Below are 127,519 nucleotides of genomic sequence, written 5' to 3'. Positions count from 1 at the left end.
AAGTAAGATTTGATTTTTTTGAAATTCTTGGAGATGTTTTGATTTAAGGTCAAAACTTGTGATTCAAGTGCTTGGATATTTTTACAAAAAAGTTTGGTGTTGATTATTAGTTTTTTTTAAATGGATGTTTTAAGTATGGTTTTGAACTTAGGATTGGAAGATGTTTGTTGCAAAATTTTGGTTTAAGCATGAGTTTTGAAGTTGGAAGGAATTGCAACAAAAATAAAGGGAAATGGCCTAAGGATGTTTCGACCATAGTGTGTTCTTCATAGTTGTATTTTGTTTTAAATTTTTCTGAGTTGATATTTAAGTTTAGGACAAGATTTACATGAGGAATGTAAATTTTGGAAACTTTTGGAGTTAGTATGCAAAATCCTTAAGTTATGGGTAAAACGGTCATTTTCCCACATGTAGAGAGTAAAATGAAAATTTTACTCTTTAAGTTAGTATTTTCCATATTTCAAATTATTAGTGATTTAGTTCTAACTTTTAGAATCACTAATTACAGTTCCTCGTGATCGCGCTTGAAGTTTTATAAGAAACGCGGAGATCGAGGTAAGTTAGCTTTTAACTTACTAGCAGTCTACTGTGTATGTGTGCTAAGTAAAATAATTACAGTGTATGTATGTATGTTATCATATATGTCATCCCATGCCAAGTTATCATGTAATTGTCTATTATACAGAATTTATTCTGTCATCAATTTTTATCTATTACACAATATATTCTGTCATGTTTTACTATACATTACAAATATGTCATGTTAAATATGTTGTCTGTTATATGTTATGCCATGTTACGAAATGTTACTATCTCAAGTTGGTTATGTATTTCAAATTATGTGCAGTCACGTTATGTTACATCAGGGTTTCAGTCACGTTTCATCTTGAGTACATTCAGTTTATGTAGAATACATGGGGCCACAACAACTGTGGAGTATGTATTTTTCATGTTAAGTCAAGTTTATGTAGAATACATGGGGCCACAACAACTGTGGAGTATGTATTTAACTGCATAGTGATGTGTAGAATACATGGGGCCACAACAACTGTGGAGTATGTATTTACACATAGAATACATGGGGCCACAACAACTGTGGAGTATGTATTTTTAATGTTAAGTCAAGTTTGTGTAGAATACATGGGGCCACAACAACTGTGGAGTATGTATTTACACGTAGAATACATAGGGTCACAACAACTGTGGAGTATGTATTTTTCATGTTAATTCAAGTTTCAAAGCAAGTTCATGCTAAGTCAAGTTTCAGATCAAGTTCATATCAAGTCAAGTTCAGTTCATGATTCAATTTAAGCTTGTCAATTATGCTATGTTGTACGCTAAGTTATGCTTTAATTACTTATAAATTTGATTATGCATTTATGCTTTTACTGTCATACATGCATCATTAGTCTGTATGGAAGTTTTTTGTTAACTTGCTGAGATTTGTAATCAAATCTCACTGTGGTAGTCCCAACTACCATCCCCCCCGAATGGTAGATCTTGTTACAGGACCTGAAGGAGGATCAGGAGCTGACCAACTAGACACAGTCGACTGAACGACGGTGCGTCGTTAATGTTAATATAGTAGTTAAATTACTACTTGTACGATGGAGTTGCATCTCCAGTACTTTTGGATCATAACTATTTTGGAATAGTGCTGTGATCTTAGTTATTCAATGGATCTTTATGTATGAAGTATGTTTTAAGTATTGGGATATTTTCAGTTTGGTGCATAGTATTGCTAAAAAAAAAAATTATCCGCTGCGAATATTGCATAATGTTAGATGCATGTTAGGATTATTGCATCTTATATGTCATGAACGGGGGCAAGTAACCTTGTGTTGCATGTCTCGACGCTTCAAATGTCCGTCCGATCCCAAACGGAATTTGGGGGCGTCACAGGGTGGTATCAGAGCAATACGTCTCTGGGCAGTAAATCCACATGTTCTTAGGAAATGCACCAAATATTAGGTTTGAAATTTAGTTGTCATTAGGCTTGAATTTCTTAAAGGTATGAGAGGTATTATATGATTGTAATATGTATACTCATGTGTTACAGGAAGAGACAAATGACTCATGGTAGAATACCTCAAAACCCTGAAGGTGGTATCAATCAGGAGAATCATGATTCCCCGATGGATGGAGGATTAGCTGAAGCTGTGCGTATGCTGACTGACGTGCTTAGACATCAGCAACAGCAACAAGTGAACGCACCTAGACCCGAAGTTAGGGGTTGTCCATATGAGAAGTTTATGCTTTACCGTTACCCAAATTTTTTTGGTAATGAAGGACCACTGAGAGCCGAGAAATGGATTATAGATCTCGAGAGAACGTACGAGATTTGTGGATGTCTTGAGGACCAAAAGGTTCTATATGCTGGATACCTATTCCAAGGAGAAGCTGGAATATGGTGGGATACACGTAGGCAACTTCTAGTTAGGGAACTAGGTAGTATGGCTGCATTGTCTTGGGAGAGGTTCAAGGAAGAGTTTGACAACAGATTCTTCCCAGACTCTGTCAAACAATTGAAAGCCCTGGAATTTGCGTCCTTAAAACAAGGTAGTTTGACTGTAGAGCAGTATGCTGCTAAATTCATGGCATTGGGAAGGTTTGCACCACACTTGATTTCAACTCAAAAGATGCAGGCACAAAAGTTTCAAGCAGGACTTCTGCCTAGAATCCGAAGTCAAGTAGCTTGCCTTAGAATAGAGAATTACCAAGAGTTGGTAAATATAGCGACAATAGCAGAGGCTGAGCAGAAGGAATTGGCAATCCAGAACATGACCGATCGAAAGAGGGCCATGCCATTTACTACAAGCAGTAGTGCTGAGAAAAAGAGGCCTTTTTCTAGTCCGGAGAAAGGCAAGGGAATAATGATTGGAGGACAGAAGCCGTCCTTTTATTCACCATGTCCTAAGTGTGGTAAGCTTCATTCTGGAGAATGTTACAAGGGATATGGAGTCTGTTACCGATGTGGAAAACCAGGACATATGATTAGAGATTGTCCTAACGCCAAACAAGGTAGTGGAGCTGGTGATCGCAAGCCAAGGCCCCACATCCCGGCACGAGTGTATGCAGTAACACCCGGTGATTTTGATGTTGATGCACCTGAAACTGATGAAGCTGGCGTCATGACTGGTATTTTTTTATTTTATTTTATTTTATATTTTTTTTCTTTCCTTTTAGTATTTATGATGTTGCAGGTATTATGAATGTGTTAGAATTAGTATTAATATCGGTGTATATTTTTTTTTAGGAAGGGTTAATTTGTTTAGGTTCTCGGCTTGTGCACTATTCGATTCAGGTGCGTCGCAGTCCTTTGTGTCTGCAGCGTTTGCACGAATTTGTAGTTTGCAGACTGAACTATTACCACGACGGGTTGTAGTATTAATTCCCGATGGGAATACAGTATCTTGTACCCGTTTAGTTAATGATTGTCCGTTAGAGCTAAAAGGAAGGACACTGAAGGCTAACTTGTTAGTATTCGGTCAGATGGAATTCGACCTGATTTTGGGGATGGACTGGCTTTTCAAGCACTACGCTAAGATAGACTGTCGGAAACGAGAGGTTGTGTTTGAACCTCCAACTGAAGACAGGATGAGTTACGCAGGAACATCAGTTAAGGCCACCCCACCTTTGATCTCGGCGTTGCAAGCTAGGAAGTGTATCGATGATGGAGCCTCAGTATTTCTATTGATAACTGTAGAGGAGACAACCAAAACTATAGGAATCCAAGGGATACCTGTGGTTGAAGAATTTCCTGAAGTTTTCGTTGATGAGTTACCTGGTTTACCACCAGATAGAGAAGTAGAATTCCAAATAGAGTTGGAGCCGGCAACAACTCCGACTCACAAGGCGCCATATCGTATGGCCCCTACCGAGTTGAAAGAGCTCAAGCTACAATTGGAAGAACTTTTGGAGAAGGGTTTTATCCGCCCTAGTTCTTCGCCGTGGGGAGCACCTGTGTTATTTGTGAAGAAAAAAGATGGATCTATGAGGATGTGTATAGACTATAGAGAGTTGAATAAGGTGACGATTAAGAATAGATACCCATTACCCAGAATCGATGATTTGTTGGATCAGTTGCAAGGAGCAGCAGTGTTTTCAAAGATTGACCTGAGATCCGGGTATCATCAGCTAAAAGTCAAGGATCAAGATGTGCTGAAAACTGCCTTTAGGACAAGGTATGGCCACTTCGAGTTTTTAGTGATGCCTTTTGGGTTAACCAATGCTCCAGCCGCATTCATGGACATGATGAACAAAATATTCAGACCTTATTTGGATAATTTTGTTGTCGTATTCATTGATGACATCTTAATCTACTCTAAGAACAAGGAGGAACACAGACATCATCTAAGCATGGCTTTAACTATACTTAAGGATCAGAAACTTTATGCCAAACTTAGTAAGTGTGAGTTCTGGCTGGAAGAAGTAAAATTTCTAGGTCATGTGATCTCTAGTAGAGGAGTAGCAGTAGACCCGAGCAAGATTGAAGCTGTAACGAACTGGCAGAGACCGACCAGTGTGCATGAGATCCGAAGTTTCTTAGGACTGGCTGGTTACTATAGGAGATTTGTGGAAGGATTCTCCCGTTTGTCTGGACCACTCACCGCCCTGACTAAGAAAAATGTGAAATTTACTTGGAATGATAAGTGCGAAACAAGTTTTCTTGAGTTGAAGAAAAGACTTACCACCGCACCGGTACTTACACTGCCGGAACCTCTTAAATCTTTTGTAGTATATAGCGATGCATCTAAGGCAGGACTCGGATGTGTGCTAATGCAAGAAGGGAAAGTGGTTGCTTATGCTTCACGACAACTGAAGAATCACGAACAGAATTATCCTACTCATGATTTGGAATTAGCTGCAGTAGTTTTTGCTCTTAAAATTTGGAGACATTATTTGTATGGCGAGAAGTGTGAAGTCTTCACAGATCACAAAAGCCTAAAGTACCTGTTTGAGCAGAAGAATCTTAATATGAGGCAAAGAAGATGGCTGGAATTAATCAGCGACTATCAGTGCGACATCAAGTATCATCCTGGAAAGGCCAACGTGGTAGCTGATGCTTTAAGCCGCAAGAGCAGACAAGAAGCTTCATCAGTTCCTTCATCAGAAGTAAATTCCCTCTTATGTAGTATGAGAAAACTGTTGATTAGAAACCGTAGTCAGGAAACCATGTTGACTACAATCCAAGAATTCATTCCATTGGACTGGGAAGAACTGAAAGACCGTCAAAAGAAGGACAGTAAACTTGCGGAAGTTGTAAAAAAGATCAAAAAGTCAAAAGGACCAGTGGACTTTAGCCTCAGAGAGGATGGGACTCTGTATTACAAGGACCGAAGAGTCATTCCAGCAGATGAAGAGTTAAAGGAAAAAGTACTAAAGGAAGCTCATAACACACCTTACACTGCTCATCCTGGTAGTACAAAAATGTATCAGGATTTGAAACAGTCTTTTTGGTGGGAAGGAATGAAGAAGGACGTAGCAGAATTTGTGAACAAATGTTCTGTCTGTAGATTAGTAAAAGCAGAGCACCAAAAGCCAGCCGGTAAATTGCAGTCATTGCCAATCCCAGAATGGAAATGGGAGGATATTTCCATGGATTTTATAGTAGGCTTTCCAAGGACCTCAGCCGGAAATAATACTATCTGGGTAATAGTTGATCGTCTGACAAAAAGTGCTCACTTCATACCCATTAAGAATACAGATTCTCTAGAAAGATTGACGAGAATTTATATAGCAGAAATTGTCAGATTGCATGGAGTGCCTAAGACGATCGTATCAGATAGAGACCCTCGTTTTACGTCACGCTTCTGGAAAAGTTTACAAGAATCGATGGGCTCTAGTCTGAGGTTTAGTAGTGCATACCACCCACAAACAGATGGACAGACAGAAAGGACGATTCAAACTTTGGAAGATATGCTAAGAGCCTGTGTTTTGAATTACGAAGGGAATTGGGAGAAACAATTACCTTTGGCAGAATTTGCTTATAACAATAGTTTCCAGGCCACTATTCAAATGGCACCATATGAAGCCTTGTATGGTAGAAAGTGTAGATCACCTCTGTATTGGGATGAAGTAGGGGAAAGCAAAGTAGTTGGACCAGAAGTCTTACAAGAGATTAAGGACCAAGTACACTTGATTAAAGAAAGGATGAAAACAGCACAGAGTCGACAGAAGAGCTACGCTGATAATCGAAGGAGGAGCATAGATTTTAAAGTTGGAGATTGGGTCTATGTGAAGGTATCTCCTATGAGAGGAGTAAGTCGTTTCGGAGTGAAAAACAAGTTAAGTCCGAGATATGTGGGACCCTATGAGATAGTGGAGAAAGTGGGAGTAGTTGCATATCGTTTGGAATTGCCAATTGAGTTCCATGGAATTCATAATGTTTTCCACGTGTCTTCTTTGAAAAAGAGTTTTGGGAATCAGACACCAATGATAGTGGATCCTGATAGCATACCTTTACAACCCAACTTGACCTATGAAGAGAAGCCAATGCAAATTCTTGACTGGAAAGATAAAGAGTTGCGGAACCGTAAGATCCCATTGGTCAAAGTACTTTGGCAAAATCATAATATTCAAGAGGCGACTTGGGAGAAGGAAGTTGATATGCGAGCCAAGTACCCCCAGTTGTTTGACATCTAAATTCAGTCTTGCAGAGTTGTTTTGGGCTTTTGCTTAATTGATACTTTGTGGTTCACTTGTACGGGACTGACAATATCAGACGTTGTACTTAGTTATTCGAATATCAATAAAGTATATGTGTTTCCTTAACTTTTGAATTATTATTTCTTACTTACTTCGATTTCGAGGATGAAATCTTTTTTTTTAGGAGGGGAGATTGTAACAGCCCGCTAGAAATTCAATTGTGAAATTTCTATTAACTTTAGGAATCTCGTGAAAAACCCATAAGTTTTCACGAATCCATTAATCGTATAGGTTTTTGTCTAACTACATAGTTAGTGTTATTATTTACTATGGTATTAGGAGTGTATTTTTGATTATTGGAGATAGTTAGAAGTGTCAAAATGTATTATGGTTTGTGCCATTAGACTCGGAGGGTTATTTAAAGTCTTATGGCGCAATAACTTTTTTTCGGACAAAACGTCTGTTCAAAACTGTAAATATTATTGGATAAAAAGAAATATCTTGAGGTAATTTTCGTGAATATTATTGGGTAAAAATATTTTGAGTTGATTTTTATAGATATTATTAGATAAAAATATCTTAAGTTGATTTTTGTAGATATTATTGGATAGAATATTATGAGATAATCTTTTATAGATATTTTGGGTAGGAGAAAACCACACTTAACTCTCAACTCCAGCCTTATCACCTCCCTTATCTCGTCCATAAATGTGTCCAGCCAGCACCCATGAACTTATCTTCAATTACTCCTTCTAATAAAAGATTATCAAACACTCTCTCTCGGACAGATTTTAGGAGATCTTTTGCATGCCCATTTCGAAGCTGTTGTAAGTGTTTTATCATAAAGTCTCCTTCATATAAGTTGTTCCTTTTTGAGTCTAGTTTACATGGATATCTTATTTGCCCCATTTGAAGATCATTTGGTCAGTCAAATATTGTGTAAACTATAGAAAGGTCATTCTGGGAGATAAACTGGAGAATATGTTATAGTTTGGAGTTTTTGACCAAGCTAATGGATAGATATTGGTCCGAAATTTTTATGGAGTATTGTTAACATGTATATGTGACTATTGGTTGAGGATTTTTGCATGATTAAAGGTTTTGATGAAAGATGTTCTTAGATTTAGAAACTTAGAAACTGGAAGAGGAAAAACAGTTCTGTTTTGAGAAAGTTTAACTCTTTGGTGGTCTAAACCTATTCTAATGACTTTGATAATTTTATTGGAGGATCCTAAACATCTTATATACATGTTATATTATTATTTTGAAGATATTTGATGTTAGTTTCAAAGATATGAAATTTTATGCAAAGAGATATTCAAATAAGTCAAAGTGTGGATATTCTTGGCTAAATTTATGTTTTGGTTAATTTCTAACCATATGATCTTGAATTAGAAGCTTATATATATTTTATGACATCTTTTTAAACCATGTGATGGTTTGGTTTGAAGATCATATATTTATAAGTCATAGATCAAGAGATTTATCGAAACTAGTTGAGGGAAAAGTTTATGTTTTTGGACTAAGTGTAAAACCAAAAACTCCAAATGTTATTTTGTGATTTTGGTGACTTTAGTTTGATGATTTAAAGTATGGTTGATGTTAGGATGATATTATGAATATGTTAGAAGTAAGATTTGATTTTTTTGAAATTCTTGGAGATGTTTTGATTTAAGGTCAAAACTTGTGATTCAAGTGCTTGGATATTTTTACAAAAAAGTTTGGTGTTGATTATTAGTTTTTTTTAAATGGATGTTTTAAGTATGGTTTTGAACTTAGGATTGGAAGATGTTTGTTGCAAAATTTTGGTTTAAGCATGAGTTTTGAAGTTGGAAGGAATTGCAACAAAAATAAAGGGAAATGGCCTAAGGATGTTTCGACCATAGTGTGTTCTTCATAGTTGTATTTTGTTTTAAATTTTTCTGAGTTGATATTTAAGTTTAGGACAAGATTTACATGAGGAATGTAAATTTTGGAAACTTTTGGAGTTAGTATGCAAAATCCTTAAGTTATGGGTAAAACGGTCATTTTCCCACATGTAGAGAGTAAAATGAAAATTTTACTCTTTAAGTTAGTATTTTCCATATTTCAAATTATTAGTGATTTAGTTCTAACTTTTAGAATCACTAATTACAGTTCCTCGTGATCGCGCTTGAAGTTTTATAAGAAACGCGGAGATCGAGGTAAGTTAGCTTTTAACTTACTAGCAGTCTACTGTGTATGTGTGCTAAGTAAAATAATTACAGTGTATGTATGTATGTTATCATATATGTCATCCCATGCCAAGTTATCATGTAATTGTCTATTATACAGAATTTATTCTGTCATCAATTTTTATCTATTACACAATATATTCTGTCATGTTTTACTATACATTACAAATATGTCATGTTAAATATGTTGTCTGTTATATGTTATGCCATGTTACGAAATGTTACTATCTCAAGTTGGTTATGTATTTCAAATTATGTGCAGTCACGTTATGTTACATCAGGGTTTCAGTCACGTTTCATCTTGAGTACATTCAGTTTATGTAGAATACATGGGGCCACAACAACTGTGGAGTATGTATTTTTCATGTTAAGTCAAGTTTATGTAGAATACATGGGGCCACAACAACTGTGGAGTATGTATTTAACTGCATAGTGATGTGTAGAATACATGGGGCCACAACAACTGTGGAGTATGTATTTACACATAGAATACATGGGGCCACAACAACTGTGGAGTATGTATTTTTAATGTTAAGTCAAGTTTGTGTAGAATACATGGGGCCACAACAACTGTGGAGTATGTATTTACACGTAGAATACATAGGGTCACAACAACTGTGGAGTATGTATTTTTCATGTTAATTCAAGTTTCAAAGCAAGTTCATGCTAAGTCAAGTTTCAGATCAAGTTCATATCAAGTCAAGTTCAGTTCATGATTCAATTTAAGCTTGTCAATTATGCTATGTTGTACGCTAAGTTATGCTTTAATTACTTATAAATTTGATTATGCATTTATGCTTTTACTGTCATACATGCATCATTAGTCTGTATGGAAGTTTTTTGTTAACTTGCTGAGATTTGTAATCAAATCTCACTGTGGTAGTCCCAACTACCATCCCCCCCGAATGGTAGATCTTGTTACAGGACCTGAAGGAGGATCAGGAGCTGACCAACTAGACACAGTCGACTGAACGACGGTGCGTCGTTAATGTTAATATAGTAGTTAAATTACTACTTGTACGATGGAGTTGCATCTCCAGTACTTTTGGATCATAACTATTTTGGAATAGTGCTGTGATCTTAGTTATTCAATGGATCTTTATGTATGAAGTATGTTTTAAGTATTGGGATATTTTCAGTTTGGTGCATAGTATTGCTAAAAAAAAAAATTATCCGCTGCGAATATTGCATAATGTTAGATGCATGTTAGGATTATTGCATCTTATATGTCATGAACGGGGGCAAGTAACCTTGTGTTGCATGTCTCGACGCTTCAAATGTCCGTCCGATCCCAAACGGAATTTGGGGGCGTCACATTATGACCCTAAGAACAGTATACCCGAAGAACAAATGAGGAAGACACCGAAACTTCATACTAAACGTTCAAAGTAGGAATAACGTTTATGTGCAATACGGATAATATAATCTCAAACTGTCCACACTGGACAATTCAGGAATTAATGTACACCTAAATGTACACTAATTCCCAAACGGGTCTAAGGTTATTTATGCAATGTTATACAATATCTAACAAAAAAGTCTACAAATAAATTAGCGCACATTGTTTGAATTATCCCGATGTACTAATAATATTTATATTATTAATGATTGATAACACTTAGAAATTATTTATAAACTTATGTAATTCCTAAGTTATTATATTATATGTCATTTATCAGCTATATAATATATAACACTACTATAAAATATCTTATAATTACTATTATAAGTTACTGATAACACTTATATTTTATTTGTTATTATATAGCATAAAATAACAAATTTTACTTATTTATTTCATATTTAATATAATATATAGCAAATTAGATTATAATTACTAGTTATACTATATATTGATAACACTTAATTGTTATAAGTTATTATATAATATGTACCAATTATTGCCAAAATTATTATAATTTTTATAATAATTTTTATAATTAAATAAGTAATTATTATTATAATTACTTATCTATTTCTTAGTAATCATTTTTTAATACTATACATTACATGATAATTATTATTATGGATTAATACTAATATACCCTATACTATATATTATTAGATAAAATATTTAGGATCATCAAGCTATTAGATTTTTAGGAATTATTATTTTATAATACTTATTTATATTATAATTTTAGTAATTCGATTTTTCTGCTATATACTATATAGTTATGCCTTATAATTGACACTTAGTAATATATGATAATTTATTATATTAGTTATTTAACTAATTATATATATAATAGTTTTAATTGTAATATTATAATTTATAATTATGGTTATTAATAATTCATCTCCATAATTTTTATTCTTACACAAATAATCACACTATTTATCTAACAAATAAATTGTTATATATATTCTTTTATCACAACAAATTACTAAAATAGACACATAAACTAACAAATAATTATTATTCAAAAACATACACTATACTAAAACATTATCACATTAAGAATAAACATATTCAATAACAATAATTTTTCTTTTTAATTCATCCAAACAACACAATCTATATCACAAATTAAATCCACAATAAAATGTAACAATATAGTTTAGTATATATACCTTGTGCTTTAAATAAATTCTTCTTCAAAAATCACAACTTCTCAACAATTCACAACAAATGATCCTTCAAAAAATACACAATACTAGTTAGTTAAATATATATGAAATAAAACATTGAAATTATCATGTATATTACAAATAAAAAATGAGAAATATTATTTACCTTAATGCTTAAAACAATATTTCTAGAAAACTCTCTCTCACTATAACCCTCCACTTCTTCTTCACTTCTTCTCTTCTCTTCCCAGCTCCCTCTCTCTAAAACTCTCTCAGTCTCTCACTCTAACACGCACGGAGGAAAGCAGAAATGAATCTGCTTTCCCGTGCGTGAAAGTTTTATTTTCTGCTTGTTATGCAATTAACGTTCGGACGTTCATTAAAGTACGTTCGAACGTTTCATTTTACGTGCGAACGTTTAAGCATAAACGTCCGAACGTACAATAGTCCCGCCCACAAAATATATAATACGTTCGCACGTATTATTGTCATTCCTACGTATTCGTCAGTAACATTCGAACGTTTATATAGTACGTTCGAACGTACTGTGGAAATTTGGTTTAAGCGGGAAATTTCCCTCCGAATTTATTATAACGTCCGAACGTTTCACATGAACGTTCGAACGTAAAAATTATTATTTACATATTAAAATTTAGTATATTCCTCATAATATATTTATATATTAAATTATAAATTATAAAATATTAATTAATAAATAATTTGTACCAATTATAATATATATAACATAAGTATAATATAAGAACGTACTACATATATATTATAACCTTATATTAACTAATAATATAAAATATATATTATATTATAACTATAATATAATAAGTATATTATATATTATAGTTATAACAAGTATATTATAATATATTATATAGTACAAAAATTGTATATTATCCTAGTAATTAGTATAGTATACTTTAATATAGTATATCTAATAACTATATTAAAGTAATATAGTTATTAGATAATATAGTATAAATATTATATAATATATTATCTATATTATAGTCTATAATATAGTATTATTATTTATATAATATATTATCTATATTGTAGTCTATAATATAGTATAAGTAGTATATAGTATGTTAAACATACGTAATAACTATATAATATCGTATAATATTATATATAGTAAATATATAATAGATATAATATAGTACTAGTACTATGTTATATATACTACTTGTATATAATATAGTATATATACTACAAATATCGTAATATATAGTATACTATACATTACTATACATATATATATACTATATATATTATATACTATATATTACTATAGTTAATATATTACTATATATTATATAGTAGTATATAATGTTAATATATATAGTACATACTATAGTTATTATATAGATACTATAGTATATTAACTATAGTATTGGATAAATAAATAACTATATAATACTACTATATAATATATACTATATAATATTAACATTATATACTACTATATAATATATACTATATATATAAACATATTAAATAGTATTAAATATATATATATTAATATTATTACAATAATATATACAATAATATTATATAAGTATACACTAGATATAATATAATATATTAGTATATATAATATAATATATTAGTATATATAATATAATATATCATAACATACGTATATATACTATATCTATATACGTATATAATATAGTATACTATATTACTATATACTATATAATATAGGTTTCAATAATACGTATATAACACTATATACGTATTAAAACTACATACTATATAACAGTATATAGTATACACTATATAGTATATAGTGTAATATACTATATACTATATAGTATACACTATATACACGTACAACAGTATATAGTATACGCTATATACACTATTAACACTATATACTATATAATATACGTATATTATACGTATATAATATTATACATTATATGATATATAATATTACCTATCATATTATATAGTAATATATAGGTAATATAATATATATTATAATAATATATTATATAATATATATAATATAATATATAGTATAAAAACGTTCGAATGTTATAACTAAAACGTTCGGACGTTTTGATTGACGTCCGAACATATACGTTATACGTTCGCATGTTAACACAACGTCCGAACGTAAAAGTTATACGTTCGCACGTTTGATTCAACGTCCGAACGTAATCTACATAACGTTCGCATGTACATTTAACGTTCGAACGTTAATTAATTAACGTTCGAACGTTAACTGTATATAAGGCCAGGCACGACGGTTTCCAGGCCGTAACTTGTACGAAACCGGCCACCGAACTCAAACTCTCTCTTCCTCTCCGCCACGCAAGCCGCCGCAACCGTCGCCATCCTCCACCGCAACCGTCACTAAAAGGTAATGTGCCCTCTCCCTCTTCTATTTCCTTGCTTTTAATCGGTGGGTTTCAAAAATTCGAAACCCACCGTACCCGGTTATAAAACTTGCATTTTCGGCCACCATTCGCAGTAAATTGATAAAATAGGACCGTAGAAACATTCCCCACTGTATATAAATGCTTATTTTGGTTGTTTGTGGCTTCGAAACATGCGTTTCGAAGCTTTCGGTAATGGCTGAGTCGACTCAGCGATTACGTGTCGTAACGTTCGGACGTCACGACACAACGTCCGAACGTGCGATCTTTGGTATTCTTTACGTTCGCACGTTATATTGTAACGTGCGAACGTATTAGTTTCACGTGCGAACGTTTTTATCCAACGCTTTAACAGAACGTTGGATAAAAACGTTCGAACGTAAACCGTTGGTATTCTTCGGCTAGTAAGAATGTCCGAACGTATGACGGTTCAAATTCATTACGTCCGAACGTTTAGATAATACGTCCGGACGTAATGAACTCATTCGCACGTTTTTATCGAACGTTTGAATGAAACGTTCGATAAAAACGTCCTGTACGTATCATCTTTTTGTCGAACGTATCCTGACTAACGTGCGAACGTTCCTTCAATAACGTTCGAACGTTTCCTGTTAAAATATTTTTATATTGTTCCTTTTAAGTATTATTATTTTATATATTGAAAAAGTGAAATTATTTCAAAGTTTTACTGGCGAAATTATGTAAATTTATAATAGATGATATTTTAATTTTCTGTATAATCCATATATGTCATAATACGTATGTATCTGTGATTATAATCATTTTTTTTAAATGTTACAATTTATATATTTTTTTTAATTTTCAGGATATGGCTCAGTATATGACGACAAGGAAGCGAGGGAGGGATGGAGGCAATCCGGACATTGCTCGACTGGGGGCACGAACTGTTATGGGGGAACGAGAAATTCTCATTAATGAGTTTGATGAGCTCAGCTGGGAGCAGAAGACGCTGAGAGACGTCTTCGTCACCAGAGGCTGGGGCCCCATATGCACATTGAGGGGAAAGATTTACCCCACAATGGTTCGAGAGTTTTACATTGGGATGGCCACCATGCCTAACGATGCATCATCCCATACTCTCAGTGTACGCGGTGTACAGTTTCAGTTCTCGGCAGATGTTCTCGCTGACTTACTCCAGATTCCGCGTATACTACCTGAGTCGACAGCTGCTCAGGCTGATGACATAGCAGCTGCATTTTCCCCGGGCATATTCGAGGCAGATCCAGCCGCTTCTGCTTCATCTTCGGGCCCTGTTGAGTTTATGCCCAGTCATGAAGAAGATCGACCCGAGGGCGATCCTATTGCTGCTGAGGTTGGTGACGATGAGCGGGACCAGGATTTCTACATCCTCACTGGCACGGACCGCACAAAGCTCGATAGGCCGAACTCCTTCAGCCAGAATCAGCTGCTGCCTTTCTTTCGCATGTTGCACATTTTTGTTGCAACAAATGTAGACCCGGTGGCACATAAGAGCACATTCAGTCGGGCTCGTGCACAGTTCCTGATTGGCTTGGCACGTGGTGAGCCCATTGACTTGCCCCTTGTTATATTTGAGCGGATCCGTTACGAGGCCAGCATCGTTACCACGGATAATCTCCCGTACGGAGTCATCATCAGCCGCTTATTACTAGCCCGGGGAGTGCCACTCCAGGCGGAGGAGATGGTGATAAACCAGATGAGCCCTATCGACATAACCACACACCGCCGGAGCATTGCACAGGGGAGAGGCTCAGCTCGGCGTCAGTCTGGTCCTACGCCAGATCTTGTTCCCCCGACTGAGTCTGGGGCCGATGTTGCTCGCCCGTCGGCGAGTACTAGTCAGCAGCCGGGAGTTACATCTGCTGGGGATGTGCGACCTGCTTGGGTTGATACAATGATGACAGATATGAAGGCGCATATAGACCGACAGATCGATAGACAGATTGCACATATAGATCAGGCTGTCGCACATCTTGCACATCATGTAGATGTGCTAAACAATAAGGTTGAGACATTGACTGAGGAGTTTCGATCTTTTGTAAACCAGCAGTTCTGAAAGTGATTTGTAAAAATTTATCATTCGAACGTTTTTTATTTTCGACATATGTAATGGACACAAATATTTAATGTATGTATTGTGTAGCTTAATTTCTACTCTTAATTTTTTTTAATATAACGTTACTCAACCTTACTATTAAAAAAATATATATTATGGTTAATTTATGTAATTTAACATATAACGTTCGAACTTTATCACATTAACGTTCGAACATTAGCGCTAATATATTCACGTTCGCACGTAATAAGTTAAAACGTTCGAACGTTCGCGCTAAATTTTTTTACGTTCGCACGTAAATATACATAACATTCGAACGTTACTGTGACGTGCGAACGTATTATGTAAAACGTCCGAACGTTTTGAAATTCTTGCCCAACATTTAGTGACAGTTCTCACAAACCGTCACAATAAATACCTTTTAGTCACAGTTTAGAAACCGTCACTATTTATAATCTGTCACTAAAAGCCATATTTGTTGTAGTGGTTGAGATTTCTGGTTAATTACGATCTTCGCATCTTCTTCGATGAATGCTGAAAAGTGGGAGTCTGTCTGCTTGTCCTGTTGGTTTGCAGTTTCGTGTTTTTGTTTTTTTCCTATGCTTCCAGTGTGAAAGTATTTGGTGCTTTATATGATACGTGTGGAAAAGTTGATCATGCAAGTTTACGTTCGTATACTGGTTTCAATCTTTTGATTATTTTTCAATGATTTCTTCAATAGCTGAATTTTAGCCTCTTCGATCGCATATATGTTACCTGTAAGATGGTAACAAACATTCAGTTGTGCATAAGAGAAAATATCACGTGGATAGAAAATCAAAAGAAGAAAGTTCAGAATGATGAAGATAATTAATGGTGATTAATAAAACATGGTTTCTGGCCACATAATTCACAGATGTACGTACATATATCGATCTAATTCCTGAATCGAACAATTGTTTTTAAATTCTTTGAAACGAGTCTACGTATATCGATCTATATATGGGGATTACAACATACAGAGGCGATGAACCCAATAGAATCGATCGAACAACGTCATTTTTACAAAATGTATGCATGCAGTACTAGTTCTTGAATTCAATTCATTGGCTGGTAAGATTTTGGCCTTTTGGTCATGGCATTGTTTACTTGACACGCACATAGTACTTTCTCTCTTGACATGCATGTCCTATTTTGATTTTCTACGCTCGGTCGTGTCTTTGTTCTCGAAAAGAGCAATCTCTCCGTGGATGTGAGAATGCAGGCATACACCCAATTTAACCAAAACACAGTCTGCATGCAATATATATATATATATATGAGGGTTACGAGAGTATAGTTTTCCTTGATAATAACCATTTTCTAACTGATGAAAAGATATACGCATTGGCTTGTAAATCCAAATACAGCAGAAATGCTTTTGCAGTAATATTTAAGCATCGTCTGTATTTTCCTAATAAGCTTATATTTAAAATTTAAACTAGCGATAACATAGCCCAACCAGAGATCTAAAAGAAGAACTTCGACACATGCATATATATATTTGACGCCTGAAGTCGAAGAAATATATGTATTCTACCAGAAAAAGCAGCCCCGGCGTCCTCCGGAGACGCTGGCTATTGCAGAGTTATTTCTCAATTTGATCTGGGGCTGATACACATTCCCTTTGGGCATGATGATCTTGAGCATGCCGTCAGCAACCACGGTCTTGGTTTGTTTCACATTCACATCCTCCGGCAGTTGGATCCTCTTCATGAACCTTCCACAACTTGGACATTCCGCGATGATGAACAAAACCCTTTTGTCTCTGAACTGCACCCTCACCTTTTCGTTGTTGTGACCAGCGACACGTGCGTCGAGGACAAGAGTTGTTTCTTGCCAGTACATCTGAAAGTTAATCACAATTAGTATATATACTGGGTACGTACGTAAGAAACCAGAGAGATCTATGAATATCATTTAGAATATGCATGCATGCCATGCATGTTTAAAGACACAAACAGTGACAGAGAGTTGGTCCATGATGTTGGTGCATTCGTGACTGAAACCGTTTGAAATCATCATCGACATTTCTGAAATTAAGAGGGAAAAAAAATATCATTGTGATTAATTGATCATATCAAAAAAGGAACCAAAGAACAGGTTTTGCATGGGAGGAGACCAGTGGAAGAGAGACACTTTACCAGAGATTCGATCTGGTGTCGTGCGTCGCCTTGAAGGGGGAACCAGTGGGGTTCTGAACTCAATTTATAACAGGAAATTAAGCAATTGATCGTGAGTTTTGGAAATCAAAATTGATTTTTTGGCCATACATAGTATGATCTCATAGCAGAAGTTCCGGAAAATGATTTTTGAACAGTTCAAATAGTTGTCAATTACCTGTTAAAATCGATGAATCCCCACCATAATTGTTTCCAATATATGTTACTTTGAGAACAATCATGTGTTCTGAAGTATTCAAAGTTCTGTGTTTTTGGTTGAGTAATTCATTTATGCCGATGATCCCTGTTTCAGAAAGTGGATAAATATTCGTTTTACGTCCAGATCAAAGAATCTTCTGATATTTATCTGTTGATATTTCTCTAATTACTATATATTACTACAAGCTAGATGAATCAAGAGGTAATTAATTTTATTTTTATATAGATATTTTCCTTCTCTGATACTAAACCGGGATTTTGGGAATTGAAATTGCATATATCTTTCTATAACATTGTACCAAACTTGATGCATGCTGCTCGTAAAGTTGGTGATGTACTATAGGAATCTGTACTATAGTTGGAGTTTGGAGACCCCTATAATCACCTAAAAACTTGACATTTCAACACACTAATGTCCGACGTCACTTGTTTTAGCACGGTTGAATGGAGTAACTAGTTTAAGGAAGAAATACAAAATTTCAGCAATTTCTTTCATAGGAAAACTAGTTGAAATGACGAGATTTTAAAATCATAAAATCAAAGTAATGCCTAAAGGTTTTATGATCACGATCTGATGGATGGAGCGAGATAAATCGATCTCGCCAGTTTGGTTGAATAATACTATATACAAATCTTAAATACACAAGTCATACACAAATCTTTTATAAAAATATACAAGTCTTAAAATCATTTCTTATATATTATTTTAAGAAAGAAGGCCTCATGCCTTATGTATCATCCCAAAAATCAAGCCCATGACATTAACCCATCACCAAATTTCCCATACTGAACCTAAATGCATGGCTTTGTGCTTCACATGACCTCCGGCAGACGCAAAAGATTTGTCATAAATAATTTGGTACAGCAGGCCAATTGCAAGATGCGTGTGACTCTTGAATTATTTGTTGGTGATTGTTCATGAAAGCAAATGCCCATTGTATCTGCGGTGCACACAGGACAGGTGATATTTTCTTCTGATCCGTAGTCGGGTAGTCTGTCCCCTCCGATTAACCTTCTTTTCTGCTACAGATTATTGTTCTCCAATTTGTGAGACAAGTGGGGACCGTGTCGGTGACCACTGCAAATCAAAGGACAGCTCTGATGGATGTCATAGTCAGCCCTGATATTTAAGATATCAGTTAAGCTCAAATAATTGTTTAAATCTTATGATTAAATCCAAAATCAGTTTTTTTTATATATATTTTTATGAGCAATTCGGATTTAATTGTCTCGATTAAGTCTGGATCATGAATATCATTATCATGTACAATATTTTAAAACACCCTAATCCATGTAAATCAGAAAATTCTAAGAGGCCATCGGGGCAATTTTGAAAAGATCATTGGGCAAATTAGGTATATATAATAATATTTAGAAAGGTGAAATCATCCGTTGGCCAAAAAACTTAAATATAAATTGATTGGAATATGTAGATTTATAATTTTTTTTATTAAGTTTAGTAAATACATTGATATTTAATTAAATATAATAAAATATAGAGTTAAAGTTTAAAATCAGAACATTTATTCTTATATTATATAAATTATTAATTATCTTAAAAATTTAAATTTAAATTAATAAGAATAGATAGATATTCTTAAAAGAAATGTGACAAACTTCTTTGATATTTATCATGGCATTTTTGAAAAAAAAAAAAAAAAACCGGAAACCGTACAAATTTGCGTCATTTCAATTTCAGCAAGATTTTCAAAGTGGGAATTGATAACACATTTTGATTTTAGCTGACCCCATGTGACCATGTACGTCCAAATTCCAAACCCATTATTGCCCATCAAGATCACAATCATTCTTCATGACAAATGTGTGATACCTAATTTTGTAGTTTTAGTTTGGTTTTGTTCTTGGAAGCTAGTGAAACACGTGATCCGAAACAGTACAGTTTTTTTTTTTTTTTTGGCCCCTCAAAAGCAACACGTCAATACTTTACGAGAAATGTAACAGGAGAATTCAATTATTTTTTAAAATGATAGTACAGAATTCATATATTGTACGATTATATTTAATATTATTCATATATTATATGTAATATTATATTTAAAAATGTAGTATTCTTAATATTAGAACTAAATGCAGACATATATAAAAAGAGACATATTAGCAGCTTCACACTTAACATATTATTATTTTTAAAATATAAAATAAAATAAAATAAAATAAAAAAATCATATTTTTAATAGTGTAAAAAAATACGAGGTTATTGTATATATTTTTTGATATAAAAATTAGCATCCAAAACTACACATATCTATCTCTCCATATATATGCATGTATTCCTCCTATATATTCCATCGAGCATTGATTATTTTCCTTTGTACGAAGCTTCCCACTCACTGCCGAAGTACCATGAAATGCATGCAACTTCTTGTTTTGTAGTATTGAGAGGGTCTAGTTAGGGGTGACAATATGTTACATAATCCATTAACCCAAATACGAACACGATATGATAATAGCGGGTTAGGATTTAGTCTTAACGGATTTGGATCAAAACGGGTTGACCTGTTAAGACACGATTGCTTAACGGATTGATAATGGGTCAACCCGTTATAATCCATTATGACACGTAAAGAAAGTTAAAATTATAATTATATCCTTATACCTAAAAGTAAAATTGTTAGAATTTCAAATTCGATATTTTTATTGTTTGGATTGTAATTTTGAACTTGTAGTTAGTTTTATAATTTTTATAAATATTATGAAAATTTATATAAAATTATGCTAAATTTAATTAAGTCAAATGGGTTAATTTAAGACTTATTCAATCAATTTACATAAACAGTTTAAAACATATCGTATTATATTGTGTTAATCTATTTCGTAACATTTATTAATAGGTCAAAACGGGTTGACATGACACGACTCGTTATGTTAATAAGTTGTGTTAGGGTTTGAAATTTTGACACAATAAGCTTAACGAGTCAGGTTAGGGTTAAACTATATAGTATAATATATATGCTTTGACACGATACGAACACGATCTGTTAACACGATTTGACACCCCTAGATTCAGTCCTCCATATATTCTGCTATATCTTGCAAGTTGCAACGTCCCATGATTAGAAAAGGGCAACCGCTCATATGATTTATGAATATATATATATATATAGCTATATCTTGCAAGTTGCAACGTCCCATGATCAGAAAAGGGCAACCGCTCATATGATTTATGAATATATATATATATATAGCTATATCTTGCAAGTTGCAACGTCCCATGATCATAAAAGGGCAACCGCTCATATGATTTATGAATATATATATATATATATACTAGGAAACACAACATCTTTCGGACGTTTGCCTAGTGACGGGCATAAATTTGCTTTGTTTAAATTTTTTTTGAGAGATTATTCATTGTGTTCACCTGAGTTCAAAACTTATGGAGATGACCCTTAATTATAAACTAATTACTAAATATTTATCATATTAAAATTGAGAATTTACCTGAATTCAAAGGCATTTAAATAAAATATATCACTGAGAGGCTGATATATATAATTAAAAGATAGTTGCATAATAGACAAATAGAGTTATAATAAAACATAAGGTTTTAAATTAGTGTTGTTAGGCGCTGTAATTTGAATAATGGAAAATAACTGGTTTGTCATTGAAATTTATTAATGTATAAATTAAAACAAATCAAATTAATATCATCAATTTATCTTAATTACAAGCGAACTTATATGAATATAAAAAAATTAAATAATATTTTTTCAAATGAAGAATAAAAATGAACATACCAGGAAGTGGAGCACAAACAGAAGAACAATGTGGGCACAGCGAATTGATACCAACCAGATTGATAAACAGTCAAATAAAAGCAAAAGCAGAAGTCTGTAAAAAAAACATACATAAAAAAATATTTTAACGATAAAAAAATGATATTAATAAAATATATAAAAGATAAAAAATAAAAGGCTATAAAAAAACTACAAAGAAATGGAAATGCTATTTTGTTTTATTTTTTATTATAATATTTGTGTTAATAAATTAATGTTTATGAAATTTTTAAAATTTTTCAAACAAATTTTTAAAATAAAGAGACTAAGTAATATATTTATATATAAAAAGTTAATAACCACAACTTTGAAGTAATTAGTGAGCAAAATGATAATAGTGTTTTAGTATTTGATTCGAAATAAACATTATCATTAAATTTACAATAATTATAATTATTAATGTATGAATTAAAACGAATAAAATTTTACAACGATTCAATTTTTTTTTTATGTTTTAAATTCTTAATATAATTTTATGTAGAATTGATATATTAAGTAGAAGATTTAAAACTCAATATGCAGTCGAAAGTTTTAAAATAAACAGACTAAGTTCTATATTTATGTATAAAAACTCAATAAGCATAACTTTGAAGTGATTAGTGAGTAAAATGGTAATAGTGTTTTACTATTTTATCCCAAACAAACAATTAATTATAAAAATTCAGACAATTTTCTTATCATTTTTGTAAATAAAAAATTGTAAAAAAATAACAAAAATAAAAAATATAAAAAAGATGACTTTATTTTTTTTATTTCCCTTTATAATGTTTATATTAATCAAGAATTCTTTATAAATTTTTAAAAATTTTGGAACAAATTTTGAAAAAAATAAGACTAAATATTCGACCCATGCCCACAAATTTATAAATCAAATTATAATTATGCAAGAAATTTATAACACTAAATTAATATGGGAAACTTTATAATGCAAAAAAAAAAATTAATTTATTGTTAATCCATTACTACACAACAAATTTTAGTTTACTGTTATATTTGAAGATATTTAGTTAAACAAGTGTAAATATAAAATTTATGATTATTTTGTTCTTACAAAAATCGTCATTATGTTTATTTTGTAATTAACTTATATAAACCTTATATTTTCTTTAAAAATAATAATAACTATAACGTCAATAAATAAAAAAAATCAAATAATAATAACATAAAAAAAATACAACATGCATATCAGTCAATTCATATCAGTCTAAATGATTATACAACATTATAAATCAATTATGCAGTCGAAAGTTTTAAAATAAAAAAACTAAGTACTATATTTATGTATAAAAACTCAATAACCATAACTTTGAAGTGATTAGTAAGTAAAATGGTAATAATGTTTTACTATTTTATCCCAAACAAACAATTAATTATAAAAATTTAGACAACTTTCTTATCATTTTTGTAAATAAAAGATTGTAAAAAAATAACAAAAATATAAAATATAAAAAAGATGAGTTTATCTTTTTTAATTTCCTTTATAATGTTTATATTAATCAAGAATTGTTTATAAATTTTTAAAAATTTTGGAAGAAATTTTGAAAAAAATAAGACTAAATATTCGAGTCATGCCCACAAATCTACAAATCAAGTTATAATTATACAAGAAATTTATAACACTAAATTAATATGGGAAAATTTTATAATGAAAAAAAAAATTTTAATTTATTGTTAATCTACTACTACACAACAAATTTTAGTTTACTGTGATATTTGAAAATATTTAGTCAAACAAGTATAATTATAAAATTTATGATTATTTTATTCTTACAAAAATGGTCATTATTTTTATTTTGTAATTAACTTGTATAAACCTTATATTTTCTTTAGAAATAATAATAACTGTAACGTCAATGAAGAAAAAAATCAAATAATAATAACATAAAAAAAAAAAAAAAAATACAACATGTATGTCAATCAAAGACATTCAAAGTAAAAAAACAGTTTTGATAACAATTTTGCAATTAAACAAATTGTAAATCATTTATGCAGTCGAAAGTTTTAAAATAAAAAATTAAGCATTATATTTATGTATAAAAACTCAATAACTATAACTTTGAAGTGATTAGTAAGTAAAATAATAATGGTGTTTTACTATTTTATCCCAAACAAATAATTAATTATAAAAATTCAGACAACTTTCTTATTATTTTTGTAAATAAAAAATTGTAAAAAAATGACAAAAATAAAAAATATAAAAAAGATGACTTTATTTTTTTTTAATTTCCATTATAATGTTTATATTAATCAAGAATTGTTTATAAATTTTTAAAAATTTTGGAAGAAATTTTGAAAAACATAAGACTAAATATTCGATCCATGCCCACAAATTTACAAATCAAGTTATAATTATGCAAAAAATTTATAACACTAAATTAATATGGAAAAATTTTATAATGCAAAAAAAAATTTTAATTTATTGTTAATGTACTATTGCACACTAAATTTTAGTTTACTATTATACTTGATGATATTTAGTCAAACAAGTGTAAATATAAAGTTTATGATTATTTATAAATCATATATTAAGCAAAAACATTTAAAAATTTTATTTATAACTCAACTTTTTTTTGACGTTTTAAATTCTTAATATAATTTTATGTAGAATTGATATATTTAAACGAACTATATACTAATATATAAGTAATGAAAATTTTTTATAAATATTATTATTAAATCTGTAATTAATTATCAATATATAAATCAAGACAAATAAAATTTTACAACATTTTTAATTTAATTTTTTATATTTTAAATTGTTAATAGAACTAAATGTAAAATTGAAATATCAAGTGAAAACTGTGACGCCCCCAAATCCCCACGCCCGAACACGGGGAGATTGAGGCGTCCGGATGGTGACAACCCGGGTCACCATCCCATCGACGGGTGCCAAGTGTGTGCAAGGCAACAGATGTGTACAGAGAAACACGCAGCGGATAACGAAAGTCATAACTAAGTACCAGAATTTTTCTTAACGTAATACAAGCTGTTTAAAACATACATAATAAAATATTACAAAAACCCAAATACAGTTTTAAACAAATATAAAAGATAGCATCAGCAACCCGGCGGAGCCGCATCCTCGGGCTCAGCCTCCTCCTCCTCGTCCTCTAACTCTGCACCAAAAGCTACGGAACCACGAATGGTACCGCAGGTAAGTAAAACCCAAACACTACCAGATAAAAACACATAAAACTCAAACAAGATGCATGAACCATGCCCAATGCACAAAGCCCATAAAACACAAGTTTTCCACACACGCCAAAAACCCATTTGGCCCAAAAACACATCCTTTCCGAAAAACACGCCAAAAGTCCCATTTGGCCTCATAAACCATTATCCAATTTTAACCGTATGCACCATGACCTCCCCTAGGGGTCATCCGCACACCCTGGCTCCAGTGTCACACCGTAGAGTACCACCACGCATGTGACACCTAACGAGCGATGCCCAGTTCCGCGCCTCCCGCGCGTGCATAGCCAAGAATCCTCTAGCCCTCGCCAGCGAAGGGCCACGGAGTCGGTGAGTAGGGCGATGCCCGGTTCCACGCCCGGCGCGTTCGTAGCCAAGCATCCCCTAGCCCCGCTCCCGTCATCTCTCTCGACAACTCAGGGGACATCACTCAGTTTATTCCGCTCCCGAGTGACCAGAGGAGCTCCACCGAGATAATAACTCATCCCGGCTTGGGCTCGTGATACACACGCACCCGCAACACACTTACGCCAAAACACCGGCTTTTCACATAAATCCACAAACACCCATGCATGCACCATGTAATGCCATAACAATGCATAATAAAATAATCAAACAACATAAAATAAATAAACAGGCAACTCCGTCCTCCATCCATCCGACCCCCGAAACTCCTCGGACTCAGTCCGGAATCAACAACCAACAACAATAAATAATTGAATGAGCAATATATATTAAAATCTGAAAATAGGGTTTGGAAAATACTTACAGCGCTATACGACAATTTTAGAAAACAAGCGGCGTTGCAAACGGCGGAGGAAAAGCAACGTAACAGTGTAATTTACACTGTTGCCGTGGGTAATAAATTGCCCACTTTTGAACGGAGACAAACTAGGACACGAGATTGATAGGGTATGGTCTAGGGATGGTTGTGAAGCTATTGGAAGTGACGAACGGCCGTGGGTGGCGGCGGAATGGCCGGAAATGGCCGGATTACCCAAAACGGAAACTAAGCTCGTAGGAGCTGTTCCGGTGGTCGTTGGAGGCCGGAAATGGGTGGGTTAGGACGGCAAGGAGTCGGTGATGAAGTGGTGAAGAAGTGGTGGCCGGAGGTGGAGCGACGGCGGCGGATCGGAGCCAAAACCGTGCGGCTTTCTTGGAGCTTTTCCGGCCAAATGGCCGGCCGGTTGGGGGTGAGCTTGGGTGGGGTGGTGCACCGGAGGGAGAGGAAGAGAATGGGACCGGTGGGGGGCCGAACGGTGGCCGGACGGCGGCGGTAGGGGCTGGAGAAGAGGACGCCGGCGTGAGGGAGAGGGAGGAGAGAGAGAGAACACGGGGGGGTCCGGATCGGGGAGAGAGAAGAGAGAAAAAGAAAAAGAAAAAAAAAAAGAAAAAGAAGGAAAAAAGAAAGGAAGGGAAAAAGAAAAAAAGAAAAAGAGAAAAAAAAAAAAGGAAAAAGATGTGAAAAGAGATGAGGTCCAGTCCTCATTCCGGGAAACGAAACTAAACCGCCAAAAAGATTAAAACCACACAACAACTAAAAGAAATAAAACACAACCACAAATAAATTAAATTAAATTAAAAATAAATTTTAAAACGCAAATAAATTAAAATAAAATAACTGATATATTAATTAAAATAAAAACAACCCTTCAGTGAAAATACACGTAAAAGCGGGTCATCACATCCTTCCCCCCTTAAAAACAAATTTCGTCCTCGAAATTTGCAAGATCAACCATCAGCGCCAAACAGATACAACATACAACTCCGAACATATTTGAGAGATACATATCATCGACAACTCCCAACAAATCCAATGGTTATTAACTTCACACTATAAATTGCTAATATCGACGACGCCTCTGCTTTACCTTCCGAATTTTCATCCTATTCCAACCTTGGTAACCTAATAGCCACCTCCAAAATTAACCATCAACAAACCAAATTGTACGACCAAAAGATTAATCTCCCATTAAAACTTCGAATCACTACTAAATCCTCAACATCAACACAAAATTTGAACTCCTAAGAATCTCCAAAAATCACGCTTTCGCGCACACTCTGATAACTCACCAAAATACATAAAGGCTATATCCTCAAAATTAATATCATGAAGTATAAGCTCAAGCCACACCTAATCATAATAAAACCTTTATCACTTTTCTATAGAAAATCATATACCTCCAAAAACCTCAAATCTCCACTCATTCCTCAGTTGGTCATTGCGGCCCCAATCGAAAACCAACATTCCGCAAAATACATCTATTGATTGATGACAGAACCAGTACTAATCAACCTCCAGGCCCCACTTTGAAAACATATAACATCATCCCCAAAATACACCTGTCTCTTCTAAAGATAAGGAACATCTCCAAAAGGCCCAAGTCCTTCCCCGCCAACCAACAAGGGCGCCTATAACCTCTATCCGATATCCCACACTTCAAGCTCATAACCTATATTTTGAATAATATCTAATCTTGCAATAACTAGCTCACTATAAACTCTCATTGACTTCACCTAGACATAATCAAAACGCTCTTGGTAACTCACCCACCTACTTATACCCTCAAAAACTTTAGTTTTAGCACAACTAATTCCTTCAATAGCACTTCACAAAAAAAAAAATCTCAAGACAAGCCATACTGTTCAAATCTTCAATCCATCAAAACCATTAAACAACACTCATGAATCCTAATGTTTTATTACCTCATACATATGATCATGCTACCCACCTTTGATGCATAGGTTTCAACTTCCAAGATTCATTACTTCATACTCCACACATGGTGACCTAACGATCTCCTTTCAAGCTATATAACCATATCCCCAATTCTCCCAACTAGATACTTGATCTCCAAAGAAAAGTATAGCCTCACCAAATTTAAATTCCTGTGTGACCTCAAGTCACAATTAATTCTTGAAGATAGACTCAACCATTAATGCCAACCATCACTCCAATTGGTAACCCACTTCAATTGTACATTCCATTCACTTACCAAACAACTCAAAGCCAAAAAGAGACTAGGATTTGTACTCTCCGAAATCCATACACCCTCACCACCACTATAAATGGATCTCATGTACCCCTTAGCTAAGATCAATAATCATTCTAACGGATAAGTGATCCATCACTTCCATTTCCAACATCCGTACCTTATCCTCAAAATAAACAAAAATTCATTTTCTAAAACCTGCATCATCTATTATCCTCACTCGGTATGAATCAATCCTAAAACCTATCACTATAACCTCGAGCCATAACAATTATTGCCAACCAACATACCATTGAGTAACACGTTTCGACTGAACACTCCAATCTATTCACCACTATCACGTGTCGATCTCATACGTCCTTAGCCGAAACGAATAGTCATTCCAACACACAAATAGTCTATTACCACTATTTCCATCATCTCGACTTATATCCGCAAATCAACATGAATCATTCCTATATTTGCTTAACTTATACCCTTAACATCAGCAAATAGCTATCGCTTAAAGCTTTATACTGAAAATAACCTTAAACCTACTAATAATCCGTTCCTACAAGTCTCCCGAACATGAGGTCTCAACTTCAGTCGAATTCAATACCAACAATTAAACTATTGTTTCCAAAACCTCGATGGATCTATTTCTTCCGAACCGATAAAATCATTTCCTAAAATCTATTACTACAACCTCGAGTTAACAATAATTATTTTCTAAACTAGTTCGATATCTTCAATCCTCAAAGAAATACATGAACTAGATCATTACTTCCAATCCTCAAAGGAATCTACTCTAGAAAAATTTTCATATCAATAACTCAACTCGAAACAACTCCATTTTAATGGTTACAACTAATCACTCACTAGAGTAGATCAAGCTACAGCACTAAGTCTGTAAAACTAAGAACTCAATTCTTATTATCAACCAGTCCTTCAACTCTACCATTCTAAAACCTTAAATCAAATAAGAATCATCTTCCGAAACTTCTAAGATCAAAGAACTTACATCCCTATAAAAGAAAAATCGACTCCCAAATCTTCCAAATTCTAAAACATTAATAGATAATAAATCATTTTCTGAAATTCTCAAGATTGGTGGTTTTAATCCAAATCATTCACCTTAAAAGCTTGTAAAATCTAAAGCCTCAATTGCCACCAAATTACTCATCCAAATCACGAAATCTAAAACTCGAAATTTAATTATTTCATCCCAAAGCTTGTCGAACCTAACACCTTAATTACCATAAACTTATATTCCTAAAATCTATAAGGCCCCAAACTTTAAAACTTGTCGAAACTTCATAAAATCTAACATCGAAATTTGTTGAACTTACAACCTACTACATTAAAGACCATTTCATAAACTCCACGAAACCAAAGAACTCAATTATTCTACTTCCCTAAAAGATCACCCAGATCATGCCATTCTCTTTAAGCCTCGATAACATATATATAAAACAAAACAAAACCACACAAGGCATTCATCACGAATGATTAGATTAGACTCATACCGGCCATGACTCCAGCATTCTGAGTCGCTGGTGTCTCATCATCCACATCTCCGGATGTGACAGCATAAACCTGGGCTTGCACTGCTTGTCTCGGGTTGGTTCTTCCACCGTGTCTACCTCCACGGCTTCCTTGAACTCTGACGGGGCAATCCCGAGCAATATGTCCCACTTGACCGCACCGGTAACACTGGGGTCCACTACTCATCCGACACTCGCCCTCATGAGCTCTATTACAAGCTCCACAAATAGGCACCCGTCCTCCCATACGAACACCCGAGGACGTTTGAGGTCGAGTTCCGTACCGCTGAACAAATTTCTGGGGCGAACTCGAGCTGCTTCCTTCTCCAGAAAAACTCCGCCTCTTATGCCCTGGAGGGGAGCCCACACTCAGATTATTTTCCCGCTCCACCAGGGTGGCCACATCCACTAATTCCTGAAAAGTGGATATCCGATGGTTGACCACCGTACGGCGTATGTCATGGCGTAGCCCCTCCTGGAAACGATCTGCTCGCATCTCCTCAGTGGCGACAAGGTGAGGAGCAAACCGCTCAAGTTCTATGAACCTCCGGGCGTACAGCTCCACTGTCGCGCCCCCCTCGGACCAGATTGGAGAACTCTCTTGCCTTTTGCTTCCTTACCGATGCGGGAAAGAGGCGGTCATTGAACTCCTTCTTGAAACGCTGCCAGGTCACCGCAGCGAAAGATCCCAATTCCGTTTCCAGCATCACCCTCTTGGTATCCCACCAATCAGAAGCGGTACCTTGCAAGAGATAGCTGGCGTAGAGTACTTGCTGTGCCTCAGCGCATCCACACACCTCAAAGGTTCTCTCCATATCTTTGATCCATTTTCCAGCCTGAAGTGGATCCTCATTTCCAGTGAAGTGTGGAGTCCTATGCGCCAGGAAGCGCTCATAGGTGCATCCGGCTTGCACCATGCTGCTGGACCCTCCTTTAAGAAAGCAAATAAAACCATCATAAAACCAAAAACCAAAACCAACACCATACAGCCAGAAACAAAAGAAACCAGCATGCAATAACATAACTAAATAAATAAAAACAAGCAAACAAGCTCAAATCAATAAACCAAATAAAACATGTTAAATAGCAACTTTACTTAAAATAAATTTTAAAACACAACTTTAAAAACATTCTGGTACTACCTACGGGACATGTGGTTTTACCCAGAGCCAAACCGCTCTGATACCACCTGTGACGCCCCCAAATCCCCACGCCCGAACACGGGGAGATTGAGGCGTCCGGATGGTGACAACCCGGGTCACCATCCCATCGACGGGTGCCAAGTGTGTGCAAGGCAACAGATGTGTACAGAGAAACACGCAGCGGATAACGAAAGTCATAACTAAGTACCAGAATTTTTCTTAACGTAATACAAGCTGTTTAAAACATACATAATAAAATATTACAAAAACCCAAATACAGTTTTAAACAAATATAAAAGATAGCATCAGCAACCCGGCGGAGCCGCATCCTCGGGCTCAGCCTCCTCCTCCTCGTCCTCTAACTCTGCACCAAAAGCTACGGAACCACGAATGGTACCGCAGGTAAGTAAAACCCAAACACTACCAGATAAAAACACATAAAACTCAAACAAGATGCATGAACCATGCCCAATGCACAAAGCCCATAAAACACAAGTTTTCCACACACGCCAAAAACCCATTTGGCCCAAAAACACATCCTTTCCGAAAAACACGCCAAAAGTCCCATTTGGCCTCATAAACCATTATCCAATTTTAACCGTATGCACCATGACCTCCCCTAGGGGTCATCCGCACACCCTGGCTCCAGTGTCACACCGTAGAGTACCACCACGCATGTGACACCTAACGAGCGATGCCCAGTTCCGCGCCTCCCGCGCGTGCGTAGCCAAGCATCCTCTAGCCCTCGCCAGCGAAGGGCCACGGAGTCGGTGAGTAGGGCGATGCCCGGTTCCACGCCCGGCGCGTTCGTAGCCAAGCATCCCCTAGCCCCGCTCCCGTCATCTCTCTCGACAACTCAGGGGACATCACTCAGTTTATTCCGCTCCCGAGTGACCAGAGGAGCTCCACCGAGATAATAACCCATCCCGGCTTGGGCTCGTGATACACACGCACCCGCAACACACTTACGCCAAAACACCGGCTTTTCACATAAATCCACAAACACCCATGCATGCACCATGTAATGCCATAACAATGCATAATAAAATAATCAAACAACATAAAACAAATAAACAGGCAACTCCGTCCTCCATCCATCCGACCCCCGAAACTCCTCGGACTCAGTCCGGAATCAACAACCAACAACAATAAATAATTGAATGAGCAATATATATTAAAATCTGAAAATAGGGTTTGGAAAATACTTACAGCGCTATACGACAATTTTAGAAAACAAGCGGCGTTGCAAACGGCGGAGGAAAAGCAACGTAATAGTGTAATTTACACTGTTGCCGTGGGTAATAAATTACCCACTTTTGAACGGAGACAAACTAGGACACGAGATTGATAGGGTATGGTCTAGCGATGGTTGTGAAGCTATTGGAAGTGACGAACGGCCGTGGGTGGCGGCGAAATGGCCGGAAATGGCCGGATTACCCAAAGCGGAAACTAAGCTCGTAGGAGCTGTTCCGGTGGTCGTTGGAGGCCGGAAATGGGTGGGTTAGGACGGCAAGGAGTCGGTGATGAAGTGGTGAAGAAGTGGTGGCCGGAGGTGGAGCGACGGTGGCGGATCGGAGCCAAAACCGTGCGGCTTTCTTGGAGCTTTTCCGGCCAAATGGCCGGCCGGTTGGGGGTGAGCTTGGGTGGGGTGGTGCACCGGAGGGAGAGGAAGAGAATGGGACCGGTGGGGGGCCGAACGGTGGCCGGACGGCGGCGGTAGGGGCTGGAGAAGAGGACGCCGGCGTGAGGGAGAGGGAGGAGAGAGAGAGAACACGGGGGGGTCCGGATGGGGAGAGAGAAGAGAGAAAAAGAAAAAGAAAAAAAAAAGAAAAAGAAGGAAAAAAGAAAGGAAGGGAAAAAGAAAAAAAGAAAAAGAGAAAAAAAAAAGGAAAAAGATGTGAAAAGAGATGAGGTCCAGTCCTCATTCTGGGAAACGAAACTAAACCGCCAAAAAGATTAAAACCACACAACAACTAAAAGAAATAAAACACAACCACAAATAAATTAAATTAAATTAAAAACAAATTTTAAAACGCAAATAAATTAAAATAAAATAACTGATATATTAATTAAAATAAAAACAACCCTTTAGTGAAAATACACGTAAAAGCGGGTCATCACAAAAACGGCACCGTATTACACATGCAGACCGAAAACGACGCCGTTTACAACATACCCTTCAACCCACCCCATCCCAAACCAAAACGGCGTCGTTTTGACACCCAAAACCCTTACCCTATGGCCAGCCATATATAAGCCTCCTTACTCGGCCCTCCCTCATTTCACCTCCTCTTGCCTCTTCCGTCCTCTCTCTCTCCCTCTCACACATTTCTTCTTCTCTTTTTATCTCTCTCTCAGTTTTCTTTTTCTCCCTTTCGTTTTTGCATTTCCGTTAGCACGGCTTCCATTCTCTCATCTTATTTTTCTCTTCTTGTGTTTATTTTGTTTATTTTTTCTGAGTTTAGATATATATTGTTGTTTATGGTTTTTTGCATTTCTTCCTTGCGTTTTCTCCGTTTAGATCTATAGATCTATATTGTTTATGGTTGATTATATACATGGGGATTTCTTGCGTGCGAGTTCATTTCATTTTCATATCTGTACAATTATTTTTTTCCTTGCATTTCTTCTATTTTTTTTTTCTTGTTGTTTGGTGTTTGATGTATATTAATTTTGTACCTTTTAGATCTGTACATTTTTTTTTTTTTCCGATCAATCTTCCTAAGGTTTTTATATTTTCGATTGAAATTTTTTTGCTTTGCGTTCAGATCTGTTTGATGTTTTCTCTGTTTGGTTTGCCTTTTTTTTTTCTTGCGCTTCAGCTTTGTATTTTCAGATTTGTATAATAATAATAAAAAAAATTCTTGCGTTCCAACTTTGCAATTTTCAGATCTATATAATAAAACTTCTTTTTTGAGATCTGTGTTTCTAGGGTTTTTTCATTTCATTTTTGTTTGGTTTTTCTTTTTCCTTTTTTTTTTGTTTTGTTGTTATTTTTCAGATCTGTGTAATAAAAAAAATGTTTTTTTTTTCAAATTTGTATTTCCACGGTTTTTTCGTTTCACATCGAGGTTGTTTTTTTTCCTTCCGTTTCATTTCTTCCACTTTTTTTTTTTGGTGGTTGTTCTGAGTTTGTTGTCTTGTTTTTCATTTTCATCTCTCTCAGTTTTCATATTCTCCCTTTCGTTTTTGCATTTTTGTTAGCACGACTTCCCTTCTCTAATCTTATTTTTCTCTTCTTGTGTTTATTTTGTTTATTTTTTTTGAGTTTAGATATATATTGTTGTTTATGATTTTTTGCATTTCTTCCTTACGTTTTCTCCGTTTAGATCTATAGATCTATATTGTTTATAGTTGTTTATATACGTGGAGATTTCTTGCGTGCGAGTTTATTTCATTTTCATATCTGTACAATTTTTTTTCCTTGCGTTTCTTCTATTTTTTTCTTGTTGTTTGATGTTTGATGTATATTAGTTATACCTTTCAGATCTGTAGGTTATTTTTTTTTCTGCATTTGTTGTCTTGTTTTTCAGATCTGTCTTGTGATTGATATATTAGGTCTGTATTTTTGGGATCAGTATTCGCATGCTTTTTCTCTTTTCCATTAAACTTTTTTTACTCTTCCGTTGCATTTCTTGTGATCTGTTTAGATTATCCGAATTCGATTTGCTTATAGCATTTGATGTCTTTGTAGTTGATGGGTTTTTAAATAATAATTATTGATGAGTTTGTTTATCTGTTTTGTAATCTTGATGGAGGTGTTCTAATTTCATATATTTGTAATGTTTTCCCTCTTGTGTAATCTTAAATGAACTATTTCTTGCTTATAATCAAGTTTTTTTTTTTTGGGTTTGATTTGTTCTACTCTTTCGTTTCTTGTTCTTCGAATTTTGATTTATATGACTTTTGTACTTTTCAGATCTATTGATCAAAAAATTCTACTTGGGATCTATTTTCCTATACGTTTCTCCCCCATCAACGTATCTTTACTTAGGTTAGTTTTTTTTTTTTTTTGGTTGCGTTTACTTCTGTATTTTCTTTCCTTTTACACACTAACTGTGTTTTTTTTATTTTTTGGTGTTCTCAATAGATGCAAGCAAATCAGAAGATGAATTTGTATGAAGAGTTTGATTTTTTTGTTGGCTTTACCTTCTGTATTTTTAGATGCATATGCATATAATCTAATTAGTTACTGTAACAAATTTATTCATAGAATACAATTCATTCTTACAGTACTGAGAGAGGGAATAAGAACATACCTAGAACTACTGAGATTCACATTCACGAGTAACTTGCTTGAGGATATTTTTTTTTTTAAAGTTAGAATACAGACAACAGAATAGAAGATACGGAATGGAAGACATTATTAATATTTAAATCTCACTCAGATTCAATTTGTCAAACTAAGTGATAACCTTTAACTGTAAAAAGACAATAAAATCAAGGCAACTGAGCAAAACAGCAGTGAGGACAACGAGCTAAACAATACAATTAAGGGGAAAAAAAGGAAATTAAATAGGAAACGTAAATTAGTCGGCAGAAACGTATAAAGACCAAAATAACTGTCGGTAAAATAAATAAAAAATGCAAACGACTGTAATTGTCAAACAAAACCAAAGGTAAAATTGGAAAAAAAAAATGTTAGACAAAAATACTGTTCTTAAGCGATCGGCATTTTATATATTAGTATAGATATAGATATAATTATCCTTTCATCCAAAAAGCGTTATTAATTGTTAATTTATAAAAAGAGAGGTCATATATATTCCCATTGTTTATTCTAACTTTGAAGCCTCTTTTTATACATGAGTTCGATCTATCCCAGAAGCAAGTGGAAACATGCATGACAGTCTCTTGATTTGATTGAATTTAATGATGTTACCTGGGTGGTAACAATCACGAGGTTGTTGAAAGAAATACCCAGTCAATTTGCCACTTATGCGCACCACATGGGAATGCAAGCGCGCAGTATGTTGCTGTCTAACATTATATTGATAACTCTTGATTGTGCAAATTAAGTCAGAAAACACAACTACTAATTAATCCTTTTTACAATATTTAATTTATATAATCATGTTTTAAAATAAGATTATTTATATAAGAGAAATGATATTTACAATTTTAATATGTACAAGTTTCGAAGACACCTTTTAACAAAGTTAATAAATCTTACACACTTTAAGATTATATCGTTACTCTTTATATAAAGTTAAGTTATTTTCATAAATTATTTTATTGAAAAAATCTCTCATAAAAAATAAAATATTATTAAAATAATCTACGTTCAGCTGTTATAAGTTGGATGTTTCAAAAACTAAAATAGGAATTAAAAAATTAAAATAGTGTTATTTTATCACTTACTTTGCAAAGTATGAGTAAAGATATAATTAAGATCCCATTGTGTGCCACTCGGCCAACTATCTCAATCTTTTTGCAGGGATGTTTACTCACGTGGATCCAATCCTTAAACTGGTGATATCGGAATATCCCAAGCATATGAAACAGCTTGCTTCTTTAAAGTAAAGGAAAAGGTGTTGTTTTTGGATCATCCAACTTTTCGGTCTTAATAAATTTGCTTGAAATGTGACATAAATGATGTTTTCTCAATCTTTATGATCATAACAATTAATGACTTGCATGGCCAAAGTAGCTGGCGAGGAAGGACAAATGTAGTTGAAGTTAGACAAAATTCTTCGTTTTCTCTCTCCAGCAAAAGCGCTCTCTTAAAAAATCTTATATTCTCTGTCCAGAAGGTGCCGAACCCTCCTCCTTTCTATCTAGTGTAGATAATTTTCTACTATGTTTTTTCTAGTTTTTTCTAAATTTTCCAACAATAGCTTAGAGAACAATTTACTATTTTCGAATCATCGTCACGCACCACACCACAAGACTCGCTAGTCACCAATTCTTCGAATGGAAGAAGAAAAACATCGAAAAGAGTGAGTGGACCTCACGCACCACCACACCACGGCAAGTCTACCACCAACATTCACGAGCTGCATTTTTGGGGTTAGCGGCTTTGGATCTCTTAGATCGAACCAACATCCAATCTCCTAGTATGGCGCGTGATCCTCACACTTCACCATAGTTCTTGGTGGTCTCTTGCCGACGATTCAACGTTAGTCCAACTTATTATTTTTCCATGTTATTGTTCATCCTGATAAAATATGTAAAAAAGATAGTGAAAGTCTTCTTCAGTCAATCCAGACCAGCAACATGTAGCTTAGATCTTTGTATTATAATCCGTTTATCAAACTGTATCAAAACCGTTTCATACGATTTCTCCTTGTGGGAAATGGATGGGGGTCAAGTCCTTGGTCCCAGATCTCTATTTTTCTCTTTTTCCTATGTTGTACCAGTTGGTTTGGGATAAATGTCGAGGTCTCTCACCCGGTTATTTCTTATATTCTACAACTGTTTTATATATTTATAATATGCTTTATTAGAAAAAAAATAAAATTCGAACTTGAAGTTGGATACCATTTGTCATTTTTCAATTTTTGTGAATCAACATTGATATGTGTAACGAGAAACACTAGTATGCTGCCCGGAGTATATCGCTCCACTTGACTGCTGTCTCTTTATTTTTATTTAGTGGTTAAAGAAGTGATTTTAAATATATTAGTATATTTTTTTACTTAATAATTAAGAAAGTGATTAAAAAATGTGAAAAAAGAAATTAAAAAAAAAACCTGGACAATGCTCCAGGTGGCATTGCCAGGTCCTATGTGCAACATAATTGTTACTGTTCATGAATTGTTCATCTCATAAATTGCAATTATGCAATTTCGATTACCAATTCATTATAGAGTAATCAAACCAAAAAATGCACGACATGTTGACAGTTTCGATTACCAATTCAAGCCTGCTTTTAACAGCTTAAAAATATTTTTAAAGAAAAAAAAATTATATTTTTGGTTAAAAATTGTCGCGTTTAAAATATATATTATCAAATATTAAAAATAATTTAATTGTAAAATAAAACTCTAAAACTAGAAGTACCGTTCTATGAAAAGCTATATAAGTGTGTCAATAAATAAGCTTACAGATAATTTTTTTTCTAATTTTAATTGTTGTCTTTCATTATTACTATTATTAAATCTAGAAAGTATATAAAATAATAATAATAATAATAATAATAAAAACATTAAATTGAGAAGCTTGATTTAAGAACGAGAATCGCCGTAAGATCATATCCAATCAGCGATTGTAAAGTGAAGATCTGAATAAGATGGGATCACCAAAATCGTATATCTGCATCGTAATAACTAATAATGATACTTTGGGCGTGAAGGACTCTTCATCCATTCCATGCCCCGATCCTTTGAATCTTTTATTCCTTTTAATGCTCTCCTTTTCTTTTTGAGCTAAAAAAAGTATGAACTTTGATCTTAGGCGTGGTCCCAAAAGCAGATCTTCTTTTTCTTTTTGTTTTAAATAGTTTAAGGATCTTTTCAGTTTCTTTTCTGTAAAAGAGTATTAAAATAAATCATATAATTTCTAAAAAATTATTGGATTTAACGGCAATACTATATATTTTTTCTAAAAAAAGTAGATGTTATTATTAAAAAAATATTTTTTTAATGTAAATTTCATATTTATCTATTTTTTTAAATAGAATATAAAGTGATTACATATGCTAAGATTATAAATATTATTTTTATTATAATTTAAATACAATAAAGTAAATAAAATTCAGAGGAAGTACTCCGCATTGGATTTTTTCTTCAAAATGGTGAAAAAAATGTTATATTTTAATTACCTACACTTAATCAAGATTATATATTACAATCTCATCTATTTTTTATTCTAATTTAGATTGTGAGTTTTTGTATAATTTTTAAAGTTTAGAAAGTAGGAATTTGGAGATGGATTATTAAATTAGTTTTACAGTATTTATAAAATATTTTTGGATAGGAAAAATATAATTACAAGTATAATTATATATTAATCTGTATATTAATATGATGTGATTGATTAAAAAATAAATTTTATTAAAAATAATATTAATTTAAATTTTAAATATAAATAAATTAATATTAAAATATAGATTAATACGTGATCATAAAATTATGAGTGAAGCCCTTTGCTTTCTAAAGGAGAATTTGAGTGGTTGTCACCATCAATGGCCACATGGCTAATTGTGATAGAATGGTACAGCATCGAAAGCCACAATACTACCTCCAAATTGGCTCCAATTTTGGTACTCTGGAGGGAAAATGAGAGAAACAGTAAAGAAAAAAGTGTTTGATTTGATTGAGCAATAATAAACACTGGTAGTGGTGATAAAAAGGCATTCGATAATCATAGTTACAAACTCACATCATGCGGCCTTATTGCCTTTTTTGTTTTTTTAATCTCTATTACGACATTGTCCTTAGTATATGAATATATTTTTTATCTTGCCATTTATAATTAAAAATATTTTAGTTATAAAGAAAGAGTTATGTTATTTATAGTTATTTTATATAATTTTTTTATACACTTTATTAATATAATTTATCAAAACAGTTATTTTATATTTTTAAAAAATAACGTAACCTATCACATCAGTAAAATATGTAAATAATACACAAAATAATTAGACATAGAGTTTTTTCATAAAGATTACGCTACTGTATTGCTTGCAGGTTACAGCACTTATATTTTTTTTCATTTTTCTTTTCATATTTTTTTAATCACTTTTTTAATTATTAAGTAAAAAAATATATTAATACACTTAAAATTACTTTCTTAATTATTAAGTAAAAAATGACCAGCAGTCAAAATTGGTGGTCGAGCCTAGGCGATAAAGCGGCATTTTCTTTTTATAAAGAAATATCACAAAATAAAGTCATAAATTAACATGGTTCTCTATAATCTGTTAAATTCTAAAACTACTTTTATCATAAAAAATAAATTTAACATATCATATGAAATCATGTAATTTTGTAGGTTTATTTTTATAAAATATATTTATGAATGTAGCATTTATTAGCACTATTTTTGCCTAATATAAGACTAGTAATAAAAAATTTATAAAACATAAAAAAAATTTGAAAAAAAACATATATACACTATGACTTCATTTGAAAATAAATTAAATTTTAAATTTATTTTACAAATTAAGTGTTGTACTATTAATTATTGAGAAAATCTATTTAACACATTTTTTTAACACACCCATGATGTGGAAACATTTCAAGTTAACCATGCAAAACAAATGATTATTATTATTATTATTATTTTTAAGTTATAATGGGTCTTACTCTGCTTTTTAGAAAAACTTTAAGTTTTAACGGGAGATTTTAATAGTGAATTGAGATGAAATGAAGTTAAAAATTAAATAAAATTTTATTTTTTAATATTATTTTTATTTTAAAATTTGAAAAATTTAAATTATTTATTTATTCTGTTTAAGAATATAAAAAAATATATATAATGATTAGATAATATGAGATGAGTTGAAATACTTTTTAAATCCAAACAAGACCTTAATTATTTGGTGTCCTTCAAACTAATTTAAAAAGAAAAAAAAATTAATTAACACAATAAACATCCATGTTGGGGGCAGGGGGGATGGGAGTCTCAGCTCCATCCTCCCTTCCTTCCTCCCTCCTTCTTTCTTTTCCTTTTTTGGTTTTTTAGTTTAGATTTGGGAGGATACTCTTGTTTTGATGTTGAATAAGCTCTCGGGTGAAGGCCGAAGGTGGAGCTGTATCGTCGTGACTCAAGCACCATGGCCAAGCCCTTGGTTTCACCCCTCTCCGGATGTATATGGCGACGTGTGGTGGTCGGTTTGGCATCTGGTATTTTAGGGTGAGTGGCAGAGCGGTGGCTCTGGTCTATTGGGATGGTCTCTCGCGGACGTGCAAACCGTTGTGGGGTGGCTGGATGGTTTGCGGTTGCTCTGTTTTTTGGCTTAAAACAGGGGTGGCGTGGGTTGGGGTTGTATCACAGAGGGCTGCTCTCGTGGTGGTCAGCCGCTGGAGTGCTGGAGTGGTCTTGGTGCTGCAGGATCGAGGGGGAGGTACGTGAGAGGTGCGGAAGTGAGGGCCGACCAGTATACTGGGGCACGACTGAGCAGAAACTCATCGGTGTGGCGTGGAGGATGCGGTGTGAGCTGATCTGAAAACTTCTATCATGAGAGCAGTTTTTTGTTCGTTGCTTTTGGACGGTTTCATGCGTGGATGATGAATCTTCAGTGATGAAGACGGGCGGCGGCAGTAGATGGAAAAGATGAACCCTAATGGGTTGGGTCCCCACGTGCTAGCTGGGCCTTCGGCTTAGGCTGGGCCTTTAGTTTATTAGACCAGTCCAGTTTTTTTGTTTTTCTGTATTTTCTTTTATTGGTTTGTTTTAGTTTTATAATAAATAAAAAATAGACTAGTGTCCCATTTTCTCTTTTGGAGGAATATGAGTGTTTGTCCTACTCCTCTTTTGGAGGAAGGTAGGTGGTAGTACTCTCCCTCCTTGGGAGGAGAGAGTGTGGTTGTACTCCTCCTCTTTGGGAGGATGAAGCTTGGGTGTACCTTTTTTCTTTGGAAGAAATGTCGTTTTATCTCTACTTAGACAGAGTGCTTTCTCTTTTGACTGCTGTCAGGAGAGGAGGTGTAAAAGTTTAGACAATGTCCGTCACAAAGAAATTTGTTGGCGGGGGAGCCCCTAACAGTTGAGTAGTTTTGGCTGATAATATAGATTGTCCTGTATTGATTAATCACAGATGTAACTTCAGTTTCAGTGAATGAAATTAAAGCCTATTCTAAAAAAAAAAAATAAACATCCATGTCAAAGAGGTGCTTGATATATTTTAAATATAATTTTATTTTATAAAAAATAATTTGTGCAAATTGAAAGGAATGATCTCACTTTTTTTAAAGATAAACTTATAGGGTAGCACTACAGCACTGATCTAGAAATTTTTCCAACACGTGTAGGCTTTTTTTCTTTTAATTTATTTTTTAATTATTTAAATATTTAAAAAAATCACAATATTCTTAAAAATAATTTCTTAATCACTAAATAAAAATAAATAAATAAAAACTGTTGAGACCCATGTCGGCCGTCGGGGACGCATTATCCCATATCATGCTCCAAACTTGTATCTATGTCACTTTTTTAAGAATAAAGTTACATATATCATTATTTAAATCAAAATAAAAAACAAATCGATAGAACAAACAAATAAATAAGAGGAAAAATACTTGGGATACCGATGGGGGAGCTCTCACTCTTTTTTTTTTTTTTTTTAATTTAAATTTAATGATTAAGTAAATATTATTTAATAATATTGTAATTTTTTTTAAATATTTTAAAAAGTTAAAAGAAATAATAAAAAAAAAAACCACTAGCGAGATGAGACAGCGGAATCCCAAGCACCGTCAAATAAATCGATACGGCCCAGGATCATCCTCTCCCGCGCCTCTCTGATGTGACCGCGTCATATCGGGTCGGCCTTTTTAGCCGTCTGATCAAAACGATTGGTCGCTCTCTCTCTGCACTCTGCTTTGACTACATATACCGTACAAAAAACAAACGAGCTCCAGCCAGAACCACACTCACTCGCAGACAGACTCTCTCTCTCTCTCTCTCTGAGGATCTGTGGAGCTCTGTTGATTGTATCCCTTTTTGCTGATACTCTCTACGGCTTTGGAGTTTGGGGAAGAAAAAGGCTAGCATTGGGATAACGAGGCAATCGATTTCTCTGTTTTTTTTGTGTGTACGACTCTTTTCTTACTCCTGAACTATGCATCGACCGAACTATGCACCGACAGGCGTTACTTCGTCTTTGAGCTGCTGGAACTTCCGTTAACGGCAGTTCTTCGCCTCTGCATTTCCGATACTGATTCTGGTATGACTTTCTGTCTTAGTTTTAGTGAGAAATCCCCAGAAAAGCTTTTTGTTTGCTTTGATGGAAATTTGGCTTGCCATGGCTTTGTATAATGTTTATCCTAGGTTTGGATTTGTTGCTTGTTTTGGAAATGCTATGTTCATCATAATTTTTGTTCTTTTTTTTTTAAACTCTGGATTTGCTTTTTTAACTTGAATTTGAGAGAGAGAGAGAGAATCTCATTTTTTGACATTTGAAACATCTGTGCACTGTTTGGTATTCCAGGAAAAGAAACATTTATTATCTTTCTTTTGGAGACGCGACCGAGACCCTACTCTTTAGGATTTTGAAATTTAAGTTTGCTCTGGCTTTCGTATAGCTGGAGAATCGTTGTCTGTTTCGTTACTTGTGGCTTATCGTAAAGAATTCGAAAGTGGGTTTTCATGGACCACCCGATTTTTCTTTAATCTTTTTGGCTTTGAGTGTATGTTTATCCTGTTTAATGCTTGTCCGTGTACTGCCTATTGTCATCTTTCATTCCGAACTTCTTTTTCTCTACGAGAGTTAAAATTTGTCTCATCATTTAGATGCGGCTGATGATAGCGTCTTTACTGGCGCGTCCTGGTTCTCGGTACGGGCGAACTGTGTGGATAATAACCAACCGCGCATTCTTATGCATCGTGAATGCAAACAAAACGAAAATACTGATAGCAACTAGAAGACCCGTGACCACTAAAATTGTTCAGTGACCTTGCGTTTTGGTTTGGGAAATGCAAAAGAGGTAGTGGGGGAGGAGGTCTGTTAGCAATCCATATTCAATTTCTTCTCCAATGGGATGTAAAAAGGTCTGTTACACACTTGCAAGATGTATACACGTATTGAACCCAGTAATCTAACCGGCAGCGTGCCGTAGTTTGAAGATTTGATTGTGGCTGAAAGGTTTGTGTAATTAATGAGGAACAGCCTGTTAGAGAAGTATATAGGACATATATCAATTTGTTTCTAGTTCATTTTTCTCCTTCACGATCAATTAAATTCCCATTGGTAGTAGAAAACTAAGTGATCACAGTTGCAATGAAATGACTGATCCTATCTCCAACTCCAAATCAACCCACTACTGGATAAAATCCTATACACATTTAATTAGAAAATTTGGTAAAGCTAGTAAATTGTATTGGACCTGTAAAGAGTAATGAACACATAATATTTTTCCAGCCTCTTTGCTTTGATTTCAATGCAGATTTTGGAAAAAAGAATCATAGAAATTGAAATCATATATGCCATAAAAAAATAAAAGAAAATAAAATTGAACTCATATAAGAAATTGGCATGCATATTGCAACTTTTTTAAGACGGAAGTTCTATTACTTATTTTGTTAGGATTCTGTGATTATGGGACAATGAAAAAAAAATCCAAAAGCTTTTAATTTTTACAAATTACATGTTTTAATTTTTTGAGTTCTCAGAGGTTCATATTAATTACCTATATGGTCAGAAATATGCTGCATAAGTTATATGTTATGGATATTGCTCAAGTATGGTGTTCGAAGAATTCTCAATCTCATGTTTTGACTTCTTATTGTGAGGTGTTTCCTGAATAAGAGTAGCTCATTAAATTTTTTGTTGTTGTAGTAAATACTGTATAATGAAAATGTGGTTTGGAAGTCAGTATCTCTTTGTTGGATGAGGTAAATTATGGTTGGTGGCCTTTCCATTTGCTAAGAAAACTTTTGCTTCTTGTTAAAGGAGTTGTGATTTGGGTTGCTTGCCTTGTTGGCATAGTACCTTCTCTCAGGATCAGTAAAAAGTAGGTAATCCTTCATCGTAGCATAACCTCTCTTATCTTCAAAATTGTGCTGCATGTAATTATGTAAAGGCATGGATGTCGATTTTTTTTTCCATTTTGTCATGGTATCTTTCCATTCTTCCCTCTTTTGCCTGGAGGATTGTGTCATAGTAAAAAATTTGCCTTTTATCTCCAGAGAGGTCTGCTTCTATGTGAATTCGGTCTGAGATTTGCAAAAAAAATATTAGGACATTCTTCGTTGCAAATTTCTGCACAGCAAGAAACCGATCATTGCAATTGCTGGTGGAAACCCCAGAAGATATCTGGTCTATGGAATATCATTCAGAGCTTAAAAGCAATTCAAGTGATCAACAACATCTAGAAACTTCTGGGAAGCTCTTACTGCCCCAAGCAAGTCAAAGTGTAAAGCTGCGAGAAAGGGTAAAACCTGAAACGCCTAATCTATCGTATTCTGATCTTCATCATGAAATTACTAAGAATGCAACAAAGGACATCCAGCCCAAATCTTCAGATAATCTCCAAAAACAACAGAATGGTAGGAAGGCAACGGAAGAAGATGAACTTGTGAAGTACATGTCAAATTTGCCAAGTTATCTGGAGAGAGGAGAGAAACTCCAGGAGAAAGTTTTAAATGTTGGGGTTCTTGACTGGGGGCGTCTTGAAAAATGGCACTATGGTCATAAACAGGTAGCAGATGAGAGCAGCCAGTATTCACAATCTAGTAGCAGCACATCATCATCATCATTTTCGACGGATGGTTCATCTGCTCATTCTAGCAGAGGTCATAGCCGCTCTCCTGCTCATCCAAGGACACGACGTACTTCATTGCATTGCCATCTGATGGAATCTCCAATAGAAGATCATTCTCAAGATGTCCAAGCCTTCAGGGAAAGTGCTGTAAAGTTTCAAGATCTTAAATCAGCAGAGAGTAACATCTTGAGTGGGCAGCGGAAGTTCATAGATCAGCCTCTTTGTAATACAGTAATCAAGCAGGAGTACAAGAGAAAGGATCCAGACCCAAAGATTAATCAAGATGGTGGATTTATCCCAAACAACCTGAATTATGAGGTGGCATCATGTACAAAGTTAAAGAAAAAGATTCAAGATGGAGAAATTAAGAAGAGAGCGGAGAAGGTACGAGAACCAAAATCAAACAATATTGATCAAGATGTCTCTGCAAAATGTGAAACTGTTGTTCTCCTTCTGCCAAGGGATCTCCCCCAAAAACATCAATCCGGAATGACCCAGTTTTCTGATTTGACAGCATTGTTAGGTCGAAGATCAGCAGAAGCAAGTCAAAGGAGATTCTCTGAGAGATCTAAGGAGATATGCCGTGAGGTTAATTCTGACATCCCACATTCATGCCCGCTGCCTTTTGAAGTTGACAGTGAACACACTCACTTAAAGCAGCCTGGCACCATAGATGTGGAGAGTGTCAGCTTTTCATCTACTACATCCATCCCAATGTCACGTTCAGCTAAAGTAGGAATCAGTCCATCAGGAATCAGTCCATCCAGATCCAGAAATTTTGGAGAGAAAAAATCGACTGTAATATCAACAAACAAAACAAATGAACCTTCGAAGGGGTCAGACTTGAACGTAAACAAATTTACAGATGAAAAAGTAAGAAGCACTTCACCTTTCCGCCGACTTAACATTGGTTTGGGAAAGATGAGCAGAAGTACCAACACCCAAGAGGGTCTAGATACACAGCATACGAGCTCAAAATATACTTCAGATAAAACTGTGGCTTATGCTTGCTCAGATATGTCAAACAATGATAAACCCAATGCCACAGGCAAAGCCAGGTCCAGCCCTCTGAGAAGGTTACTTGACCCATTACTGAAGCCAAAGGCAGCCAGCTGCCATCACTGTGTGGAACCATTACAGAGAGAATCAATATCAATGGATGGAGCCTGTAAAAATTCTGGTGGAAGATTAGATTCTTCAACTGTGGACTTTGGGAAATTAAAATCAGAAACAATGGTTCAAGCTCTTCTGCGAGTTGCGATTAAAAATGACCAGCCTCTGATCACATTTGCAGTTGACAATGGCAGTGATATTCTTGCTGCCACAATGAAGAAGTTAAGTGCCTCAAGAAAGGGTGACTACAGCTCAATTTATACATTCTTCACCATTCGAGAAGTCAAGAAGAAAAATGGGAGTTGGATGAATCAAGGAGGCAGAAGCAAAGGCAAAGGTCCTAATTACATTCCTAATGTCGTTGCGCAAATGAAGGTTTCTGATTCTGAGTTTTCCAATTTGATTGGACAGCCTTGTATGGATCACTTCAGTACGAGAGAATTTGTTCTGTTTTCTGTGCACCTAAATCAAGAAGATCAACAAACTTCTGATTTCCAGCCAAATGATGAGCTTGCAGCTGTTGTTGTCAAAATTCCAAATTGTATCACTAGAAGTTCCATAATAGGTTCAAAAGAGTGGTTGCCTGGGATGGGAGGTTATTCCAGCACTGGGGAACATACCAAGAAGCTGCCTTTCATCGGTATTAAGGATCTTTTTAGTGCAACAGTCATACTTCCAAGTGGTGTGCATAGTATACCAAGTAAGGGAGGTCCTTCATCGCTGTTCGAACGCTGGAAATCTGGGGGATTATGTGACTGTGGAGGGTGGGATTTGGGCTGCAAACTTCAGATTCTTACTAACCAGAATCATAGCAATAAGAAATTGGGTTCATCCAAAACTTGTTCTACAAGAGATAAAATTGAGCTTTTCTGTCAGGTACTAGCCTCTTGCTTGGACAATTCTGATGTCCACTGTATTATACCAGTGACTACCAATAATGACACCTTCAATTTTTTTTAATTGTCCAGTACTCATAAAAAAATTGTTAATTGTCCACAGGAAGGAGTTCACTTAAACCAGCCCCTCTTCAGTTTGGCTCCATTCAAGGACGAGATATATTCAGTTGAGTTCAATTCTTCCCTCTCAAATTTACAAGCATTCTCCATTTGTATAGCAGTTTTAGACAGTAAGAAACCATGTGAGCTTTCAGAACCAACCGACTCTTCTGAAGGAAAAACTTTGGAAGAAACAATATCAATGCAAAACGATAGAATAAAGGCTCCAGATCAAAGTGAAGAACTTCCTGCAAGATATGTCTCATATCCACCCCTTTCTCCGGTTGGGAGGGTGTAGATTCATGTGCAGAATCATCTTGCAGGTAACAGTGATGGTTTATGTCAATATTTTCTGTTGGCTTGTTGGGCTTCTGTGTGGATCAAAGCCACTTTGTGATTGGTATTTTCAGCTGAATAGAAAATGATCTTGAAACTCATCGCGTCCTCTATAGTGGCAGGATAAGTACCCGGAGCCCCTTGTGTATTTTGTGTTACTTACGACTAAAGAAGCAATAACAAATGTACTATGAGAGAAGCAATCTTCATCAATTTTAAGTATGCATATTATGAGTGAATCGTATTTTACTTTCTTGAACCTTTAAAACTTAGTTTTACTATTGCACTGAGTTGTATGTATGTTTAGAGGATTATCAATCCAAACACTTATTTCTACACACGCTGGATTAGAAATTTAGAAAAGTTCAGTCCAAGGTCCCATCTGAAGCGATATGTTGTGGAGCAGTTGTCTCTGATGGAAGGTTTTTAGCAATGTGTAATGTTCGAGCAAGAGGTGAAAAAGTGCTGCACTTTTCGTGGCTGTACCGTTAAGAAAAATATGTGGGGCTTTTTTGCTTCTAGTTAAAAGCAATCACAGTCGTGGTAGGAAAGGAGAATTGGAACTAGGTGTCCCACTTGTCTGGGGTGGGTAAGGTTTGTTGTATGCAGAATGTTTGGGACTACTTGAATGGACAACCTTATCAACTTTTCTTCGAAACTTGTGCATATGTAATGTGGTATAATAGCATGGTCTCTTCATTTCTAAGAATAAAAATTGTCGTCGAAAATGATAATACCCAAAAATCGGGCCAACTCTGATTACACATGTTTTTAGCCTTTGAATCGATTCATGCATCTTTCTGTTAAGAGCCTTCATATGTATATCGGCCGCTCGCTTTCTTTTCAGTGCCTAGCTCTGTGTCTTAAATCTTAGGCTGTGTTTAGAAGATAAATCTAACTCATCTCAATTCATCTCAAATTAATAATTATAAAATTTTACTTTTTAAAATTTTTCATAAAAAAATTAAAACCGTCTCAATCTATTTTATACATTTTAATTTAAAAAGTTAAACTTATTTCAACCTAAAAAAGTTAAATATATCTTGATAGAATTTACAAAATATTACTATTTATAATTCATCTCAACATTCAAATGTGGCATTCTATCACATTACCGCGGATGAATTATAAGAAAATTTTAGATTATTTAGAGGTGAATATAAAATAATATCATCCATATTATTTAAATAGTAATATTCGATTTGAAAATTTTAAATTTTAAGATATTTATCTTTTAAATCAAATTGTCATATAAACATTTTACTGTATGTGATTATAGAATTTTTCAATTAAAAATTATAACCGTAAAATTGCTATAAACACAATTATTTTATAATTTTTATACAAGTTTTTAATAAAAATTATTATTTTTAATTCAAACTAATCAAAGTCAAATAAATTTAAAATCATTTTACACGGTATGTATATGACTTTATTCTCGACTGCCTCCACCGCCCTCCTCCATTCGGTTCTTACATGTAAAAGAGTGTGCGATAGAGACTTTTATAATCTGAGAATTAGTTGAAATCCATTGGTGGATTAGATTAGATTCTATATCTGCTCTCATCGAAGTTTGAAGTGATTTCGGAGATAGAACGATAAGAATTCGAATTTGAAGCGATTCCCGTAATCTTCCAATGTACTGTGGTTTCATACTTTTATTGTCCAATTTAATGATGCTTACTGCCGAGCTCTAACCTTGAAATCAGAAATGCCAGTTTACTTTTCTCGTAAGGCTCCAAAGGTGGTGCTCTCTCTCTCTCTCTGCTGTTTGTTTTTATATTGTAATTTTTGTGCTCGTTTTTATTCGTAATTGATTTGATGTGAAGCTATGGAGGAAAATATGCATCGAGGCGTCAATAGAGGTTTCTCTCCTTGCAGAAAATTGGAAGGTTGTTCTTGCTGGACTCGTTTTTCAGGTTCCCTTTCTCATGTTACTATTGTATGGCTTTGATGATATTTTTGTAGTTACTATGTTTTGCACTACCGCATCTTTAACACGTATTGAAGATTCCACTCGAATAGTAGCGGGGATGTCTGTTTACCGTTTCCACTCGAACGTTGGAGGCACATCATGTTTTGATCATGGTATTTACTCTTTCGGTTGGTTGGTGATTTTGTTAAGAAACCAAAACAGTTGGATATAAAACGAAGATTGCATAATTATGGTCGTCATTACTATGTATGGTATTAGCACAGGGTTTTTGGTTTGTGTTTGGTGGTACTGTTTGGCCACACAAAATTTTCATCTCAAATATAAAATTATCATCTCATCATTACAATTTTTCAAATTTCCATACAAAATATAATAAATAATTTAACTTTTTTCCTACTTTTTCAAATTTTAAAATAATAATATTATAATATAATATTTTAATATTTAATCTTAAAATTCAAAATTCTCATATAAGAATTCTCAGTGGCCATACTCAGTCTTGGGTGACAAAATATACTTGAGTTTCTTATATTTGCTAACCTTGATGGTTTTATTTGGGAGTTCATAACAGAATGCTCTACTCTACTCTCTCTCTCTACCCAAAATGTTTCGTGTCATTTTTTGTCGTTTGAAATTTTCTTTTGGAACTTCCTTTACACTCTGTTTGGATGTCAAAATAAGAATCATGCAGATCCTTATATAATAGGTTGGTTTCCATTAACAGTATATTCATGGATTGGCTGCTCATGGAGTTCATTACCTTCATCGGCCAGGACCAACACTTCAGGATGTTGGATTCCTTCTTATTCCGGTGGGTGCCACTTTTCATATTGCAGTTTGGTTTCATAATCTTCGATGTAAGATTGTAGTAGCATACATTTGTTTTTTTTTTTTTTTATGTTATTTTAGGAACTCGGTGAGGACAAAGCATATATGAGTGAGACTATATTTGTCTTCATCTTTTGTTCCTTTGTCTTGGTAAGTTTCCCAACATCCACCCTTCTACATAAATTTTTCATTAATACAAAATTGATTTATTTGGGTAGATGCTTCTTAACATAAGTTGTGCGACTAGGGTTGCCCATTTAAACAGTGGAATTTGTTATTTGTTTTCTACGTATGTAATTCATAATTCCATTCAGCTTCTTCTTTTCACTCCTTTCCCTTCTTCTCATTATTCAAATGCAATGCTGAGTTCTCTTTTCTTCTAAGAGATAAACTATGTACTGCAAATAAATATGAAAAAACATATTGTAATACTGCCTCTTGCTAATCAACTGATATCCATTTATTATGGGTCTAATACAATGTTGATTTTCTTGCAGTGGACTTTTCATCCTTTCTTTTTCCAGAGCAAAAGAATCTATACTGTTCTGTTATGGTGCAGGATTCTTGCTTATTTAGGAGTAAGTATGGAGTATAATTGTTGTGATATTATCTCCTGTTGACAACATAAGCTTTAGATGTTACAGTTGCACATCTTCATGAGATTTCCCTGATTACTCTTCCTTCTTGGAAGTGCAATTATAGGCTGTATTTGGCTTTGTTTGAATGAGTTATTCTTGATTTTTATAATTCAAAAGAAAATTAAGAAAGATTTTTGTTCTTGGTGCAATTTTTCCTTGGCATCAGCAATGATAGCTCTGGTATCACATATTCAGTAGCAACATTGCAATCCGTGCTTAATATCTCGTTAGTGTTCTCATGGTTTCAATCCCCAGATATGTTAAGTGTTTATCAAGCCAAGTCAATCATTGAACTCCTTTAAAGCATCTATGGAGTTGCTTTAGTTTATTCTGTTTTTGGTTATTTTTTAGGCTTGTCAAATTCTCCGGATCATGACATTCTATGCAACTCAGCTTCCTGGTCCAAACTATCATTGCCGTGAGGTAAGTCTAAAGAACTTCCCATAATTTGTGGGCAGTGGTGTAGCCTCAGAATTCTTACTGTGGAACAGTCAATAGGAGAATGTATTTTCTCATTTCTAATTTGTGAATAAAGCAATTTTTTTACAATCAAGTACAACTGTCTCTTTCAGGGCTCAAAATTTGCCAGGCTGCCCCCTCCAGACAGTGCACTTGAAGTGATTTTTATCAACTGTAAGACTTAACGTAGTTAACTATTTTTTCCACTCTCAATGCTTCAGTAATTATATAATCATCGCCAGCATGCTCATATGATCTAAATAATGTGCAGTTCCCTGGGGGGTGATATATGGCTGTGGTGATTTGATTTTTTCGTCACACATGATTTTTACGTTAGTATTTGTACTGACATATAAAAAATATGGCACAATAAGGTAAATAGCCATTCTCAATTGCATCTTATGCTTGTTCATGAAAATTAGTGTTTCTCAATTGCATGTATAGGTGGTGGCAGAGGGGCTGACTACATCAGGCATATGAGATTTTTGTCAGATGTATAGCATTATGAAAAGAAGTTATTGGTTTTATTTAGCCCTAACTTTTTGTGCTGTTGTGGGCTTACCCTTGCAGGTACCTTAAGCAATTTGCTTGGCTACTTGCCCTTATTCAGAGCCTCCTTATTATAGCCTCTCGCAAGCATTACACAGTTGACATTGTTGTCGCTTGGTAAACAAAAGAAGGATTCTGTTATGTTATTGAACAGACTAATTGTTATTGTTTTAGTGGTTGTGAACTGTTCTATTCTTATGCAGGTATACTGTAAATTTGACAGTGTTTTTTCTTGACAAGAAATTGCCAGGTTAGCTTTAGTATTAGCATCTTTTTTTTGGAACCTATTTAAGCATTAGGTTCTGGTGGAATTCAAACTTCTTGCCGTTAGTAGCATTAATATTTATTCTTTATGCACTATATGTCCACCACGATTATCCAATGGTTGTATCACTTGTCAGCACTGGACCAAACTTCAACATGTACTTTTAACTTTTGCTGAGAATGCTTAATCTCCATTTGTGGTGACTCCGTTGTCTCCATTTCAGAATTGCCAGACCGTTCAAGTAGCTCTACATCTCCACGTCTACCACCTTGAGAACCAATGGAGAATCTCGAGATCATGAACCGAAAAGAGCTTACAGATTCCTTAATGGGAAAACTGCCTGACAATACATATTTACAGAAATGTCTATGAATATTTCCTATCATCATACCTAGTAAAACTGAGAGTTACTGGATGCTTATTTTCATTCGTATTGAAATTGTAAAGGCCATGTATTTGGAACTTAGGATGCAAAATAAAACGCAGGATAGGAACATAATGTTATGCAGTACATAGGTGACAGCATGAGCTGAAGCTAGCTGTGCTACCGTTAAAATAATGGTTATGTGCCATTGTTCTGTTCAATAATTGATGGAACCTCAACTCTTTTAAACCTTGATAAGCATGATTCGCAGTATTGTTGTATAAAATGCAATTATTAAACTCTCTCCTCCATGTATTTCCCGTCATCATTGTCTTTTGAATGTCTCCCCTTTTCCTCTCGGCGAAGTGCAATTAGTTTGTCTGTGAATTATTGATCGGCAAGTTAAGACAGAGTGTATGTACGAGAACTGTATTTAGGAAATAAAATCAGGTAGAGAAGTGGTGATTATGTACTTCTGGGCTTAAATCCAAGACATCGGCCATGTGGACGGGCGTGACATGTTTTAAAGATCCCTACCTCAAAATTGACGGGCCGATGGGGGTGAAGCATGAAAAAGACGCCGTGTACCACTGGGGACACCATGTCTAGGAGATTTTGAAGGGACGACAACCAGATGAGCTGATGTCTATACTAATAACATGCTAAATTAATTAAGTTTAAAAGCAATATTTGAAACTTCTTAGCAGCAATGACACTGGCTTTCAAATGGAAAGGACTTGGAAAATAAGCATGTGATGCCTTGCTAATTGGAGCTGGCATGAGCCAATAATGCAAACTTATTATTTTTAATATTATTATTATTTTGAGATTTGAAAAAATTGAATTGTTTATTATATTTTATGCGAAAATTTAAAAAAAAAATTATAATGACAAGATGAGATGAATTGAGATATTTTCCTAATCTAAACGTTAGTAGTACGTTGAAACATGATGTATGAGACAGAATATGTTTACATCACATGCTTTCCCTAGTATCGCCCCATCAAAGGTACTATTCCCCTTTCCTTTTTTCTCTATCTTTCCTACTTAATGTGACATCTGCCCTGCTCTGCCCTACCAGCGTCAAATGTAGGAGAAAAACTGAAAAAGAAAGATATCATTATGCCTGCAGGCTTCCTTTTGAGCCTTTTTTGTGCAACCCAAAAGCATGGCTTCCATGCATCAAGTTCTCAACAAGTTGCCGTTGCTGAATGTTAAGAGACTTTTAGAGAGTAGCCTGCACGCAACACCTTTGAGGTAGCTTTTGAAAAAATGAGAGTTGTCAAATAGTTTGTGGACAATGCCAAGTCAACATAAAGTGATAGAGGCGAAATGAGAATATAACATCTAGCACAATTCAATACATGAACAGCATAGAAGACCTATGGTATCCCTTGAAATCAATGAATAATGGCTGACAAGACTCATGCTTAATTTCATTTAATAACCCGAAAGAAAATGCTAACCGGAATTAATGTTCACGACAAGAGATTTGAGTCCTACTTCTCAAATGAACCAAAATATTATAAGGAACCAAATCATCTCGGCATATTTTCTTGCCAAAACGTGTCACAACTGAAATCTTCGCCTGTGAACATTAAAGGATTCTTCTACACAGCTAAAGGTTTCCTTTTCCTGTTTTTGTTTCAATTGTTTTCAGAGCTAATAGTATTTCCATGCCTTGCCCATGTGGGTTTTCCCAGGATTGTTGTTTGGGATTGGGGCAAAGGCTGTGTGGGGCTGTCCTTGTATGATTTAGAATTTAGACAATGGCAAGAGGAGGCCATGTTGGGTCACTGTTGAGTCCAAATGGAGGCAAGTGAATGGGAAAGGTCGGTCAACATCAACCTCAGCTAGTGTTGAATGCTCTCTCTCTCTCTCTCTCTCTCTCTCTCTCTCTCTCTCTCTCTCTCTCTCTCATCATTTTGGGCATGTCTCATGAAGATCCCATATTATTTATCATTTTTTTTTCGTTCTGCTCCAGCTCTTTTATCTTTAGACGAGTGTTGGAACTTTTTTTCAAAGGGTTGAATCAGGTCAACCAAAGCAGGAGCCTATTTCACTCGTTGAAACCGATTTCTCAATGCTCCCGTGAGCAAATTCACCTTGATCTAGGTTTTACAATAAACAAGTGAGAAGTCTCCAAGATTCCAAGATTTTGATCCTAATTATATAGCATTTCATCAACCGCTGGACACGTTGTAGTCAGTCAAACTGAGGTCTAGAGTTTAGGTTTACCTAAAAGAAGTTGTTCATTTACCATATTGTTAATCATCATCCATTTCTTCAAGGTGAGATTAAATTATTGAAAAATTAGTTTGTTATCTTTTGTTTATATAATAATAGTTTTTTTTTTTTTGTAATCAATGATTTAATTAAAATAAAGTTAAGAACATAAGAAGGGTAGGTGGAGTACCTCAACAAAAACTTTATGAGTTTTACTACATACAAGCATAGTCGCGCACTAATCTGTGTACCAATACTGATTTATTCATACTTAAAATTTAAATTAATATTACTTTCAATAAAATCTACTTTTTGACCAATTACATCACATTGGTACACAAATTAGTGCACAATTATACTTACAATTATATTTTTCCAAACTTTATTATAAGAAATATTATACTCATCATCATATCTTCACATCATATACCACATATAATTTTTTAATTTTTAATTTTAATTTTATTCTCTTACTAAATGTATGATATATGGATATAGATAATAAGTAAAAAAAATTTAATTAATTTAAGAAGAATAAAATTAAAAAAATAGATTCCATATAAGCACAAAATATAAAAAATGACAAAAGATCCAATCAGTTGGATCTAGACCATTGTTCCTTGGTTGAACCAAGGAGGAGACCGCTAAATGAAATGATTTTTGTAACGTTTCAATAGGAAGTTTAAATCACACCGTCTATATTTTAAAATAACTAGTAATATAATTAAAATTTTATTAAAATTTTATAAAAATAAAAACTTTTTATTCTTAAATAACGTGAGATTGCATGGCGTCAAGTGTCGTGGGGAATTTAATAGTATGGCCCATATCTAGAAAATTTGGACATGGAGAACTTAATTGTTTTGCGCATGTGATCGGTGAAGGTCAGAGTACATAGCAGCATGTGAGGGTTAAGTGCTAGTCTATTGGTGGCACTTCAACCTAGGTTAAAGATTGACAGCCAGTGAGCATGATGGTGTGACTCGCGTGACAATTTAATGGCCATAAGACTGTAGATCGAACATTCCAACCTAGTGCAGGAGAAAAGAGCAAACAACAATAAAATATATATATATATATATATATATAGTGATAAACTAAAGCAAAATAGAAAGTAGGTTATAAAGAGGAAGAGTGGGCACTCCCTCCCGAGTCCCCTATATTAGAAAATGCTAGAGAGGGAACATAAAAGAATGTATAGAGAGAAGCTTCATTATTATAGTAAGTGAAAATGAGTTTAGAGTTAAGGTACTTGAGAGTTACCAATTACCAAAAAGAGTATTACCATTTTACCTTCTAACATAATTGAATAATGGGATCTTCTAAAAGTGGGACCTTGAAAGATTTTTGGTACTCCTTTTGCGAAAAGGGTCAAGATTGTTATATAATTCAAGGCAGAAAAATGCTATTCATGTGTTTTTGACCATCATCCTTTTCATTTACATAAAAATAAGAGTTCTGTTACTCCTCATATCCGAAGTATGAAAATTCAGCCTATGCACAGTACCTGCTGGGATCATCTTGAAATGGTACAAAAAGTTTTGCCTTTTATCCCACCATCATGCCCGCCAGTTGTAGCTTAAAAAATTAAAGTTTTACTATATATAAATAAAGTCGTGTATTAATTCATGTATCAATATTAATTTTTTTATATTTAAAATTTAAATTAGTAATGTTTTCAATAAAATTTACTTTTTGATCAATTATAATAAATTTATGCACATATTAATACATAATTATGCTTGTAACTAAATTTTTCTAAAAAATTATTATCTTTTTTTCCTCTCGACCATAGAATCTTTGATAGTCCTATTTTTATATGAAAAGTATAATTCTTATCAACCTGAACCTCGTACGATTATTCCCATAACTTATCCATTTAAACAACAATAATATTATCTAGAAATTACAAAAGAATCCCACAAATTAATATAGTTTTATCTCATCTGTTAGATTTATTTTATAATAAAAGTAATTTTATAATCTAACGAATAATATCAAGCCACGTCAGTTTGTAGAATTATTTTTATGTACTCCTATCGTGCTTAAAATATTTTTCATTAGTGGTGCTACCGGTGCGGGGTAGCCCCCTCCCCGCACCCCGCCCCACATGGTGCGGGGGTAGGGTTTTTCCATCTGCCCGACCTGCCTTATTTTTACTTTAAATATAAACTATATTTTATTATATTTAAAAATTATTTCTACATCCAAAAGTGATCAAAAATATATTTTTAGATCCAAATTGTAAATTTAAATATTGTAAGTATGACTATAATTTAAAAATTATGAAATTTTTAAATTTGCTAGTACATATTTTATATAAGTTATAGTGTAATAATTTTAAATTATATAATTTTTAAATTTGCTAATGCATACTTCGTAAATAAGTTTAATAAATTGTAATAAATATATTTATATATATACAATTTATAAAATATAAAGGTATATTTATATTTATATAAATATGTTTTTGTATATATATAAATATTTATATTTATATAATATATATATATATATATATAAAAGGGGCAGGGCGGGGCGGGGTAGCGGGGTGCAGGACCTGCTGCCCACCCCTATTTTTCATATATATATATATATATATATATATATATATATATATTTATGGAGTATTTAATGCATTTAAGAAAAATAAATTTTTTTTTTTTTCTTTTGGTGTAAATTTACCAAAACACACTTTAACAAATTTATAAGGTTGTGGTAACATGTTATTGTAGCACATACGGGTCATTTATTATGTATATGATTTTCGAAACATTCTCTTTGTATTCTATTGAGCTACCTTTATTTTTATTTATTTTATTGACCTATATTCATATGTTCAAAGGCATTTCATTATATTGTTTTAATTGCCACCACGAGCTCACTTGAATTATTGATATTATGTTTGGTTGTTGGAGTCATCTCAAACCAATTATTGGTGGCACCCACTACTTTTTCAACTTTCTATAAAAAAAAAAAATTAAATTCATCTCAACTTATTTCATTCATTTAAACACGTATCTCAACATATTTACATTCAAACATATCTCAATGAAACTTACAAAATATTACTATTCATAAATCAATTCAAATCATCTGAGATCATCTCAACATCTTATAGTTTATATACTTATACAAATTAAAACTTATAACTAGCATTACTCTTTCTTGTTATATTGATAATGCCCTATTTTTATTCATTGTTTTAAACTAGAAGTCAACCTATATTTTTTACTTTTTGAATGTTTTTTTATTATATACACAGAGTTTGGTTTACTTCTAGTGAAAAAATTACTAGACATATTCTATCAAATAAATGAATTGATAAGGACGAAAATAATGAATAAATAAGTCGGCCATATACTCTATGAAATATTAAAAAAAAAACACTAATATTAGAAAGAATTAATTATTAGTTGCAGGAAATTAAAGCATTCACAAAATAAAGATTTTAAATTTTAATTCTAGACATCCTTGTCCCAAATAAAAATGGAAAAATTTAGTTGTAAGTAATTCTGCATATTAATATGTACACTCATATAATATGATTGGTCAGAAAGTTAGATTTTAACAAAAATTATGTCAATTTGAATTTTTAATTTAAAAGTAGCAATATTGATAGGCAGATTTGTACATGAATTCGCTTATACATAACAAAACTCAATAGAAATTGAAATATAAGGCAAATGAAAACTCTGAATGTAGGCGATTTGGGAAGACATTGCGCACCAATCCATCCCACCTATATCGTTTAATGAAGAGTTTTGCTACATACAAGTAAAGTCACGTACTAATCTGTGTACCAATATTGATTTTTTCATACTTAAAATTTAAATTAGCATTGTTTTTAATAAAATCTACTTTTTGACCAATCATAATAGATTAGTGCACATATTAGTATACAATTATGTTTGCAATTAAATTTTTCCTTAATGAAATGTTACGTTTTATCGTGGTAACAAAAGTTCTATATGTAATTATTTTTGTGTATTTTTTTATATACTCTATTAATATAATTGATTGTATATTAAAAAAATTAATATAATTAATTACATTAATAAAATATATACAAAAATATACAAAAATGATTATACAAACATTAGGGCAACGAATTACGTTTTTGGGTGGGAACGACGTTTAAACGGCAATGAAAATGGGTGAGGAGAAAAACGGTTCGTTTTGGGGGAGGCTAGGGGAACCCCATGACCTTCGCGTTCTCGTTCTCCTCTCCATGATTCTTCACCGCGTTCTCTCTCTCTCTCTCTCCCGTCGATTCTCGTTCTCTCCTCTTCTAGAAGAGCCAGGAGGGGTAGGTCGTACTAGGAGAGCCGAGAAGGACCCCACACACATGAGCAGGCCAGGCATGTAAAGCAGCAGGTACTTCAGGTTCTGGCACAACAGAATGGAGGCCACTGAAGCCCTCCTTCAACGACTGAACATACTGCGCCTTGGACCACACTCGGCGACGGCAATGGGAGAGTCCGGAGTGACGAGGCGGCGAAGGAGGCGGACTGGGCGAGCTACTTCCCTCGTCGCTGGCGTAACCATTACCGTTGTGAGCATGACTCGAGTTTCATGGCCATCTTCCACTGACACTGTAGGACAGTGTGTCGTTGGCTCTCTTTCGCGGAAAAGGAAGCAGTTTTTGGACTTATATGAGAGTACTTCCGCTCCGAGCAGATATTTTTTTCTTTCATCGAACAAAATCACACAGTTTTAGCCTCAAAGAGACAATCACAGAGAGAGAGAGAGAGAGAGAGAGAGAGAGAGGGTTGGGACTTAGGGAGAGTGGCTTGGAATGGAGTCGATGACAGTGGGAATATGTTATATGTGCTTTTCACGGGAGAGGAGCGTGGAGTTATTCCAGAAGACCATTGTTTCTTCTTTTTGTCAGCCAATCTGCAGTGGAGAGATTGAATGAAAATGGCTGAGGAGACCACCGATGTTCTTTCTTCTTCCCTTCTCTTCGTATTTTTCTATTCTTTTCTCTGTTTTTTTTTTTTTAATAAAAAAATATTGCTGCCATGTCATCTTTCATGCTCAATCGGTATGTCAAGTTGTCAACCGCTTGTACCTAACAAAATTGGCAAAGCAAATGGGAAGTGGTTATTGGGGATGCGACGATATGGACGTTTCATATGATATAATCAAAGCATATCCATAAATGCAACTTTAACTAAACTTTTTTGAAGTCCAAGATTTCAATTTTTTTTTTAAAATCAATTTATAGAATATATTAATCATATTATTTAAGTGGTAATATTTGATGACGTGTATTTTACCTACCTCTTTAAAAATAAATCTTTCATTTAATAATAATAACAACATCATCGAAAACATGAATTTATAATTTTTTTTAAATTAAGAGAGATTTGAATTTAAAAAAAAATATTACTAGTATTTAAATAAAATACAAAATAATTTATTTTTCTTTACATGATTTAACATTTATAAATCCGATTAAAATTAAAATTTTAAACTAAAATATTAGTATATTTCAAATTTCAACTTCACGATCAGTTTTATAGTGTCATTCCAGTTATGTAGATTGAGGATGATAAGATAATAGTTAAAAAAGAAGTAAACTTTTACAAATTAATATATTTTAATATAATATGTTATTTATATATATTAACAAATTAATAGACATTTTTATCTCAAATTTTATTTCAAAAAAAAAAAAAAAAAGAAGCATGAAAATCAACCTACACTCGCGAACTGTTACAACGACAAGATATGCAGACGCGTCCGATCTTCATTGGCAGAGTGACTGTCAAGCGCAAGGTTGGGAGTGGGATCAGCTCAGCTTTCTGGAAACGGAAAAATGGAGGAGGAATAAAAATTGTGAAGAGGGAAAAGCAGAAAGCCGGGAGGGAATGATGAGGTGCTAACTCGGAACAAGAGTGTGTGTGAGAAAGAGTACAGGCATCTCTGGATCCAACAAAGCTTCATTTTTTCTTTCTCGCTTCTCTCTCTCTCTCTCTCTCTCTCTCTCTCTCTCTCTCTCTCACTTTCTTGCTGCCCAAACAACCAAACGAATGCTACTGTCTCTCTCGTTCTCTCCTTTTCTCTCTTGCTTTTTTATTTATATCTCTAGCTCGGTGTCCTTCTCTTGCCTCATCTTTAGTCCAAACGCCTACGGTACCCCGAAGAAAGTGATATAAAGAGAAAAGGGAGCTTTTACAGGGAGGGAGGTATATATATTTTTAAGCTTTTTCTCTGTCCAGGATTTGTAATGGGAGCTCGTTGCTCCAAGTTGTCGCTCTGCTTTTGGCCGTCGAATACCAATCTCAACGACTCCTCCGATATTGGTACGATTTTCTTTCTTTCTGGATTTCCAGATAAAATACGGTTGCTCATCTGGTTTTCCATGAGTTTTAGGTACTGATTTTTGGCGCTGTCGATGCAGAGAATGGGAGCAGGAATGAGGACTCGTTGCCTGGGTTCAGCGAGTTTAGCTTGGATCAACTCAGGGTTGCTACTGGGGCATTCTCTTCGGAGAACATTGTCTCGGAGCACGGAGAGAAAGCTCCCAATGTTGTGTATAGAGGAAAGCTCGCAGACGATCGCTGGATCGCTGTTAAGCGCTTCAACAAGTCGGCCTGGCCCGATACTCGCCAATTCCTAGTCCGTTCTCTTAACTCAAGTTCGTTCTCTTACTTCAGTTCTTGCATTTTTATGTTAATACGAGTTTGATCGGGTTCTTAGGAGGAAGCGAGGGCGGTGGGTCAGCTGAGGAACGAGCGGCTGGCGAATTTAATAGGATGTTGCTGTGAATCGGATGAGAGGTTGCTGGTTGCCGAGTTCATGCCTAACGAGACTCTATCTAGACATCTTTTTCATTGTAAGTATCCTCTTTAGTTATAAAAAATAAAATTAAAAAAAAAAAGTATCCTCTTTGCTTTGTTTTGTTAAACGCTATGTTTATATCTTGGGTTACTTCTTTAATTTGAGCTGGTTGCAATCATACATTTCAATACGTTTAATGTGGATGGGTTCTCTCCACGTTCTGGTTTGTTGGCAAGGAACTGGCGACGAACATATAATTTGGAATTTTGGCTTTCCTGGTAAATGCTAATCGGAAGTTTAGACTCAAAATATATATAAACTTCACCTGAATTTTTTGAGAAATCAAACGGGCTGTGAAGAAAGAATGTGAACTTCTCTTGCATTCTTTCCAGTGTATTGTATCAATTTTGTGGAGTTTTATGGGCTAAGAAATAACTGATAAAGTGTGTGCTTTCATTTCACCTAGTCAAAATCTTACTTCGCTCTAATTTGTATTCGTGCGATATGTTGTAGGGGAGACCCAGCCTATGAAATGGGCAATGAGGCTGAGAGTGGCTCTGTATTTGGCACACGCTTTGGATTATTGCAGCAGTAAAGGCAGGGCATTGTACCATGACCTTAATGCTTACAGAGTTTTGTTTGATAAGGTGCTTTTGCTATTGCATTCCTCAAACTCCTTGGTATTTTTCAAGATTTCCCTGATTTTTGTAATAAACTCCTTACAATGAATGAGTCCATACTTGACAGGATGGTAATCCCAGGCTCTCTTGCTTTGGCCTTATGAAGAATAGTCGAGATGGCAAGAGCTATAGTACAAACTTGGCCTTCACCCCTCCAGAATACTTGAGAACAGGTAATAGCTGTGGTTAACAGAAACGATATTTGATTTTAAGAGAGTATTTATGGTTGTACATTGACTGTGGTACAGTTTTTATGATTTTGAACACGTCAATGCCTTGCATGTTTCTTTTACCGAGTTGACTTGATGTTTCCATTTGCAGGAAGAGTGACAGCTGAAAGTGTAGTTTACAGTTTTGGCACCCTATTGCTTGATCTCCTCAGTGGCAAACACATCCCCCCAAGTCATGTATACACATCCACTTCCTTTTATTCAGTTTTGTCCATCTTTGAATTTCTATTCAGTGTTTCCTAAGTAGTTGCTAATTATTGCTTTTTAGCTGAATTGTTGTCCCAATGCTAGTTAATCATAAATTTATAAGCTTTGAGTTTAATACTTATTTTATTTACAGGCGCTTGACCTGATACGTGGGAAAAATTTTCTGATGCTGATGGACTCATGTTTGGAGGGTCATTTCTCGAACGATGATGGGACTGAATTAGTTCGATTAGCTTCACGTTGTTTACAGTATGAACCTCGTGAGAGGCCAAATGCTAAATCTCTTGTGATTGCTCTTGCTCCCCTTCAGAAAGAAACGGAGGTATGCTCAACTTCTTTCTACGTAAATGGACCTGATTAAGTGATATAAATTGAAAATATTTACTTTATATTTAATACCATGATTTTGGCATCTGGAAATTTACTTCTATTTTCCTGCTGAATATGTAACATTATTCTGTTTTTTTTTTAAAGGATTGGACCCCAGGTTTGTTAATAACCCTCACTTGTGTGGGAGGAATACCTTTGTTACAACTGGTTTTTTTAAATAGGTATCTTTGTTATAACCAGTATGGACCTGTGTGTATCCAACAAAAGTATGCAACATTATTCTGATAATCTTGAAAGTTTAGTTAGCTGGCTACCATCTATATGTCTGGCAATTAAAGTAATACCTTCAGGGTATTGTATCATCACATATGGTGGCATCTTGTAGGCCCCTTCCTATGTTTTGATGGGCATACAACATGGAACGTCATCCCCAAAAGAAACAGTGCCATTAACACCTCTGGGTGAAGCTTGCTCAAGAAGGGATCTTACTGCGATACACGAAATACTGGAAAAGGTTGGATATAAGGATGATGAAGGAGTTGCAAATGAGGTCAGTGGTCTCCAATCCTGTATTCTAAACATATCTATGTGATACTTATTAGATAATCAAGTATAGACATAAGCCTTCGTATGCTAAATTTAATTGGATCTATTGCATGTGCTGTCATTTTTTCCTGATTTATGAGATATAGCTTTTTATGGCTCCTATTCAACCATGATTAGTAATTCTCCAAGTTTTATTGCTCTTATCAAGAACCATGAAGTAGAAAGATCTTTGATTCAGCTGTCAGGTCATGTGCTCTAATAGTTACTTTCTTTGCTCGGGATCTTCCATATAATTCATGGTGCTACTGCTAAAAACTGATATTAATTAATAGAGTACCCAGGGATTTGCAATGGCATATGATCTTTTCCAATATACAACCATTCAGATTACCAACTTTTTGGTTGAGTTTTTATAATATTGTTTGGAAGACCTAGAGGAAAAATGCCTGCTAAAGATGATATGACAATTTCATCATACAAACCAGTCATTTTCTGTAATATGCGGTGATTTCTCGCATTAGTATCTGTTCTTTGCAAACTAGAATCTGATTCCACACGTACACGTGCTGTAGCTCAGTCCTATGGATTTTCTTTTGCGTTGCAGCTTTCCTTCCAGGTGTGGACAAATCAAATCCAGGAAACATTGAATTCTAAGAAGCGTGGTGATATCTCTTTTCGATCTAAGGACCTTACTACCGCCATTGATTGTTATACACAAGTAAGTCATTCGATAGCACTTCAGAATCTTCCAGCTAAATTGACCTTCAAAAGCAACATGAAAACTGAAATGCACAGTAGTTTTGAAATGCTAACACATTGTTACAGTTCCGTGACACTGGCATATCTTAAAACTTGCACATTTAAAATAATAAAATACTAAATCAAGGCCAGATCCATGTAACATCTTTATTCCTTGTAAATGTGAGGAAGTTGTTACTTCCAAATTGGTGGTCTATAGGCTTAAGAAGTGAACCATAAGTTGGAAAAGATAACAGTTCTTTTCTTGACAAAAATGAAATTGAGTATGCTGTCTTAACCATGACAAAAAGTTTAAATGAAATAATAGCCTCTTCAGCTAAGAAGTCAACTGGTCACTAGTTCAAAATTGAACCTTTATAATCTTATCATTTATATGATAGAATGGAGAGATCAAGTGTCGGTGTCGGAGTTGCTCCAGTTTGTGCTCTAAACACTCAATCTCCTTCATTGCTTGGCTGTGCAGTTTATCGAAGGTGGGACCATGATATCACCGACTGTGCTTGCTAGACGCAGCTTGTGTTACTTGATGAGTGACATGCCACAAGAAGCTCTTGGAGACGCAATGCAAGCGCAGGTAATACATCCTGATTGGCCTACTGCCCTCTATCTCCAAGCGGCTGCCCTCTTCAGCCTTGGGATGGACAATGATGCACATGAAAGTCTCAAAGATGGCACATCCTTGGAAGCTAAAAAACATAGAAACTGAAAGTGTATAGCATTTTTCTTCTTTCATTAGCCGGAAAAAAAAAAGGAAGGAAAAAACAAAGTAAAGTACTTCATGTATCTATCCATATGCATTTTTCTTTTGGCATGAGTCCCCGCAGCACCTGAGGTGTGTTAGCTGGTTCATTTTCATGTCTTGACATCGATCTATAATTTTAATTATCTCAATCTTAAGTTGCTTCTACGTTTCTCAGTTAAGTTGAGTTTGCAGTTGGGAAAATCTTAAATCTGTCCTTGGGATCCCATCCGATTCCGACGGTCAGGGCATGATAACATGTTCAGTATTTCTAATTGGGAAATGTACACTTTACACCCTCGCACTGTTAACAATTTTGCATTTTATATTTAAAGCTGAAAAGGACACTACACTCCCAAACTAATTAAAAACTGACACTAAACTAATTAAAAACTGACACTTTGTGCCATTTCCTAGCTTGATAGTCAAGATTATTCCATGCCACTAATTTTTCTTTGATCTCAACAGCCATAATTCAAATGAAGTGCAGAGTGCCCAACTTTATAGTTGTTCAATGGTGCAACCGTGCAATGAGCCAGTTTTAGTAACTTGGGTGCAAAGTCTAAAAATTAGAGGTGGCAATATGTGAAACAACAAGTCTAAAGATTAGAAGTGGTAACATATGACACGACCTATTGATCCAATACGAACACGACATGATAATAGCAAGTTTGGGTTTAATTTTAACAGATTCGGATTAAAATGGGTTAACTTAATAAGACACGATTGTTTAACGGGTCAATTAGGGATGTAACGGATCCGGTTTGGTCCAGTTTTGGACAAAATCTATGATTGAACTGATAGGCACCGATTTTACATTTTTTAAAACCGATTTTACACCGGTTACCCTCCTAAACCGGTATTCCGGTTTTACCAGTTTTGGTCTGGTTCGATCCTGTTTTTCGGTTTTAACAAAATACATATTTATCATAAAAAATCTGTTTAAAAAAAAAACTGTTATGTCAAAAAAGTTTGCTATAAAAAAACTGCTATGTAAAAAAATAAATTCTGCTATGTAAAAAAATTATGCTATTAGCATAAACCTTAGTATAGCTTTATATAAATTATATGCTAATATCTATAATTATCTGAACCTTTAATAATATATAATTTATATTTATATCCATTTTTCTGGGTATGTCATTCTGGGTACCACCAATCCGTTTCTTAACATGGCCTAATATATTATTTAATACCACCAACATAGAAGAAACCCGTGAATTATATATATATATATATGCTAATATATATAATTTATATTTATCTACTAATATCTTATGTACTTATAAAAAAAATATAAAGAGTTTTAAGTGTATTAGGCCATCAAAATTTAGTAATAATATTTGAGGGATTTTCTTTCCTTTTTGGTTCTTCTTATGAATCTATGATAAAATATTATTAATAAATAATATATATTTATAATATTATATATTTAAAGCATACAATCAATTAAATTTTAATATTTAAAATTAAACTTTTATTTTATAAATTATAATAACATTATCTTATATATAACTATAATTTATATTATTATATATAAAAATTATATATAATATAACATTAAATAAATAAAAATATATTAAATAGTACCTATCCAATCCGGACTGGTCCGATCTAAAAATGACCGAAACCGAAATCAGACTGGTTCCGACCGGTTTTCTATTTTATGAAACTAGTTCTAGACCGGATCGGTCCAGGTCAATTTTCCGATTAAAATTTACACCCCTAGAGTCAACTCGTTATAACCTGTTAAGAAGATTAAAGTTACAATTATATCCTTATTTTTAAAAGTAACATTTTTTGAATTTTAATTTTGATATTTTTATTGTTTGAATTGTAATTTTGAACTTATAATTAGTTTTATAATTTTTATAGATATTGTGATTTTAACATTTATATAAAATTATTATAAATTTAATCAGCTTAAACCAGTTAATTTCAAATTTATTCAATCAATTTACATAAACACATTGACACGATACAACTCATTATGTTAATGAGTCATGTTTGGATTTGATATTTTGACACAATAAATTTAACGGGTCGGGTTCGGGTTTACCCATATGGTATAATATACATACATTGACACGACACGAACATGACCCATTAACACGATTTGACACCCCTACTAAAAACTCTTATGGTTAGAGAGTTCAAAGTTTACCTTTTTCCCTTTCTAATTTTACTGCCATCAGTATTATGTGGCACTGTAGGAAAAATAATAATAATAATTGTACAATAAACAAAAGGAATCTCATAAATCATCTGTGCCACCATAATCTGCTGCTCACTACCTGGACATATACATTGCAGAATGTATATCCTTTGCATCTCTCGAAAACTATTGAACTACAATTTAAGTTCCGAGTCAAAACCCGTTTACCAAACATTTTTGCAAGGGATTGAAATTTCATCGACTCAATTCCAGCAGTTCAACCATTGAATTGTAACCCTTGAAAAAGTAGTCCTAAGAGGTACAAATAAGTCATGGCCCATGGGCTTTATAACAACTAATTAAGGTTCACGCCTGTAGGAATTGCAAATTACACACGTCTCTTTCCTCTAAGCTGATAATAGAATGAACAAGCAGCTCAGTTGGCAGAGTAGCAAGCATGGTGGGTATAACACATTCGTAAGCACCAGGAGAGGACAAGGACAATTTCTACTTGAAACCCAACAAACAAGCAGCAGTCAAAAGAATTCGAGATGTAATAGAAGAATCACAAAACAATGACGGCTTTTTAATCATCTACATATAGAGTAAATTATATATCCTCAAACACCTAGATCACTATGTATTATGATAGATACTATAAATGCATTTGTATCTTGACTAATATCCATTTATTTGTAACAAGGATACTCGTACAAACTAATCATGTGCCAAGAACCAGATTTGAACTGGCAAAGAATGATTTCTCATTGATGAAGAGCAAACACTTTTTCAGACTTGAGCTAGGGCCAGTATAAATTCACAATGATGCTAATTTTCCCCCTTTCAAACAATAAAATGGAAATTACCTCATAAAGTCAGGTACAAACAGACAGAAAAAATGTAATAATTTTAGTCTCCACCTTCTTTGGCAGGCAGCCAGCATAGCATCTAACTAATGCAGAACACTCTGTTTCACATAGGAGGACGACCGGAACCGAGCAGTTGGCCAATTAGATTAGTCACCTGCAAAATACAGAAAAGATCTTTCTTTTATCTACTAGCCATCTCCATGCTTACATAACTGAGAGGTATGAATTCCATAAGCTAAATTACCAGGAAAAAGGGAACCAACAAGCAGCTCATGACTCAAATACTGATGTTTCAGAAGATCAGATGGCTCCAAGTATTTAGGCCTTCCTAAAAGCAAAATCATGGTTGCAGGCCTCATACTATAAAGCCCCAAGAAAGGTCCACGCCATATCTGAGTCCATAATCCAAAAAGCTAGCCAATGGTACAATTGGAGCCCCTTGGAAATTTAGAATCATTGCAAAAAGGGTAAAAACTTCACCCTCTTAAGCAATGTGAGATCCCATTCACCACCTATACTATGTGGTATCACAATCTCTACTCCTTAAATTCGCAACATCCTCATCGGGCCATTTCATCATAGGTGGCACTGCTCAAGTCCCACACTTTCGGTTGAGATGCTTTGATACCATTTGTAACACCCCGAGGAAGGCTGAAGCCACATCCAGGCCCATACCCCAAAAGGATTAGTCAATAGTATAATTGGAGTCTATTGGAATCATTATAAAGATAAAAAAAAAAAAAAAACTTATCGCTCTCAAGTATTATGGGATCTCATTCACTACCTATATTGCGGGGTTTCACACATACAGTGTCAAAAACAGTTGTTAACCAGAAGACAACCAGTGAATCAGGACACTGTCTAGGTTATGGCATGGTGCAAAGGATATTGTCAACAAATATGCTTGTCATTTAAGTTGGATAATTTGCATGCATGCACTATCACAATATTTGAAAGAAGCATGGAAAGGATGATCTAGAATTAAACTTAAGCTATAAACACGGTATAGAAAATCCAACAACTGCCAAGACAACAAAGGTCAAAGAAAGGGTAGAGGAAAGAAATAAATCAGCCGGTGGAGATAGTGAAACTTTTTCAGTTGAATCCAAACCCAAATATTTCCATAAATATATTAGAGTCCTAAATGCAAATAAAAACATCTGCATTGCTCAGTGTACAAGGATATTTGTGAGTAGCTAGAAGTCTACAAACCTATGAAGCAGCATGAAGATGTTATTAAAACTTAAAGGATGCTACCCAAGTATGTAGGAACTGTAGAAGAGATAACCCTAAACAGAGAAAACAAACAAAAAAAAGAAGAAGAGGGTTTTGAAGTCATCCATATAGAAAAGAGTTTTGAAGAAAAAGGCGTTTATATCCACCACTAACGTCACAAATCTTCAAAGGTCTGGTCATTCCTTTCTCTCCAAATATGCCACATTATAACATAGGAGCTAAACCATAAAAAAGAAAAAGAAAAGAAAAAGAGAAAATAAAGTAGCTAACAAAGGAACAAACGAAAGTTCACATGCTTAATTGATCACAAGAAGGGAAAATAAGTCAAGAAAATTGATCACAAGAAAAAGTTCACATGCTTAATAGAAAATGGGGATAAAAGAATCACAATATCATATTTCAGGAATCCTTGTAGAGTGTAAACCATGCCTGAATATGTCAACAACTTACATGCCAATATTTTGAAACACAGCGATCAATGCAACTATTTTCGCCCATATTTAGTTCAGACTCCTTGTACCTGAAAAATGAAAGAATACATATTGGTATTGCCCCCATTATATAGGATTTTTCTTTCTGTGCAAGAATAATGAGTAGTTTCTAGAAAAATTTATTTAGAAAAAATTGAACTGAGCTTTGAAGGAAGTCAAAAATATTATCTGAACAAAGGAGAAATCAAAATCTAATTAGAAAGGCTTGCAAAAATATTAGTAAATAAATGAACAGAAATTCTTGTACCTTTTCTCGACGCACTTATTAAAACATGTATGTGTAAGCCTGACATAATTGAAAAGAGAAAAGAGGCAGTAGGTTAACCTCAAGAAATACTTCATCAAGAAAGGAAACTCATAATCAATGCCAAGACTTTTTTCAAATACAGATCAGCAAACGAGATCCTCAACTAAATCACTGTGATTCCAGTTCTAAATCCAGCAAGTCAAATCCATGATACATGCACTCACGATAAAAAACAACAGTTAGATTATACTCTTCTACAACTGAAAAGAAATCTGCAGATAGACTGAACCTCGGGCAAAGCCAAACTATCATGCAACTAACAAAGGAGTACTTATCCCACTTGTAATGCCCCAATGGAAGGCCCAAACCACATGGCCTATACTTCAAAAGGAATAGTCAATGATACAATTGGAGCCCCCATTGGAACCTTATAAAGAGCAAGAACTTCTTCTTCCCAAGCAATGTGGGATCCCATACACCACCTACTTTTATCCTTATCATATGGGGTATCACACCACCTAAACCTAATTAAAGTGTTTTTCAATCCATTGAACTTGTAAATTATAAAAATGTTTGTCCTTGTCTTTTGCTGAACTCAGGAAATAAATCTCTTTTCTTGATCCAGGAAGAGTACATATGAACTGATCACATGGACTGAAATTGGCAACAAAGTGTAAATGCAATGACCAGTAAAAGTTCTCTTTTTTTTTTCTTTTTAGGATCACACTGACATTCAATAAAGACAGAACATCTTCTTGAACTAATAAAATGTACCATAGTCTAAGAGAACAAAAAAAAAAAAACACACAGCTATATACCGTGTCTTGTGCACAAGCTCATAAACCATAGCCACGACTAACAGCTTAGCTCCATAAACCTTTTTTTTTTTTTTTTTTTTTTTTTTTGATAGGTAGCTCCATAAACTTGTTCAGTGCTTATCAAACAAGAATTGTCTAAAGTTAGTCAAACAAACATGATACAAATTTTAGGAAACCCTCTTATGAGATAGACAACATTTCTTGTATAGAAGTTTGTGAAATTGAAAAAGATGTTTATACATACAAGGCAGAAAACCTACTTGTTGAACAACTCGACCCTATACTCCATCTCCTTTTCTGCCATTCCAAAGATCTGCGCAATTACCACAAGTAACATTCATAATCTTCCCGGAAAATAGTCAAAACGCAATAAACATTCAACCATTACTAAATTGACATAGATCAACACCCAAGACACAAAGCAGATGACAGAGATAAAATAATCAACTCCAAAGTTCACAATCATTGACTAGGGTAATTAAGACCAAATTGGCACATCCAACACTACACAAGAATGCTAATGACCCAACCATTGATCCAAAAGTCCTAAAACTATTGGATACTAATTTTGTAAAGACTTTAACAGATCGTAACAAAGAATCCCAAATACACAAAAACTCGAAGCGTTCACTTCAGAGAGAGGATGAAATGCTACGCTCGGAAAACCAAAAATAAAAAATAAAACTAGCTTCTAAAACCCCATTCCGCAGCTCAAGATCTTAGCATAAAAAATAATGAAAACAAAAGGTACCAACCTGTTCTTTCTCCAAAGTTGACGGCGGATTATTGTTGGCGGCCATTGGACCCTGAAACCCCAAAGAGAGTCGCATAAGCTTTTTTAACCACAAAACCTCAATTACTTGCCAAGGATTAGTGTCAATACGCCAAAAAAGAAAAAACCTTTAGACCGAAAGCTTCGAGGGTTCAAATAATCTTACTCCGTGAGACGGTAACCACTGTTCTCCTGATACGAATCTCTCTGTTTAAGGTTTCAGGGATTCGATGCGAGCAGAACCCGAAAAATGAAAAACCCTAGATTTATGTATGCCAGTGCGAGTTTGATGGTGTATATCCCAGTTAGGGTTTTAGAAGTGATTCTACGGTGTGAGTCACATACACTATGCCAAACGAAAAAGCGTTGATAATTTAGCGGTCTTTTAGTGAAGAAGAAAAACAAGCCAATCAAGATCCGCCACCTGGACACGAAAGTTATAAGAAATTCGGGATGTGGATAAAATCGTAAACTCAATATGTTTTGGGTGTGAGCATATATATACCTAACTGTTTCTCCCTCCGACCTTCTTTTGCTTCGACGGTTTTGCTGGTGAACTATCTGCGTAGAAGGAATCGCTCAGTGATAAGAGTGGTAAGAGACTTCTTTTTTTTTTCTTATAGATGAGTGAATCATATCTGGTTTTATTATTTATGGGAACTTCTTCTTCTTCTGTAGTGTCTTCGTGGGTTTTATAGTGGTTTGAGAGGAGTATTTTGGGGAAGATGGAGCATGGGTCCTTCTCGGACAACACCAAATCAACGTTTTCTTTGGCTGATGAGGATCACACGCTTGCGAATGCCATCAGATTCACCTTGAATCAAGAGTCAGTGCTTATCAATTCTTTTGTTTGTTCAACGTCTCTGCTCTATGTAGCTTCACTATCGGCTATTGAGTTTGAGTCATATTTTGATGAAAATTAGCGGAAAAAGGATGAAATGCTTAGTTAAATCTTGAGCTAATGATGAAGTTTCTATATGCTCCCAAATATTTCCGTACAGTATGCAAACCTTTGGGCTTAGTATATAAACATGTCATGCAGATTAGGATGAGATTTCACATGGGGCTAAAAGTCTTGTTACGGCTTGTTTAATGGCATAACAGAGGAGGTAGATTGATAATAACTAGCTGCAGAACAATCAGAAACTCTGCTTTGAGTCGGAGATGAAGCCAACAGTAGAATATTCCTTTTGATGTTTTTAAATCTGGTGTTTGTGGATTCTATGTTTTAATTAGTGTTTTTATCTAAGCAAGTCATAATGCCATTGTGCAGTCCAAGGGTTTCATTCAGCGGGTATAGCATTCCTCATCCTTCAGAAAATCGAGTTAATATCAGAGTCCAGACAACCGGTAAGATATGTGTGCTTTCTCTGGCAACATATAGGGTATCTTGATGATTGTTTTCTAGCAAATATGCTTCAAAATGTCTCGGACTTGAGCCTGATCCCGCCTGTTTAATATTGTGTTTTGTAATGACAATAGATAGACACAGCCAGTTGCTGATTTCTTTTGCCATTACCGCAACCTTTTTTTAAAAAAAAAACCTTGATCCTGTTCCTTAGTTACTTCACTAGAGGTATTATCCGATTCTTATCTGTCATGCGGATTTCAATCTATAATCTGGCCCAGCTATGTACCTAAGTCAGAACATGCAATATATCAACATAAATCTGCAATCCTAAGTAGTCAAGACAAAGCTGTATAGAGTGTTGTCTCTCAAAGTCTTGAGGAAAAGGTTGTCTTCAATTTCACACTGCAGAAAATGAGTGCTAATATTTGCCCTTTTTGCATAATGTTCTTTGCCTTAAATTCCTATGAAGAACCGAGTCTTAAGCTAGCTATCCGTATATGTTGACTTATGGTGGCTAGGCGCATTTGATGCAAATTTAGTGATTTTGGGTTCTTGTAATGGAATTTTACAGGTGCTCCCGCGGGTGAGGTATTGAAAGATGCATGCCAAGATCTGATGATGATGTGCCAGCATGTGAGAAGCACCTTTGACAAGGCTGTTTCTGATTACAAAAAGAGAAACCCCGAGGATATGGATACCAATGGTACAGAGAATGTTTGATAGGAATATGAAATAGACTTGAACCTTTTGACATGCAGTCTGTCTTTGATATCTTACATTTGATCATCTTTGGATTTGAAGAGACAAAGCTTCATCAAATTTACGCATTTGACCCAAATTGGCTAGTGCCTTTATTTGTTTTCAATGATACAATAATTTCATAGTCTTCTCTTTTTGTCTAAGCTGTTTGTGATAATTTGGCCGATATGCTTTTGATAATTTATGTAGGCAGTAGGCCTAAATTGTTTGATTTTCTTTTATTTTATTCATGTTGAACGGGCAACTTCTCCCCAAACAGCATCCATCGAAGAGGGTTAATTTTATAGGAAACAATATTGTGGAGCTCATTGCTCCCCGGGCACTCGATTGCGTTCAAATTATATTTGTTGGCATTTTTCCTTGGCGGGGTTTGCCTGCTCTGTGCTAAATAATGTTTTGTCCGTATCTTCTCGAGGTTGTGAAAAGCGACTATATCTAGCATTACTCTTAATAAAAAGATCCAGACTGCTACATAATTCAAAAATTCCAAGACGTGTAATTTAATGGCACACAGAAGCTTCTGTAATCATACATCACACACCTGTTCAAGACTAATTCTAACTGAGTAGGGGACAAGTAGGCTTGAGCGGAGGTGAGGACCGGTATCCATACAGGAACTCATGTTAGTATTTTAAAGTGAAAAAGCCAAGAAATGACAAAGCCAAGGACCATGCAGGCCAATAGGAAATTCATTATGCGGCGGCCATGCCAGATGGTCCGAGTCTCAACTAGTATCACGGGTGCTGCAAATGCTGCGGAGGCAGCTGCAGCAGTAGCATTGTTTGCGTCGTTTCTCTGCTCACCGGCAACGTTGAGTGCAGTGGCACCACAAATCTCGCAGGTTCTGTTAAAGATATAAATATATTTATCAGCAATGAGGGCAGACATTATTGGTACAGGGAATGAAAACACGAATAAGGCATATGAAGCAGAAAGGAAAATATGAGGTATGAGCCATGAGACAAGGTCAAATTTAGCAATCTCTGGATTTGCTGCTCTAATATCACATTCAACTTACCAAATTATATTGTGGTAAATACTTCAAAAGAAGTTTAAAACTTTAAAGACAGATGTTAGCTTCAAACATGAATAAGACACTTGATTGCATTCAAATTATATTTATTCTATATACGTGTATATATGATATCAGAGTTAGAAGATAACAGCACACAGTTAGTGAATGGGACTCCCGCAATTATTTAGGAATATTTTATCAACTCATCAGTCAGTATTGTCAACTATTCTCCTTACCAAGAAGTTTCCACACAAGTCTAGGACGTTTTACTTTTCTACAACAAACTCCCCTTCAGAAGAAAGTGTAAGAGGGATTCAATGGGATGTTTCTTGTTATGTCGACAACCACGTTTGCTTCCATTACAGGTTACCATGATTCCTATTGGCAACTGCTGGCATCCGTAAATGACACAGCAGACAGTTATCCATCTTGGTATTCTCAACACTAATCTTGGTTTACACACTTCGCTACAATAGCTAAGATATGTCATAAAATATTCGAACTATGCTTTGGTCACTACTAGCACCACGCTCAACTCTGCTTTGGTCAATAGCTTCATGATCATGCCATGAAACTTATTCAAACTATGAATACTCTCAACTGCCCCTATCTGCTTATTAGCACACCTTGGTTTAGCCAAACTTGTAGATGGTTTTAAATTTTGTGGAATATAAATCAAATGATTAAATTTATAGCTTCCCACCACTTTAAGATTTTGAGACAATTGATTATTTAACATGGTACAATAGCAATGGCCTTGTGTTCAAAACTTAACTCCACTCTTGTACACCCTTTCAATTAAACATTTCACATGTTGAGCCTATCTACTAATAGAGAGTTTGAGTCCCACGTGAGAGAGAATGTTAAAATCTTATTTACCAATCAAAAAAAGGGGGAACGCTAAAATATAAAAATTATTAGTTCACCCCTTCTAATCAGCTCAAGTGTTTAGGAGAATTGTGAGTTGACAAAAACAAACACTAGCTACACTCGTATGGTGGAAGGATATACAGACACTGAAAGCAAATGGTGGCTGAGATGGCTTCTAAGTAGGGTATCCTTCAAACACCCAAAAAGCAAATGGTTGCATGTGTTTATCTGTAGAGGTTTCTTTTTTCATCCACAAAAGAGAGAGCAGACACAAGAAACCTGCGCATCATTGGTTTTGACAAAACCTCCCAAGTAGAATGTGATTTTTTTCAATCTTGTAATACCCAATACTGTCAGGTAGACTATAATATTCCCAACTAAGGAATTGGTTGATTGTTACAAAGGAACGCAGCTTCTACCACAGCCAAAATAACCATGACCCCATTTTCACAAAGATTCTTGCATATCATATTTCACTAAAGCAAAAACTAGTCACAATGGATGGTGATTCTATCCGGCATTAAACTTTTTATAAAATTGAAAAGCATATATATGACAATACTTGGAAGAAAGCAGGCAGTTTAACACATCCATTGAAGCACACGTCTATATGCCAGAGCTAACCACATATGCATATTTGAAAACAATACATGTCAATGTTTTAAAGCCAAGCCCTATACAAGTAGACAATTGTAAAAGCCGATATGGGACCATACACTCTTGACTAGCTCATGCCAGCACACCACATCAAGGTGACCATAAGAAGCCTCTCACGAGATCTGAAATTGAACACGAGGTGGAAACAAGAACCTAGCCTGCATAATGTCAAGTTTTTCCAACTATTTGAAAAGAAAAAATCTTTTCATTATCTATTTTCTCATCATCTCATGATGTGGCATTAAATGATAAGTTTACAAGTGAAATATAATCTTTCAATCATATAAAAAGCACTTGAGCTAGGTAGCCAGAATGCAGTTAGACAGGTACATGCGTATGTGTTTAGTACTCTTTATGAGGAAAACAGAAAAAGTCAAACTAGGGGAGCTGTATCCGTACTATTTAACTATTAATGGTCCTTGTACTAAAATGGGGGTTTTTAGTCGAGAAACAAAATTGACCCAATTACTTGTGATAAGAAGAGAAACAAGAGAAATAGAACAAAACTCTTATCATTGCAGTGAATATTCAAATCAAGTAGTATACAGTAAGTTCAAGGCGCCTCGGAAGAGTCAAGGAGTGTATTCACTTCCTGTTGTACTGATCAAAAAACCTTATTTCTACAAAAATTCAAGATTCTGAACCTCAAATTTTGATATTAGCGTCCCCCTTACGCTTAGTTCTATGGTGGCTTATAAACATGAGGACAGGAAGGAGAAAGAAATTGAATGAACGCCGTTTCATGCTTTCTTCTTTTCCAAATAACAAAAGCACCATCAATAAGATAATTTATTCTATTAGGCTTGGTTGCATAGAGATATACTTGACTCAATGAGCAAAATTAATTTTAAATTATTCGTGTCTTTCCTTTTTCTTTCCTTTCTCAGCAATCGAACGGAAGAGAAATACACAAGCATCAATAGTATATTCACAAGTAAATAACATATAGAACACAAAGTGAACAAAAGAATCCGATGAATCCATCTTTAACACTACCGATCACGACTGAAACCAACAAATGAATATTCAAAATTTCCCAAAAACACACCTAATATTTATCCAGCAAAATAAACGCTCATATACAGAAACAAACAAAAAAAAAATCATGAGCTATAGACGAAAAGTTTCAGGCTTTTACTCACACATTTCCCTTGATCTTGAACCACGTCTCAGCACATTGCTTGTGGGCAGCACCCAAATCACCTTTACAAGCACAACCCAACTCAATTGGCACCCCAGCCTCTATATCATCCTCCAAACCCAAATGGCAAATCCTACAATCTCTCTCCACTTTACCCAGATGCACCTTCACCTCCAGAACCCCACTCTCCAAGTCCTTCTCACACAAGCAATCAGATTCAGATGAATCCCTCTGAGATTCCGACACCCCTTCAATCTCCAACGGCGAGTGCCACGACTGGTCATCGGAGTCGCCGGAAAGTGACACGCCACTGCTCCCTGTAGCAGAATGGAGATAATGGCAGCGACTTTCGCTGCCTGCGTCGACATGGTGCCCCTCTAAAGTTGCCATTTTGGAAGGAGAAATATCATGGATTTGTGACAGAACGGGTGAAAAAACTTACAAAGTTGGGGATTCTTTAAAGAGTGTAACGCATTTGGGAAACTAAGAAGTAGAGACAGAGAGAACCAGAGGAGGAAGATGGCGTTGGGGACTCAGATGGTGCGGCTGGACCATTGCAGTAGGTGGTGTGGTATTTGTTTGCTCCCTTTTGTCAAATATCAAAGTCTCTATCTCCCCGCTATCTTTACCATCTATATGTTAAGTATGTCAGTTTTAGAGCAGTGTTGGTGAAAAGGAAACTCTGGAAAACTACAGTTTTTGGGGCACCGAAGAATAATGTCGACAAGCTGTGGGGCAGAGTGCTGAGACACAGTTTCCTTTTTCTTTTTATTTTTTTCCTTTTTCATTATATTTTGAGAGATGAAAGTGAAACTAGTTAAACGTCTTTTTCACCCTCCTTAACTTCCTTCTTCCTTTTTTTGTTTTTAATTGTATTTCTATTTTAGTGCAGGCTGCTTGTCTTTTACTAATCATCCTTCAGGGAAAATATTTGAGAATTTTCTTCCCTTTTGCTTATTTTTCCCTCCTCTAATTTCCTTTTCTTTTTTGCACGATCGAAAGGAGTCAGATGAAATCAATGTAGAGTCAGATGAAATCAATATAAAAAGTTATGAACTGGACTGTTTTTCTTTCTAATTTAAGCCATAATTAGTCAGCTTTTCTTTCTTTCTAATTTAAGGTCTACTTGAATATTGAGCCCAATTTAAGTTATAATCACAATTAGAAATATTTTAATTATAAATAGATTATATAAAAATAAATATACAAAATAATATAATTTGATATATTACATCAGATAATAAAATTATTTTTTATGTAAAATAAATCTTAATATAAAATAGATCTAACGTATTACATAAAATTACGTCAGTTTATATATTTACTTTTGTATAATCATTTTATATATGTAACAATTACAAATCATATTTTCCCTTGCTACAAAAGGCTTGCAGCATAACTTCCCTAAAGCATTTTTTGTATAGTTTTTGTATCTCAAAAATTCATGGAATTAAAATAAAAAGATAGACAATTCCAACCCTAAATATAAGTCTACATAATTTTTTAAAACCCTTTTGAATTATAAAAATTACTTTTTTTTTTTTTTTTGATATTGGGGATTGGGGAGAGAGATCAAACCCAAGACTTCTCTTATGGAAGCTGGGTCTCATGCCATCTGAGCCACATACTCTTGGCAATTATAAAAATTATTTGATACAACGATAAGACAAAATTATAATCTTCACTCACTGTGATTTATCTTTCTATTCATTTTTTTTTAAAAAGGACCAATGCTATTAACTACCAAAAAATATTTTAATGACCACATTAATATTCGCTTTTTGAAAGTGGTCTTTGAATTGCAGACAGAAAAAAAAAAAAAAAAAAAAAAAAAAAAAAAAAAGGTGGTAATTGAAACTTAAAAGGCATTCTATAGATAATATAAACAATCATTCATCGTCAATGGTAAAATCCAGCCATAATTCTAAAACCTAAACAACTTAATTGAACAAAGGGTGTGAGTTTCATTATGCAGGAGATTTTTGAGATGGCTGTGTCTGAGGCAGGAACAGCACTGAGGGCTGAACCAGATACTGGAGAGACGGAGAAGATTGGAACGCTTCTTCTTGTACTTCAGCAGATACACTCCTATCGAGAACGCTCTTATCGAGATAAAAATGAAAATTTTAAAAATAATATTTACAAATATCACTCTTTTTAAAAAATATATTAAATTTTATTATTAAAAATTAGTTGTCTTAAATATAAAATTCATATTTATTGAAAGAACTGGCGGCAAAATTTACAAAATGATACGTACTTCCATTTTTATTTTCTAAGACATTTTTTTTAAAGAAAAAGATTAAATTTTTTTTTTTTTTTTTTTGGGTCTACACCAAGTGTGATTATTCATCTAGTTATAAGTATCAATAGAGTTCCACACTATCATATTTTTGTCATAGAATAAAGGAATATTAAATTATCCAAGACGACCGCCAAAAATAAACTCGTCATTTCACTATATTTTTACCACTACAAAAATCCATTAAGATTTGTCTTGTGACATCGAAATTTACTTTATGTTTTTTTCCCCAAGTTCGTCTTCTCGTATAATTTCAACAGAGAGAGATTAAAACAAGCTGAAGATACCGCACCTCAACATGCAAATGAGAGAGAGAGAGAGAGAGAGAGAGAGAGAGAGAACACCACAAAGCAAGCCTTACATATGAAAAATATGTATTAGGAGGTTTACATCTTCGTAATTCAAACAAGTAATTGAAGCATAATCCAAATATAGAAAGCATAGAGTCACTCAGAACCCTCAAAAAGGCCACAACTGTATTTATGACTCCCGGAAACGAGTAAAATAGCCAACGCCCTCATCACTTGCACTGACAGGTTGGTAGCCAATCTTCACAATAAGTTGAACCACCAAACATGTTCTACTACATTAAGAAACTACAACAAAATAACTGGTTAAGTCCATGTTCCAAGCGTTTCAAGGACCTGTTTTCTTCTGCTAAAGTTTTTTTCCCATCTGGTATTTTTACCATAATGTGTTTTTTTTTTTTTTTTTTTTTTTTTTGGGGGGGGGGGGGGGGGGGCGGATTATTTTTCATGTCGCACAAAACCCAACATGCTACAACACAATTCTCTCTAGAACATCTCCTTTAATGTTCCTAGGACATTATAAAGAGGAGGGTATTGCTTCAAAAGGGACCGCAGCTTTAGCGGACATTGATCATGATGATAAAATCATTAATTACGGAGGCTAAGTCCGTATGATGCTGCCGTAGAATCTTAAGCTTAATATCAATTTAGATATGTTAATCTTTTACGAAATCTAGTTTATTTTGCTAAAGTTTGTGCAAATCTCTCTAACCATACGAGAATCTTCGGAGCCTATATCATGTAATCTCAAGTTTTTTACTTGTTTATTTGTTCGGGCAACATGTAATTTCATATGCGAGTTGTAGCCCTTTTACTTTGCACAGCATGTAGAACACCAAAATTTAGGAGCCCAACAGTTAGCCCCTCCCTATCCCAATCCTTGATGGAATCCTACCCATCTGAAAATTTGGATGTATCATTGATCTTAATGATATACAATTTTTTGTGGGAAACTATGATGTCGACAAATATGAAAATCAACAAGCTTCTTCAGAGTTATGAGAAAGTAAATTCGCGGTTTTTTTGGGAATTGATTCAAACATATGATCAAAAACATTCAGAAAAGAACTTACAAGACGCTCATAAAGGAAACAGGTTTCACCATCAAGCATATATGCAGAACTAAGAAGAATTAGAGATAATTAATCGAAAGGAATTTGCTGGACTCTATAATTAATTCCAAGTACCACTGAAACAGCCTAATTTGGGTCATCAAATACAGATTCAAGATACATCTTGTGGTGAGTTAACATCATTATTATGGAAAAAAAAAAAATAAATAAGAAGCATTGCCAGCATTTGAACAACTAAAAAAAAAAAAGAGTAAACCCTCACATCCAAGGAATTGACATCCGGGGTTAAATCAACAGGCTTTTTATTGTATTATCTAAAAGTTAGCTACAATGTTCTATCCACCGTAAAAGCATTAGGATTTCTGTAGGACCACATCTATTCCATCATAATGTAACAAGTTTGTAATCACTGGAACGGCATTATATATCTAGCACAAGTATCCATAGTATGGCTGCTCACTGATGCCTATGACCTCCATGCTGGTATATAGTGCAAGTATTATGCTCATATTGATACCCTAGTCTATGCCTTGTCCACCTTTGGAGATTTCCAGCACGATCATGAAAAACGAAGACGTTTGTAGGCAGCCAACCATCCATAAACAAGTAGATTGTTGTTTATTACCATCTTACGCTTCATTTTCTAAAAGAGGCCTTAAATAACTAAGCTATTTAATGCATCAAACTACGTTTAGACTTCTCTAACTATATAAAATACTTTATTTTCAGAAGTACCTAATATATAAAATACTTAATGATCGAAAGAAATAAATGTTTTTAAATCCTAATCAATTTCTAATAAATTTTTTTTACGAGTATATAGATTCTATTGATAATATTGGCAACAGAAAGTATACAAGATAAACACCTAATCAGAAAAAGAGAACAATACAATAAAAATCAATAGATGTCAATGGCGTGCACCCTAATCAATTTCAAATTTTTGACCACCAGTATCTACTAAATAGAAATATGGTGCATAAGCGTTTCATACAAGCTTAAAGGTAAACTAAAAGCAAAAACCAGAAAGAAAGCTACTATTTAAGATTGAAATTCTAACCACCAGAAAAACATTGACTTGAAAACCACAAACCTGGTGAAAACATGATCAAGCAGGTTTGGATTCCACAACTGCCATCCACTTCGAAAAGGTCACTCCATAACTTCAATAAAACCCAAGTTTCACATAATAAAAACTACGATGAAAAGTTTTATGAAGTATACAAAATTCTCAAATGACAATAACTGTAAAAAACAAGAATCTTCCATTCAGAGGCAAACAATATTCAGCTAATTGCTGGTATTACTATTGGGAATCAATATAAAGGGTTTTTGCAAAGTGTCAAGAAGATCGTGGTATTGAAGTTTCAATTAGAAATTACCATAATCAGGTATTGTTTTCAACATGATCAAGGTTTTTACATGGCACATAATTGACAGTAGGAACCCCATAGGTAAAGGACACTTACAGTTAATAATTATCAGAGGATTTATACAGGTAGTAATGATCATACTACATATGTTTCCACAACCATAATGAAGACTAAAAAGATCAACATGGAACACAAGCAAATCAAGTACAGAGAAGGCACACTAATAAAAAAGCTAAACACACAAAACAACACCCCCAACACAAAAAAAAAAAAAAACTACAAGAAAACTAATTGTAGTTACAATGGCTGGAACAGGTGGTATAGCTTTCTAAAAATTTCCAAGGCTTGATGCCTTAATTTATGAGGTTGGTTTAGTTTGTTAAAGTCTGCTTTTATGTTTTTTTTTTTTCCACACTTGGGCTACAGCGGATCCTGTTAGACTACTTTATAGTTTGCTCTATTAAGACTATAAAATGATTGTTGTTGATCACATGATCCCATTGCTTCCAATTGTGGCAGAGGTATTTTGTCTAGTGATCCAACTGATCTAATTTAGTGCAGGTCATTTTAAGAAGGAATCTTACTCGCCAGCCTCCTTTATGTTAGTTGCTAAACAATCAGATACCACAAATCCTGCAAACATGATGGTTTTTTTTTTTTTTTGTACAAGTACCACTTGGCAACAAGTCAATTAGTATCTTGATGTTCCCTACCAAAATAGAAAAGTAGGGGATCACAAGCCTATATTATTGTGATTTACTACATTTTATCTTGATTCTAATGCTAGACTGACAACCTCATAGTCATATAGGCTTGCATCTTAAAGATAAGAAATTCATCTTCTATACTACATATTAGATACAGTATTGACATGTCAAAATTAGTTAAGAGTTTATGCAGGTACTTCAGACATACAAATAGTCACAGAAGCGTACAAAACCTATAAAATCAAGCCATAGGTTGCACCCCAAGCATGACATTAAATCCCACCTCAAGTGTAGAAAAACAATGGATCAAATTCACCAGACTGAAAATGCCTAAATATAGTCTCACCCATATGTTAGAAGCAGAATGCAGTTCTGTAAACAAGTAGTAACAATTTTGCAGGACTCCGGCGGCAGCAAACAAACCTATGTGGCAAACACCAATTCCCTAATAAATCAGCTTTGACTCACAGCTTGGCAATTCAAATAGACACACCAAAAAAGTTAGAATAAATGTTGGCTACAAAAAGGGCATGGACATGCCCCAAGCCTTTAATATAAACCAAAATCCATTGAGCAAATAATCTAACAAAATAACCTGCTCAAACTAATCCGTACATTCCTTTCTCAATCACTGAATGAACTTCAGAGATCAAAACAAAATGTTAAACTAAAACCTTCATTCCTTCAAGAATATCCTATTCTTGATCACCAGGATTATTATAGAAGAAGTAACACATTTCAATTTCTACTAAAATGTCCAAATTATCCTTCAACCTCAATACCTGTAACAAGGTCCCACATTGGGAATATAAATAACCAACAGAGTGAGTATTATAAAGTAGTTATGGGTGTTGTCCCACATCGGCTACTTTTAGATGAATTTGGGCTTTATAAGCAATTTTTGGGAGACTTTAGACTGACTAATCTTTATAAGCACTTTCCCTGGGTTGTTGCATATGGCATCACACTCACCTAGTAAGGCCAATCACGTTTATTTTTTCTAGTCAGTAAGGCCAATCATGTGATACTACTAGCACTGCATGACATGGTCTGGATGAATATGTCAAGAATTTAAGAGGGAGGGAGAATTTGTACTACCTTAGTCCCACATGGGGAATATGAATAACCCACATAAAGTGGGTAAGATAAAAAGTTAAGTCATAGGGACTAAGTCCCACATTAACTAGGTGAAGCTAGGTTTTATAACCAATTCTAGAGAAGCTTCACCTTGACCGTAGCCTTTTTGACAATATATTGCAGGTGTCTAGGTCTTCCCCTAGGTCTTACAATACCCTACTTTTAAAAAAGATGTAAAATACTCCACAATCCATCAGCCCAAACCATGTTATCTGCATATCTCAGGATAAGGAAAAATGAATGACCATAAGTGCACTAATCATAATGCATAATTAATTTAGCAACCTAAACTAGTATTCAATACAATTCCCAGTGGAACACACTCAAATTCCTCCACCTATCCTACCTGTTAAATTTCATTTATAAAACTCACAAAAAATATCAAACCATTCACGGTTCTACACAGCATGATCGGTACGTCAAGAAGGAAACAAAACAATCTCGCAAAAAGTCACCAATTTCAGGAAAATCAATACCAAGAAGCGAACTTTTTCTACTAAAAAAATATGCCATCCAACACATTCTTACCACATCCATAAAAGGAGACGGAGTAAACCTTTCCACTGAACTTTTGGCCAATTTGTTGTCTGCTTCGCCGAAAAAAGACAGGTTGAATGGTAAATCTATTGTGGAAAAAAAAATTTCACCAAAAATCAATTTTAACTTTAAAAATAATGTTAAAGTCTTAAGTGAATAATAGCATTATGCATTAGTTTTCACATTAGAAGAAAGATAACTAGAAATGAGAATAAAATTTATCAAAATTATGGAAGAAGCCTCTTCACTCGGCCTAATACTAAATCAGACACTTTATCCATGCCACCAGCTAAAGAAATGAAACTTCGTAACAGACTAAATAAAATATACAAGCTTTAGTTGCAGGCTGCACTACATTGGGCGTTAACAACTCGGTATCAAAAACACCCAAAATGTGAAGAACAGGTTTCTTTTTCTATAGCCAGTTTAAGACATTATGGAGCATCCAGCAGAATTAAATTCACAACCAAAACAAGCTTGAGATCTTAATATCTAAATCGGCAAGATAACAACCGCAACATTACTTTTTGTTTTATGGTTTAATATTGTTCCCAGTACCATGTGTTTTGCATGAACTGTCATTAAATAACCCATCAGTTATGTACTGTGATCCCAATACTCGTCCAAACAAGTTAATATGCAGAACCCACTTCTACCCAGGATAATCAAGTAATAAGAACGATCATAAGCTGCTTTCCATTTCTGCTTCATCCAATTCTCTCTCTATTTTTTATCCTTGGTAGTTGGAGTGGAAAGTTAATAAAAAAATCTTAACTATAAATAATGTCATTCAATCATGACTAGAGGGCATCCTAAGTTCATCTAGATAGGTGTTTCTCTTGTATACATCTAGTGCACTTGAATAGCACCTTTTGGGTTTTCTAAAAAAGATTTCTTACTTTTAAAAAGTTTCAAATATTTTCAGAATAACTGCATCTCCTGGCAAAACTCAAATTTTCACTACAACAATCAGAACCTCAGTGAGTACCTTGTGTGTTGCAACTTGTTCAATATTTTTTATTCAATTTCAATTATGAAGAACATATAAATTTTAACATAAAAGAAAATATTTATATATATATATATATCTATACAGGTGGTACTTGTGAATACAAAGAAGAAAAGGAGCTGGAAACAAAACATTAGATGCCATAACTAACACTGAGTTTTAGTGTCTGGACAGCTCAGAAGGGAAAAATGACTAGTATCAGGCCATGGTAACAAGAACTTAAAATGTATAAAAATTTCTAAATGTAAAGGTAGTGTGAATGCATATTGATTAGCTTTCAAGTATTCTCTTCATGATATCAGCATTGCTCAATGGGTAAACCATGCCTTGTAAATTGTATAGGCGAAAGGCCATTAAAATGATAGGTATAAGAACCTCGGAACTAGATTACAAATATGAAGCCACCAGTACCATAAAATGCAAGCACAACCAGAGGAACTCAGTGTAGCATACTTCTGGATATTTTCCTCTCTTTTATAGTCTCCACTTGTATTATACTTATTTTTCTACCTTCCTTTTTTCTGTGGTTAAAAGGCAACTCCCTAAATCTAATTCATACTACAGCATTTACTGCATCAAGATTCAAGAGTGTTCTGCAAAGTGCTAATACTCATTAAAAACTCCACCATTCACATTTGCACACAGAATTTGAAGATGTAGAAGGTCCTAATAAGATTGAACGAAGAGACACTAGAGAAAGGAAGGTTTGGCTGCCCAAAAATGAGAATGCCTTGTTTTTTTTTTAAAAAGAAAAAAAGAAAAAAAACATTTCCTGATGTAAAAGATGGAGGATTAACATCACTGCAAATTCTTATACTGATTGTAATACACAAAAAGTAATAGGAACAAAATTTTGGAATCCAGTTCAATAAAAAAATTTATATCAACCTCAAAATTTTAAAGTTTGCAAATAAGAACCTCAATCTAAATAAGAACCTCAATCTTATAAAAAGAGAACGGTCCTAGTCATCCATAATAAAATTTGGAAAGGCTACAAACCTGACACAATTTGCCAGAAGTAGATCATTAACAAACCCAAGCAACCATATCAGACAGCTTTAATTTAGCTATGAAACCATATAAGAGCACGAAGATAAATTCAGGAATAAGATCAGGGGGATTGAAAGATCCATTTGCAAATGATACTGACAAAATTCCATCTCAAGCATTACAGGTAAGCATCACATGCACAAATGAAATGACAGCAACTAGATAGTGCTAGTTTTGACATAAAACTATCCTGGTGCTAAATATAGATTTCAGGGTCAAAAACCAACAAACTTAACTGCCACTGCAATTCAGTTCCAAAGCCATCTCCGCAAACAGGGAATCAACCTGCAATGACAAAACTAGCATAAACCGCCCTGAAAGTAGAAAATAGGCATGATGGGCTATTACTAAATGCAATAATTCCACAACAAATAATTGAACCCAGCTCAGCAATAGTCCATGTTTGAGAACATACGTATCAGTCAATGCTTATTCCCATGGCCATCCAAACTGGTATTCTTAGACTTGCTTGCATCTTCAACTGAGGAAGGGTCACTAGATGATCTAAAAATAAATAAATATTATATTATATATAAACAAAATACAATAAGAAATGAGATATTTCTAGCCAGTTTAATGGAATATCCAATTAATGGAACACAAAAATGCTAATAACAAGATGTGGGACGACTTACAATTTCTGTTTCTTTGCATTCTGTTTGATGGTCCGTACCATATCCATAGCCATCTTCTGGTGCTCCCTTGTTTGTGAGTGCAGTTCCAAGCCTCCAACTGTTTGGCAGTCAACTTTACAGATTCGGCACCATCCTGTGCTAGCTGCCTTCCTCTTCCTCGGGTTACCAAAAGACTCTGTGTCTCCCTGTAAATATTGATAGGCTCAAAATACCGACAGTGAAACTTTTTTTTTTATTGGTAAAATACAGACGGTGAAACTGATGCCAATAAATATCTCTACATACAAAGACCAAGAAAGAGCATCTACATTACAAAGGAGAAACTTCAAATATATTATAAGAAAATTAAAGGTGGAATAAGCCTTACACAGTGAATTGAATAGGCTTGAAAAAAAAAAAGTAAGAATAATGAGTACAGAAAGCTTAAACTCAACTGTATTGATTCCACGATCATTTGGAAATCCCTGAAGAGAAAAATTGCTCCTAAATCGTGGATGACCTGGCCTGTTGCCTGCACCAAAGGATTCAAAGTCCCCCAGCCCAGGCAGTTCTCCCATCCGTGCATGACCAGGATAGTCACCAAAACCAATTGGTTCTCCCAATCGCAAATGACTTGGCAAGTTACGTGGACCCAAATGTTCACCCATTCGCAACTTACCAGGACCCTCAAACTCACCCCTCTGCAAATGACCAGGCAGAATAGGAAACCTGCTTTCATGGAATGAATTGCCAATTGGATCACCAAACCGACGTGATTCCTTGCCATCAAAATCATCTAGGCCTGACTGGCCGGGAATGCCTCCAAAACCACGTGATGATATACCATGGTATTCTCTAATTGGACTTCTAGGAGTCAGACCATTCATGTGTCGTCGAGCATACCCAGTAACAGGTCCAAGAAAATCTGGATGATTACGACCAGAATCTGGCAAACCAACGGGTCTTTCTCCTCCATCATATGAAGGCAAGAATCCTGAATGGGCACTGCCAGCCCCAGGACCCAATTTGAAACCAGTATCACTATTTAGGCCATAGGGTCCCATCTCACGAGGCCTTGATGAATAATTCCCAAACTTTGGTCCAAGCTCTGCATCCAAATGAGAAGGCCTGGGGAATTGTTTGAGACCATCTTCAAACTCTCCTCGTTCTGCAGCTTCTCGGCCTAAAAAGGAATTAAAACGATCATCTGGGAAAAGCTTCGACCTGTCATCTCGAAACCCAAGTGTCGATGAGGAATCAAGACCGGGTGCACCATTACTTCCCATCACACCAGAAGGCTGACCTACTGAACCCCGTCCCAAAGACCCAGGAAGATTTGGATCAGGTCGTCTACTATCCATGTAGCTTGGCCTATGATTTATAAACAATTCAGCATCCATCGGATTAGGCGGCCGCTGCTGACCCATCAGACCTTCAGGGCCATGTGGTCTAGCCATCATCCCACCACGTGAATCAACCACACCAGGAGGTAACATACCAAATGGTGGCCCTCCAACAGATTCACCTTGAGACGCTCTCGAAGCTGCAGCATTTGTAGGGAGTGCATGCCCTTGACCGTGAGGCCCTTGAGAAACAACAGGTAGCGATTCAAAGTTTCGCTGGGGAAAATCATAATACCCCGGTCCCCTCCCAAAGGATGATGTGGAGCCAGGGCCTAAGATGCCACCAGGTGGGGTTTCAAGAGATAGCTTTGATGCAGGGGCCTGCAAATGCTCAGGAATGTGCCCATATCCTTGTGGCCTAAACTGAGCAGAAGGGTGCCCTCCTGGATGTTGGTGATGTGGAAGCACAAAAGGAGGAGTTTGTAACAATGGAGCACCAGGTGGCCTTTGTTGGAGAGAAGAAGACCCAAAATGCCTTCCCTGATCAGCAATTGCACCTGGGTGAGAAGACTGTATAAAGCCCCCAGAATGCACCTGACTGGGTGGAGGAAGACCTTTGTATCCATCAACTTCAGGACCTTGAGAGATGGCTCCTTTTGGGATAACATTCTTAGCGGGACTACTTGAGACATGAGCTGAAGGCATAGTCAAAGTTTGTGAGGCTTCATTAGCAGCCGTTGAAGGCTGCTGAATTGCACTAGCATCCTTCTCCAATTTCCCACTCAGTTTTTCTATTTGTTCAGGTTCATGCAATGGGGGATTTTTCAAAAGAAGATCATCCTTTCTCTCTCTATCTTCCAAAGCAAAATTGCCCAAATGTCTTGGGCTTACTTCAGAAACATCTTTCTTGATCTCAGATACAAGTTCACCTGATTTACTGACATTAAAGTTCTCCAAATTACTTTCCACACCCTCTTCCTTCACCATCCGCTTAACAAGCCCTCCATTTCCCAGGACATGAGATTCACAATCATCCTTGGACTTGATATCAGTTTCAGATTTCACATTTTTTACTTCACTAGCATCAACTCCAAGAGCTGATGTTGATGCTGGATCTGAATCATTCGATACCTTTTTGGCAGCATTCTCTGAAGATAATTCAACTGTTTGGTCACCCATGCCTTTCTCAAATGCATAATCACCTTGCCTTACAGACAATGTTGACCTTGAAGTTGCCCCAGACTGCTGTTCAGTAGACACTTGTGCTTGAATCTCACTCCTGAGCATATTGTTCAGACTTGCAGATGGTTGGCTTGCACCAGGATGCATAGGCCTGGCCTGAACACCACCAGCATACTGTGGATATGGCTGTGATTGTACTGCATGATTTGGCACCATAGGCCTTCCGGCAACATTTTGAGAACCATGTGAGAATGCTGCATTCTGCTGCAGGTGTGGATAGGCATGAGTATGTTGTGTATATGAATGAGGAGGGACCTGGGGCCGTAATGGAGATGGGGTAGGCATTTGTTGCTGCAGAAATGAACTTTGCGGTACAAAAGGCTGCTGCTGCTGCTGCTGCACATGTTGCTGAGCCATAATCTGTTGACCTGGCTGTATAGGAGGGCGCTGGTGGATTAAGTGTCCAGATTGTTGAACTGGCTGCTGTTGTGCAGGATGGATGTTCTGGACTTGACCTGGCAATGGTAACAAAGCAGCCTGTTGCTGATTTGGAATTGAAGCAGTAGAAGGGGGTGGACGCATAGGAGGATGTTGTTGAGGGAATTGACTTGGAGCTTGACCAGAATGTTGCGGCTGTGGATGAGGCCCACCTTGAGGGTTCATGTGCATTGTATGCTGTTGTGGGGCTACTAGATGCATTTGTTGGTGAAGCTGAGGATATGATTGATGGCCCGTGACATCATGGGCTGGCGGATGCTGCATCTGAGGCTGGACATTAGGATTTAGGTACGGATGTGGCTGGGAATGTTGTTGGACTGGTGCTTGATGATGAGCTGAATGAGGTTGGGGCTGTAAATGTTGCATCTGGTGATGAGGCTGTTGATATTGAGGCACCATCACATGTTGCTGTGGATGAGGTTGGGTGGGATGGGGATGAGCTTGGGGATACGGCTGGGGATGGGGATGAGCTTGGCCTGGGGCTGGTTGATTGGTCTGTGACTGAATTTGAGAATGTGGCAGCACTGCAGTCTGTGGCTGCTGTTGCAGGTTAACTTGTGCCTGGTTTTGAAGTTGAGCAACTGCTGGAGCTTGAGCATGTGTTTGTGATGGAGGCTGTCCAGTGGGCTGAGGATGTGGTTGAGATTGAGGCTGGACGAGAGTCTGAGGTGGTGGTTGGGATTGCGGCTGAAGCAGAGGTTGATTCTGACCAGCCACTTGTGGTGGATGAGCTTGCAAGTGCTGCTGATGGTATTGTGGAACTCCCGGCTGTTGATAGGGGTAGTACTGCTGATAATGCTGTTGATAGGGATCATATCCGGGATACTGCTGGTAGTATTGTTGATACTGTTGTTGTTGCTGATACCACTGTTCTGGAGTTGGCACAGCAGACTGAACTAAAGCTTGTGATTGAGGATTCGGGTTTGCTTGCTGATTAGGATCCTGTCCAGAAGCAGTAGTTGCTGCAGTTTGAGTAGTCTGGGCCTGGGTAGCTGTTACACCAGGCTGAGTGGCAGCCTGAGTCTGATTGGCAGTATCAGTTCCACCAGCGGCTGAAGTATCCTGAGCACCCTCTGCCTGCTGCACCTGAGGCTGCACGCCCTGTCATCAAACGAGATAAATGATAATCAACTAACCAAAAACCAATTGAGCAGAACATACTTTTAATCAATAAAAATGGGAAAAGAAAATTAAGGTTTCCCACACTCACAGGACAATTTTGGGCATGTTCCTGTACTTGACGATGCACAATTTGGATCCCACACCTGTTGCATACAACAGGAGAATTGCCAAATGCACATCCACTACAATGAGATGTGCACTCAGATAAAGGTCCCTGCCATGTGCATCCACTCCTGTGGTAGAGACAATGAACTGCTATTTTGCCAATGGTTTCAGCAAGAGTTTTATTTGATTCTACAAGCAGCTGCAATGAGAAGTAATAAAAAATTAGTATAACCAGACAAGAGCATGCATGGGAGTATGATAGAGCATGATGGTATGAGACGAACCTTGGAATCTGCTTCAGTCACCAAGTAGCCATCATAAGGGCAAGCCCGTGTAGTACTCACAATGTAAGTCAAACAGGGCTTGCAGTATAAATGAGTGCATTGTGACTGTAGAGCCTCATTTGGGTAAACAAGCAAGCGACAGACAGGGCAGAAGTACTCTCCAGCTAAAGTTTGAATGTTTAATATGCACTCATTATCAAATCCCATGCTGACCTATAAGAACAGCTTCAACTGCCACAGTGCATCGACACTTTCACCTAAATTTAAGTTTTACATAAAAGAAACAGATTACTGTCCGGTACATACCTCCAAGAGTCAAAGTTTATCCTACACACCATTGTTGAATCCAATTACAACATACAGATTCCATGATTATTGAAAACAAAAACAGAACCACAATGCAGCAGGCAACAGTGCACTTGTGGTTCTATAAAAACTTCATAAACAGCTAGAAAAGCAATTGAAGTCTATGCCTGTGTAAGAGGATAAATTATGAACAAAGAAGAGGATGTAAATCAAAACTAAGGGGTCTCACATGAGCTGAATCAAGCAAGGCCCTAGGAATACAAAAATAGATTACAGCTATTAATCAACACTGACTAAAGATATACAATTATATAAACACTACATTGATAACACAGTTGGAAGTAATAGGTTCAAATTCCATTGACAGCAATAAATAAATAAAAACTAAAAAATTACCAAACATAGATTGGAGAAAACTATTAATCTTAACTAAACAAAAAGGCAAGCCAGAAGAAAAGGAATTATTCAAATCTCTTTCACCAGAAACACAAATCAATAGACAGCAACAATAAAAAAACAAACAGAACGACACGAATTATGGCATGGACAACTCATGAAAATACGAGCTTAGTTGTCAGCAAACGGCTACTAAAATAATTAAACAGTTTCTCAGCTACCAAAAGATTTGCAGGAAAAGGATGTGACTATAAATCTCACACCTGAAATTATCTGAAACAGTGTCAAGAGTTTATTCAATAACGTAAACCCTAACCAAGCTCTGTGAAATTGTGTGGGGACTATCGAGCTTTGAATCAGGTAACAATCAAAGACAAATTTCCTATTCCTGTCACTGATGAGCTACTTGATGAATTGTTTGGAGCATCAGTTTTTTCTAAACTTGATTTGAGGTCTGGACATCACCAGATTCGTGTAAAAGATGTTGACATTGAAAAAACAGCCTTTAGAACTCATGAGGGCCATTACGATTTCTTATTAATGCCTTTTGGGCTTACTAATGCCCCTGCAACATTTCAAGGGTTAATGAATGATGTGTTTAAACCTTTTTTAAGAAGGTTTGTCTTGGTGATTTTTTATGACATTCTGGTCTATAGCAAAAATTTGGTGGATCACATTTCACAACTTCGAGCAGTTTTAGAAGTTTTGAGGCAGCATAGTTTATATGCAAAGATATAGTGTAGGTTTGCAATGCAAGAAGTTGATTACTTGGGCCATATCATTTCTGGTTCTGGTGTCAAAGCTGATCCTTCTAAGCTTGAGTCCATGGTTGAATGGCCCATTCCAAAATCCTTGAAAGGCTTGAGAGGGTTCCTAGGCCTCACTGGCTACTACAGAAAATTTATCAAGGACTATGGATCCATTGCATTGCTGCTCCTTTAACAGTTTTATTAAAAAAGAATTGTCTCAATTGGATTGGAGGCATTTCAGGCTTTTCAGAAATTGAAAGAGGCTGTTACTAATCCACCAGTACTTCAATTGCCTGATTTTTCTAAAAGCTTAACCATAGAATGTGATGCTTCTGGTATTGGTTTGGGAGCTGTATTCATGCAGGAGGGTTAGCCTATTGCTTTTTATAGCAAGGCATTGAAGTGTAAGGCACTGCTTTTGTCTACCTATGAGAAGGAGTTGCTAGCTCTTGTTTCTGCTGCAGCTAAATGGAGACCCTATCTGTTTTTTTGTTTTTCTTTTTTTTTTGGGGGGGGGGGGGGGGGGGGGTTGTTCAAGTGAAGACTGATCAGCAGACTCTCAAATACTTATTGGAGCAACGGGTGGGTACAGAAACTCAACAGAAATGGCTTTCCAAGCTAATAGGCTATGATTTCACCATTGATTACAAAAGAGGGAAGGAAAACAAAGCGGCCAATGCCCTTTCCAGGAAGTCTGAAGAGCAGTCAGCAACCGTAGCACTCATTACCTTTCCTACTTCTATGAGGATAGAGGAGTTAAAACAAAGCTATCAGCTTTGCCCGTTCACTATGGACATTTATGAGAAGTTACAACAAGGATATGAGGGTCCTAAACATTTAAGGCTTGCTATTAAGGAAGGGGAAGATTGTGGTGGTCTCAGATTCAACTTTCAAGACTAAGGTCTTGTACCACATTCACAATAGTCCTGAAGCTGGTTGCATGGGTTATCATAAAACATTGCAAAAGGCCAAACAAGATTTTTATTGGAAAGTGATGTGCAGGGATGTAAAGGCATTAGTCAGGGAATGTGAAATTTGTCAAAGTATGCAAGCATTAAAATGTACATCTAGCTGGCCTCTTGCAGCCATTACCTGTACCTTCTTCACCATGGGTAGAAATTTCCATGAATTTTATTGAAGGTTTACCTTCCTCAGGGGGTTATACTGTAATTTTTACTGTGGTGGATAGGTTCACCAAGTTTGGCCATTCTTTCCATTGGCACACCCTTATTCAGCACGTAAAGTGGCTCAGGTTTTTTTTTTCCTGGTGTCTTTAAGCTACATGGACTACCTATATCCATTGTGTCAGATAGAGATCCAATCTTTACTAGTCATTTCTGGAATGAGTTGTTTAGATTGCAAGGCACTTCACTCAGTTTCACTTCTGCTTACTGCTTATCACCCACAATCCAATGGGCAAACTGAAGCCTTGAATAAGGTTGTTGAAGCTTATTTAAGGTGTTATACTAGTGACAAGCCTAAGGAGTGGAGTTCGTGGCTTCCTTTGGCTGAATGGTGTTACAACACCAATCATCATTCCTCAATTAAAATCTGTCATTTTGAAGCATTGTATGGCTACTTACCTCCCAGATTAGTTTCTTATGTGGCAGGAACTTCCATCAATCTTGCAGTAGATCAACAACTCAGATCCAGAGAGCAGCTTTGGTTGATGTTGAGGAAAAATCTATTGCAGTCCCAGAACAAGATGAAGGAGTTTGCAGACAGGAGAAGAATTGAGAGGGAATTCCAAGTGAGGGATTGGGTGTTTTTCATACTATAACCATATAGACAGAAAACTGATGCCTGATGCCACAAACTTAAACTGGCTCCAAGGTTCTTTGGACCTTTTAAGATCTTGGAGAGGATTGGGACAGTAGCTTATCGACTTGAATTACCTCCTTCTACAAATATACATCCTGTGATACATGTCTCTTGCTTGAAGAAAAAGTTGGGACAAAATGTCATACCACTTCCTACACTGCCTCCTGCAGATTCTCAGGGACAAGTTCAACCTGAACCTGAGTTGATCTTGCAAAAGAAGGATGAAGAAAATCAGAAACCATGCTATCACTGAAGTTTTGATAAAATGGGTAGGAGCTTTTGTTGAGGATAGCACTTGGGAGCTTCAGTGGACATTACATGACCAATACCCACACCTTGTGGGCAAGGTCCTTTAAAGGAGAGGGGTTATCAAGTCCTTGAGGTCAAGGACATTGTTAAGGGGAAGGGAATGTAACGGCCTGAAGCAAAAGTTAGTTAATAACGGGAAGAAAGAAGCCTGAAATGGAAGGATTAAAAGGTGCGTTTCGGTAATAAGTGAAACAGTATATTTTAAAGTGATGAAGGAAGTCTGTCGTGGGGATTAAACGGTGTGTAATGAGTAAGTGATACGGTGCATTTTCAGTAGGAAGGGAAACAACAGTTTTAACTGTAAGGGAATCGATTTGGGCAGGGTTTTCAAGTGTAAAACGTTGAAGTTTTATTCTTTAACTAGTATAAAAGACTGAAGCTAGTGTAATGTGATTCATTCCAGAAAGTTTAATGAGAAGTTAGTTTTGAAGGTTGGAGGTTCCTCGAAAGCCTCTTCCAAGAATCAAGAAAGTGATTTTTGGGTTTCATTCAATCTGTTCTTGTTTGTGCATGTGGTTTTTGTGTATTGTTCATCATTTTCTGGGTAATCTGTAGAATACCCATTACACGAACCGATGGTGTGAAATCTGCCTTGGCGCTGACCGATGAAACCGATTAGGCCGACCGAGACAGATCCAGACAATCAACGATCGGTCTCGGTCGGTGTCGTCCAACTCATTAGAGCAAAGAATCATCACCATCCTCTAACCCAAACCCATATAATCAACCAAACACAAGTCAATTTTCTCAAAACATCCACTGCCAACACTCAAATCCCAAGCAATTATTTCCTAAAAAACCTCCCAACTCGCCAAAACACACTTTTGTTTTGTCTCAACACAGCAACTAGATATCGATGCTCCTGTTGAGCAGCATGACTCCCGTAGAAGAAAATCAAAATAACAAAAAAAAAAAGAACAAGAAAACAAATTATTGTGAAGATAGAAAGGAAGCCGATGGCATAACATTAGAAATACCTTATTAGAGCTCGAAGAGAAGCAGAGAGCGCCGTTATTCGAAGCTTAGGGTTCCACGGGCTGTAGAAACATCTTTTTAGACTTTGTTGGCTTCAACGAATAAGACCACTAAAGGATGATAGCGATGGCGACAGAGACAGGAACGTTGGCGGCCAAGGTGAAGACACTGAAGAAGAGAAACTTTTGAGTAGAGGAGCAGCGTATGAGGAGCGTGCGAGCGGATGAGATTTGAGAAATGAAAAGCGGAGGGCCTCCAAAACCCTGAATCTAATATCAAAACGGCAATGTTTTGTTTATTATATTCGATTTATTAATATATGACTTCTGCTACGTAATTACACAAACATCTTTCTAGAATGCTCGGTATCGATCCAGTGCTAGATCAAGAAAAGGTTCTTGCAAACGCATAAATGATAAAAGAAAAAATTTATTTATTATTTATTTTTCATTTTTCATTATTTTATAATATAATATTAGATAATAAATTTATAAATAAAATATAAAAAATATACTTCATCAACACAATATATGATTATATCTAACATTATTCTTTTAAGTGGATCCATGCCCACCACTAGGAGCACTAGCTCGAGACCCCCACAAATATATTTTATGTTTTTTTATTTTTACATAATTTTTTTAATATTTTAAAAAAAATTATAATATTATTAAAAATTACTTATTTAATTATGAAGGAAAAAAAAATTGCCAAATGGAAACATAGCTTTTTCCTATTCTTCTTTTCTACTTTCGGCGGTGGATTTGCAATATTCGATCACCACTGTTAGCGTGTGGGAGCCATATGAGCTAGTACAGTCGCTCATGCATCTAGAATGCTGCCAATACCAAATTCGTTCAATTCTACCTATATGATTATCTGTTAATATTTTATTGGGGGAGCGAACTCAATGTATTTCTTTCGGGTGCTACTCAGCTAGTTCAAGGTTATCATTCAAAGTTACTATTAATTTATTTATAATTTTTTACGTATTTTTTTCCTTTTTCTAAATATTAAAAACAACAAAAAATACATACAAATGCACTGGAGGTGCTTTTAAGTATTAAAAAAATACACTAATGATAACTTTGAGAGAACTACTTTTTCCATTTCTTTCATCATCTTTGAGACATGATTGGAGAGTGAGATAAAATGAGAATTTTATAAATAAGTAGTGCTAGTGTGCCACCCAATTTCGACTTTTGAGCGTGCCCATTAGTACAAATTCTACATCTTATTTTTCTTTTATTTTTATTTAATATTTTTTAAACATTATTAAATATTTTAAAAATAAAAAAATATATTAATACACTAAAAGTTACTTCCTTAATCATTAAGTATGTTAGGGGTATTTTTTTCTAAGCCCATAAAGGCTCTCAAAGCCCAAGCCCACCAAGGAGGCTTTACTAGAGGACAAAATAGGGATAAATGAGAGAGTACTCGGAATGTACATTTAATCCGATAGAACTGACATGACCCGAATATCCGACTGTTCCGACCCGAAAATACACGACCCAAACTAAAACGAGGTAGGAAGAGTGAAATTCTGAACCGGTTATATTTGGGTAAAATGGGTTTGGTTATTACTCGATGCCCGATTTATTTATTTTTATGGTTTACCTTTCAACTTTCAAGTTTCAACTTAGCTTTCATCCTTCAGTCGACTTACAGCCCCAGGTTCCCAACGCTGTCCAGTGCCCATTGCCTCCATTTCAGTCTTCACTCTTCAACCATCATACAAGGTAACACGAAGGAATCAGCTTCCTAAATAGATTGTTTATTCTTAAAGCTTTAAATAATAAATTGTTTTGTTTTGTGAATTCGATCTCTATTTGGATCTTTATGATGATGGGATTTCGGGTGTTTTTGTTCGTCAAATTTCTGCATTTTTGTTCCTCTCAACTTGGCAATTCTTATCCCCATTTCATTGTGGCCCAAACAAATTAACCAAAAATAGAATCTATAGATACTTGGTTCAAGTGGTCTTTCCCCACAATCCTGGCCAATGCTGTAAGATAGTGCCAGAACGTTTTGCTCACCAAGCAAATGCAAAAAAATTCACTTGGATTGGGAGCGTGCGGACCGCGGGTACTGAATCTTCTATACATCAAAGTCTCACATGCATAATGCATATGACTTCAGAGAATAGAATTCCATTGGGATGACAGTGATTATTTTGTTTGGTGTAACAAATTATTAGCAACAATGTCATTGAAATTATGAAAGTTTGTACAACAGTAATGAAATAAGGAGAAAGCATGGAATGTACTTGACAGAATGTCAAGGAGAAGATAAAACTCTCATTAGTATATTTTGTATATAAATCTTCCTTTTGTACAATGATGCTCATAAAGTGAGCTATTTATAGCCAACATAATATACCCAAATTATAACAAACAATTACAAGATTAAATCTCCACTGTACACCTCATCCGCTTTCTGTTGTGCAAAACAATTCCAAAGTATTCCGCAAGTGGAAATTTATTATTTCTGTCCAAAGGCAGCTTTGTGTGTTTACGTGGTGCGGGCACAAGAGTTTGATGCTTCAATAATCAGGATGGTTGATTATAAAACATATTAAGAACAGGTGCCAAATAATACATGGTGGTGTTGAGGATTGCTAGATTTGGTCCCTACTCTCGTATTTAGTATTGTGGTCTCGGAGTACATGGGCCGAATAAAGGGTGGTTATCTTATTCGTTTAGTGCCATGAAACCCAGTTCCAGTCATAGGCCAGAATTCTCCATCTGCATCTCCCCTTCCAACAAATTACATTCACCACTACATAAGGGCCCAGCCTACAATAAATTTCTGCATTTTCTAATCCAACATGTCACAATGGTTGAGTTTGGTTGTTGGTTTAATGTTATTTGGAACCAACTATCAAAAATAGAAAAAGCATATTAAAGTAGTCATATCAGATGGGCCCTCCTTTCTTTCACTTGTTTCTATCTTTTCCTTGTGTGCAGATTTGTATGGGCATGCATTGTTTAACGTTTGTGGGTGGTGACAAAATAATAGGATAAAAGTGGATTTTTGGTGCTAAACTGATTAGTGATGAAGTTCTTTGCTTAACATGAAAAGCTTAAAACAAAACAGAAAACAAAAAAAGAAAAGAGTCCCTAACAAGACTGCCAATTTCATCTAAAAACCCTTTTTCCTAATAACTATCACTTGTTCAAAGAACTTAAATCATATTACCCATGCACTTGGGCCTAATCGGCCTACCCAATGTCATGTATATATCCAAGGCATATTGGGCCGATTGATCTAAACTCCTGGTTTCAAATATCATGTTTTTTTCTCCTTTTTTTTTTTTTTTATAAGTAATATTACACTATGTTACAATGGTTTCAAATATCATGTTGAAATGGTCCAGTTGTTTTCCTCTTTACTCTTTATCTTTTTGTGGGCTTCTTCTCTAACCATTTATTTTATATATATTTGAATCTGCACAAGAAGGTTATATATATATATATATATATATAATATGTCTCCTCATTCAGTTGATGACTCACTCTTCTACTATTTTGATTAATGCGTGCATGAGCCATATATTAGTTTTTATTTTTTAATGATGCTTTCTTTATGTCAAATTTTAGTTATGGAATCTAGTGGTGCTATACATTCGTTAGAGTCTGAATCAATCCCTGATTTAATTCATTTTGATGGCTCTCTGCCTACAACTACTTCTCATGTTCATTTGGATAGCTCTTTCCCTATAACTACTCATTTACATGTTCGCCCTCCTATCAAAAGATCTTGAGGTAGATCGGATGTATGGCTTCATTTTTCTAGAATTGAGGATGAGAACCCCGATGTTCATAAAGCTACATGTAATTACTGTGGTAAGGTTTTATTATGCCATTCTAAAAAACAAGGTACATCATCCTTGAGGTACCATAATGACAATTGTAAAACCTTTATTGAGATTGGAAAAGTTAACCCACAATAAAAAATGACCGAACCTATGAGGGATGGGGTGGATGGTACAATTAGCAGTTCTAGTTTTGGACCTGCCAAGTATAATTAGCAGAAAATAAGATTGGCGGTAGATATACATGACAAAATAAAATCGTTTATAGATCAATATTCATAGCATATCAACTATGCGTCTCAAAATAAGCTAATATACAAATCAATCATAGTAATATAGATGGCAAAAAAACAAAATAATCATACATGTTAACTACGCATCTCAAAATAAAGGAATATATGCATCCATTATAATAATATACCTGAAGAAAATGACCCCGAGTACATTTGTTTAGCAACAATATACTACATTAGTAAATACTTATTATGCGTTTACCATATAGTAAACACAATATAATTCTCTATATGTGATACAAAATTCCATTCAAGGAGGAAAAATCAATCTCAAAGAATAACCAATAAAAAAGTCCAACCATAACTTCATGAGATACATGACTAGCATGCCATAAGTAACATCATTCAATTGGCTTACATTATTATTATTATTTTTTATTTTTTGAAAAAAGAAGGAAAAAAACACATCCAAAGTACAATAATGCAATTTATTCTCCCAACTTGGAAATATTATAGTATCTCCAACCAGATTCTAATTATAACAGTTCCAAACTTAAATACTAATTGTGTTTACGAGAAAACCTTGGTGATCAGGGACAGGAAAAAGTTGAACTTCAGCAACTAAAGCTTAATTTTTATGAAACCCTTGTGGCTCAGGCCGAGTACACCTTAGTCTCAGACATGACAAGGATTTGAGCTTCAACAATTAAAGTATCCTTTTTTATGAAGCCCTTGGAGGCTTCGTTTAGATCCCCTATTAACTTTTTTTTTTTTTTTTATAAGTAATAAGATATTTTATTGATGAAAAGATAGGCATAGCCCACGTACACTGGAGGTATACATGTGAATATACCTATTTAGAAACTAGTAACTGATACAAGGAAATCATGGAAACTGAGACTATTCAACTCTAAAGCTATGGCCCACATAAAAAGTCTTCCAAGAAAACCTCCTAAACTCTTCTAAAGAGCGTTCCTGATTCTCAAAAAATCTATCGTTTCTCTCACTCCAAATACACTAAAGAATACAAAGAGGAGCTATCTTCTATACGGCTGCAATTTGTGATGTCCCCGTGATTCCTCTCCAACTTGCTAATAGCTCTACCACCCTTCCCGGCATGACCCATGCTATACCCATTTTGTTGAAGAAATAATTCCATGTTTTTTGAGCAAACTCACAGTGTAGAATTAGATGGTCCACCGATTCACCATTCTTTCTGCACATACAACACCATTATGTTATGATAAGTCCTCGTCTTCTTAGATTGTCCATAGTAAGAATCTTCCCAAATGTTGTTGTCCATACAAAGAAAGCAACCTTAGTAGGTGCTTTACTCCTCAAATATTCTTCCAAGGAAAATTATTGTGTCTTTGGTGCATAGTAATTGTGTCATAAAAGGAGAGCACAGAAAAATTTCCTTTCCTAGAAGGTCTTCATACCATATTATCTTCAGTTATATTCCAAGCAATTCTGAAAATAGTAGGATAAGCATCATTCAGGACCGTGTCTCCCAACCACACATCATGCCAAAAGCTAACCCTACTATCATTCCCCACACATAATCTAGTGTTTTTGGTGAAGGAACAGCAACCTTTCCTTATGTATTTCCATAACCCCACCCCATATGCCCCTCTCCCTTCTCCAGAACACCAACCCCCCATGTACTTCCATACTTCATGTCGATTACCCCTCTCCATAAAGCTCACATCTCCTTCTTATAACGCCACAACCATTTTCCTAGTAATGCCTTATTAAAAACTCTCACATTACGAATCCCCAAGCCTCCATCTCTCAAAGGAGTACACACCTTATTGCATCCCACTAGGTGAAATTTGAGCTCCTCACCTAAGCCACTCCACAAAAAGTCACGTTGAATTTTTTCTATTCTCATTGCAATGATGGCGGGAAGAGGGAATAGAGACAAGTAGTATGTAGGAAGGTTGGATAAAGTGCTCTTAATAAGAGTGATCCGCCCCCTTTAGTTAAATACAACATTTTCTACCCGGCCAATCTATTCTCTAATTTCTCCATCACCTCCTCCCAAATTGCCTTGGCTTTGAAGGTAGCCCCCAACGAAAGGCCAAGATACTTCAATAGCAACAAAGAGACCGCACATCCCAAAATGTTGGCCAACCCCCTAATGTTCCTCACCTCACCAACAGCAACCATCTCCGTCTCCGCAAGATTAATCTTTAAACTAGATACCGCTTCAAAACACAGTAAAATGGCCTTCAAGGATTGTATATGTCCTACATTTGCCTCACAAAATAGCAAAGTATCATTCGCAAACAAAAGATGTGAAATGTTGATATTTTCCACTGAAAATCTAGAAAAGAATCCCCCCTCAACTGCAGCCGACATCATTCTACTTAGAGCCTTCATTATTATGACAAATAATAGAGGTGATAATGAATCACCTTGTTGTAAACCCCACAAATTATTAAAGAAACCCACCGGATCCCCATTTACCAAAACTGAGAAGCGAGCAGTTGACATACAATGCCTCATCCACTTTCTCCATCTTTCTCCAAAACCACATCTACTCAACATGTATAATAAGAAGTCCCAATTGATGTGATCATAGGCCTTTTCCATGTCTAATTTGCATAAAATACCTGGCACTCCCGACTTGATCCTACTATCTAAACATTCATTTTCTATAAGAATCGAGTCCAGAATTTGTCACCCTCGCACAAAAACATTTTGAGTCTTAGATATAATCTTATCCATAACTGTGCTCATTCTATTAGCCAGGACTTTGGATATTATCTTGTATATGCTTCCCACAAGATTAATAGGCCTGAAATCTTGCACCTCTATAGCACTATTCTTTTTTGGAACATGTGCAATAAAAGTACCATTCGAGCTCTTCTCAAATTTACCATACGTGAAGAATTTCTGGAAGATCTGCATAACATCTTCTCTCACCACCTTCCAGCAAATCTGAAAAAATGCCATAGTAAAACCATCCTAGCCCGGAGCTTTGTTTTTATTCATTTTTCTAATTACTAGATGGACCTCTCCCTCTTCAAATGGTCTCTCCAACCACACCATCCTACTCTGGTCGATGGACTCAAAAGCCAACCCATCTAGGGTAGGTCTCCAATCATGAGGTTCCGATAGCAAGTGTTCAAAGTGTCCAACCACATGGTCTTTTATTTTTGCTTGATCTATAGATACATCCCTATCAATGTTCAAAGTCTCGATAGTATTACACCTCCTATGCAAATTTCCAATACGATGAAAAAATTTTGTGCACCTATCCCCCTCCTTAAGCCACAATGCCCTTGACTTTTATCACCACGAAATTTCCTTCATAAGAATCACTCTTTCCAATTCAGCAACTACTTGCCCTTTGCAGTTGTTTTCTTCTCCTACCCCCTTCAAGCTTTGTAACTCTTGGAATAAATTCTTTTTTTGTATCGTTACATCACCAAATATTTGTTCATTCCATATCTTCAAATCCTTTTTCAAAACTTTTAGCTTTCCAGCCAATATATTACTCTAGTTACCCTGTAATTGATATGAGCTCCACCATTGCCCCATCAGCTCCACAAACTCCTTATGTTTCAACCACATATTCTCAAATTTAAATGGCCTTCTACCCCGTGGGATGCCTCCATAGTCTAACATTATGGGAAAATGGTCGGAGCATACCCTAGGAAGTCCCTTTTGACATAAATCTGGAAAATGCACCTTCAATGAAGAAGATATAAGAAATCTATCTAGTCTTGACCAGGTTTGGTTAAAGGACCAAGTGGAATCACCTCCTATTAACGGTATGTTCATAAGTTCCAGCTCTGAAATTAGATTTGAAAATTCTCGCATAGAAGCTTGTCGTCCCTCCCCCGACCTTTCGTTGGAGAATCGTGTAACGTTAAAATCTCTTCCTACATACCATGGGACCTCCCACTAAGAACACAAGCCCGCAAGCTCATCCCAAACCAATCGATGTTCCCCATCCAAATTAGGTCCATAAACCCCTGCAAAAGCCCATACAAATCCATCCTCTATATTTTTAAAAGAACATCCCACTGAATATTCTCCTATAAACCCATCAATATTCTACATCATCCTTTTATCTCACATAACCAAAACTCCACCCGAGGCCCCTTTCGAAGATAAGTATGACCATCCTACATATTGACAACTCCATATGCTCTATATAGTTTTCCTTATGATAAGCTTCAACTTAGTTTCCTGCAAACAAATAATATCCATCTTCCAATGTCTTAACAAGGCTAGGATCCAGAGGTGCTTGTTAATCTCATTCAGTCCTCTAACATTCCAAATCAGTATTTTGGGCTGCATGTATCAACTATACCAGCCCTACCTTTTCCCCGATCACTGCTTGCACTTCTCTCCTTACCATCATAGTTAATAGAACAAATAAGTCTCTTAAACTCACTATTGCTTTTCAATCTTGCTCCCTGTTGAATATGTCTAGCCTCTATGGCTGTTAGCAGTGTCTTAAATTGCTCTGCATAGCCCTCACATGAGATCCTCACACACACTTGTAACTCCTTCACCTTTTCATTATCCAATCAGGGGTTAAAGAGATATTGATTGGGGAAGGGTCCTCCCCTGAAAACTCCCCCTCAGGAGAGAAGATCCCCTAATAACATGAAGGCCTAGTATCCCCAGACCTTGCTTGCGGCAGAAAAGCTGTGGTTAGCTGCAAGAGAATTAAAATCAATAATATATGTTTGATGTTTACCCGATTTGCAGTGCAGTGGAAGTGCCGAAGTGGTGGATGGTTGAAGTACAGTACGTACATGGCTAGAATCGAGCTGTTAAAAACAATGGAATTAACCTGTTTTCTCGTAGTCCTTGCCATGCAGTTGGTCCACTACTCGCAACTTGTAGTTTGCATTAACTGTTTTCTTAAGTGGAAGGTTTTCCCCGCCTACTAACTCAAGAAATAGGGACAGATTCTTGCCCTTTTGAGCATCATTTCCCTTTGGGAAAACCTTTAACCTTCTAAATCAATTTAAGATAAGAAATAGACAGAAGCATTAATAACAAAATGTTAACCCATCTACGTTTAGTAGTTAGTTTATGATATGGAATGCACCAATTAATATAATTAGAAAGTCCATACCATTTCCTCTCCCCGACCATGAAAGCTTTAGAATAGTAAAAACCTCTATCTAGAGCACTGAAATTTTCCATCTCATAAGTGTAAATGCCATAAGCAAGTTTCTTAAGCATGGAAAGGCATTCCGGGCCACTTGCAACTATGGGTAATAACAAAAACCTCTACTCCAAAGACACATGTATCGTTGACAAGGCATCCATTGCAACTATTCTTGAAAGTTTCAAGTAACTGCCCAAAACCCCATTTTGTCTTCTTCGCATCAAAGTGCCTCGCCCCATCATAATCTATACTAATTCATATATCTAAAATTGATATTAGTAGTATATGATATTAATATTGTGATCCCACTTCCTAGCCCCCAGATATATATGTGCATGCACATGTTTGTGTCACATTTCTTCAATTATGATAGTAATTAGATACCTTGGATAGTTAAGTATTTGTGGTGTATCTGATCAAATACAAATAGTTTGAAGTTGACAAAAGATATGTCCTTTTGTGGCGAGTTACTTTCGTCACAAATTCTTTACTCGACTGAAATTTAATCCCGGCTAATTGGTAGAGAATAAAATGTCTGGGTTGATCAATAATTTTATGCAGACCTTGAAATGATTATATAATATAATACAAAAGCACTTGATCAAAACCAGAACTTTATTGGTACTTGACCAAAACAACTTAAATTAACTATAGTCAAGGAACAAACCTTAATCTTTGAACCAACCAAGTTCTTGCCATTATCTGATTCTTAAGACAACAATCACTCAATTAGAAACTAATTCCAAAAGCACAAAGGAACAACTTAAAGTAACTATAGTCAAGGAACAAGCCTCTAGCTGTATCTTTCCACCACCATCAATTCCTTTCAACTCCACTACCATTTTATGTGAATATCCTAGCAAAAAGATAGTCCAAGTGCCAAAACAAGTATGACAAAGAACACAATACAATTGCTAAATATCGGATGCAAAACACCAACCCAATTACTTAACACAATGGGGACATGACATCATCTCGATTCCAAACATTAGTCAGGGTTTTGTCATATTCTCACCATCACAGAGGCAATCGAGACTAATGCCTGCATTACCATTCGCTTATATGGAGTTACAAGGTTTGCATCCCAAGCTACAATCTAAAGTTTTAACACTAGAAATTAACAAATGAGAAGCAAGGTTTTGGAGAAACCATAAACAATTGAGAAGCAAGTAACAAATCTGTAATGAGCAAGCCATTTGCTAAGATAAAATGGAAAGAAAAAGAGGAGCCTCAACCATCCTAATGCTAGTCAAACACAACAGAGTAGTCTAGGCTAGACACCATAGTCAACAATAGAAACAAAGATTGACTGATATTTCTAATTTATGCATAATGGGAGAAAAGAAAGTCTTTGAGCGCAAAAACCAAACCAAAGGCCATGCAGCTACCCCTACTCCAATTTGTTCCTTTTCAAAACTAAGTTTGATATATCTGTACCATTGAAGACAGTAAAAATAAAAACAAAATGGGAGAGAATTAAGGGAGAAATTCACTTAAGTTTTATAATGGCCCTTTTGCGGCGGTGAAAACTCGCCGCAAATATAACGACATTTAGCTATGGCTAATTCTCTACAAGAAAAAGCCATCTTTACGAACATTATGATCCAACAACACAGTACCTTTTTAACTAATTTTATACTCATAATTCAAAACATATCTATTTGGTCATGACCAACAACAATAGTCACAAATTTAGAGTTCTGAGATTCACCATCAGATCCCACTTCGACCCCACTGCACACAATGGCTTCTTGGAGCAAATGCTCTCCATCATCCCTCCTCCTTGCTGTTCCTAGTCTGACCTCAACCCCCTTAAAATCCCTGCCAATTCCTCATTTTCCAGTAATTAAGGAGGAAGAACATATTTCTACATTAAAATTAAAACTCAACTCTAAGAGAAGGATCATGCAAACATCAACTAGGAAAACTTTGCTTCACTACTGGTGTGTATATATATATAATTATATCAAGATCAACAATATTGCTTGCACGACTCTAATTAGTACTAGTCAAAATATATCAAAATATCAGAACGTATGAAACATAAAACAGTGCAGTATACACCAAGCACTAAGTAGAGATAATAGACCACCTTATCTCTACTTAATCAACACCATATATACAGCTTTCAAATCTCAAACCAAGGATTTATTAATGTCATATAGCTATTCTACCTAGTCTAGGGATGGGTCACCTCATCCCACTAATCGAGTTTGCTAAGCTATTTACTCTTCACTATGGCTTCGGTGTCAAGTGCATCTTTCCCACGATTCGGTATCCATCAGAGGCCATGAAAGCCGTTCTTGAAGGCCTCCCCACCAATATAGACCATATCTTTCTTCCTCCTGTGAGCCCCTAGGACCTTGAGGAAGCACAACCTGGGGTCCAGATCTTTCTTATCATTACTCTCTTTACAATCCCTTCGTGATGTGTTGAAGTCATTACTTGAGATGACTTGGCTGGTTGCTCTCGTCTTTGACCCCTTTCGCAAGCGACATCCTAGAAGTTGCTAAGGAATTACAACTGTCACCGTACCTTTTCAACCCCACAAATGCCATGCTTTTGTCAGTCCTTTTGCATCTTCTGACATTGGACGAGACAATTCCATGCGAGTACAAAGACCTACCAAAACCATTGAAACTCCTGGGGTGCATACTTATTCACGGTAGAGATCTAATAAACCAAGTTCAAGACTAGAAAAGCAAATTGTACAAAATATTTATTCGCCATGTAAAATGTCTCACATTAGCCGAGCGGATCATGGTTAACACGTTCATCAATTTGGAAGGACGAGTCATAAAAGCTTTAGAAGAGAACAAAGTTGGATATCCCCCAATTTTATCCGGTTGGACCAATCATTCAAAGTGGCTCAGGTACTGATGATGAAGATGACGGGTTAGGGTGTTTAAGATGGTTGGACAATCAACTAGGTGGCACTGTCCTATTTGTCTCTTTTGGAAGTAGTGGGACCCTGTCGTCTGATCAAATAAATGAGCTAGCCTCAGGATTGGAATCAAGTGGCCAAAAATTCTTATGGGTGGCAAGAAGCCCAAACAATGAATCTGCTAACACCGCATACCTTAAATATCAGAGCCATGAAGATCCTCTTACTTTCTTACCACTAGGGTTTCTAGCTAGGACCAAAGGTCAAGGTCTAGTCGTGCCCTCTTTGGTGCCGCAGGCTCAGATCCTAAGCCACGCCTCCATGAGTGGATTCCTGACCCATTGCGGTTGGAATTCGACTTGGAGAGCATCATGATCAATGGCACATCGTTGATTGCTTGGTCACTTTATGCAGAGCAAAGAATGAATGCAGTATTCTTAGCTGAGGATTTAAAAGTGGCATTAAGACCAAAAGCTAACGAGAAAGGCCTTGTGGATAGAGAAGAAATTGCGAAAGTCGTGTAAGGTCTAATGGCTAGAGAAAAGGGGAAGAGTGTTCACAAGCGTACAAAAGAGCTAAGGATTGCTGCTGAGAAAGCAAAAAGTGCATATGGTTCTTCCAAATTAGCATCGAAACTTGCTTTTAAACCGAGATCATTTTAGTTTTCTTGCTCTTCTTCTTTATGGTTCTTGTTTTTTAGTTGAAGTCACTTTGTCATGTGCTGTTGTTGAATATTTATGTGAAAATAGAATGATTGGTCGTGCCCCGTTTTACCTCATTGGTTCTTGGTGGTTGTTGTCTTACTCTTTATTGTAAGCTAGCTAGTTTCTTACTTGCTGAATAGAGGATGAATGCAGTATTACTTTTTGAGGATCTCAAGGTGGCCCTAAGACTAAAAAGTGAAGAGAAAGGCATAGTGAACAGAGAAGAAATTGTGAAAGTCATTAAGGGACTAATGGTCGAGGAAGAGGGAAAAAGGGTTCATAACCGTATGAAAGAACTCAAAATTGTAGCTGAGAAAGCATTGAGCGAAGATGGTTCTTCCATAAGGTCACTCTCTAAATTCGCATCAAAATTGGCCTTAGATACTAACTAGTTCAAAGAGAAAGCACTTAGCGTAGACAATTTTAGTTTTCTTTCTCTTTCTACCTTTGGTCCTTTTTCCCTAAAGAGTTCGGTTCTATATCACTTTATCATGTGTTATGGTTGACTTAAGAAGGTTTGATAGAATTACAAATCTTAATATTAATTTTTTGTGCCTTCGTGGTTGTCTTCTATGCGACTCTCATTACAAGAAAAGTTTTCAGCTAGATTTTTACCCTAAACCTTCTGGGAAATTAAGGTAGCTGGCTGATGACTTTGACATAAACATTGACACATGTAACATCATAACACCTATGTTATATTATCGATGTGGTTAGTTGTGAACTTGTGATTTCCGTTCCTTTCCAGGCGGAATTACTTGTGACGACCAAAGTCGCTATGAAATGTCTTTTATGTGGCAAATTTTTTGGACCCTAGAACAAAAACGTAGCTACAGTTAATTGTGATCTCTTGTAGTGAGTAAGCAATAGAGGTCATGGTCTAGTTGTAATACAAACATAAACAAAAGTAGTCTAAAGCAAATAAAATACATATCCAGAAGTAAAGCAAACTAGGCCTATATGACACAACATTAAATCTAAAAAATCAGGGATAACACATGGTCTATGAAGCCCATCAAATCAAACCCATCTCATAGAAGTAAAGCAAACTAGGCCCGTATGACACATCATTAAATCTAAAAAAACAGGGATAACACATGGTCCATGAAGCCCATCAAATCAAACCCATCTCACATGGATACTTAGACCTGAACTTGTGATAGAAAGAGGGCCAATAGTAGTATGACACATAGGACACCTGAAACGTAAATGATGGGTCCAATCACATAACGGTGGCACGTGTTTGAAATATGGCTTATCACCTCCACTGTAACCATGTAAACAAATGATGTTGGAATAAAAACGAATGAAAGTATAACGCCGGCCATGTTCAACGGGGGACCGGATGAGTTCATCACTCCTAAAAGCTTAATCAGCACATCAACTAGCTTATCGGTAATTCTTATGAAAATGGTGGTGCAATCATCATTAGTCCCATCTTGCTCTCTTGCACTGCCAAACAAATAAAATAGGAGAATGAAAAATTGAATAAATCTTATTTTAAATGAAATAAGCGGAAGAGATAAAAATAATAATAATACTATAAATGTAGATTCAATACGAGGCTTCAACTTTTAAATCATGTATGTGGCTGTAAAGTTTTGGTCATCTCACGAATGAAACCAAATCCTTGGAGGCACATAGCCCAATATATTCATATGTGCTTATACATAGAAAAGTCAAGAATTTAGATGAAAAGATTGGGTAGTTTTTTGTTTTTAATTTCTTTAATAATGGGAGATCTTGAAAATATTTATTAAGGTCCATGGATATGAGGATTTTAAGATATTATTTTACCGAGAGGGGTTTCAAAGAAGTTAATTTGAATATAGTAGATATTATATCAATAACAGTTAGCCTAGCTAGCTATGACAAATTATTTCTGAAAAGAAATATATATATATATATATACACAATATTGTCTATTTAGCAAAAATATATGATTAATAGAGATTTAACAAAAACATGTGAATATCAGAGATTTCAATTGGAAACCAAGACCTGTTGTAATTTAGTATGAAATGAGGGTATTTATAAAATAGACAATATGGAAATAAGCTTTCATACCCTGTCATTTTTTTTATAAATACCCTCATTTACTTCCATATTGTCTATTTTATAAATACCCTCATTTCATACTAAATTACAACAGGGCTTGGTTTCCAATTGAAATCTCTGATCTTCACATGTCTTTGTTAAATCTCTATTTATCATATATTTTTGCTAAATAGACAATATTGTATATATATATTTTTTTTCAGAAATAATTTGTCATAGCTAGCTAGGCTAACTGTTATTGATATAATATCTACTATATTCAAATTAACTTCTTTGAAACCCCTCTCGGTAAAATAATATCTTAAAATCCTCATATCCATGGACCTTAATAAATATTTTCAAGATCTCCCATTATTAAAGAAATTAAAAACAAAAAAACTACCCAATCTTTTCATCTAAATTCTTGACTTTTCTATGTATAAGCACATATGAATATATTGGGCTATGGGCCTCCAAGGACTTGGTTTCATTCGTGGGATGACCAAAACTTTACGGCCACATACATGATTTAAAAGTTGAAGCCTGGGTATTGAATCTGCAATTATAGTATTATTATTATTTTTATCTCTTCCACACAATTTATTTAAAATAAGATTTCTTCAATTTTCCATTCTCCTATTTTATTTGTTTGGCAGTGCAAGAGAGCAAGATGAGACTAATGATGATTGCACCGCCGTTTTCATAAGAATTATCGATAAGCTAGTTGATGTGCTGATTAAGCTTTTAGGAGTGACGAACTCATCCGATCCCCCATTGAACATGGCCAGCGTTATAATTGCATTGGTTTTTATTCCAACATCATTTGTTTACATGGTTGCAGTGGAGGCGATAAGCCATATTTCAAACACGTGTCACCGTTATATGATTGGACCCATCATTTATGTTTCAGGTGTCCTATGTGTCATACTACTATTGGCCCTCTTTTTATCACAAGCTCAGGTCTAAGTATCCATGTGAGATGGGTTTGATTTGATGGGCTTCATGGACCATGTGTTATCCCTGCTTTTTTAGATTTAATGATGTGTCATACGGGCCTAGTTTGCTTTACTTCTATGAGATGGGTTTGATTTGCTTTGGACTACTTTTGTTTATGTTTGTATTGGAACTAAACCATGACCTCTATTGCTTACTCACTACAAGATATCATAGTTAACTGTAGTTGCATTTTTGTTCTAGGAACGGAAAAATTCGCCACATAAAAAACATTTTACAGTGACTATGGGTCATCACAAGTAATTTCGCTTGGAAAGGAACGGAAATCACAAGTTCACAACTAACCACATCGATAATATAATGTGGGTTATGATGTTACATGTGTCGATGTTTATGTCGAAGCCATTAGCCAGCTATCTTAAATAAAAATAATAATTATTAAAAAAATAATTTTATTAATAATTACTTACTTGATTATTAAATAAAAAATAAAATTAAATGTATAAACAGTAAGATTGAAGGTACAAAAACCCATTCTCGGAGCACCGAAATCCTTCATTTAGAAATCTGCAATCTAGATTCAAAGATTACGATTTGGTTTTCTTTTTTCTAATTAAAGTTCTGGTTCAAGGGTTTTTTTGAGTTGTGAGAGTAGGTTTCTAGGCCCAAACAGGCACTTGGGAAAGAACTAAAAATAGAAAGAGTAAGATAAAACATAAAGAGATGATGGAGGGTTTTTTTTTTTTTTTTTTACAAGGAGAGGATGGAGTTGATGAGATGATGTGCGTTAATGGGTGCTCAAGATCTAAGATCTGGGATAATATTGAAACTAAACAAGTTTTGGGGATCACCGTTGTCGAAGAAACGAAACATCGAAAACAACTTTGATCACTAGTAAATTTCAGCTGGACTATATTTCAATCCTATCATGGGAGAGGGAAAGAGAAACAAGAGGCCAACACAGAGAGAGAGAGAGAGAGAGAGAGATAGATTTCGGTGTAGGGGAAGATCATGATGACGGGATTAATCTTTGTTTGTTATAATAATAATAATAATAATAATAATAATAATAATAATAATAATAATAATAATAATAGAGACACGTAATGTATGTTACGGATCAGCCGTGAACAGTGGCTGATCCGTAGCAAAACTCTTCCATATATAGCCGCCAGCCGGTGACCAATCAGAAGGAGCCCTAGAAGTGAAAGGTTTTTAAACAGAAAGCAAATCCAGTTATGGCATTAGCAATTCTCATTCCCTATAGAAGATCGCCAATGATAGGGTTAAACTTCCAAGTGATCATTTGCGCATCTGGGAGAGAGACTCAGAGGGTACCATCCATATTCTATCTTTCTAAGCTTGTAAGTTATATTTCTTTGTACTCTTTCTTCCTGGAAGTTTGTTCATTCATAAAAAGTTCAGACTTTTCTTATCTTTCGATAGATTCATATGAAATTAAGGGTTTCTTTTGGCTTGTTGGGAAAATCTTAATTTCTATGTTCGGATTTATAAGATTTTTACTACTAGTTAACCAATTGATGATCATATTTGTGTAAATTTGTAAAGAAACTTGCGGAATTTCCGTAACCTCCATCTCCATGAGGAATAAGCACTTAAACTGAGATTTTATATCTCAGTACATTTGAGTTTAGACCCACTTATTGATATTTTCCTAGAGATAAAGGGTACAGAGCATGCACGTAATCGTGGCAAACTTGTTGTTTAAAAATTAAAGAAGCTTCCTTTTTTCTCTTGTGGAACTGGGCATCTTTCAGATTTATAGGTATTAGGTAATTAGGAAGTTATTTTTTGGGAGGCTTTTTTGTGCAAGGAGGGGGTGGTTCAGACATTTTTTATTTTTTATTTTTATGACTGGGAAATCACCCCATGTTAGAGTCCTTAGTACTCACCCATGGAATCTAAACCCCCAAGGAGACTAGCATTATATCCCACCGCCATGGCCTCCCACTTAACTCGTAGTTTGATCTCAAGGGGAATCCAACGTGTGACATTGGGCACAAGTACACAAGTTCACCCTTACCACTGAGGTTACTCACAGGTGGGTGGGGGTGGTTCAGACATTAAAGAATGTGTAACTGTTTGGTTGTAGTAAGCTTGTAGTTTTGCCTATATAATGACTCTTTTTTTTTTTTTTTTTTCGTTCTGTTCTTGGGTTTTTACTCTCTCTCTCTCTCTCTCTCTCTCTCTCTCTCTCTCTCTCTCTCTCTCTCTCTCTCTCTCTCTCTCTCTCTCTCTCTCTCTCTCTCTCTCTCTCTCTCTCTCTCTCTCTCTCTCTCTCTCTCTCTCTCTCTCTCTCTCTCTCTCTCTCTCTCTCTCTCTCTCTCTCTCTCTCTCTCTCTCCAGCATTTTCCTTTTGTATATAGATGGGATCTTTCCTTTTATTTTTGGTGGCATCTCCATAGCTTATGTTTTATGAAGTCTTTTGCTAGGTTTGGTAGGATGAGAAATGGATAGACTATTGCCCTATCAGTTCTTCTATATACAGTCTATTTCGCGCACGACTTGCACACTCCCAGACGACATGGAGGTAGTTTGAAAAAAAAATGAAAACATGAAGAAGACAACAAGACGATTGACGCAAACCCACGATGCAAACACCAGGCTCCATTTTTTCCCGGCATTTACGCACTCTGCATTGTCGCCGATTGTGGGTGTCTCTGTCATCTCTGCCACCGCTTCTCCCCCATGTTGCCACATCTATGCACTTGCCAGAAGTAATCTCACGCCGGCTCTCTCTCTCCCTCTCTCTCTCTCTCTCTCTCTCTCTCTCAGATTGTGAGTATTCTTGGATCGTCATATCCTGGATTTCCCCCACTGCCGCTCCTTGTTGTCTCAGATCAGTTGGTTGAACTCCATTGCTTTGCATTAACTGTAACTATTACATATTAATGGTGGAAGCATTGATTTTGTTTTAGAAATTATTTATACACTGAGGAAGTGCTTTTTTTTGTATGCAACAACCCACTACATCGACTCTTCTCGCATAACCCACAACATCGACTCTTCTCGCATTTACGTAGCCCCAAATATCCCATAACCCTCTCTTCTCCTTCAGACCCTCTCTTGCAAACTTGCTTGTACTTGTGCAGTGGAAGTTTCTGACTCTCTCTCGCTCTCAAATCCTCTCACACAATGAGTGCATCAACTCTCTTTATTTCTTTTGAAACTTTTTTAGAGTAGTTTGGTATTTTTCGATTTGTTTTTCTGGGTTCAATTAATTGAATTCACTTCGTTTAATTGTTTTTGTTTGTGGGGAAGTGTGCTCTGTCCTTTTACCCAAGAAAGACTGTTATCTTACTTTAATATTCATCCTTTTTATTGGTGTGCTTATTCGTTGCTTTTTATTGGTGTGTTTCTTCACTTTTGTGCTAGAGCAGAAGAAATAGATTAGTTTTGCCTCATCTTCAATAATAACCCAACTTTGATGGACTGCACAAATCTTCTCTAATTCTCATTTGTTGGGATTTTGTTTTTAAGTTCATTTTCCATGGTCTTTTAATTTAAGCTGTTCTTTAGTTCTTCTATCTGTCATCTACCCAAAAATGCATGCGTTTCTCAAATATTGAGAGTGACTTCCTGGTTTGGTCCCAAAAATTTTGAATTAGTTCTTTGTAATTCACTGCCATATTTAAAGCACGGCCATAGTGCTTTTGTTAACCCATAAGTTATGCTAAGTTGTTTAAAATGCTCTTGGTAACTCATAAATTATGCTAAATTGTTTGAAGTGTTCATGATAACTCATAAATTATGCCGAGTTGTTTGAAGTGAATATGGTAACCTCTAAATTATGCTAAATTCTTTTTTATTGTAAATTTTTGCCTTCATCTGCAATATAAGATACTGGTATTTATAACTCAACACTTTTTGCCTTCACGAGACCATATCTCTGTAAGTTCATGAGTAAGCCTGTTGTGTTTGGAAAGTTAATAAAAAGGGTGGCACTTCACAATATATATATGCATATATATATATATATATATATAGAACAACATGTCACTCTCTTTAATGTTCATGATTTTGTATGGCATGATCTTTAAATCTCGTATTTAAGTCAATATTTTATTATATGATCAGATGCAACTTGGGGTGGATGGAACACAATAGGATAGCTTGGCTGGGACACAATCAGACCTGTATGGAGCTGTGCTTGGGCATATCGATTGAGATCAGAATGAGGAGTGACGTAATTTGGTCTTGCAGTTTACTACAGCTAATTATATGATCTTAAATTACATTGATGAAGGCAAGTAGTGCCTCTTGTTTATGGGATTCACAATGGTTGAACCACTTTTTTCATGATGATTAAGGGGTTTTTCTCATTTATTTGGAAACACTGCCTACTATTTTTTTCATTTTTTTTAAGTTTATATGATTTTTCATGTAAAAAGCACCACCGAATTTTGCTATTAATGGATATCAACTGCTTGTCTTTTGAGCACACAGAGCACTCAGACCAGAGATTGTGACCCAGGCACTGTGCACTTAAGTGCATAGCACACGGCCCACTTGGTAACCATATGTATTGTGCCATGCATGGATACGTGCATGCTTCACTAGTGCGCATCACCCGTGCACCATGAAGCCTCATAGCAGCCTGCAGCGAGGACCCAACAGCCCTCCAGAGGCCACCGTGTGGGCTGTTAGCACCTTCTGTCCTTCGAGGGGCAGTCCCCTCCCCCAGGGCTACACCCAGTGACTGGGTCGTGATGAGCAACAGTGCGCATGAAGGCGTGGTACCATAGAGGCAGCGGCCCCCCATCCTCTGAGGCTGTGAACTACCCAGCCTGTGAGCACCGCCTCACGTACACAAGCAACAACCACCCTATCAACAACGTAGCCTGGGGAGGATGCTGGTGTTGTTTGTCCATCCCGGAGGAGCTACCGACCGCCATAAGCATGCGACATGAAGGATACCATGAATCACCCTGAATAACCATGAAGATGAGTCTTGAACTGTCACTGTGAAGCCCTGTGAAGATGAGTCTCGAATTGTCACCTTGAAGCACCCTGAAGGAATACCTGTGAAGACTCGTGAAGGAAGACCTGTGAAGGAAGACCTGTGAAGCGCCATCGTGAAGGAAGAACCGTGAGGGAAAATAGGCCGTGAAGGGGGTGAATTGAGGACTGCACTGTGAAGGAAATGAACCGTGGACCGCCACCGTGAAGGACCATGACGAAGATAATGCAGACTGCACTATGAAGGAGATGAACAACAGGCAACACAACAGGCATCCGAGAAAGCTCTTAGTTGCGCACAAAAAAAAAAAAGATCACTATGAAGAGGCCTGGGGGTAGTGCATCAAGCTCATGAACCGTAGTACAGGAACATCATGAAGGCTCGCAAGCAATGCAAGTGAGACCTTACAAAGGCTTGTAGGCAGTGCGAGTGGGAACATCGGGAAGGCTCGCGGGCAGCGCTAGCGGGATCGTCATAAAGCTCGCAGGCAACACGAATGGTAGTATCACGAGGCTCACCGAGCACGAGTGGGATTCTCACAAAGGCTTACGAGCAATACGAGCAGGATCCTCGGGAAGGCTCGCGGGTAGCGCGAGTGAGATCATCACGAAGGCTCACGGGCAGCGCGAGTGATACTACTGTAAAGAATCATGAGCATCTATTAGTGGAAGAAGATAAACAAAGAAGCAAAGCAAAGCAAGGAGGAAAATAAATAACATCCAGTTGCGGCCAATTTCAATCAAGCAAAAAGTCAGCCACGACAGCTAAAAATACTCTGGTTGTCTTCCTCAAAACTTTGTGAATTCTATTTTTGCTAACATAATATCTACTTGTGATGTGGAACTCTAGATATACAACCCTACTCGAAATCTCTGTCGACAAATTAACGAAGGCTCCCCTGAGAGAATGACGAACCTCCCCCGAGGAAATGCACATTGCGTGGGAATGCTCCTGGGCGCAGGAAATCTCCCTTGAGGAAATGCTCCCCTGAGGGAATGAAGAACTTCCCCCAAGGCCACGCACCTCACGTGGGAAAGCTCCTGTAAGGGAATAAACAATGGCTCCCCTGAGAGAATGATGAACCTCTCCCGAGAAACTACCTCGTACAGGAATGCTCCCGAAAGGAAAAACTCTCCTGAGAGGATTACGACCTCCCCTATGGGAAATGCTCCCGGGTGTGGGAAAGCTCCATTGAGACTTGAGGGAATACTCCCATGAGGGAAGGACAATCCTCCCCTCTCGGGAAAGCTCTCGGATTTAGGAAAGCACCTATGAGGGAATGGCGATCCTCACCCAAGGCGATGCTCCTCGTGTGGAAAAATCCTTGTATGGGAATGAACGAAGGCTCCCTTGAGGGAATGATGAATCTCTCCTTATGAGGAGTGCAAGACTACCCACACCAACCGCAAAGACCCTAGAGTCCCACCACATCAAATCGACCAGACAGGTTGGTAATTTTCAAGTAAAGTTTATATATATGTGGGCTCTAACTTTGCAGCATGTACACGGAGTATTTGGGCGAGCCTGGCTTATGCGTTGCTCGGCCCCTTCTCGCCAAACACGAGGGTCAATGAGGCATGTATGATCTTAGCACGCGGCCTCCGTCAGGGTATTTTGGGCGAGCCCGGCTTATGCGCCGCTCGGCCTATTCTCACCAAGTGCGATGGTCAAAGAGGTGAGTATGATATTACCATGCGGCCTCCATCAGAGTATTTTGGGCAAGCCCAGCTTATATGCCCCTTAGCCTCCTCTCGATCATGAGGGTCATCGGGGTGCGCACAATCTTATCGCAGGCCACCATCAGAGTATTTGGGAGAGCTAGGCTTACGTGCCGCTCGTCCTCTGTTAGCACATATGTGAGAGCTAGACTTATGCATCGCTCGTGCTCCGTCAGCACATATAGGAGAGCTAGGCTGTAACAGCCCGCTAGAAATTCAATTAAGGAATTTCTATTGACTTTAGGAACCTCGTGAAAATTCCGTAAGTTTACACAAATCGACTAATCGCATAGGTTTTAGCCTGTCAACATAGTTAGTGTTATCACTCACTATGGTGCCAGAAATGCGATTTTAATTATTTGAGATAGTTAGAAGTGTCAAAATGTATTATGGTTTGTGTCATTAGACTCGGAGGGTTATTTAAAGTCTTATGGCGCAATAACATTTTTTCATATTTTCGGACAAAACGTCTGTTCAAAACTGTAGATATTATTAGATAAAAAGAAATATCTTGAGATAATTTTCGTGAATATTATTGGGTAAAAATATTTTGAGTTGATAGATATTATTAGATAAAAATATCTTAAGTTGATTTTTTTTTAGATATTATTGGATAGAATATTATAAGATAATCTTTTATAGATATTTTGGGTAGGAGAAAACTACACTCAACTCTCAAATCCAGCCTCATCTCTTCCATATCTCATCCATAATTATCTCCAGCCACCTCTCCTCACGAAATTATCTTCATTTATGCTTTCCATTGAAAGAATACCAAACACTCTCTCTCGGACAGTTTTTAGGAGTTCTTTTGCACACCCATTTCGAAGCTTTTGTAAGTGTTTTATCATAAAGTCTCCTTCATATAAGTTGTTCCTCTTTGAGTCTAGTTTTCGTAGATGTATTTTTCGTATCATTCCATGGTCATTTGGTCAGTAAAAAGTATTTTTAACCATGGAAAGGTCATTCTGGGCGTGAATCTGGAGAGTATGTTATAGTTTGGAGTTTTTGACCAAACTAATGGATAGATATTGATCCGAAATTTTTATGGAGTATTGTTAACATGTATATATGACTATTGGTTGAGGATTTTTGCATGATTAAAGGTTTTGATGAAAGATTTTCTTAGATTTAGAAACTTAGAAACTGGAAGAGGAAAAACAGTTTCTGTTTTGAGAAAGTTTAACTCTTTGGTGGTCTAAACCTATTCTAATGACTTTAATAATTTTGTTGGAGGATACTAAGTATCTTATATACATTTTATATTATTATTTTGAAGATATTTGATGTTAGTTTCAAAGATATGAAATTTTATGCAAAGAGATATTCAAATAAGCCAAAGTGTGGATATTCTTGGCTAAATTTATGTTTTGGTTAATTTCTAACCATGTGATCTTGAATTAGAAGCTTATATATGTTTTAGGACATCTTTTTAAACCATGTGATGGTTTGGTTTGAAGATCATATAATTATAAGTCATAGATCAAGAGATTTATCAAAACTAGTTGAGGAAAAAGTTTATGTTTTTGGACTAAGTGTAAAACCAAAAACTCCAAATGTTATTTTGTGATTTTGGTGACTTTAGTTCGATGATTTAAAGCATGGTTGATGTTAGGATGATATTATTAATATGTTAGAAGTAAGATTTGATTTTTGAAATTCTTGGAGATGTTTTGATTTAAGGTCAAAACTTGTGATTCAAGTGCTTGGATCTTTTTACAAAAAAGTTTGGTGTTAATTATTAGCTTTTTCTAAATGGATGTTTTAAGTATGGTTTTGAACTTAGGATTGGAAGATGTTTGTTGCAAAATTTTGGTTTAAGCATGAGTTTTGAAGTTGGAAGGAATTGCAACAAAAATAAAGGGAAATGGCCTATGGATGTTTCGACCATAGTGTGTTCTTCATAGTTGTGTTTTGTTTTAAATTTTTCTGAGTTGATATTTAAGTTTAGGACAAGATTTACATGAGGAATGTAAATTTTGGAAACTTTTGGAGTTAGTATGCAAAATCCTTAAGTTATGGGTAAAACGGTCATTTTCCCACATGTAGAGAGTAAAATGAAAATTTTACTCTTTAAGTTAGTATTTTCCATATTTCAAATTATTAGTGATTTAGTTCTAACTTTTAGAATCACTAATTACAGTTCCTCGTGATCGCACTTGAAGTTTTAAAAGAAACGCGGAGATCGAGGTAAGTTAGCTTTTAACTTACTAGCAGTCTACTGTGTATGTGTGCTAAGTAAAAGAATTACAGTGTATGTATGTATGTTATCATATATGTCATGCCATGCCAAGTTATCATGTAATTGTCTATTATACAGAATTTATTCTGTCATCAATTTTTATCTGTTACACAATATATTCTGTCATGTATTACTATACATTACAAATATGTCATGCTAAATATGTTGTTTGTTATATGTTATGCCATGTTACGAAATGTTACTATCTCAAGTTGGTTATGTATTTCAAATTATGTTCAAGTCACGTTATGTTACGTCAGGGCTTCAGTCCTTTCATATTCCAGTCACGTTTCATCTTGAGTATATTCAGTTTATGTAGAATACATAGGGCCACAACAACTGTGGAGTATGTATTTAACTACAATTGTGATGCGTAAAATACATGGGGCCACAACAACTGTGGAGTATGTATTTTTCATGTTAAGTCAAGTTTGTGTAGAATACATGGGGCCACAACAATTGTGGAGTATGTATTTAACTACAATTGTGATGCGTAAAATACATGGGGCCACAACAACTGTGGAGTATGTATTTTTCATGTTAAGTCAAGTTTGTGTAGAATACATGGGGCCACAACAACTGTGGAGTATGTATTTTTAATGTTAAGTCAAGTTTGTGTAGAATACATGGGGCCACAACAACTGTGGAGTATGTATTTACACGTAGAATACATGGGGCCACAACAACTGTGGAGTATGTATTTTTCATGTTAATTCAAGTTTCAGAGCAAGTTCATGCTAAGTCAAGTTTCAGATCAAGTTCATGTCAAGTCAAGTTCAGTTCATGATTAAATTTAAGCTATGTCAATTATGCTATGTTGTACGCTAAGTTATGCTTTAATTACTTATGAATTTGATTATGCATTTATGCTTTTACTGTCATACATGCATCATTAGTCTGTATGGAAGTTTTTTGTTAACTTGCTGAGATTTGTAATCAAATCTCACTGTGGTAGTCCCAACTACCATTCCCCCCGAATGGTAGATCTTGTTACAGGACCTGAAGGAGGATCAGGAGCTGACCAACTAGACACAGTCGACTGAACGATGGTGCGTCGTTAATGTTAATATAGTAGTTAAATTACTACTTGTACGATGGAGTTGCATCTCCAGTACTATTGGATCATAACTATTTTGGACTAGTGTTGTGATCTACTCAATGGGTCTTTATGTATGAAGTATGTTTTAAGCATTTGGGATATTTTCAATTTGGTGCATAGTATTGCTAAAGAAAAAAATTATCCGCTGCGAATATTGCATAATGTTAGATGCATGTTAGGATTATTGCATCTTATATGTCATGAACGGGGGCAGGTAACCTTGTGTTGCATGTCTCGACGCTTCAAATGTCCGTCCAATCCCAAACGGAATTTGGGGGCGTCACAGGGTGGTATCAGAGCAATACGTCTTTGGGCAGTAAATCCACATGTCCTTAGGAAATGCACCAAACATTAGGCTTGAATTTCTTAAGGTATGAAGGGTAGTATGTGGTTTTAATATATATGCTCGTGTGTTTCAAGAAGGGACACATGACTCGTGATAGAATACCTCGGAATCCTAAGGGAGATAACAATCAAAAGGATCAGAATTTTCCGATGGATAAAGAATTAGTTGAGGTAAACATAGTTAACGTTGATTTGATTGCAATTGATGGTAGTATTGCATTATTATTATTTTGGAGTAAGTCAAGTCATTGGGGTTGGTAAATTGTACATTGTTTGATTCAAACGAGTCATTGTTTCTATTAATTGTGGTAGTGCTTGAGAATTCAGTTTGGAAGCTAAATTGTTACCCTAGTGGTAAGAGTAACAATTTTCATTAGAAGTATTATTGTTCATACCAATGTAGATATAGAATACCTTTTAGTAATATGAGAAAGGATATGTAGGATTGATAAATGGTATTCCACATATTTGGAGAATTGTTTTGATTCGGAGAATACGATAGAAATTGTGTTTGGAAGAGTAATTTGATTAGGAGAAACTTTAGCCTTAGTAGAATTTATTTATGATAATAGTATTACCACGCCGCCAGTAAATGATTTCTGGCAAAGTACTATCTTTATGGATACATAGATCGATCTTCTTTTGAAGACAATTATATGGAGAGTAAAATATTGGTCTTGAGGATTTATGTGAACATTAGGAACAAATCATTTAGAGTTAGAATAATTGATAACTTATGATGGATAGAAGAGTTATGACAATCATAAGAGAGAAAGTTTCAAGTTTAAGTTATTAACTGGTCAGTTATCAAAGTACCACCTAGGAAGATGACTGATTGTTGCGATTATAAAGAAGTAAGTTAGTCCTAGACCAATAGAACTCCTTGAAGTTTTTATTAACTTGAAGATTACTGAGAGTTTGGATATGCATGATTAAATGCATATTTATATGAGTCATTGAATCATGTCATATATATGAAAATCCCTGAAAGAAATAAAATGGAGTACATAAAACATATACTAGAAGATAGAAACACAAATATGAATATTTATGAAGTATTATTTTATTATCATAAAGCAAAATTACAGAAATTTGAGGCTCTTTGCCTCAATCTTTAAACGTTCTTACTCTTCAAAAATCTGCATGCCTCTCCTATCTAAAGGAGTAGCCACTCGAAAAGAAGAGTTAAGCAAAGATTTTAAATCTCTGTTCTCTCGCTTTACTGCTTCTATCTTCATGTTGGATTCCATAAGAAGCCTCTGAAGCAGAGAAATACTCTCGTGGAGTTTGTCAACCCCACCAATCCTGGATTGCAGTCTCTGAGAATATGCGACAATGGCTGATGAGTATCGAGTACCGAGACTCACAAGCTCGTAGATAAGTTCATTTTCTGACTTATTAGTCAGATCATTATTTGATTGCATAATAGCACCTATGGAAGAAGCAGAAACAACTGGGGAACGAGGTGCAGAATACCTCATGTTTTGGCAATGAGAAGATTGCTGAGCCATTGCAAAGTGAGTAAGCAGAAAGAGATTGCAGAGTAAGAATGCAGATTAATTTCAGAAAAGTGAAGAAGATGAGATGAGAAAGAAGATGAACTGAATAATTCTTTTATAGAGAAAATTATGACGAATCACCTCTCGTGAATCATTTCTCTACAAGAGACAAGAGCAATGTAGTATCATAGCTGCGGTGCCTGACAATTACAGAAGAACAAAGTAGTGTCGTAGCTATGCGGCGCCTGACAACTACAGAAGACCTATAAAAATCACGCGGATCAGAGTTGTCTGGTCTAAAACAGAGTGCCACCGATTTTGTTAAAAAGAGAGAGGTTAACGGTTTAATTTTGATGAATTCTTTACTAACTATGGTATTTACAAGAACATTTAAAGTATATCACCTATGCTTTTTTAAAGAAGAGTTTCGGAAGATTATTTACTTAAAGTTTTAGGTTTGGAGAGTATGTCGTTACAACTTGGCCAACCTTGTGCAAAGAAGTATAATCTAATTGTTGATTAAAGTAAGAGAGTTAAAGAATGACATAATCTCAAAGGCAAATATATACGGGATAGACAGTAGGTTGGTAAGCAACACCTCCTTATTAAATTTCTATTTCTTATTTAATTCGATTTCGAGGACGAAATCTTTTTTTTAGGAGGGGAGATTGTAACAGCCCGCTAGAAATTCAATTAAGGAATTTCTATTGACTTTAGGAACCTCGTGAAAATTCCGTAAGTTTACACAAATCGACTAATCGCATAGGTTTTAGCCTGTCAACATAGTTAGTGTTATCACTCACTATGGTGCCAGAAATGCGATTTTAATTATTTGAGATAGTTAGAAGTGTCAAAATGTATTATGGTTTGTGTCATTAGACTCGGAGGGTTATTTAAAGTCTTATGGCGCAATAACATTTTTTCATATTTTCGGACAAAACGTCTGTTCAAAACTGTAGATATTATTAGATAAAAAGAAATATCTTGAGGTAATTTTCGTGAATATTATTGGGTAAAAATATTTTGAGTTGATAGATATTATTAGATAAAAATATCTTAAGTTGATTTTTTTTTAGATATTATTGGATAGAATATTATAAGATAATCTTTTATAGATATTTTGGGTAGGAGAAAACTACACTCAACTCTCAAATCCAGCCTCATCTCTTCCATATCTCATCCATAATTATCTCCAGCCACCTCTCCTCACGAAATTATCTTCATTTATGCTTTCCATTGAAAGAATACCAAACACTCTCTCTCGGACAGTTTTTAGGAGTTCTTTTGCACACCCATTTCGAAGCTTTTGTAAGTGTTTTATCATAAAGTCTCCTTCATATAAGTTGTTCCTCTTTGAGTCTAGTTTTCGTAGATGTATTTTTCGTATCATTCCATGGTCATTTGGTCGGTAAAAAGTATTTTTAACCATGGAAAGGTCATTCTGGGCGTGAATCTGGAGAGTATGTTATAGTTTGGAGTTTTTGACCAAACTAATGGATAGATATTGGTCCGAAATTTTTATGGAGTATTGTTAACATGTATATATGACTATTGGTTGAGGATTTTTGCATGATTAAAGGTTTTGATGAAAGATTTTCTTAGATTTAGAAACTTAGAAACTGGAAGAGGAAAAACAGTTTCTGTTTTGAGAAAGTTTAACTCTTTGGTGGTCTAAACCTATTCTAATGACTTTAATAATTTTGTTGGAGGATACTAAGTATCTTATATACATTTTATATTATTATTTTGAAGATATTTGATGTTAGTTTCAAATATATGAAATTTTATGCAAAGAGATATTCAAATAAGCCAAAGTGTGGATATTCTTGGCTAAATTTATGTTTTGGTTAATTTCTAACCATGTGATCTTGAATTAGAAGCTTATATATGTTTTAGGACATCTTTTTAAACCATGTGATGGTTTGGTTTGAAGATCATATAATTATAAGTCATAGATCAAGAGATTTATCAAAACTAGTTGAGGAAAAAGTTTATGTTTTTGGACTAAGTGTAAAACCAAAAACTCCAAATGTTATTTTGTGATTTTGGTGACTTTAGTTCGATGATTTAAAGCATGGTTGATGTTAGGATGATATTATTAATATGTTAGAAGTAAGATTTGATTTTTGAAATTCTTGGAGATGTTTTGATTTAAGGTCAAAACTTGTGATTCAAGTGCTTGGATCTTTTTACAAAAAAGTTTGGTGTTAATTATTAGCTTTTTCTAAATGGATGTTTTAAGTATGGTTTTGAACTTAGGATTGGAAGATGTTTGTTGCAAAATTTTGGTTTAAGCATGAGTTTTGAAGTTGGAAGGAATTGCAACAAAAATAAAGGGAAATGGCCTATGGATGTTTCGACCATAGTGTGTTCTTCATAGTTGTGTTTTGTTTTAAATTTTTCTGAGTTGATATTTAAGTTTAGGACAAGATTTACATGAGGAATGTAAATTTTGGAAACTTTTGGAGTTAGTATGCAAAATCCTTAAGTTATGGGTAAAACGGTCATTTTCCCACATGTAGAGAGTAAAATGAAAATTTTACTCTTTAAGTTAGTATTTTCCATATTTCAAATTATTAGTGATTTAGTTCTAACTTTTAGAATCACTAATTACAGTTCCTCGTGATCGCACTTGAAGTTTTAAAAGAAACGCGGAGATCGAGGTAAGTTAGCTTTTAACTTACTAGCAGTCTACTGTGTATGTGTGCTAAGTAAAAGAATTACAGTGTATGTATGTATGTTATCATATATGTCATGCCATGCCAAGTTATCATGTAATTGTCTATTATACAGAATTTATTCTGTCATCAATTTTTATCTGTTACACAATATATTCTGTCATGTATTACTATACATTACAAATATGTCATGCTAAATATGTTGTTTGTTATATGTTATGCCATGTTACGAAATGTTACTATCTCAAGTTGGTTATGTATTTCAAATTATGTTCAAGTCACGTTATGTTACGTCAGGGCTTCAGTCCTTTCATATTCC

The 127,519-nt window shown here is 35.5% G+C and overlaps 9 protein-coding genes, 1 long non-coding RNA gene and 1 pseudogene across 30 annotated transcripts; 6 read left to right on the top strand and 5 right to left on the bottom strand.

Moving 5' to 3' along the window:
- Window positions 1–17,188: 17,188 nt before the first annotated feature.
- Window positions 17,189–18,294, bottom strand: LOC122292954. Its single transcript, XR_006237077.1, has 3 exons — window positions 18,053–18,294; window positions 17,871–17,941; window positions 17,189–17,756 (listed from the first exon to the last, which is right to left on the bottom strand). It is a non-coding gene; the product is annotated as an uncharacterized LOC122292954 (long non-coding RNA).
- A 24,106-nt stretch (window positions 18,295–42,400) lies between these two features.
- On the top strand, window positions 42,401–47,985 carry LOC122291677. 3 transcript variants are annotated; one of them, XM_043099537.1, is made up of 4 exons: window positions 42,401–42,766; window positions 44,728–47,291; window positions 47,415–47,477; window positions 47,566–47,985. In XM_043099537.1, exons 2-4 carry the CDS (start codon window positions 44,862–44,864, stop codon window positions 47,629–47,631), a joined length of 2,559 nt encoding a protein of 852 aa, XP_042955471.1. In that variant the 5' UTR covers window positions 42,401–42,766; window positions 44,728–44,861; the 3' UTR covers window positions 47,632–47,985. The 3 variants fall into 3 exon arrangements, with proteins under 3 accessions (XP_042955471.1, XP_042955470.1, XP_042955469.1); XM_043099536.1 differs by having other exon boundaries at window positions 42,406–42,766; window positions 44,780–47,291; window positions 47,415–47,985; XM_043099535.1 differs by having other exon boundaries at window positions 42,406–42,766; window positions 47,415–47,985.
- Window positions 47,986–49,033: 1,048 nt separating this feature from the next.
- Window positions 49,034–53,088, top strand: LOC122291678 (phosphatidylinositol:ceramide inositolphosphotransferase 3). 5 transcript variants are annotated; one of them, XM_043099539.1, is made up of 11 exons: window positions 49,039–49,490; window positions 49,576–49,638; window positions 50,407–50,493; window positions 50,592–50,660; window positions 51,008–51,088; window positions 51,500–51,571; window positions 51,721–51,781; window positions 51,879–51,981; window positions 52,178–52,273; window positions 52,360–52,406; window positions 52,645–53,088. In XM_043099539.1, the coding sequence occupies exons 1-11, from the start codon at window positions 49,458–49,460 to the stop codon at window positions 52,692–52,694; spliced, it is 762 nt and encodes a 253-aa protein (XP_042955473.1). In that variant the 5' UTR covers window positions 49,039–49,457; the 3' UTR covers window positions 52,695–53,088. The 5 variants fall into 5 exon arrangements, 4 of the variants coding, with proteins under 4 accessions (XP_042955475.1, XP_042955474.1, XP_042955473.1 ...); XM_043099538.1 differs by having other exon boundaries at window positions 49,042–49,490; window positions 49,576–49,665; XR_006236730.1 differs by lacking the exon at window positions 51,879–51,981 and having other exon boundaries at window positions 49,034–49,490; window positions 49,576–49,665.
- Window positions 53,089–60,777: 7,689 nt separating this feature from the next.
- LOC122292910 (serine/threonine-protein kinase BSK5-like) lies at window positions 60,778–65,473 on the top strand. Its single transcript, XM_043101471.1, has 10 exons — window positions 60,778–61,322; window positions 61,421–61,638; window positions 61,720–61,855; window positions 62,314–62,447; window positions 62,548–62,653; window positions 62,802–62,887; window positions 63,051–63,239; window positions 63,633–63,797; window positions 64,398–64,511; window positions 65,016–65,473. The coding sequence occupies exons 1-10, from the start codon at window positions 61,247–61,249 to the stop codon at window positions 65,256–65,258; spliced, it is 1,467 nt and encodes a 488-aa protein (XP_042957405.1). The 5' UTR covers window positions 60,778–61,246; the 3' UTR covers window positions 65,259–65,473.
- A 2,697-nt stretch (window positions 65,474–68,170) lies between these two features.
- Window positions 68,171–72,243, bottom strand: LOC122292133 (mitochondrial import inner membrane translocase subunit TIM10). 3 transcript variants are annotated; one of them, XR_006236851.1, is made up of 7 exons: window positions 72,008–72,243; window positions 71,863–71,913; window positions 71,368–71,420; window positions 70,290–70,328; window positions 70,002–70,071; window positions 68,560–68,966; window positions 68,171–68,469 (listed from the first exon to the last, which is right to left on the bottom strand). XR_006236851.1 is itself a non-coding variant. In XM_043100354.1 (6 exons), the coding sequence occupies exons 2-6, from the start codon at window positions 71,905–71,907 to the stop codon at window positions 68,419–68,421; spliced, it is 258 nt and encodes an 85-aa protein (XP_042956288.1). In that variant the 5' UTR covers window positions 71,908–71,913; window positions 72,046–72,230; the 3' UTR covers window positions 68,171–68,418. The 3 variants fall into 3 exon arrangements, 1 of the variants encoding a protein (XP_042956288.1); XR_006236850.1 differs by having other exon boundaries at window positions 72,046–72,238; XM_043100354.1 differs by lacking the exon at window positions 68,560–68,966 and having other exon boundaries at window positions 72,046–72,230.
- Window positions 72,244–72,332: 89 nt separating this feature from the next.
- LOC122292131 (DNA-directed RNA polymerases I and III subunit RPAC2) lies at window positions 72,333–74,132 on the top strand. Its single transcript, XM_043100353.1, has 4 exons — window positions 72,333–72,473; window positions 72,558–72,705; window positions 73,153–73,229; window positions 73,802–74,132. Exons 2-4 carry the CDS (start codon window positions 72,605–72,607, stop codon window positions 73,948–73,950), a joined length of 327 nt encoding a protein of 108 aa, XP_042956287.1. The 5' UTR covers window positions 72,333–72,473; window positions 72,558–72,604; the 3' UTR covers window positions 73,951–74,132.
- A 273-nt stretch (window positions 74,133–74,405) lies between these two features.
- On the bottom strand, window positions 74,406–78,361 carry LOC122292130. The gene is made up of 2 exons (XM_043100352.1): window positions 77,674–78,361; window positions 74,406–74,833 (listed from the first exon to the last, which is right to left on the bottom strand). Exons 1-2 carry the CDS (start codon window positions 78,060–78,062, stop codon window positions 74,608–74,610), a joined length of 615 nt encoding a protein of 204 aa, XP_042956286.1. The 5' UTR covers window positions 78,063–78,361; the 3' UTR covers window positions 74,406–74,607.
- A 1,945-nt stretch (window positions 78,362–80,306) lies between these two features.
- On the bottom strand, window positions 80,307–97,133 carry LOC122291985 (filaggrin-2-like). 13 transcript variants are annotated; one of them, XR_006236827.1, is made up of 11 exons: window positions 96,875–97,132; window positions 92,317–92,573; window positions 92,016–92,231; window positions 88,238–91,906; window positions 87,804–87,988; window positions 87,584–87,672; window positions 87,405–87,453; window positions 85,101–85,195; window positions 83,782–83,858; window positions 82,449–82,518; window positions 80,307–80,570 (listed from the first exon to the last, which is right to left on the bottom strand). XR_006236827.1 is itself a non-coding variant. In XM_043100097.1 (7 exons), the coding sequence occupies exons 2-6, from the start codon at window positions 92,521–92,523 to the stop codon at window positions 87,591–87,593; spliced, it is 4,350 nt and encodes a 1,449-aa protein (XP_042956031.1). In that variant the 5' UTR covers window positions 92,524–92,573; window positions 96,875–97,133; the 3' UTR covers window positions 87,217–87,453; window positions 87,584–87,590. The 13 variants fall into 13 exon arrangements, 2 of the variants coding, with proteins under 2 accessions (XP_042956031.1, XP_042956030.1); XR_006236826.1 differs by having other exon boundaries at window positions 80,307–80,557; XR_006236829.1 differs by lacking the exon at window positions 83,782–83,858.
- LOC122290915 lies at window positions 93,769–95,841 on the top strand. The gene is made up of 6 exons (XM_043098590.1): window positions 93,769–93,887; window positions 93,978–94,135; window positions 94,360–94,641; window positions 94,839–94,933; window positions 95,077–95,517; window positions 95,620–95,841. The coding sequence occupies exons 1-6, from the start codon at window positions 93,769–93,771 to the stop codon at window positions 95,839–95,841; spliced, it is 1,317 nt and encodes a 438-aa protein (XP_042954524.1).
- Window positions 97,134–102,920: 5,787 nt separating the features above from the next.
- On the bottom strand, window positions 102,921–103,517 carry LOC122290914. Its single transcript, XM_043098589.1, has one exon. The coding sequence runs from the start codon at window positions 103,515–103,517 to the stop codon at window positions 102,921–102,923; it is 597 nt and encodes a 198-aa protein (XP_042954523.1).
- Window positions 103,518–108,244: 4,727 nt separating this feature from the next.
- On the top strand, window positions 108,245–109,467 carry LOC122290912 (annotated as a pseudogene).
- The last annotated feature ends 18,052 nt before the right edge of the window (window positions 109,468–127,519 follow it).

This window comes from Carya illinoinensis, chromosome 13 (genome assembly GCF_018687715.1).
Source record: "Carya illinoinensis cultivar Pawnee chromosome 13, C.illinoinensisPawnee_v1, whole genome shotgun sequence".
Classification (NCBI taxonomy): Eukaryota; Viridiplantae; Streptophyta; class Magnoliopsida; order Fagales; family Juglandaceae; genus Carya; species Carya illinoinensis.
The sequence above is the reverse complement of the archived record's forward strand: the minus strand, read 5'-3'. Positions and strand labels throughout refer to the sequence as shown.

Bases quoted from the DNA above. Each gene is read 5' to 3' on its own strand.
- LOC122292910 (XM_043101471.1), top strand. From the start codon at position 61,247: ATGGGAGCTCGTTGCTCCAAGTTGTCGCTCTGCTTTTGGCCGTCGAAT. The intron at 61,323-61,420 runs GTACGATTTTCT...CTGTCGATGCAG, and splicing joins CAACGACTCCTCCGATATTG to AGAATGGGAGCAGGAATGAG. The intron at 61,856-62,313 runs GTAAGTATCCTC...GATATGTTGTAG, and splicing joins ATCTAGACATCTTTTTCATT to GGGAGACCCAGCCTATGAAA.
- LOC122292131 (XM_043100353.1), top strand. From the start codon at position 72,605: ATGGAGCATGGGTCCTTCTCGGACAACACCAAATCAACGTTTTCTTTG. The intron at 72,706-73,152 runs GTCAGTGCTTAT...GCCATTGTGCAG, and splicing joins AGATTCACCTTGAATCAAGA to TCCAAGGGTTTCATTCAGCG. The intron at 73,230-73,801 runs GTAAGATATGTG...GGAATTTTACAG, and splicing joins TATCAGAGTCCAGACAACCG to GTGCTCCCGCGGGTGAGGTA.
- LOC122291985 (XM_043100096.1), bottom strand. From the start codon at position 92,523: ATGGGATTTGATAATGAGTGCATATTAAACATTCAAACTTTAGCTGGA. The intron at 91,907-92,015 runs GTGAGTGTGGGA...GTTTGATGACAG, and splicing joins AACATGCCCAAAATTGTCCT to GGCGTGCAGCCTCAGGTGCA. The intron at 87,673-87,803 runs GTAAGTCGTCCC...ATTTATTTTTAG, and splicing joins AATGCAAAGAAACAGAAATT to ATCATCTAGTGACCCTTCCT.
- LOC122292133 (XM_043100354.1), bottom strand. From the start codon at position 71,907: ATGGCCGCCAACAATAATCCGCCGTCAACTTTGGAGAAAGAACAG. The intron at 70,072-70,289 runs GTACAAGAATTT...TTCATTTTTCAG, and splicing joins AATAAGTGCGTCGAGAAAAG to GTACAAGGAGTCTGAACTAA. The intron at 68,470-70,001 runs GTAAGTTGTTGA...TGTATTTTGCAG, and splicing joins GTGTTTCAAAATATTGGCAT to GTGACTAATCTAATTGGCCA.
- LOC122290914 (XM_043098589.1), bottom strand. From the start codon at position 103,517: ATGGAAAAGGCCTATGATCACATCAATTGGGACTTCTTATTATACATG.
- LOC122291677 (XM_043099536.1), top strand. From the start codon at position 44,862: ATGGAATATCATTCAGAGCTTAAAAGCAATTCAAGTGATCAACAACAT. The intron at 47,292-47,414 runs GTACTAGCCTCT...AATTGTCCACAG, and splicing joins AAATTGAGCTTTTCTGTCAG to GAAGGAGTTCACTTAAACCA.
- LOC122290915 (XM_043098590.1), top strand. From the start codon at position 93,769: ATGCAAGAAGTTGATTACTTGGGCCATATCATTTCTGGTTCTGGTGTC. The intron at 94,642-94,838 runs GTCTCAGATTCA...ATGTACATCTAG, and splicing joins GGAAGGGGAAGATTGTGGTG to CTGGCCTCTTGCAGCCATTA. The intron at 95,518-95,619 runs GTGAGGGATTGG...GGACCTTTTAAG, and splicing joins GAATTGAGAGGGAATTCCAA to ATCTTGGAGAGGATTGGGAC.
- LOC122292130 (XM_043100352.1), bottom strand. From the start codon at position 78,062: ATGGCAACTTTAGAGGGGCACCATGTCGACGCAGGCAGCGAAAGTCGC. The intron at 74,834-77,673 runs GTGAGTAAAAGC...TATCTTTAACAG, and splicing joins TTCAAGATCAAGGGAAATGT to AACCTGCGAGATTTGTGGTG.
- LOC122291678 (XM_043099538.1), top strand. From the start codon at position 49,458: ATGCCAGTTTACTTTTCTCGTAAGGCTCCAAAG. The intron at 50,494-50,591 runs GTGGGTGCCACT...ATGTTATTTTAG, and splicing joins TTGGATTCCTTCTTATTCCG to GAACTCGGTGAGGACAAAGC. The intron at 52,274-52,359 runs GTAAACAAAAGA...ATTCTTATGCAG, and splicing joins GTTGACATTGTTGTCGCTTG to GTATACTGTAAATTTGACAG.